Below are 144,179 nucleotides of genomic sequence, written 5' to 3'. Positions count from 1 at the left end.
TGAGTACAGGGCGTGGGGTCAGAGCGGAGAACTGATGAAAACTTGGCTCTGGCCTAATTTACTAAAATATTCGCTACTCTAGGTAGCTGCATCTCATTTTGGATCCACGGCAAAGCTAAGGAGGTGGACCCCTGCCCTGGAGGAGGTTCTGGTCTCGAACTATTAGCCAGGACCAAACAAGACGTAGCAATTAAGAGAGGAGCTGAGAGAAAATGTTGTGGGGTCCATTGTGTCTGAATTTCCTCCGGGGACCCCTGCTGCCTAGAGCGCAGCCACTGTTTCTTCGAGCGTACTTGTGGGCTGGGCGTCTAGCACGGAGAGCCCGGCTCTGAGGCGCGCGAGGGTTTCACTTCCGAAGGTGGGCAGCGCCTCGGGCTTTGGAGGAGCTGGCGCCCAGGCTCCAGCCGGAGGGGGACGGACCACAACTCCCGCTGTTTGCACTTAAAAGTGTGCTGGGCTCGGGAGAAGCTTTTCCGGTGCTTGGCAATTGCTCCCGCCACCTCCCGCCTGCGGTTGGCTGTCCCTCCCTCCACAGTTCGCCCTCTCGGGGCGCCCTGAGAGGCTCCGCACCCAGGGCCTCACCTCTGGCCTCCTTTAGTCTCCCCGCGCCAGGCCTTTTCGCTTGACCCTTTAGAACCTCCGGCTTCGTTCCCCACAGCCGGCATTTCTCCAAGATCCCCACACCTCTCTGTTACCTCCAAAGCTGTAACCCCCCTCCCCCGTGGCGCCCTTTACCCCGACTGGCCTAGGCTACCCTCTGGGTGGCGACTGCCTCTTCCCCGCCCAGAGTGTCTTCCCCCCCCCCCTTCTCCCCCGCCCTCTCCATTCATCCAGCCATTGTCTCCCGCCCCCTCCTCCTCCTTTCCCCAGGTGGCCTCCTCCCCCACCATTGCCACGTCGTGGTTTGAAGCAGCCAATGGGCCGGCGCCGCCAGGTGTCTCTTACCTGCACCACGTGGGGGAGGGGGAAGGGGCGGGCAGGTAGAGCCATATCCCAAAACAGAAAAGCTTTCAGCCATTGCGCGCGCCTCCCGGGGGTGCAGCCCTGCTCCAAGCTTTTTGCATAGACGCTAGGGCCATTGAATAGAAAAAAGGGCAGGTCTGCTGCGCCCTCCTTCCCAGCCCCCTTCCCGCCCAGGGTGTGGAGCACTGGCCAGGTGTCGGCTTGGGTGGTTGGTTACCGCCTTTTGCACCAGCAGCGGCGAGGAGGAGGAGGGGGGGTGGGTGGGCGCTCTTTCCTTTTCTTTTAGGAGAGGTTTTAGCACAGGTTTTCTCTTCTCACTTCCAGTCCACCTCACTGCCTCTCGACCCCCCTTTTCCCCCTCCCCACCTATCGTCATGACGGCGTCTCCGGACTACTTGGTGGTGCTTTTTGGAATCACTGCTGGGGCCACTGGGGCCAAGCTGGGCTCGGATGAGAAAGAGCTGATCCTGCTGTTATGGAAAGTCGTGGATCTGGCCAACAAGAAGGTATTTCTCCACAAATCTGCCCAAATGAGAGGGGTGGGGCAAGAAGTTTGTTGTAGAAGTTAGGGGGGAGGTCGGTAAACAAGTGCTCTAGTTTGTTCACTTGTGAGGGGGACCTGGGGCCTAGAGAATCCACAGTAAAATCAGACTTGTTGGCCAACAGCCTTGGAGCCATTTCAGCCCTCCAAAATCCGGCTCAGGTGGGGAGGCCGGGCGCCGCCGGGCCAGGTTCTCTGCCAGTCGGGGGACGCCCCGCGGAGACGGGCTGGAATCCCTGGGGCCGCAGTGTCCGCTTCCAGGACTTTTCCGTCCTGATTCTGGTGGGGGTGGAGTCGGGGGCAGTTCCGCGTCGACCTCTCGGCCGGAGCCGCTGGCGAAAAGTGAGCTTTGATTTTTGAGACGAGACCCCTCCGGAGGCCTGGGCCGCCCCAGTAGGGGTGTGAGGGAGGAGGGTGTAAAAGAGGCCCCCAAATTGAGGAAAGGGGAAACTGACTCCTGCGTTTTTCCCTCGGAGGTGGGACAGTTGCACGAAGTGCTAGTTAGACCGGATCTGTTGGAGCTGACGGAGGAGTGTAAAGAAGAAACTAAGATCGACGCCGAAAAGCTGTCCTCGGCGCCGCAGCTGGACCAAGCCCTCCGACAGGTGACAGCCCTGGGCCGCGCCGCCCACCCCAGCCTCTACGCCCAGGCGTCCCCGGCAGCGGGCCCAGCCCTACCAGGCCCCTCACCCTCGCCCCGCGGTCCACTCGCATTCCCGGGGACTAGACGCCCGGCCGCGTGGGTGGAGACCCAGCTTGGAGGTCGGGGTCGGACGTTTTGGGAGGAGGTCGCTATTTCTCTTCATCTTCCAAACCCCAGGGTCTAGGACCAAAATTCGCTAGTTTTCGAGTTGATTCCTGAGTCATTCCCTGGGCCAGAGAATCAGCCGGATTTTACCAATTGAGTCATGAGCGGAGTTTGAATCCTAGCGCCCCCATTCCCTGGCCCAGACCCTTGACTCCCCTGTACTCTGCGTTTGGGTTTGTGGCTTCACCCTGGGGCAGGGGGCGCTGTGGTGTAGACCCGCGGCCGCGCAGGCCACGCGCTGAGAACCTGGTTTCAGGATACTGAGTGCCCAAAGGCTCGGTTCCGGTTCCTTTATTACTTTAAGTGGCCTTGGTCCTATTGGCAGGGAGGGTTTGCAGGCCCGGACTCGTAGAGCTGCTGGTTGGGTCACTGTGAAAGTGGTGGAATCACCTTTTTGGAATTGAAGTGACCAAAAAAGCGGCTGCTTCGGGGTTGGGGGAGGCGCCCAACACCTGTGCACAGGTGAGTGTCCCGTCCCGTCCCTGCCCTAGCACACGAGTTGCGAATTATAGGGTAAAGTCATAATTTCTGAGGTGTGATTCAGGAAACGTGTTACCAGACTTGCCGGTGGTCTATATACTCATTACCCACGTTGCCCAACTGGCATCTTTCTTAAGCCTAAAACAAAAAGTAACACCAGGGAATGATGTAATCTGAAGGCAATCAGCTGATGAAACGAGGTCTTTGATTTAAAAGTCGTGTATTTTTTTACAGAAATAGAAGGGGATACGAACGGACGATAGAATACATTTACTGAATTCTCTCGCGCTAAACTGCGGGTTGATTGGAAAGCTTCCCTTTTTAAAAGAAGCTGGACAGTTTGTGGGAGCCTAGTCTTTCTAGTACTTCCCAGAGCGCCTGTTTCACTTTTCACAGCACTTAGCTTGGTTTTCCCTGGTTATCACCAAGGGGGGGCCACTTTGCAGAGTTTGTAAATCCTGCATCAGTTGCATTCTGTGTCTTGTTCTTTTCAGTTTAACCAGTCAGTGAGCAATGAACTAAATATTGGGGTAGGAACCTCTTTCTGTCTCTGTACTGATGGGCAGCTTCATGTCAGGCAAATCCTGCATCCCGAGGCTTCCAAGAAGGTAAGTGTGTTGGCTTCCCCAAAACTGATGGATCTCTGGGGTGAATGGAGGCTTTTTATTTTTTTTAATGGTTTATCTAAGTTTCTCGATTTTAAATAGATGCATATGGGGAGCTATTGTTTCATGGGTACAGAATTTCAGTTTGAAAAGATGACAAAGTGGTGATGCTTGTGCAACAATATAAATGTACTTAATATCACTGAACTGTGTACTTAAGTTGTTAAAATGTTAAGTATTGTTATGTATATTTTACCACAAATGCAAAATTCATGACACTTTCATAGAGATGTTTGAGATTGCAGTAATTCTAGCGAGAACCCTCTGATGACTTAATGAAGTTTTCTTTTTGTTTATGTTAAGTTTGTGAAATGCTTTTGATGTTCTTTTTCTAAAGCATATTAGCTGAATTTTTGACACTTGAAGTAACTACAAGTAGGAGAGAACTGTATTTTAACACTGTAATATTCCTATCTGTATGGAAAATGCTTTATCCTAGAAAGGAATGAACAAAGAAAAAATGTTCAATTAAACCTTTTAAATTGTAATTCTAATATTTTCATTTAAAAGTTTGTATTGGGAAAGTAAGACTTTGCCATCTAATCAGTGAAACATTAATTAAGGTATACTGTGCTTTGTCTGACTTAAAGTAAATGTTCAAAACTGATTGAATCCTGTATCAAAACAACAGAGTCAGCCCTATCTTTTACCTTTGCTTATCTTTCTGATAATGGAAAAGAGTATGGAGTGAGAAAAAGGCAATCTTCCTGTAGATGTAATGTGATTTCTCTCCCTGAGAAGAAACAGGGGCTGTGGGAAAATGGAGAGAGCATAGATAGCAGACCTAGTGTAGCCAATCATTGCTAATATAGTACATTTGATCAACTTAATTAGTTTAAGCTATACCTTGAAAGGATGAAAGTAAAATATTTTTAGGGAAACTGTATGAAGCAATTCTGGCAATGAAAGGTTTAGACTGACAGTTGATATCACAAGTGAGTAGTCATTGCAGATTTCTGTCTTTACTCCGGTAGGGAAAAGGGAAGAAATAAAATAAATGTATAATAATTTTAAAAGTTTCAAGGAGAAACTTAAGTTCCTATATCTTGAGGGTTGTAGAAACCTTAGTAATTATTTGATTAAAAAGGGGGAGTGTTTTTTGTTAATTAAATACTAGACCAATCACTATATACCCTTGATCCAGAAATAGATACTTATGAGAATTTTCCCCTCTCAAACTCATATGAGGAGTGGTAAAACTTCATTCTTTCCCCATTGAGCTGAAAGAAAACAGCTGGTTTTGTTATTTTAAATGGGCTGCCTTGATGCGGGAAAACCTCCAGAGAAAAACTGAGACACTTTCTTGAGTCACTTATATTAGGATTTTGATAAAGAAAACTGAAACAATTAATTTAGTATCATAAAATAAGAAACTAAAACAGTTTAGTATCATAATGAAAGTTACTCTATTCACTAAGGAAAAGTAGAGAAAATGGTAAAACATAAAAGTAAATCATCCTGCCACTCAGGAAATAATAACTTTTCCTCTGATATGAACATATTTGGATATCTTCTTTCAGATTTTTGTAGAAAAGCTTTATTTTTACAAGGAGCATTCACACTACAAAAACCTTTTAGCCTACTTAATATTTTAATATAACATCAGTATCTTCTGTAAGCACTAAATAAAATATTCAATATTTTAAATGGATACAGCTATTTAAACCAATCTTTTATTGTTGAACATGTGAGTTAATGTCATAAATAGCTTTTAAATGAACATTTTGTAAGTAATTATGAGGATGCATGATTATTTTGGTAACTATTTTGAAAATTGACCACAGTATAGTGATACCTATTTCAAATATAGCATAAGCAGATTACATCTAATAGAATCCAAAAGAGGAAATTTAGATACAGACATTATCGAATAAAGGTTGCGGGTTACAAACATTAAAAAGTCTTTATGTCCTTGGCTTTCTAATGTACAAATGAGAAGAAATTGCCAGTAAGTGAATGCAATGAGAGGTTTTGAAATTTTAAGAAAAATCTAAGTTCAGTTACAGAAAATCTTTGGAAGTTATTCAATAAGGGTTTTTTTGTCCAGGAAAAGAAAAAAGAAACGATAGTTTAATATGTGCCCAGACAGTTGCTTTGTTTAATAACCATAGGAGTGGTGCTAATAGCTAAGAACAACAGGTAGCTATTTTTTCTTTGCCTTTGAGATTTTTGATATCTTTATTTTTTTAAGTCTAATTTGACTGCTCAGGTATAGCTAGAATAATGGTCAGAAAAATTAATGTGGGACTCTAATTTGGCAAAAAAATAAATCCTTTTCAGTAATCAGGGATTCACTATCTTAATCTGATTTTAGTACAGAAAATATGTATTATTACAACTCATTATTTAAAACTACTGTGTTTTATAACTGAATCCTATGTTTAGGTATACATTGTAAATGTATGCATTTATATGAGAACTGAGAGCTAATTTGCTGTCTGAAAATACAGGTAGTCTAAAATGATTACAGCTAGATAAAGAGTGTAGTTTTAATAAACAAAATATAAAATATAATAGCCCAAATATATTATAGCTTCAGAAATGTTTTGAATGGAATACATAGTGGAACACAAACATTATAATCAATTGCCTTAAAATAAGATGGATTTTTCCCATGAGATTTGTATATAGGATATAATACTATAGCAAGAAATAAAAGCACCCTAATAATCAGTTTAAAATTATTTTAATTGTGGTAAAATATACTTACATTCAATTCTTAGATTCCTAATTATTATGGAAACGGTGAACTAAATTCATCTAGTTAACGATGTATACCTTGTCCTCCCTCAGAATGTATTATTGCCTGAATGCTTCTATTCCTTTTTTGATCTTCGAAAAGAATTCAAGAAGTGCTGCCCTGGTTCACCTGATATTGATAAACTGGATGTTTCAGCAATGACAGAGTGTATCCTTTAAATGATTACCCAAGAAACATTTGAAAAGATAGCTGCAGGAAAAGGGTAATTCAAGAAACATTTTTAACATTGTCAGTTTATGGATGAAATGGCCTGTCTTAAATTTGTGTATGTGCTATGAAGAACAAATGGTACAATTATAGGCATTTTTTTTTTTTTTTTAAGGTGGGGATTAGGGAGGGAGAAAGAAAGGGAGAGGAGCACCTCAATCTTATTGCCTCTTGCACACCCCCAACCTGGGACCTGGGTCGCAACGCAGGCATGTGCCCTGACCTGGAATTGAACCAGCACCATTTCTGTTTGCTGGAAGACACCCAGTCCACTGAGCCATACCAGTCAGGGCCAATTATAGGCATCTTTTAAAGGTGTTATAATTTGTTGAATTATAATAAGGAATTAAATAATGAGTTAGATGAATTTTTGTGAATTGAATAGATCTAAAATAGAATTCAATTTCATATTAAGGGAGTGGTTGGGTTTGTTTGTTTTTTGGGGTTTTTTTTTGTTGTTATTGTTGAATTGAAGAATGTGAAGACTAATTTCTTTGATACCAATTCAGAAGCCAATTGTTCTTGATTATCTTGGTTTTAGGGTTTATTTTAGCTTCTTTTGAGTAAATAAGAATTATTTTTAAGTAGTGAATATATTTTCTTTAATAACAGTTGTTTGTTGGTAATCCTTTTAACCTTCCCTGGGATTGTCAAATACATATAAGATCATGTTGATTATAATAGGCCATCTTTGAATTAAAGTGAGGTTGGGATTTTACCCCCCCCCCCAATTTTTTATTACCAAGATTAGTGTATCTAATGTGTTATGTATTTAAAAGTAAATTTAATAATCACAAATCTTGTAGTCATGAATGACCCATTATCTTCATCCAGTAACTTTTTAAAGTACTAATTAATAAGCAGTCATGTGCTAACATATCAGATAGAATACTGAGTAATAGAAGGGTTAGGTGACACGCCCAAAGCCACTGTGAGAATCGTCATGAAGTTGGCTTCAAGTTGCTTTCAGGAACTTGTGGGTAATAGATGTTTATTCTTAAACTTTCTCATTCTTTTTCAGGAGCTAACGCCTGATTTTTGTTTTATTTCAAAATCTCTTTTCTTGATTGAAAAAGGTTGCTTGCATATTTTTCCTAACCGCTTGTAAGCAGGTCAAACCCATTTTATTTACCTTCTTACTGGAAACAGCGCAATTTTGGTTTAGCTAGTTTAGCTACTGGTTAGTTACTGGTTTAGCTGCCAGTAGTGCTAGGAGAAGGGTGGAGTAAGCGCATTTTGAGGGAATTCTTGTAAGAATTTTGTTAGACGGTTGGGACAAGAGAAAAATTCTTACTTTTTGTTTTGTTGGTTTGAATGCTGTGTTAGTTAGCTTAGGCTGCCATAACAGATACCATAGATTGGGTGACTTAACGAATTTATTTTCTCATAGTTCTGGAATCTGGGAAGTCTAAGGTCAGGATTACAGCATGGTCATTTTCTGGTGTGGGTTCTTGCTACCACCTCACTGTATTTCCATGGGTGGGTGGAGAAGTGGAGGAAGTATCTTCCTTTTCCTCTCTGTGTCCATAGGTCTAACAAGTTAAGCCTCTTCTTTATGACTTTTAACTGCCTCCTGAATACTGTCTCCAGATACAGTCACATTGGGGGATAGAGTTTCAACATATGAATTTTTGAGAGGGACACAGTACAGTCCATAGCAAATGCTGAACTATTTGATACAGTGGTACAAAATAGAGAACCAAAAATTCTAAAAAATATATCAGTTGAGAGTGGAGGGAAAACTATAATAAGTTGTCTTAATTTAGAAAAAGACAATTTGAATAGGAAAAGCAGTATTTTAAGAACTGTTTATCTCTGACTATTTAGTTTCCTCTTCTAGCAAAGAAAATCTTTCCCTAGTGATTACAGGTCAGATACTAGTAAAAACTTCCATAGCTACAAACAAAAGATTTTTATATTTAAGTATTTTGGTTTTCTCAATATGTTGACAGTTGAGAGAAAACTTGTCAGAAGTTTATCTATTTTTTTGTTCTTAGTTTCTTAAGTTTCACACGCATAAGATTTGGGGTTATTATTAAACACTTTCAGTATGGTAAACTGGGCTTTTTACTTGCTTTATGCTGTATTATCTACACACCCCAGTATATGTTACTTTTTAAAATAAAAAGTTGCGTTATCTGACCTTTAGGTGAATGGGTAGGATGCTATGCCAATTATTTTTTGCCATTCCTTTTAATCCTAGTTCTATTCGTTGGTAGTTCTTTTCAAATGTCATGGAGATGAAAATCAAATATAACAGATGAATTGTGAATAAAGCTAAGTCGGGCTCCATTTCAGGTACGTCACACCTGAAATTTTAGAAAGGGTCTAATTAAGTAATGCATTCATTGAAAAACTAGGGAATTTTATATTTCTTAAAATTGAGTTTAATAAAAGTCTAGTTTCTTTTGGCTTACATAGGGAGAGTCTTAGATTTATAGTTTTATTGCCAATGAAGAAGTGGATTTTAATCTTATGTGTTTTTATTAATGTTTATTTGCATGTTTTTTTCTCATTTAATGGGTAAGAAATATTATTAAGCTTTCCTAGTAGTGGTTTTTGTTTTATATTGCTACGATGTTCAGTTGTTTTATGACTCCTATTCAAAGGAATCATTATTTCCCTGAGTAAGCCACCAAACCAATTCTTCAGATCAAAAGCAATTATATTTTAAAAATCAATTTGTCCTTATCTATGCAAAGGATTTTTACAGAGTCTGAACTGAAGAGTTGTCCTGTTCTTTAAGACCACTAAACATTTTCCTTTGTAATATGGAATTGGCACTAAATTTGAAAAGCTAAAGATGATCATTACACATCCTTGGTGGTTTTGCCAAGTAGGAGAGTTACTTGCTTCTGAGTGGATTACCTGTTCCACCAGGTAAACCAGCAGGGGAAGGAGGCTCTTGCCAACTCCTGGAAAGGGACAAGGAAGAGAATATGCAACTGTGCTTTCTTAGGAAAGTTACTTGCCTTTTCTACGCCTCAATTTTATCTCCGATAGTCCCAAGTGAAAGTGTTGTATCAGGTGCTACGTAACCGGAAAGTATGACCACTTTGATGAAAGAATGGATTTTAGGAATTGCTTGAATGCAGTTCTGGTTCTTATTTTAGCACTTATTTCCCTATTTTGTTATTGTGTTGGTTCTAAAGCCACTTGCAGAGTCAGTGCTGGGCCTGAATTACGCCAGTATCAGTGCTGTCACCTGCTTTTTGAGTTGTGCAGTCCCAGCTGGAAAGAAGACCTCAGTTAGTAGGTGAGCTGTGGGTGGTGTTTTGTAAGCTTTTTACTTAATCATGTGAGGTGGTGAGGGTGTGGTGACAGGCATTGGGGCCCCTGTGATTTGTTGTTGTTTGTTTTGAGGAAGAAGTTGTCTTAGAGCCCATGTAGAAATTAATACTAATTGTCTCCTGACAAAAGGACATTTTGATTATGAGACTATTTATATAAATGAGTTGACCAGTTTTTAAAAAGAGTATGTAACCCTATTTTATCCCCCTCATGCTGGGTGGAATTAGCTTCTTCTGGTTTCTTGACCTATTTTTGTAAGCTTTGTTATTTGTGAACTGATTCTTTTTAATCAAGACTTCTCCTGTTTTGTTTACTCCACTTTCCAAGCCTTTACTAAGGTCTTATTTTTAATAAAGTATGGGCTTGTAAGGAGAGCAGGTGAAAGAAGAGAATTGTCAATTGAGAGCTTACTACATATATCCCACCAATAGTCTCATAACAGCCCAGTGGAGGTGGTTATCACCCCTTTTTAAAGCTGGGGGAACTGAGGCTTGGAGGTTTCCTCTTCTGATAGGAGTGCCAACATTTGATCCTGAGTCTGATGTGAACGTCCTGCTCATTAACTAGAGCATATAAAGATTATTTGAGGGTGGGGCTGGCATTTAAAATAGATTATCTCCCTTATAAATTTACATTCTGTGTTTCCTCAGCACATACTGAGTAAACTATTCAACAGGAAAGGGAAGTTGATTTTGTAAAATTTCTAGCCAGTTATAGGGCATTGCATCTGTATGTACTGTTTGATATTATTGATGAATGCCATTTTACTAGTGCAGCTTTCTACTATCAGGGTAAAAAGAAAAATCACTAAACCACTCTTGCCTGCACATCCAAAGATTAGCAGTGGGTGTGGGTGTGTATTTATGTGTTTCACCACTTCTCTCAATGGGGAGGTAAAGGATATGTGTGTGTGTGCATATGCTACTAACACAGTAATGTTGGCCTGGTTGGTTTGTTTTTGTTTTTAATATTAAAATGTTCACATATAGTGAAGTGCTTAAGAACATGAGCTCCAAAATCAGATTTGTTGGGGTTGAATTTACTGCACCTCTCTACCTCAGTTTTTCCATCTTAAAATGGGCATGACTGATGTAAGGAATAACAAGACAGTATACACAACCACTTAGCCAGGACCCAGCCTGCCTCACACTCTCCAAAGTTGATTGTGATCCTTCAAACCTCACCAGGTTGTTGGGTGTCTCTGATGAAGGAAAACAGCTGCCAAGGATTTTGAAAAGGACTTCCTTATTGATTTAAGACAATATTTAAACTACTTTACACTTAAAATTTTTTTAACTTGTGCAAGACTGGATATAGATCTTTTAAAGTATCAACTGCATGTTAGTACAGGTAAACTCCAAGATTAAATTCATTTCTCCATTTGTAAAATATTGTGTGTTGTGAGTGTGGTTCATTCTGCTCTTATGTCTTTGTTTTGATTAATTACTGGGCATTTGCAATCTCACAAAGCTTTATTGCTCTGCTTAAAAAGTAGAAGGAAGTGCTGAATCCCCCTGGTATCTTTGTGCGTATGAAAGGGATTTTAAATATTACCAAGTGTACAGTAAAGCTGGGCTAGTGGTTGACCTTATTAGCTAGAAGGGGGAAGAAATTATCTTTGGCATCACATCAATATGATGTGAGCCAAATTGTCAAATACTCTGGTTTGTGGTCTGTAACAAGTTACGGGATTAGAAGTACTATATATTCTTGGCTAGCACTCGGAGATACGTTGATTATTTCATATGATTTATTTTAATTACAATTTACTTTTAAACTATAAGTTGGAAATTCCAGGATAATTTTTTGTTTTAGAAGGCTTTAGAAGACTTGTTTTTTTGTCATGGAACCTCCCTTCCCTTATTTATTCCACATAAATATCTTTTTCTAAAGTAAAATTTTCATCTCCTGTGGCATTAGCCTCTATTTCCATCTTATTTCTTCTAGGCCAGCAGTCCCCACTCTTTTGGGCAGCAGGGACTGGTTTCGTGGATGACTGTTTTCCCACAGAGGGTGAAGGGGATGGTTTGAGGATGATTCAGGTGCATTACATTCAAGCTCACCCCCTGCTGTGTGGTCAGGTTCTCAACAGGCCTGGACAGGTAGGACCGGTACTGGTCCTCGCCCTGGAGGTTGGGGACCCCTGCTCTAGGGGTATAATTGACTTGTCAGTTTTGTTAGACATTCATGTGGTGCCTCATTACAATAATATTTGTTAGGGTAGATATTTTTTTCCTCTTGGAAAGGCTAAGCCTCTGAGGAATAGAATTAAAACTATGGTTTTAGATTATTTTCCCAACATTTATTATTGGTACAAAAATGTTTTTGTTGCCTCGGCTTCTAGTTATGTTCTTTTACATAGGCATTCTTGATTAGCTTTTTCCAAAGCTCACTTTAAAATATAGCAGATCATTTATAGAACCTATTTTTTAAATGATCAACTCATGTAAGGGTAATTTGTCACTTGCTTCTTTTCTTTACATAATTGTGGGAAATTCAGTTCTTAGGTGGAGCACTTGTTCAACTTTTCTCTTGACATATTTTGTTTGCTATTCCTTTGTTCATTTCCATAGGTATTTTATTGTAATATGCGTGGCAATGCCAGCAGGTGTGTTATACTACAAATAAATGAGTAAACAGAATAAAAGGAGAAGAAACAAACTTGTCTTTTGGGGGGTCTCTGGCAGGAAAAATGGCTTTGAGTTAAAATTTTGAATTGGGATACAATTATAATATATAATATTTAAATTATAATGTGGTTTAAACTTAATTGTTTCACAGTGTGTTTGTTTCATATATGTGATTCTCTTAGGTATAAACTAAAAACCTGGTTTAAAAAGATATTTAGAAATGAAAATTGGGTCTTCTGGAACCAAATGTGTCCATTTTTAGGCCGTTAGGAAAGGTAACTTGTTTTGAGTGGATAAGCTAATGAACTTTGATGAACTTTGTAAAATTTCTCTCCGTGAATTCTACTTTCAGCTAATAAAAGTGTGGGTTAACTCCTGAAATCTCTTTTACTAAAGGTGGCACTAAAGAAAACACTCCTCTTGTTCAAATATGGGCAAAGTCTTTGGACTTCTAAACTCTGTGAGCACTTTGCTCGGTCGTAGCCTGAAATGTTAGTTTTGTTCCCAGCTGTCTGGCTTTCACCTTTCCGCGTTTCCTCACGGCACTTCTCAGTTAGGAAGCTGGCTCAGCCTGTTGGTGCTGTTGTGGCTGCCTCCAGGGCAGGGTGAGTAAGTTGCATGACGAGCCATAAATCAGGAGGCACAGACCGATCTTGCCTTCCCTCAAGATCAGACGTGCAGCAAGTAACTCAATATATAATTATAAATTGATAGGGGAAAGAATTGGTACTAAAACTTGTATTCTCCCCTTCATTTGTTTATGTTAAATTCTGGTAAGGATTATGAATTGAACAAACCTTACAAAGAGAGAGGGTGTGTGTATAAGGAGGTGGTCTGGGTATGCAGGAGGTTAGGTGACTTAAAAGTTGTTAGCAGCTTAGAACTGCTGATCCTTCTGGTGTGTGATGACTTGAGAGAAACATGTTGGGAAATGTTATGTGGAACCAAGTTAGCCAAATGTCTAGAACATGTTCTTTATGAAAATTTTTTTCCAATTACATTTTACTTAAATATTATTCTGTATTCGTTTCAGATCTATAGCATAGTGGTTAGAAAATCTTTCCAGAGTGGTCCCCTGATATTTCAACTACCCACCTGGCCCCATACATAGTTATTATGATGTTAGTGACTATATTCTCTAGGCTGTAATTTACATCTCTGTAGAACATATTCTTAATTAAAAAGTTGAATTCAGTAAAAATAACTCTTCAGCTACAAATCTATGTCTACACAGACAAGATACTTTACATTTTTACTTTAGATCTATGTCTTTTACTTGGCTCTTACATATACATGTAGAAAGCTTCTCACAAAGTATTGCTCAAAACAAATTAGGCAAAGCTTGGTGCAAGGAATTATGTACACATAGTCAAATCAGAGCTGTATTATAATTCCAGCTCCATCCCTTCCCAGCTGGGAGACTGAATGAGTTACGGCACGTCTCTGAATTCTAGTTTCTTCATCTGCTTGGTTTTACTATTGGCAGGACTATTGTGAAAATAGAAGGAAGCAGATGGTGTTTGGCCAGTTTTTCCTTAAAAATCTCGCCCAATAATGGTCTCTTACATGTAAGAGTGTTTTCTGACAGTTCTATCGATGGTTAAGGGGTGAAGGCAAAGCTACTGGGAACTGTTAGCTTTCACCAATGGTTCTCAACCTCAGGTGGTTTTTGCTCACCAGGGAACATGTGGTAATGTCTGGAGACATTTTAAATCGTGATCAAGTGGATAGGAGCCAGCATGCTACAAAAAAAATCCTATAATACCCAGGAAAACCCCTCCCAACAAAGACTTATTTGCCCTACTTGCCAGTAGTGGCTTATACAGTAGGATTGTTTTCTATTTGTTGGATACGTTTCACTCTACTCCATTCTCTTTATTCCTGACAAAGCTGAAAATGTTACGAGAATTGCAGGGCTTCAAACGATTATTCAATGGTAACACTTTATATGATAAACTATGGCTAGTCACAGCTAATCTTTCTTAGTTCTGTAAGGATCCTTGAAGTACCCCCTTTCCCATTCCTCCATAGAAAACGTGGGGCAGTTTTCTTCCCAAAGTACTTCATCCTTTGGTTCTGGTTTTCTGCCCTGTCATATTCTTTGAAAGTGGCCCTGAATTAATAAGTATGTTATAGTACAGCCTTCCCACAGGTGACTATTTTAATTACCAACAGGTGGTCATTGCTCTGTTGTTTAAATATCTCCTGGGACTGATTTTTATATTTCTTCAGTGAGCAGCACATTTATTTCATCACTGGAAGATGGAGAGAGAGAGAGAGAGAGAGAGTGTTGCAGAAATTCCCTACCATTTTAGCTTGATGATTATCCTAGTGTATACAGATAGGCATCAGGTGAATTCAGTTTTTTACCCATAAGTGTGACCTTCAGTGAGATTATATAATGGGTTATGAAAGTTGGTCATCCCAGGGTTCTAGAAAGAAGGAGAAGGACATCACTTATTAAATGCCTGTTTTGTGCCTGGGCTTATTTTATCTTACTTAATCTTTACCAAAAATCCCCCAGGGAACTAAAGATGGTCATAGTTTAGACTATAGATAAGCTGAAATTTAGTGGGTTTAAGTAGTTTGCCAAGGAACATATGACTGTATTTGTACATGTGGTATATTTAATTGCAGACACGTAGCTAGTGAGGGATAACAAAAAAATGAATCTGCCTAGCATAGTGGGAAAGTGATGCAAGGTCTCTCCTGGGTGGTGGAAGTGGGGGGGGGGGGTGAAGGAAGGGTGAGGCAGGGGGAAATGAAAAGTGTTTTGAATTGAGGATGGAAAGGGGTATTATTCATTGAATTGACTCTTCAGATGATTGGTTGTAATGCTTGGTGAAAGGGAGCTCTCTGAACTGTTTTAACATTGTACCATATATCCTCATTTGAGCTGAAATATTACTTACAAATATTTTCTTGATATCTGCCGTCATTTTTTATCCTTGTAAAGTACCAGTCAGAAAATTATAAAATAAGGCAAACATGCTAATAACCACCACCCAGATGGCTGTTTCTTTTATTTTTTAAATTGTGGTAAAATAGGTATACAAGCCTATGTTTATTTCAGGGTACAACTTTATAATTCAATATTTATATGCATTACAAAGTGTTTACCACTGTAAATCTTGTTACCATTCCATCACAATACAGTTGATCCCTTTCACCTCTTTTGCCCTTCTCCCAACCCTTTCCTGTCAAATCTCTTCCTCTATGATCTGCATTTTTTTTGTTCATTTGTTTTGTTTTTTTAATATTCCACATATGAGTAAAATCATATGGTACTTGTCTGTCTTCATCTGATTTATTTCACTGAGCATGATACTCTCACTGTCCCTCCATGTTGTTGCAGAGGGCAATATTTCCATCTTTGTTATGGCTGAATAATATTCCACTGTATATACAAGGGTAGGCAAAGAAGGTTCATAGTTGGGAGTATGTAAAACATTATTTATTAATTATTATTTATATTACAGCTTTAAACCTACTTTGGTCTACTCCTGTATGTACCACATCTTCTTTATCCGTTCATCTAGGCTGCTTCCATATCTTGGCTATTTTAAATAATGCTGCAATGAAAACAGGGGTGTATATATCTTTTTGAATTAGTGCTTTTGTATTTTTTGGATAACTACCCAGAAGTGGAAAAGGTAGGTTATATGATAGCACTATTCTTAATTTTTGAGGAATTTCAAAATAGTTTTTCATAGTGGCTGCACCAGTTTACATTCCCACTGACAGTGCTTCCCTTTTCTCCACATCCTTTCAAATACTTATTTGTTATCTTTTTTAACAGCCATTCTGACAGATGTGAGATGATCATTAACAGTTTTGATTTCCATTTCCCCAATTAATGATGTTGAACATCTTTTCATATGCCTGTTGGTCACTGTTTTTATTTTAAAGTTGAGAAAATAGTCCCATAGTATTGCGTTTGTTTTTAAGAAATTTGCATATTGGCAAGAGTCAGCAAACAGTATAAAAATAAAAAGCTTATTTGGCTATTTTTAATAAATTTTATTGATTATGCTATTAGAGTTGGCCCAGTTTTTTCCCCTTTGCCCTCCTCTGCCCAGTACCACCCTTCTCTCCAGCAATCCCCCCTCCCTTAGTTCATTTCCATGGGTCATGCATGTAAGTTCTCTGGCTTCTCCATTTCCTATACTATTCTTAACATCCCCCTGTTTATTTTGTACCTACCAGTTACCCTTCTTGATCCCTGTACCTCTTCCCCTGTTCTCCCCCTTCCCCCTCCCCACTGACAACCCTTCATATCATTTCCATATCTATGTTTCTGTTCTAGTTGTTTGCTTAGTTTGTTTTTGTTTTTCTTAGATTCATTTGTTGATAGTTATGAGTTTGTTGTCATTTTACTTTTCATAGTTTTGATCTTTTTCTTAAATGTGTCCCTTTAACATTTCATATAATATGGGCTTGGTGATGATGAACTCCTTTAGCTTTACTTTGTTTGGGGAGCTCTCTATCTGCCCTTCCATTCTAAATGATAGCTTTGCTAGATAGAGTAATCTAGGTTGTAGGGCCTTGCTTTTCATCCCTTTGAATACTTCTTGCCAGTTCCTTCTTGCCTGCAAAGTTTCTTTTGAGAAATCAACTGACAGTCTTATGGGAACTCCTTTGTAGGTAACTTCTTTTCTGTTGCTGCTTTAAAGATCTCTCTTTTTCTTGAATTGTTTCTTACAAATTTACTCTCAAAGAAAAAGCATTTGTTGCCATCCATGAAGGCCTTACTGTGGGGCTCTAAAAATCTTCTAGAAGGGAAGTTCTGAGTAAAAGTGACATCACAAAAATAGTGTTTTCAGTAATTTGAGGTGTCTTTTTCCAATATTAAGCTTAAAAAGGCCATTTAGTACCTTATGGTCCTAACTGAGGTGCATACTTGTTATAACAGTATATAGAATGAAGGATTCTATTAACTTTGTTGAATACCTCATGGTTTGAAATGAAACAAAAGTCTCAGTATTCATGCATTTACTGCTGTGCAACCAACAAATTTTTATTGCTGGTAGAACTTCAAGACATGGTTGATTTGGTCATTTTACCTAAGAGCATTGGTGGTTACGGGAAGTGTGGGTGAAGTCCAGACTGATAGGATACAGCCATACTGAGATTTCAAAGAATTGCCAGTCGAGATACATTTTACTTGGCTTCTTAGGTCTGCGTGAGTTTCATTTGAGGTTAGAAACAATGTCGTTTTACCTCCCCAAAATGTTTCCTTGACTTAACCTCCCAGGTTTAAATTTAGAGAAGAATAGTTCAGTCTCCCGGTATGGAGCCTCCCACGTTGAAGATATGGGGGATATAATTTTAGCAATGATTTCAGAGCCTTATAGTAAGTATCACTGTTGTAATAATACAGATCTAGAATTTGATCCCACCCTCTTTCCCTCACCTATGCTTTTGAATTTCTTCCCACACCTTTGTCTCCCTAAAAGCGAAAATGATGATTTATATGTTCTCATTTTTAGATCACAGATTTTCAGATCCAGAGAGAGTGAATTACAAATTTGAAAGTGGCACTTGGTGAGTACTTGAGTACTGTTCCATTTGAGCCTTTTGATTTGTTTTGTGATATTCTTTATATTTTGGCTATCTTTTTTAATATTGGTCATTTATAAAAGAATGTTATATCTTAAAGTGTGCTTGGATGTTGGGATTAACATTTAATGAAATATTTGCATCCTTAGTCACTATGACCTTAAGTACATCATGTGTTTGTGTCTATAATTCTTATTTTAGCCTATGAACTATCCATCCTCTCACTGGGAAACATCCAAAGGAAAAATCATAGGCTTTAAGAGTTCACAAGATCTTTACTGAGATAATTTAAAGTATGCTCTATCAGCTTCTACTTCAAAGCAAAGGAAATAACTGGGGAGGAGTATATGAAATGGTGGTATCTCTGTTTGTGATCACAGGTAGACCTGCTTGAGTTTGGAAATCCCTGTAGCAAATTCCGTGAGATTGGTGCCTGACGTGAACAGAAACTTCTGACATCTTTGCCCACAGAGAGACGTTGAGGCCTATTTAGTTGTGGAGAAAGTGACTCATTAGGAAAATGTCCTAGGAGTACTGAAAATATGAATATAGTAGGAATAGAACATCAAAACGTGTCAAAATATATCATACGTGATTTGCAAATGACTCATTAAGGTGTGGTCACTCCCAAGCATTTCCATAAACACTCTCTGTGATGGCTCCCGTTTGATAGGGGAGATATTTTAATGGCAGACTTGTGACTGTGCACACACGTTCCTGATGTGGGTTAATCACCAGCTTTACACAGATCTGAAATCTTGCTGTCAAATTGGGTTTAAAACCGACTGGTGTACTGGCCAGTTTGGAGAGTGAATTTGAACCTGTCCTTCTTGGTTCTAGAACTTATAGGCCATTAGGATATTGAGAGAACTCTGCTTCCTATGAATTGATCCTGGGTCCTTTTGAGTTTATGGCAAGCAAGCAGCAACTCAGCTGATAGATGATTTGCTGGGTGAGGCAACTGTATTGAATCTATAGTGAAGCACCTAAAAATAACTTTGAATTGTGCCCAGATAATTTTTGAGGTTACAGAGTAAAGCAGGCAATATCAAAAGTCTCTGAACTCCAAATAAATAATACCACATATGTAAATAAGCAAATTGCCTTTCAAGGGGTAATAGATCAGACTCACTAGCATAAACCATGCAACCTGAAGTTTTGCTTGATCCACAGCAGCAAGATGGAACTTATTGATGACAACACAGTAGTCAGGGCACGAGGTTTACCGTGGCAGTCTTCAGATCAAGATATTGCAAGATTCTTCAAAGGACTCAATATTGCCAAGTTGGTTTTCTTTAGTCTCTTATTTTACTTAACAATCCCAAAGGGATAATGGGTTTCCCATTATTTTTCCTGACTGTATTACTTTTCCTACTGCTCTGTTCTTTTCTTCTCAAAGGGGTGGTGCAGCACTTTGTCTGAATGCCCAGGGTCGAAGGAATGGAGAAGCTCTGGTTAGGTTTGTGAGTGAGGAGCACAGAGACCTAGCACTACAGAGGCACAAACATCACATGGGAACCCGGTACATTGAGGTACATCCTCACAACCTGAGATCCTTGACATCTTGAGTATGAACATTAGAATGCTCAGAAACTATTTTAATTTTCCTTTCTTTTCTTAGGTTTACAAAGCAACAGGTGAAGATTTTCTTAAAATTGCTGGTGGTGAGTGCCTTTTATAAAATGTGGCTATAATAAGATTTTAAAATTTTAGTTAAATATCAAGTGTAGATAAATAGTCTTGAATGGTTTTTATTTCCCAATGAAATATAGGAATCACCTTTATTTTTAAATAAGAGAAGGAAAATGTCCAATGGCACCAGTAAGTATAATACATAACACTTGCCCTAAGGCTTGAGTCAACCAACTGTAGTTAAGTAGCCATTAAAAATAGTATTATTCAAAGGGAAAGAGTAGCTCTTGAAAGAAATTAAGTAGTCTCAAAACTATTTTTAAACAGCCACATTAGAATACCAGGAATTGTTGCATGTCTGCTTCTAATTTTTCTCTAAATTTCTTTCAATCATCAGTGGCCATGAACATGGTATCTTTCTGGCTTCTAGTATTTTAGGATATGCAGTGTTTAGAGCAATATGGTCTGAAAGAAGCGGGAATATATAAAGTCTTTATCTAGTTCTTGAGTGATTTATAATTTTAAAGCCTAAAAATAACAGATATATAAAAATGTTAACTATGATTTGTCCAACAGATTTTTTTTTCTATATCTATAATTAAATACTTTGTAAGTTTCTACTTCAAGTTTTCCTTTGCTCCTTTTAGTATAATGAATATCTTCCTATGTTACTCAATTTTCTTAAGTGTTAACTGCTGATCAATATTATATGTACCATAAATTTTTATTAAACATCTCTGTTGGGCATTTTAGAGTTTATTTCCAACTCTTCATTCTAAGTATGTTGGCAGTGAATATTTTTTATCTGTATATGCCACTCATCAGGATGAATGTCTAAAAGTAGGATAACTGAATCAAAGAATGTGGGTGACTTCCACCTAAATACAAAGAACATTTTTATCCCCGCATTATAATATAGCCCAGGTAAAAATCTTAGCAGTTGTAGGACTTGTGGTGACAGCACCCTGTTTACACAATTTGCTGGTATAATTTTGTTCTGGCTCTTATTTCTTGAGATAAACCAGGGCTTCCAAATTTATAATTTCAAGTTTAATAGTTTTTCCAGAGTTTCCAAAGTAATGTTTGACATTGGTTAGGGATAAAGTATATTTTGAATTGCCATATGATCCTGAGGTTCCATGGTAGATAACATTGTAAACTGCAGATGGCAAAGTTAATTAATATGCAAGTTAACGCCTGGGATTTCATGGTATGTGGGCGGGATGATTAAGGGAAAATGTTACTAGTGTATGAGTTTGAACAATGTACATTGAATATTTGCTTCATGGCCATACTGTACAAAATGCTTTGTGTTAGGCAGACTATTTATAAATGTTGAAACTAACTGCCAAGTGTATTCATTACACTATTCTGTATTTGGGTATGTTTGAATCTTAATAAGAAGTAATCAGAAAAAAAATAACAAATCACTAAAGTACTTAAAATGTATTAACTTATTCTCATAATTTATGAAGTAGGTAATTTTACCCTCATTTAACAAATGAGGAAACTAAGTCACAGAGGTTAAACTTTACTGAAGTTGTACTCTAGTAAAATGGTAAAGCCAAGATTGGCCCCAGGCATTCTGGCTTCAGCACCGGCACATGATGATTAATTGCCTCTCCATGAGAAGAATATGGTGGTTGGTCCATAATTTAATTGTCTGGCTACCCTCCTATGTTGAGATGTGTTTTATGAAATTGGTAGGGGGGAAGTTTTAAGTCTGTGGGAAAAGAATTATTTTATTCCTAGGATGTTATTATAAATTCATTTGGGAGTGTGGGTCTTAATTATGAATTCAAGACATTGCCCAGAATTTTACCATTTTAGATTTGGTAAAGTTGATATCTTATTCATTTCTGCCATCCTTCCTAATATTTGTGTTCCCTAGGTACATCCAATGAGGTAGCCCAGTTTCTCTCCAAGGAAAATCAAGTCATTGTTCGCATGCGGGGGCTCCCATTTACAGCCACAGCTGATGAAGTGGTGGCTTTTTTTGGACAGCATTGCCCCATCACTGGGGGGAAGGAAGGCATCCTGTTTGTTACCTACCCAGACGGTAGGCCAACAGGGGATGCTTTCGTCCTCTTTGCTTGTGAGGAGTATGCACAGAATGCACTGAGGAAACATAAGGATTTGTTGGGTAAAAGATACATTGAACTCTTCAGGAGCACAGCAGCTGAAGTTCAGCAGGTTGGTTTTTAATAGCATGTTTGTTCTGTTTCTGGATTATATAATTTTTTAAAGCCTGCTATCTTGTGATAAAATTTTTTGGCTGTGTTTATTGTTTGTTTGTTTTTTGTTTTTTTTTTTTTTTTTTTTTTTGTCACCTCTTAGAAAGCAACTGGACAGGGTATGAGTAAGGAAATTGGGGCAAATTTCTGGGAGTTCCTCAATTGTTCTATATTTTCAGTGTATGGGATGATAAAGTTTGCATTGGTAAATTGTTCAGAAAACCCAGGGATACCACATGTAGCATTTGCACAAGGACTTCCTAATATTATCAACTACTGGGCACGTTCTAAACTGAGACAAAAACAGGCAAGAACTTGGAGTTGCCTGGGAGCAATTTTTCCTCCAAAATGTTCTTGACCTTGTTTGTTCTCAGATAGGTAAATTCTATTCTATTTAAAAAAAGGTCAAGATCCTGTGTCTTGCCAATGCCTAAAGTTCACTTGGAAACTAAGTGATTATTTTTATGGTCACTAAATTATTTTTTCAGTTTTATATTATTCTGCCATTCTATCTTGTTTGCTTTGTATATTAATTGCTTTATAAATGTGGCATTATATTTTAATATAATCCATAGTCATTCTTTTACCTATGGTTTGATTATTGGGTTATTGTCCTTATACTTCTTGGGTTTGAATGTGAAATGTGAAGCAATATTAAGGGGAATGTTGGACTTAGAAAAATGCAGTCTAATAGATTGCTACAATAGAACATGATTAGCAATTGCAGATATTTATGAAAGTTGCAACTTTAAGGATATTTGTCCCAAGGCAGATAGTGCTGTGTTTGTCTAGTAGACAAGTCCTTAATCTAAGTGCATTTGTGTTGTATGGTATATCCCTCAGCATGCATTTGACAAAAGCGAGTGTCATGCTCGCCCAACTGAAAAGCATGAGTCCCTTTCTCTATGAGTGCTTCTCAAACTTAATATGCTATGAATCACCTGGGGATCCTGTTAAAATGCAGATTTGTATTTACTAGGTCTCGGGTAGAGCTGAGATTGTGCATTTCTAACAGGCTCCCTAGTTATGCCAGTGCAGAGAGCAGTGGAATACCAAGGCTCTAAATCACTTCTGTTTTGCTTTGAGTACAGGTGCTGAATCGATTCTCCTCGACCCCTCTCATTCCACTTCCAACCCCTCCCATTATTCCAGTACTACCTCAGCAATTTGTGCCCCCTACCAATGTTAGAGACTGTATACGCCTTCGAGGTCTTCCCTATGTGGCCACAATTGAGGACATCCTGGACTTTCTGGGGGAGTTTTCCACAGATATTCGAACTCATGGGGTTCACATGGTATTGAACCATCAGGTAAGAAAGTTGCTAACTGGAAAACTGATTTGCTTATTCTTATTACCAGAGTCTTTTCCAATAAAAAAGTACAGGGTGTATCAGTTGTATAGTAAGTCTTGAAAGAATGATGTAGCTATAAATGCTAGAGGTATTGAAGATGAACTCCAGAAAGATTGCTGTCATTGGTATGGTAATTCAAATTTGGCTCTGGTTCTGTCATTACATGTATCCATCAAATTCTCAATAGCATCACAGTACATTATCAGTCTGATACATTTTACTGTTGCAACTACTGAACTCTACAACTCTGCTGTCATAGCGTGAAAGCGATTGTGGACAATATGTAAACCAATGACCTTGAATGTATTCCAGAGTATTTTGTATCTGTAGACTGTTTAGAAACAGCTTATTTTATTTCATATGTATATTTATATATGTAATTTTAGACATCAAGTTGCATTCAGTAAAGTGCAAACTTGATAAGGACTAGTATCTGCACCACCTAGAACAGTATGTGTTCATAATAGGCACTCAGATGTATTATGAATTAATTGTTTAATAGAAACCTTTACAAAAATTTAACCAAATTCTATGGTATTGTGGGTATATATTATAAGCATTTTTAAAGTAGTTCCTGGCTTAGTGTCCCTTGATTTTGGGTAAATTAATAATTTTTGTTACTGGACAATATGTCAGTATTTTGTGCTATCATAAGCAGGACAGAATTCTAAAAACCTGTAAACCCAGAATCCTAATTAAAAATTTGGAACTTTTTATTAAAAGTGAAGTTGTATTAATTTTTGAAAAAGATGTTTTTGATGAATGATGGGTTGAAGTTAAGTTTGTATTGGAATTAGCAATGTTTTTCTAAACTGCTAGTATTCCCCTTTCTCTTTTCATGTGGAGATTTGTTCATATTCATAACTATAATCCTGTCTCACTGGAAAGTGCATGTCACTGAGTACAAGCAATCAGAAAACATCCTGAATGCCGCTTGGTTTTCCATGCCAGCATATGCTCATTCTAACTCTTATGTCAATATTAAACTATGCAACTTTTTATCCGAGTAGGTACCCTCTCAGCATGCTTCACTGGTGAGAATCCTTTTGAATAAAATTCTCCACAATTCCTCATAAATCCCTACAGGGATTAGTTTCATTTCTCTTTAGGTCACCATTTCTAATAACTGGGGGCTATTATTACTCTAATTAACAATAGTGGACAGATTGACCTATTATTGACCCACACGACCTACTGTGATTGCACTTGGGTGAAATGCTTCTTAGCTGATGGACAAGCTCTTAGCTGTCTTTAAGATGTTAGATTTCCATCTTGGACTGGGTTTCCCTGGTATCCCTAATTTCCCTGGTATGGTAACTCGTATGGTAACTTGCATGGTAATAATTTGTATTAAATAGTCCCTTAGGGACTTTTAAAGAAATTCATAAATAAGAAAGTCCTATAAACTGATTGTATCTTTTTCTCTCCCATAAAATGTTGATGCTAAGTAAAACTATGGCATTTTGGTTCTGTGGAACAGAAATCTTGTCAGCTTGGTTTTAAACAGGACATTTTTAGCAAGCTCTTAGTAATTGAAGAAATGACTATCAACACCTGTTTGGCCAAGATTTAAGATGGAGGTGCATGGGTGCAGATGAGAGAAGGGCTCCCATGCAAGGCTGATGATAACAGCTATCACCAACCTTCACTGTGCTTTGCAGCTGCCATTTCCTGTTTCCCCTTCCCAGTCGCCAAGCCACATTCCAACCTAGGCTATAGGGAGAAGGGAAAGAGATGTTGCAGGACAGTGATGGACAGAACTTCAAGCTAAAAGACAACACTGGTTTATTCACTTTCCTGTAGGAGGATACATAAAGCTCAAACACCCATTCTGTTACACCAGCTCTTCTCAATCAAATAAGTTTTAATTGGATTTTTCAGAAATGCAAAACCCAATACACAATCCTGTACTTTGAAACCACAGTCACAAGGAGACTTTTTCAAAATCTTGTAAATCTAACACTAATAGAAACCAAAAATGATCACTTTCAGCTATGAGCTCTCAAAATTGTTTCTTCCACGTTTTGTGGCCATTCTGGTGGTTAGGTGATGAAATGCCAAGTCAGATTTCAGTAGATCACATGGTCACCCAGATTTTGTGGCTAAAATGTCTGTACTATGGGTGATTGTCACTTTGCATGTTTTGAAAGCAACCATTTCCTTGTTGAAGGAGACAGTCTCCTTTTGTTTTTATTCTTCCCCCACACGCTCAGGGCCGCCCATCAGGAGATGCCTTTATCCAGATGAAGTCTGCGGACAGAGCATTTATGGCTGCACAGAAGTGTCATAAAAAAACCATGAAGGACAGATATGTTGAAGTCTTTCAGTGTTCAGCTGAGGAGATGAACTTTGTGTTAATGGGGGGCACTTTAAATCGAAATGGCTTATCCCCACCGCCATGTAAGTTACCATGTAAGTTTTTCTTGGGTCTTGGCGCTATTCTACGCTATGTGCTGGTAGGTGCTTAAGCTGCTTTCATAACTTTCTGCATCCCTGGTTCTTTCTGAGGCAGGCAAGGTGGTTACATAAGGCTTTCCCATCTGAAATCGGTAGTATCTGGTAATCATTTAAGACTTTGGTTGTGGACATCCATAATTAGAGATGCTACAAATATCTCCTTTCAAATTATATTCTTGCTTTTCCCGTAATAAGCCCTTGATTTCTGAAGCTTAGTGTGCTTAAGATAAGCACTGACTCTGGGAGGCAACCTGGCTATGTAGATATTTTAATAATACGCATTTAAAGGTAAAATATGGCCGGATCTTTTTTTTTTCTCCTGTAACACATTTGAATTGATGCCCATTTTGTATTTTTAAGTTAATGAGCATTAAGTATTTTTTGGATAGGATAACCTAGTGAGTATTTGTCTTGCTCTCCAAGATATCTGGAGTGAGCAAGTTAGTAAAAAATATAAATGCGTAAATAAATTAGCCAAAGTTTCCATTGGATCGCAGGATCAGTGCTTAATTTCAAGCCGTGCTCTTGCTCATTGGCACCTGGGTGCAAGCCATCTGGAATCTTGTTTGAGAGGAATAAGCCCTTTAGTATGAAGACCATGTTCTGGTTAGTGACTAAGGAACATTGGGGATCTAATGTTAAAAGTTGAATTTTTTCATGCAGTTTCCACTTTTGAATAAGTCATACCTTGTTAGGAGGCATGTTGGGTATGTTTAAAGCATGTAGCACTTGGGATGCAGTTCAGAGATAACTGAGACAGTAAACTGGCTTATGTGCTTCATTCCAATAAAATGGAGAGTCTTAGGACATCACTTTCTAGTAAAGAGAAATCTATACCAATAAACCTATTTGAATAAGTATTATTTAAAGAATATTAAGTGGGGCTTAATCCTTTTTTCCCTTGGAATTCCTAAACACTAATATTCCATTTATCTGCTGCTTGCTGTTGGTGAATATCTTAAGAGTTGATCACTAATAAGTATCAAGTTTTGAAAGTCTATAATTGGGTTTAAGTGGTTAAGTAATCGTAGTCATATGTATTCTGTCCATAGCCACTGATAATTTATAATTTTCTTTAGTGATAATCTATCAAGCATTGCGAGATAAGGGAATTTCTCCTTCATGTGTAACCAAAATTCTGCTGTGATATCATTTTACTTCTCTTGTCCGGGTACAAAACTGGTCATTACATTTTCTTCATAAGACTTTTCTCCTTCACAAGCCCCAAAATCATAAAAATTTGAAGTGCATTTTTCACATAAAAATATATTTCCGTATCTTAATACTTTCCAAAAATTTAAGCTAAAATTTGGCCATTTAGCATTTTAGTAAAAGGTTATTCATTTTTTTCATTCAAATCAGAATTCCAATTATGCATGCTAATATTATGCCTGTTCTACTGGACTGTTTTTTTCCTGCCAACTCCAGGCGATTGCCTATTAAAAGTCACCTCCATTTTTCTAGTCTATGAATATAAAAGTCTTATTCTCTTTTAGGAATATGAGAATAGCTGTACTTCATTTGAATATACATAAATCTGAGCAGCCTAATCTGTTATCAAAAATTTCTACTGTGTTTTGAGGCATAACAGACTCATACCTACTATATATGTCTGTCTTATTGGTATGAAATACTCTCGTTTAATGAATTGCTTGATAGTTTTGAAAGCAGGATATGAACACAGGCTTTACAATTTTCTCTATGACTCCAGTGCCTCAGTTTGTCCTGACTGCCTGTTTGTGGACCCTTTAAAGGCCAGGGATCATAATTTTAAAATCCGTCTATAAATTAGGTATCTACATGTAGCTCAATTTTCAGTGGGTATGAACACGGTACCCAAAAGGTGAATATGAATGAAGTCAATATGTGTACCTATATGAAGTTTTTGCCCTTAGTACCCATATTCAGGTGACCACCCTGTTGCTCTCCATGGACATGTAGAAACTCATAGGAACTGCAGAAGTCAGTAGAGATTTTTATGTGAAAAAGTTATCCCTTGGCCCTCTGCTATTTGCAAAATAAATTAGGTTGTTCTGAAAATTAAGTTAGGAACCCCAAATTCAGACAGCCTCTCGGTTACCTCTTTTGTTGCGTACAGATGGCCTGGATAGTTGTGTTCACCTCACACATTAAAGGCAGTGACCATGAACTGGTTGGATTTCAGTAAGTCGGAAAACCAGAAGACAAAGCAATTTCCTTTTTTCTTTTTTCTATATAATCTGAGTTCACAATTTATCTGCTAACTCTCAGGAAGACTTGAGCTTCTATTTCTCAGGACTAATTCCCAGGTTGGATTTTATTTTTCCTTCAGGTTTGAATTGTAGATTAACTTCAAAGCCCATCTTCTAGTGGAAATAATGCAGAGTTAATGTACTTCTTTTATGTCAGTTCACTCTGAAACCATCTATGCTTTGGCATAATATATGGTGATAGTGAAGAGTGTTGCATCCTAACCATTTTCCTTTCATGCTGTACTATTGGGTAGATAAGATGAAATAGTAGCTTTTACTTTCAAGTTATGCTAAATGTCAGTCCTATGTTTCTTGCCTCAAAGTGTTTATTCGTGGTAATTGACACTCAGGCATGGAAGAAAAATATACGTCATGAAATGTTTGAGAAGACTTTGGATGATACTGGTTTTTCCACATTTCAGACCAAGAATGTTGCTTTAGGTTGATGGAATGTGAGATCTGAGATTATTTGTAGGTTTTCTCTATATAATCAAAAGGAAGTTGTTGCTGGGCGTAGCATAAAGAATTGCTCTCTTACTTTAAAATGTATATATGTAATCATGTGTCAACTGTTACAAATGTTTTAAAGTCTCTCTCTCTCTGCTTATTTAGGCCTGTCTCCTCCTTCCTACACATTTCCAGCTCCTGCAGCTGTTATCCCTACTGAAGCTGCCATTTATCAGCCCTCTCTGCTTTTGAATCCACGAGCGCTGCAGCCCTCCACAGCATACTACCCAGCAGGCACTCAGCTCTTCATGAACTACACAGCGTACTATCCCAGGTAAGGCTCTGATGGAAGTGGGAATGAGGGACAGAAACAATAGCCTCCTTTGATAGCCAGTGCCTGAGTTCACAAAAGAATATTGTCTGCCTCACTGAAGGTTAGCATGGTAGGCAACTGTTTCTGGTCATACCTCTAAGCAAGGAGATCATTTCATGACAACCCAAACTATGTTTATGTTTTAACTATGTATTAACAGCATCTTTTAGGCTGTTTGTTGAGCAACACCGATCAGGATGGAATCTTCAGTTATATATATGTAGTGTAATATCATCTGCAAATAATGAGGTCAAGGTGCTTCTTCTGGTTTGGTAAAGCTCTTGACCTTTGTATACAACTTTAATTTTTTAGTTTCTATCTTAGGACCATCAGTGAGGGACATTGTAATTATTGTAACAGGGTGGCAATAACTTGTGAATGAATTTGAAAATAGGAAAATCCTTAATGACAACAGTTATATTTTTAAATAGAATCAATTCATGTTACCCCACAATAAATAAGCACGGTTGTTTTAAATTGTATATGACTTATATTCTTTCTCCCCTAAATCTTTACTAACAAGTTCAGAATAAAATTTATTTAGAACTTTTATTAGAATCAACTTTTTTCCCCCTGGTTTTCTAGGGAAAAGAATTTTTTAAAAAATTATAGTTGATACAATATTATATTAGTTTTTTATGTACAAAATAAGATTATTTGTTCAAGTCCTGTAGAAAATGCCATTGATATTTTGCTAGGAATTGCATTGAATATGTAGATTGCCTTGGGTATTATAGACATTTTAACTTTGTTGATTCTTCCTACCCATGAGCATGGTATATAACTTTTATTTATTTGTATCTTCAGTTTCTTCATTGTCTTATCATTTTTTGAGTACAGTTTTTTTACCTCTTTGGTTCTATTCTTAAGGATTTTTGTTTTGGATGCAATTATATGTGGTATTGTTTCCTTAATTTATCTTTTTGATAGCTACGGTGTATACAAATGCAACCGATTTCTGAATATTAGTTTTTTATCCTATTTTACTAAATTCATTTATCAGTTCTAATAGTTTTTTGGTGGAATCTTTTTTTCTTTAAATATTTTATTTATTTAGACAGAGGGGAATGGAGGGAGAAAGAGAAGAAGAAAAACATTGATGTAAAGAGAAACATCAGTGGGTTGCTTCTCATAGGCCCCCTGACCAGTAATTGAACCAGCAACCTTTCACTTTTCCAGACAACACCCAACAAACTGAGCAATACCAATCAGGGTGGAATCTTTAGTTATATATCTATACACACATACATATATGTATATATAGTGTAATGTCATCTGCAAATAATGACAATTTTACATCTTCCTTTCAAATTCAGATAGCTTTTTTTTTTTTTCCTTGTCTCATTGCTGTAGCTGGAACTTTCAACATTACGTTGAATAAAAATATTGACAGTAGACATCTTTGTGTTGTTTCTGACGTTAAAAAGAAAAAGCTTTCAGCCCTGATTGACATGACTCAGTTTTGCCTGTTGAGTATGGTGCTGGCAGTGGGTTTGTCATATATGGCCTTTATTATGTTGAGGTATATTCCCTCTATTTCCACTTGGCTGAAAGTTTTTATCATAAATGGGTGCTGGATTTTATCAAATGCTTTTTCTGCATCTATTGACATGATCATGTGCTTTTTATCCTTCGTTTTGTTTATGAGATGAATCACATTTGTTGATTTGTGAATGTTGTACCAACCTTGTGTTCCTGGAATAAATCTCAGTTGATCATGGTGTATGATCTTTTTGATGCATTGCTGTATTTGCTGTATTTGGTTTGCTAATATTTTGTTGAGGATTTTAGTGTCTACATTCATCAGGGATATTGGCCTATAATTTTCTTTTTTTGTAGTGTCTTTATCTGGTTTTGGAATTAGGATAACGCTGGTCTCATAAAAGGAGTCTTCCCTCCTCTTGAATTTTTTGTATAGTTTGAGAAGGAGAGGTGTTAGTTTTTCTCAGAATGTTTGGTAAAATTCACCTGTGAAGCCATCCAGTCCATGGCTTTTGTTGGGAGTTTTTTGATTACTGCTTCAATTTCACTAGGTGTAATCTGTCTTATTCAGATTCTCTGATTCTTCCTGATTTAGTTTGGGGAGATTATATGCTTCTAGGAATTTATCCATTTTGTCTAGGTTGTCCAGTTTGTTGGCATATAGTTCATAATATTTTCTTCCAATTCTTTGTATTTCTTTGGTGTCGATTGTTTTTCTCCTCTTCATTTTTGATTTTATTTATTTGGATTCTCTCTTCTGTTGATGAGTGTGGTTAAAGGTTTGTCAATCTTGTTTATCTTTTCAAAGAAGCAGCTCTTGGATTCATTGATTTTTTTGTATCATTTTTTTAACACTTTCATTTATTTCTCTGATCTTTTTTATTTCCTTCCTTTTACTCACTGTGGGCTTTGTATATTGTTCTTTTACAAGTTCCTGTAAGTGTAAAATTAGATTGTTTATTTGAGCTTTCTCTTGTTTTTGAGATAGACCTGTAATGCTATGAATTTTCCTCTTAGGATTGCTTTCCCTGTGTCCCACAGATTTTGGGTTGTTGTGTCCTCATTTTCATTTGTTTAAAGGCATCTTTTGATTTCTTCCTTGATCTTGTTTTGACCCATTCCTTGTTTAATAACGTTATTTAGTTTTCATGTCTTTGTGTGTTTTTCAGTGTTCTTCTTGTGATTAATTTCTTGTTTCATTGCATAGTGGTCAGAGAAGATGCTTGATATAATTTCAATCTTCTTAAATTTATTGAGACTTGTTTGTGCCCTAACATGTGGTCTATCCTAGAAAACGTTCCAAGTGCACTTGAAAAGTATGTATATTCTGCTGCTTTGGGGTGAAATGCTCTGAAGAGGTCAATTAAAGCTATTTGATCTAGTGTGTCATTTAAGGTCTCTATCTGCTTGTTGATTTTCTGTGTGGAAGATCTATCCATTGAATTCAATGCGGTGTTACAATTCCGCAACTACGACTGTATTTCTGTCGAACTCTCCCTTTATGTCCATCAAGATTTTTGCTTCACAAACTTAGGTGCTCCTATGTTGAGTGCATAAATGTTTACTACGGTCATATCCTCTTGTTGGACTGTTCCCTTTGTGTAGTGTCCTTCTTTGTCTATAACTATAGCCTTGGTTTATAAAGTCTGTTCTGTCAGATATAAGTATTGCTACCCAGCTTTTTTTCCTTTCCATTTACATGAAATATCCTTTTCCATCCCTTTGCTTTTAGTCTGTGTGTATCTTGTGATCTGAGGTGGGTCTCTTGGAGGCAGCATATATATGGACCTTGTTTTCTTATCCATTCATCTACTCATGTCTTTTGGTTGGAGCATGTAAGCCATTTACATTTAAGGTGATTATGGATTGACATGTATCTAGTGTCATTTTATTGTTAGACTGTTTTCCTCTTTTTTTTTTTTTTTTTTTTTTTGGTGTTAACAAACTCCTTTAGTTTTTTCTTGTCTGGGAAGCTCCCTATTTCTCCTTTGATTTTAAATGACAGCCTTGCTGGGTAAAATAGCCTTGGTTGTATATCCTTGCTTTTCATCACCTTGAATATTTCATGCCACTCCCTTCTGGCTTTAGTGTTTCTGCTGAGAAATTAGATGACAGTCTAATTGGTGCTCCCTTATATGTAAGCACCTGCTTTTCTCTTGCGGCTTTTAGAATTCTCTCCTTGTCTGTAAGCCTTACCATTTTAATTATGATCTGTCTTGGTGTAAGCCTCTTTCGGTCCGTGTTGCTTGGGACTCTCTGAGCTTTCTGGACTTGGGTGTCTTTTTCCTTCACCAGATTAGGAAAGGTTTGGGTCATTATTTCTTTAAATAGGTTCTTGATCTGTTGCTCACTCTCTTCTCCTTCTGGCATTCCCATGATGTGGATATTGTTACACTTCATGTCGTTCCAAAGGTTTCTAAACGCTCCTCCTTTTTTAAAATTCTTTTTTCTTTTTGCTATTCTGCTTGGGTGTTTTTTCCTACCTTTTCTTCCAAATTGGTGCTTTGATCCTCTGCTTCACCTAACCTACTATTTCTTCCTTTCAGTGTATTATTTATTTCGGGTATGCATTCTTTATTTCTGACTGGTTCTTTTTTTATGGTTTCTGTCTTTTTTCATGCTGTCCAGTAGCTTTATAATTATTACCCTAAACTCTATTTGATAAATGCTTGCCTCCATTTCATCTCGTTCTTCTGGAGGATTCTCTTGTTCTTTCATTTGGGACCTGTTCCTTTGTCTTCCCATTTTGGCTGCTTCTTTGTGTTTGTTTCTATGTATTAGGTAGATCTGCAAAGTCTCTGGTGCGGACCTATGTCAGATGCTGTGACTGGCCCTGGGCAACCTCTTTGGAGCTATTTAGCAATCCTCAGCTTGTGGCTTCCTTTGTTGGGCTTATTTGTGTGCAGGAAGAACCAGGCTGCACAGCAAGAACACCTGCCTCTGTCTGCAGGCTTTCTGTTAGCCTTAAAGAGTGAATATCTTCCAGCTGTACTCCTCAGCAGCAGGTCTTAAGCTCAACAGGGTGGGACAGAGTAATTCCTGTGGGCAGGGCTATTGCTTCCCCTCAGACTGATGCCACTTGAAGGGGAGTGCTCTGCCTGAAAAAGATGGCCTCTGCATTATGGAGAATGACTCAGGAAGGGATCATGGCAGCTGTTTCTTTAGTTGTCTCCCCAGAGCCACTGCCCCAGACTCTCCTCATGTGTCTCTAGTCTACTCTGCCCTCCCTTTGCTGGAGCCTAGGGTAAGTGGCTGCAAACAGAATTTTGTGTGTTCGTCCTGTAACAGGCTGTTTGAGTCTCCAGTCATGTCTCCCTGGTAGACAGAAACCCCACTGATTTTCAGAGCCTTTCCCAGTTCTGGTGCTGTAGGCTGGGGAGCTCAGCTTGGGATTTAGACTCCACACTTCTCAAGGGGAACCCCCTCACCCCGCCACCCCCCCACCCCCCAGCCACTGAAGTATCCCTCCCTCACTTCAGCTACCACCTATGGGAGCCTAGCGAGCCCTCTTGCACCTTCTTCACACTCCCTACCAGTTATGTTGGGGTGATGTGGCTTCTTCTCTCTGCCTGTGGTTAGATGGCTTCTCTCCAGCCACTGTTCAGTTGGCTATTCAGGATGATTTTTTTATAATTTAGTTGTAAGTACAGTTTGGTCCTGGGGAGGAGGTTAGTATAGCTTCTACTTACTCCTCCGCCATCTTTGGGTCTCTCCACTTGTTTATTTTTAGAGAGTGGGGGAAGGGAGGGAGAAAGCGAGGGATAGAAACATTGTTGTGAGAGAGAAATATTGATTGGTTGCATGTTGCACGCATTCCGACCGTGGACCAAACCTACAACCTAGGCATGTACGCTGATGGGGAATTGAACCCACGACATTTCAGTTTATGGTACAATGCTCCAAGCAACTGAACCAAACTAGCTAGGGCTATGTTTTTGTTGTTGTTTTTGCTTAATCCTTTCACCTTTTTCACCCAGCCCTACCACCCTCCTCCCCTCTGACAACTGTCAACCTGTTCTCTGCATCTATTAGTCTGAGTCTATTTCTGTTTTGTTTGTTAGCTTATTTTGGTCATTAGATTCTACATATAAGTGAACTTATACGGTATTTGTCTTTCTCTGACTGACTTATTTCATGTAGCATAATATTCTCTAGATCCATTCATGGCATTGCAAAAGGTGAGATTCCTCCTTCTTTTACGGCTAAGTTGTATTCCATTGTGTAAATGTAGCATAGCTTTTTTTATTTACTCATCTACTGATGGATACTGGACTGCTTCCAAAATTTGGTTGTTGTAAATATGGTGAAATGAACATAGGGGTGCATATATATTCTTTCAAATTAGTGTTTTGGTTTTTTTCAGATATAGGCCTAGAAATGTCATTGCTGGGTCATAAGGCAGTTCTCTTTTTAATTTTTTTGAGGTATTTCCATACTCTTTCCACAGTGGCATACCAATTTGCATTCCCACCAATAGTGCATGAGGAATCCCTTTTCTGAGCAGTATGGGGTGATATCTTATTATGGTTTTAATTTTTCATTTTTATGCTGATTAGTGACATTGAGAACCTTTTCATATGTCTATTAGCCAATTTGCCATCTGTATGTTCTCTTTGGAGAAGTGGTTTCCTTTGCTGTACAAAAACTTTTTAGTTTGAGGAAATTCATTTATTTGTTTATTTACTTATTTTTGTTTCCACTACCAGGGGAGAAGTATCAGAACAAATATTGCTAAGAGAAATATCAGAAATTTTACTGTCTATATTTTCTTCTAGGAGTTTTATGGTTTTGAGTCTTATATTTACAGTTTTGTTTTGTTTTTAATTATTTCCTTATTTATTTAGAGATGGGGAAGGGAGAGAGAAAGAAAGGGAAAGAAACATTGATGTGACAGAGAAATACCAATTGGTTGGTTCCCTCTCATACATACCCAACCAGGGATGGAACGTGCAACCCAGGCATGTTCCTTGACCGGGAATCAAGCAAGCAACCCTTTGCTTTGCAGGACAACACCCAACCAACTGAGCCACACTGGTCAGGGCTTACATTTAAGTTTTTAATTTATTTTGAGTTTATTCTTGTATATGGTGTTGGAAGGCGGTTTATTTTCTTTCTTACTCTTTCTTTCTCTCTCTTTGTTTCTTTCTTTTCATTTCTCTTTTTCTTTTTGCATGTATCTATCTCTATGTTTAACTTTTGAGAAACAACCATTCATTTATTTTCTTTGAAGAAGTGTTATTCAAATCCTTTGCACGTTTTTTAATTGGGTCAATTTTCTTACTGTTTTTTAGTTGTGAAATTTCTTCATATATTCTAGATAAGAGACCTTATAAGATAAGATTTACAAATATTTTCTCCCAGCCTCTGGGTTTTCTTTTCATTTACTCAATAGTTTTCTTTAAAGATAAACATTTTCAATTTTGATGATGTCCAATTTATTTTTCTCCTTTTGTCATTTATACTTTGTCACATGTAACCCAAGGTCATGAAGAATTACTACTACGTATTGCTGTAAGAGCCTTTTAGTTTTAGCTCATATTTAGATATATTACTTAATTTGAATTAATTTTTTATGTAGGGTAAGGTGAAGGTCTAAATTCATCCCTTTGCATGTGGATATTTCATTGTTTCAACACCATTTATTGAAGAGACTATTCTTTCCTCATCAAGTAGCCTTAGAACCCTTGCCAAAAATCAATTGACCATAAATTGTAAAGGTTTATTCCTGGCCTCTCATTTCTATTCCATTGGTCAGTGCCTATCATTAAGGGAGTACCACACCATATCGATTACTGTAGTTTTGTAGTAAGTTCTGGATTTTGGCGATGTTAAGTCCTCCTACTTTGTTCTATTTAAAGAGTTTGTCTTTTCTGGGTCCTTGGCATCTCCCCTTGTGTTTTAGGTTTAGTTTAATCGATTCTGCAAAAAAAAACCATTAAAATTTTGATAGCTAATGCATTGAGTTTATAAACATGGACTGACTTTCCATATTTTAGATGATTTTAATTTTTTAATAGTGTTTTGTGGTTTTCAGTGTACAATTGTTGCTAAATGTTTTTCCTAAGTTTTTTTTTTAATGTTTTTTATTGATTATATTGTTACCTAAGTATTTTTTTATGCTATTGTAAACGGAATTACTTTATTAATTTTATTTTTGTGTAGTTAATTGTAGTGTATAGAAATGCAGTTGATTTATTTTGTGTATTGACCTTGTCCTTTGTAGTTTATTAGTTCCTAGTTTTTAGTAGATTCTTTTAAATTGTACACACACACACCCTTGTCTCTGTCCTGTCATTTTTATTCCATAAATTATTTCATTTTTGCTGATTGTTATTTCAATATGAAAGAATTGGAATTTAAGTTGATAGAAAATTCTTATTTTCATGCCCTGTCAGGTTGTTACACAGATTATTTAATTTTCCTTAAGATGCCTTGTATACAGCAGGTAATGCTGGTGCAAAGAATAAGGATCTGATTCCTGGTTGTGTTGTATTTAGGCTTAATCAGAATACATATACCTTATAATTGTCATTTTATAACCTTAAATTTCCAGTTGGATAACTTTTATCTTTTTATTTTATCTCAGTTATACTCTGAAGTTACTAAATATCTACATTTAATTTAGAGGCAATCTTCAGTCAAAGGAATAGAGTATATCAGGACACAGCTAAGTTGTATATTGTGGAAATGAATTGACTTTCATATCCAGTTTGGAATGTATAAGTAACTCATAGTAAAATACACAAAGACTTAATGGTCTTGAAGTATTTGTATTGAGTTAGTATTTATCAGACATTTGACATAAGCATATATAGTCTTAGGATAAATGGTGGTTGTATGGGGAAAAGCATTGAATTAGAAGTTGAGAGGTCTAGGTGCTTCTTCTGGTTTGTTGAAGCACTTAACCTTTGAGAAATTATTTAACTCTTAGTTTCTGTTTCCACCTCTGTAAAATGAAGAGGTGTGGCTGAATGGTGGCGAATGTGTCCCACTCAAGCCTAAAGAGCATTCCCTCTTAGCTGCTTATAGATTGACTTTTAGTCTCCAAACAGGCTCTCCTCAGAGAGAGTTGTAAAAATGTCTCCAAGTAATTCTAACAGGCAAACAAGTTGAGGAGCACTGCTGTAGAAACTGAAAAGGTTAAGGGCAGCTTGATGTCAAGTAATATTTTCAGTTTCCCATATTTTTTAAGTGATTCAATAGAATGATGGTTATGGAAATAGCAAAAGTGAAGTAAATTACTGCATTTTATGATTTATGGAATAATTCGCTATATTTAATCATTTCAGTGAAACTTGAGAGGTGCTAGCATCCCCATTTACCAAATAATGTAATTGACTTGCTCAAGTTTACTGTGTTAATAAAAAAAAAAAAAGGAATCTGGAACTGTATGTACATCTGGTACCATTCCTATTAACCCATCAGTTAGGATTATGTAGGATAGCCAGTCTCAAAGATTTTTATAGTCCCTTTCATTTGTGTTTACTTGTCTTTGAAATGGGATAACTACCTACTTAGAAAGATTTATAAGGGTTAATAATCCAAAACTGTGGTTCTTTATGGCTCTTTAAGCTAATAACTTGTTTTAAATTTTTTTCCTTTGTTTGCACTAATGGGTTTCTGGCCACTAATTATGGTGGAAAACAGATTGGGTGGGGGACAGGGTGAAACTAATTTTATAATATGGTAATCACTTGAGTTGTCATAAAGAGTAATTAGGAATTCAATTGATTTGAGCTCCTTGGGGTAATTGTTGTAGATATACATAGAGGGACTCATACATCAATTTCCCTCTTTTGTTAATGGTGATTGATTTTAATTTGTTGAGAATCCCTTCCAATTTACCCACCATCTCCTCCTCTTTCTTTTAAGTCAAGTTGGAAGAAATAACTCATAGGTGCTATAATACTTGGCTGTATTATTGTGCTCTTACTGTGCTGTGCCTTTGCTTGTATATATGGGTAGAACAGTCTGTTCCTTGGAGAAATGACTTCAAATACTTTTGGTCTCTGTGGCTATGGTATCTATTAGTCCTTTGTATTTATTCCTTTTCATGCCTTGGTATTCCTGATAACTAGCCAGTTAATCATCAATGAGCTGGGCTTTGGAAGTGGTGCTTTCTGGTTGAGTGACCTTGAAGGCTAATCCTTTCCTTCCTTTCCCTTTTAAGAATCTCAGAGAGAACTGGGGAAGTCCTTCCTTTAACTTTGCATGAACCCTTCTACCTTTCAACTTTTGGCTTTTCTGGATATGTGGGGCAGAACAGCTGTGATGTTCTTATCTGGCTTGAGAGAGAAAACTCTGAGAATTCTAAGATCACCTTGAGAGAGTCTATTTCCTTAAGTAACTAATGTTTTTAGAGTAAATATTCAGCATTGTCTGTTCCTATTGGTTCACTGTACTTTCTCTCCCTTTAGCCCCTCAGGTTCGCCCAATAATCTTGGCTACTTCCCTACAGCTGCTAATCTTAGCGGTGTCCTTCCACAGCCTGGCACGGTGGTCAGAATGCAGGGCCTGGCCTACAATACTGGAGTTAAGGAAATTCTTAACTTCTTCCAAGGTTACCAGGTCAGTAGCTTGAAGAAGAAAAATATTCAGTGCCCTTAATAATTAAGTTGATTTGCCTAAAGATTGCAGTCAGGAAATAAGCCAATTCTCTGAAACTCGAGTTTTTGAAAGTGCTACTAGATTGCTTATGGAAGCAAAAAGAATGATAGTCAAGAGTTAGAGGCAGGAGGACCAGTGTGAGTGCTAACTTCAAATTCATCCCTTTGACAAGATTTGGGCTTTTCCATGCTCTTTTTTATTGTTTTAACTTAATCTGCTGTGCTTTTTTGGAAAAGCTCTTTAGGGCACACAGCTGTGTGGGTCTTGCCATCTAGAATAGGATTGCGTAAGGAGTTTTCCTCAAAGTCAAAATTTTGACTAGCAAGAAAATACTTAAATAAGGTATTGAAGTTGAGTATTTAAAAAATGGTTAGAGGGCTGGCTCTCTCCTGGAAAAAACAATGGAGGTGTGGTAACTCCTTAAAATGAGCTGAGGATATTCAGTGAGCCTTTTATGTAATAATCTGCAGTTAATTATGAAACTGATATTTACTCTTGTCATTTTTTTCCTGCCACTACCTGTGTCCATCAGTTGCTTTTTTACTTAAGCTAAAAAAATATGAGATGTTTCTTGGTAAGAGCACTTTAGAAATGAGCAAAATCTTCTCATTGCTATCTCATCTAAGCAGGCGCCTTTCCTTCCTCAAATCACATAATTCCTAAAACCCAAACTCTTCTTTCTTGCAATACCTAAAAATTACCATATGGCCATTTAATTGCGCTAATAGCAAAAATTTTCTTTCTTCTTGGAGCTGAACTTTGCTTGAGTCTTCAGAGTTGAGAAGCCTTTATAAGCATAATTGTCAAGTCCTAAAATAGCCCTTGATCATTTACAGTATGACATTTTAAGGGTTGTGCCTGCAGCGGCTGTGTCACTATTAGAATGGGTTTACAAGCTTGGTGTCCATGAATCATGGAGGATTGTGGAGCTCAACTAATATTACCTCACTGGGGATGCCCCAAGTCTACCAAGTTACCATGATGGTCTTTAAGGTCTTTTACCATACAAAGGACAAATGAAGAAAATCTATGTCTGATGGTGAAAAACTAAATGGAGGTGGACATTCTTACCTGATGTATGATTTTTTTTTCAGAGAGCAGTAGATACTTTGCTTCTTCCCTAAACAAATAAGCTGCCTATTGGAAAGCCCTTGCAGAGATTTAAAGATTATAAAAGAAATAGAGAAGTTTATTAAAGGTTGTTTTAAAGGTTGCTTAATCTCATGGAGTAAACATTTGAATTTTGTATTTTCTCCTATTGTTTTTTAATTCTCGAAAGTACATGCAAAGTTTCAGATTTTAGTGGTCAGCTGAATTTTTATTTTGACTAATCAACTTTTACATTCACACTGAATAGAATTGAGCAGTCATACATATAAGTTGGCTTTTGTATTTTTTTTACCACAAACAAGTAATATTGCTTCTACATTTGTGGCTAAAAGATTGCTGTGGTTCCAACATGAGGTAAAATGATTTAAGTCTACAGCAGTTTATCTTCCAGTAGCTTATAGGGAATCATTCAAGGTTGGAGTAGAGTTATCTGGTATCATCAGAAGCAGAAAGGTTGTGCAAAATGATTTTATCTCAAGGCACTTGGCCTTCATTTCTGAAGTGCTTGGAATTTATGAAGTGACCCATGAATTAGGATTATGTAGGAACCTCAATATTTTTAATTCAATATGTCAGTTTATTCCAGTGTCTTCAGTAATTTGAGCTTTAAATTAGTAACAATGCATGCATTCAGAATCATTTTTATCTAATCTATTTCATATCACTCACATAAAACCTCATATTTTCTACCATGTCTCAGACTTCATGCTTCCTTCCTATTTTCTTTTCTCAATTATTTTGAGAGGAGAAAATAGCCACTAGCTATGGGATTCCAGATTCTTTAGATATCATTTTGTCACAAGACTGAATCAGAGGATGAATTTTTTATCTTTAACTACCGTGTATTTATTGCTGTTGCTGATCTAACGGGAGGTTTTTGTTGACTTCTGGTTATTTATAATTCATTTTACATAATTATATAATTTACTTACATTAAGCAAATCCTTGGTAATAATTGGTTGAAAGAATTAAATCTCTCAATAGTTTGATTCTGGCCAGGTAGCTCAGTTGGTTAGATCATCATCCTGACAGGCCAAGGTTGCAAGGTTCGATCTCTGGTCAGGGCCCACACAAGGAGCAACCAATGAACGCATAAATGAGTGAAGCAGCAAACCAGTGTTTCTCTCTCTCCTTCTCTCCCTTTCTCTCTCTCTAAAATCAATTTTTTTCATTAAAAAAATATATATCTTGATATTATAATAGTACATCATTCTCTATACATGTATTATCTTTAAATACAATTTTTGGATGTATGTTTCCTCTACCCTCAGCAAAATTCCTTCTGTAAAACTACTCCAATTTAAGTTTTTCAGACTTCATTAGAGGTGTGGGGTTATAAAGCTGGAAAAGGGAGGATTTCCACAAAGGGAAGACTTCCGGTGGCCTAAGCATGATGCAGGACCTGGCTGCTGCTGGTGACTCTGCAGCCTTATAAAGTTAAAGTACCTGAATTAGGCCTGTTTTGATAAATGAAATTAATAGAATGAGGACTGAAATAATGAAGATAAACTACATGAAAATATTTGGTTATGAGAATGTTATTCTGGTAATGAAAATCAGCCTATATTTATATTTTAGTTGATGAGTCTGTTATTCTGAAATGGACTCTCAAGAATCCTTATATAATTCCCTTTAAATTTTTCATTTGTTCTTTGCATTATCTTTTACTGTCAATGGTTTTGCATTTTCAGTAAGTGCTAGTTTTGTTCTCCTCAAAGTACTGACTTTAATCATTATCTCTATGGGCTTTTCACTACTAAGATTTTAATTTGCCATCCCACTGAGAGATGAAACCGGTATTACAAATAACATCTTTACCATTTAAAGTTCACATAGTTGTTTGGATATATTGGACTTATTTTACAATACCTTGCAAATAGTTGCTGCTCAAATACTTAATAAGTGGTCATAACTGGTATCATGGGAACTGTACTGTTAGAAGGACCTGAAGTTTTGGTGATGTTTATTGGCGTATGGTGTGGTCTCTTTTTTTTCCCTGCTTTTTTTTGTTTTTGTTTTTGTTGTTGTTCATTTGTTTTTGTTTTTGTTTTTATTTTGCTTATTTACATTTAATCCATTTTCAATCTAACTTCCCTCCAGAGGGATTTTTAAGGTATTTAGACATGTTAAGTAATAAGTGAAGACTTGAATTAAACAGTTATGTATATGGCTTATAACAGTGTTAAGTTGTTTTCTATCATTTAAATGTCCTGTAATTCTGTTGATAGATATATTCAGTTGAAATACTAACCAACCATAGTGACAGTTTGTCCATCTTTTGATCCTGTGTGTTTTAACTTGCATTGTAGTATGCAACCGATGATGGACTTGTACACACAAATGACCAGGCCAGGACTCTACCCAAAGAATGGGTTTGTATTTAAGGGCCCCACCAGTTAGACCATCCTCAGAAAAGCAGGTAAGGCTCTGTGATATGAAAGGTAAATTATAAAGGGCCAAACAAATAGAAGTCAAGAATCTGAAAGTGTTTTTAAGGATTCAGGTATGATGTTTCCTCTTTTCTTTAGTGCAATGGAAGAGTGTCAGAAATCCTGGAAGGGATGGAGGCTGCAGTTAAGGTTGTCATCTAAGTAGAAAGTATCTGAAACATTTATGCATAGTAGTACTTTATATGGGATAAGTGGAAACCTTTTTATTTGGAAATTCACTTGCAATATCTCTTGTGGACTATAGGTTAGTTAACAAATGCTTTTTTTAAAAAATTGAGGTATATTATGCTAAGTGAAATAAGCCAGTCACCAATAGACAAATATCATATGACCTCACTTATAACTGGACTCTAATGAACAAAATAAGCTAATGAGAAAAATAGAACCAGAGACATGGAAACATAGAACAGACTGACAGCTGTAGGAGAAGTGGTGGGAGGGGCAATGGTGGAAGGAAGGGGAAGGGATTAGTCAAAGAACACGTATGAGTGACTCACTGACATGGACAAGGGAACGGGGATTGACTGGGTGAGGGGTGGGCTGGGTGGTGGGGGGCGCAAAGGGAAAAGACAGTTGGGACAACTGTAATAGAATCAACAATAAAATTTTTTTTTTAATTGAGAAAAGAGAAAATACAAGAAAGGGTTCTATAAAAGTAGAGGTAAAAATCACATAACATAAAATTAATCATTTTAAAGTACAAATTGGTGGTATCAGTGTATTTACAACATTGTACAGCAACCATCCCTATCTAGTTCCAAAACATTTTTTTTATTTTTTGCAATTGTTTTTAAATATATTTTATTGTTTATGTTATTACAGTTGTCCCAATTTTTCCCCCTTTGTCCCCCTCCTGAAACATTTTAGCTTCCTATTTTCCCTTCTCGTAAATCCTGGCAACTAATCTGCTTTCTATCTCTATGAGTTTGCCTATTCTGAATATTTCATATAAATGAAATTATATAACATATGACCTTGTTGTGTCTGGCTCCTTTTACTTCACATATTTTTGAGGCTTGTCTGTGTTGTAACAGGTATCGTTACTTTATTCATTTTCGTGGCTGAATAATATTCCATTGTACAGATATAACACATTTTGTTTATGCATTTATCCACTGATGGACATTTGTGTTGTTTCCACGTTCTGGCTATTGTGAATAGTGCTGATACTAGCATTTATGTACAAATAATTCAAGTACCTGTTTTTAATTTGGGGGAGTATGTATCTGAGTGGAATCACTGAGTCATATATAGTAATTCTACTGAGTTGGGTATACATTTTTTCCCCAGTTTCCTTTTTTTAAAAATTATAGTAAAATATGCATAACATAAAATTTATCATTTTAAGTGTACAGTTCAGTGGTGTTAAGTGCATTTCACATTGTTGTGTAACCATCAATCTGTCTAGCTCTAGAGCTTTTTTATCTTCTCACACTCTATTTACGTCAAACAACAAATTCTCATTTTCCTCTTCCCCTGGCCCCTGGCAACTACCATTCTTCTCTCTTTTTTTATGAATTTGACCATTCTAGGTACTTCATAAGTGGAATAACACAGTATTTGTCCTTTCATGACTATGTTTTTAGGGTTCATCTGGATATACTTTAAATGTGATATATTCCAAAATGATTGCAAGGGTTTTGTTGCATACCCTTTTCCTCTTCTAAAACTAAATCTAGGGGGAAGGAACCCTGATAAAGTTTCTTTGAAATTAGTTGTTGTTTTGTTTTTGTTTTTTTTTTTCCTTTTTATTAATCTATAGCCTTTTCTTAAAGAACACTGCATTCTTGGTGAGGGTCCTCAAGAGGTGGAGTTGTAGGGACATATTCAGGAACTGGTGTGGCTTATTTCTTTTTTATTGAATTATTGGGTTTGCTGAAATGTCATTTTCAAATTTTATCAACAGTTTCATTGTTGAGAACCCTGTGAGCTTTAGCCATATGGATTCTAAATTGAAAACAGGTTCGCCAATACAATGTTACCCTAGAGAAATGACAGTTGGGGTTCCATCCCCTCATTCTCAAGTTGTAGAAACTCCAGTTCTGGTAGTGATAATTTTCTGCCATTTTTCAGTGAGGTTTCAAGATATCTTGGTACTATCAGAGAGCATCATGCCCAGATACTTAGCAGTAGGAATAGGGTATTTTCTAGTGTAGTTCATAGTGGTGAGAACACATTATCCTAACCTGTTTATACTCATTTTAGTTTATACTTTATCTTTCCAAATGTTTTTTATTCAAGCCCTTAATGATGACTCTGAATTTGAAAAGTATTACAATCTGTTATAAAATGAGTATATTGAAAAATTACTATAAATGGAACCTTTTGTTATTACATTAGAAATGTCCTAAATTGACTTATAACCGTTACTTAATACTTGTAATTCTATCTTATGTTTATATATTTGGGGTCATGATAGAATAACAAATTGGGTACTCTGTTAAAATCCAGATATTTGCATTGTCTTATTCTAATGACATAAGATTAATCTGCCTTTATATTAGAATTGTAAAAAATTCACACAGACCACTGTGAAATACTTTACTGGGGGTGAGATCCAGTGAACAGGAAGGATGGAGCATCGGGATCATGCCATTTTTGGTCCAAAACTGCTGAACATGTAGTGCAGTGTGGGCAGGTGCACTTGTAGATCACCCATCATTAAATGAGCAAACACTTTGAAAGAGTCTTCAAAAAAAATTTTTTTTCACTAAATCTGAATGCAGCCTCTCACAACAACACTAGCTGGTACACTGATACCGATGAGATCCTAGAACTCTCACCTAGTTAGGGAAGCTTGTACTACAAGGGGCCCACTCTCCAGAAGATAATTTTTTGGGTTCCTCCTGTATATTTATATATTTCTTCTTTTCATATATGTATCAAATTTATCATCATAATTCATACTTTATACCAAAGAGTGGCCACACATAAAGCTTTAAAGCACTTTTTACTTTATGATACAATCTCATTTGCATCTTATCACAGCCCCATAAGGCATCAGGGTAGACAGGTTCCCATGGCTCCATTAGACAGATAAGTCATACAGCTAATAACCAAGCTGACAAAAGATTTAGAACTTCTTGCTTCTGGCTTGGTGCTCTTTTCTATTGACCAAATAAGAATATGGCAGAGTAAGTGCCTGTAGTAAACTGAATGGTGGCCTCAAATAGGTCCACATTCTAATCCCTAGAAACCCGTGACTGTTACCTTATATAAAAGGTGTACATTAAACATCTTGAGAGAAGGACCTTATCCTGGATTATCTATATGGTCTCTAAATGGAATTATAAGAGAGAGGCAGAGAGATCAGACAGACACCCCCAGAAGAGGAGGCAATGTGACTGACCCTGGAGGCTGAGTCTGGAATGATGTGGCCACAAGCCAAGGAACATCTGCAACCATCGGAAGTTGGAAGAGGCAAAAAACATTGTTCCCTAGAGGCTTTGAAGGGCATGCTGCCTGACTGACAACTTGATTTCAGAATTGTGAGAGAATAAATTCCTACTGTTTTAAGCTGCCAAATTTATGGTAACTTGTTAACAGCAGCCACAGGAAACTGGTGCCCCAATAATACAGTGCTCTAAAATTTTATTGAAAAAATGATGTTACTGCTGATTATAGGATCAGATAAAAGTATCTTTTCACGTTGTTCAGTCTCCTTGTAGCTTTGTCCCCTCAGCCCAGACAATATTTGTTGAGTACTCCAGGGACTACTATAGATATGCCTCTTCTTTTTGATGAAATATGTCCAAGGACATCTCACAAGCCATTGAGGAACCATACGGGCCCTCCAGAGAAGGTGGTGGTGGTTCACCACTGCTAACACACACACACTCACTCTCTCTCTTTCTCTCTCTCTCTCTCTCTCTCTCTCTCTCTCTCTCTCTCTCTCTCTCTCTCTCATCATATTCCTAGGGTCTCAAATGGGCAGAGTCAGAGCATTTATTTAAATGTAAACAAGTACTTGGATATAACTATGTTTTATGTACATGTGGAGATGATGATTCTTTAGAGATGACATTTCCCTGCTCAGTAAAATGGGTATAAATTTACTTCTACATATGTGAGGTTTTTTTCCTTTTTCTTGGTGGGAATTGCATGAATTAATGAGTATAAACAAATTTTAAAAACTATACAGTTCTTTATAAATACGAATAACTGTTTTGTTGATTAGTTAACAATCATCATGGGGCAATGTTTTTGACTATTACCTACATTCCAGTCATTTTTCAGATTTCACCAGTGTTTCCATTAATGCTGTTTTTCTGTTCCAGGATCCAATTTGGATTCCACATTGCATTTAGTTGACTTGTCTCTTTAGTGTCCCCTGGTTTATGTTGGTTTCTCATCTTTCCATGTTTTTTGTAACCTCGACATTTTTGAGGTATACCACTCTTAGGTATTTTGTGAGCTGCCCTTTGAATTTGTTTGATGTTTTTCTTGTGATTGGACTGGGGTAATAGGTATTAGGAAAGAATATAATAGAAGTGAAGTGCCTTTTTCATCACATAATATTTGTAGTACTGTTCTAATATGACATCACTGGTAATGTGAATCTTGATCATTTGGTGACTGTCTTAGTTCATTTATGCTACTATGACAAAAATTCCATGGACTGGATGGCTCATAAACAACAAACATTTAATTTCCCACAGTTCTGGAGGTTAGGAAGTCTAAAACAAAGTGTTAATAGTTGCCTTTGTCTTTTGCAGAAATTATTTTACATACTGGGTATTTTTGGAGGCTCTTGAAATATGTTAAACCTGGTGTTGTCACAACAGCTAAGTTTTATACCAAAAAAAAAGGAGTTTAAAAACAAAACTCTTGTATAGCTTCTATTGGAGAGTATTTTTTTATACCTGGCCTCTTAAGTGTATAGTTTGGATTACTTTGCAGATTGAAAATGATCACTGTCCTGTGTAATGTAACTGATTTGGAGGGAGATAATATAGTGGCAATATTTGTTTCTGCCCAAAACATCCATTATCCTTTGGATAAATAAGCAGCTTTCAAAATTAGTCAAGATTTCTCTCTCTCTTCCCTTTCTAACTAGTATAATAGTGGGTAAGAGCAGCTGAATAAATGTTGATTTAAATGACAAAAAGGCTATAAACAAACTTTCTTTGAATAAAGAATCTGCAATATGGGTTTTATCTTTTATATGAGGCAGAAGAAACTTCCTCTGTCCTAACAATCTCACAGGTGACTTATACTTTTCAGAAAAGAGATGTCAAAATTACTATAAGGAAATAAAATATTACAACTAATTAGGATTTCATGCTTTTTAAGGAGTTTAGGTTTCTTCCAAAGGACATAACAGCATTTGGTAAAATTCAGATATTAAAAGACATCCTTGAACACAGTACATTTAATGACAGTGTAGATGCAAAATAAAATATGAAGACCATTTACTAGAAAAGAGATTCATGAATGTTTCCAGTTATTTCAAAATTGTTTCTGCATAATAGTGTTTGCTTTTCTGCATTTAAAAAAGAATAAGAAACATTTTCTACAAGTTTGAGGGTTTTTTGGTTTGTTTTTTGCTAGCAGCTAGGAATCTACAGTTTCATTGTTAAACACTAAAATTCTATTTGATACCACTGGAATTAAAAATCAGGTTCGAGAATGTTAATTTTTTTTTTTTTTTTAATTTCTTCTGGCCCTTTTCACATTTTCATAAAATGTGAAATGTAATTTTCAACATCTATAAATGGTGATAATTCCTACTAGAATAATAATAATATGGGCTGGCAATGTGGAAGGTGGACTTCATTGACTGGTATTGAGATACCCAGGGTTGACTGACTTGGCTGGACCCAAGGGCTCACTCTCAGAGTCTCTCCATGAGGTACCTCCAGCAATACCTGGCATATACCCTTTTATTTCAACTCCAGAAGTAGTCCAGGAATTAAGCTTCAGTGGTCTGGCTTAAGTACATCTCAGAAACCACTATGGCTAGGAACACACAGGGCTCTAACTGGCTATCTTGGCTTTTTGTTGTCCCATGTTCAAGTTGCCTCTTAATGGGCTTGATAGGGTGAAGGAACAGTTAAGGAAAATTCAAGTAATAATGCAGAAAGAAGGGTAAAAATAGATATTGAGCAATAGTGTTGAGTCTTTGGTAGAGCTTGTCTTATCCGTATTTACTATCAAAGGAGAAGCTTTGAACACACAGTATTTTACACTATGTGCTAAATAATAGTCACTTTTAAAATTTTTAAAATGAATTCTAGCAATATTGCATTTTTTATTTTTCTATTGGAAGTGCATTTTTTAGTTTTAATATTTTTATTGATTATGCTATTACAGTTGCCCCCATTTTTCCCCTCTTTGCCCCCCCTCCACCTGGTACCACCATTCCCTCCAGCAACCCCTTCACTTAGTTCATGTCCATGGTTCATGAATGTAAGTTCTTCGGCTTCTCCATTTCCTATACTGTTCTTAACATCCCCTGTCTATTTTGTACCTACCAATTAAACTTCTTAATCTCTGTACCTTTTCCCCCATTCTCCCCCTCCCCCCTGCCAACTGATAACCCTCCAAATGATCTCCATATCTATGGTTCTGTTTCTGTTCTGCTTGTTTGCTTAGTTTGTTTTTTAGATTTAGTTGTTGATAGTTGTGAATTTATTGCCATTTTAATGTTCATAGTTTTTATCTTTTTCTAAATAAGTCCCTTTAACACTTCATGTAATAATGGCTTGCTGATTATACAATCCTTTAGCTTTACCTTATCTGGGGAGCACTTTATCTACCCTTCCACTCTAAATGATAGCTTTGCTGGATAGAGTAATCTTGGTTGTGGATCCTTGCTTTTCATCACTTTGAATAGCTCTTGCCAGCCCTTCTTGCCTGCAAAGTTTCTTTTGAGAAATCAGCTGACAGCCTTATGCGAGAGCTTTATTAGGTAACTCTTCTTTTCTCTTGCTGCTTTTAAGATTCTCTCTTTTTTATCTTTAGACTTTGGCATTTTAATTATGATGTGTCTTGGTGTGGTCCTCTTTGGCCCATCTTGTTTGGGATTCTCTGTGCTTCCTGGACCTATATGTCTTACTTCCCTCACCAGCTTAGAGAAGTTTTCTTTCATTATTTTTTCACATTCGTTTTCAATTTCTTGGTCTTTCTCTTCTGGCATCCCTGTGATTCACATGTTGGCCTATTTGAAGATGTCCCAGAGGCTTCATAGCCTATCTTCATGTTTTTGGATTTTTTTTCTTCTTCTTGCAGTTCTGATTGAATGTTTTTTGCTTCCTTATGTTCCAAGTCATTGATTTGATTCTTGGCTTCTTCCACGCCACTGTTGATTCTCTTTAAATTTTTCTTTATTTCACTTAGTGTAACCTTCATTTCTGCCTGGGTCTTTTTTATGCTATTGAAGTACCTAATAAGTTCCTTGAGCATCCTGATAACCAGTGTTTTGAACTCTTCATCTGATAGAATGCTTATCTCCATTTTGTTTAGTTCTTTTTATGGAGTTTTGTTCTCTTGTTTCATTTGGGCCTTTTTTCTTTGTCACCTCAATTTGGCAGCCTCCCTGTGTTTGTTTCTATATATTAGGTAGAGCTGCTTTGACTCCCTGTCTTAGTAGCATGACCTTTTGTAGAAAAGTGCAGCAGTAAGTTGGATGGGGCAGAGCCTTAGGTAATCGCCAGGGCATGGGAACCCAAGTCACCATTCTGTGGTCTGTCTGGGTAGAGCTCAGAAAGGGGGCAGTGCCATTGCCTGGCCTCTAGAGTTTTTTCTAGGAGGAAGCTGTCTCCCAGCACTCACTCTGATCCCAGATACTTCAATTTCTTCTCATATGGTATAGTGCCCTTCCAGCTGTTGCCCTGGTGCTGAAGCCCAGAGGGAGGGAGTGTGTCTAAGTCCTAAGTCCATTGCAGGCCCTTTAAGAGGAATGCCTGAGAATCCCGCAGTTTCTTCTGCCACCCCTACCCCCACTGGTTTTTACAGCCAGAGGTTTTTGGGACTAATCTTCCTGGCACTGGAACCCTGGGCTGGGTGGTCTGGTGTGGGACTGGGATCCCTTGCTCCCAAGGCAGCCTTCCAGGTTTTTATTCACCACATATGGGTGTGGGACCACCCATTCTGTGTCTCTGTTACTCTCCACATCTCCACGCCACTCCGAGCATCTCTGCCCCTCCTACCCATCTGAATGAATGTGGCTTAATTCTTTGGTTGTCAGACTTTTTTATACAGCTAGATTTTCTGATGATTCTGGGTGATAATTTGTTTTGTGGTCTAGTTGTCATTTTTATGTGGTTGTATGAGAAGGCGAGCTGTGTTTACTTATGCCTCCATCTTGACTTGGGTCAATATTTCACTATTTTTTAATTACCTGATTCTAAATTTGTACCAATTTTTGGATCTGTTGTTAAAGGAAATCTAATCTTGACCACAATTTCAAACTGGCTACCTGAGCAAGACCAAACTCTGAAGAGCTATTTTTTATTTTCATTCACATGTGGAAGTGTGCATAATGTTTTTATTTTAAAGTTTTTGTGTGATGTATACATGAAATAGCATAGTGGAACCAAGACTGCATTCAAATTCTGAATCTGCCAATTATTGGTTTAATTGCTCTGTGCCTCAATTTTCTCATCTGTACAATTGGGAATAAATGGTAATCTAATTAGGGTAGTTGTGAGGGTGAAATAAATTAACCCACTTAAATGTGGCTAATGAGGTAGAAAGTAGTCATTGGCATGCAGAGCTCATGTTTGCTACAGTGTCATGCCACAGCATTTATTGATTAAAATATTTTTGTTTGAAATTATTTGAAATTTCTTATTGAAATTCTATTGTAAATATTTGTCTTAATGGTTTTATTTATTTTAATAATGATGTTAAATGACTAATATCAGAGTAATGTTGTGATAACTTGGCGACCCAGACTAAGGAATGAATAAAATAGTCTTTCCACAAAGGGGTTGAGTCAAGTGGGGAGGTGGAAACATACACATTATTCTATACATGATAATACAAAGGGTAGGAAGTTGTTGAAATGCAAACGATCACATAACCTTCATTTGCCAATGCAGTACTCCCCCAATAATTTGCTGTGTAAATGCCAACTGTAAAATAAAAATGTGGACTACCTGAGGGCCTTTTTAGACCTTTTAGAATTCAAAATCATTTATTTTTTATCGCTATTAAGAATTGAAAACTTTAGAGACTATAATATTTTCTTTTACTCATTTTTTTCAGTGTTTGAAAGCTGTGTGGTGATGCTGAAACCATCAGACACATGACGACGTCTAGCAACGTCAGGGAAAGTTTGTCTACACTCAGGCTGCAGTATTTTCAGCAAATGTGATTGGACAGGGGGCCAGGGCCCTATCTTTTGGTGGAGTGGAAAATTTGAGCCAGTGAAGCCAAATCCTTATAGCAAGCAGCATGCCTGACTGGCTCCTTGCTGATTGCATTTAAAATGTGAATTAAAAATTGGATGTCTCCATTACTTCCAGCCAACATGGCATCATAGATATTTCTTAAGTTTTATGTCTTAAGGAAAAAAATACTCCACTTACATCTACTATCTCCACCGGGAACTCTGTTATGGAAACTTCATTTTTGTGTGTTTCCGCTCTTCTTTCTCCACCTCGCTACTTTCTACACAATCGTGTCCTGTTACTAAGTAATTCAAGAATAAGGTCTTGGAATACTTAAGTCCCAAACTTTAGAAATAAAACTAATATTTTCTCAGTCTCTTGGCCATCATGATGTCTTATAGTTAAAAAACAAAGCAATTTTTAAAACAACTTGGAATAAATTAGAAATAGTGCACCCACCACAAAACATACATAGTTTAAAAGTTGGATCTTTTCTCTCAGCAGGTATGAATTGTAAATAAGAATGAACTAGGGGCCAAAATGCAAAACCAAAAATGAAGCAGCTACATGTAGTTAGTAATTTCTAGTTTGATCTGTAAGTGAATATTGTGACTTCATCTGTATTATTTTATATTGTACTTTTCCCATTATTGATGGTTTGGACTTTAATAAGAGAAATTCTGTAGTTTTAAATATGACAAAATTGAGAATATTTGAACAGTGTATTCTAGAAAGCAGTGTACTAACTGAAGTGAATGCCTGTATATATTAAGATAGCCTGAAACCTTCTTTAATGCCTTAACTGTCAGATAATTAAAACTTTTTAAAGCATAGGATTATAGTCAGCATGCTAGACCGAGAGGTAAACACTGATGCGGTTAGAACAGGTACTGATGCTGTCAGTATTTAGCACTATGTGTTTAGCTGTGTTTATGCTTGCTACAGAAGTGCAATATTAGACACTAGCTAGCTAGTACAGCTGCCTCATGCTACTCCAAAGAGAACAACAGGATTTGATTAATTTAGTGGACATTTAAGTTGCTCATATTGTCCTTTGCTTGAATGCAACACCGTGCAGATTTACGTGGCTGTTAATTTTATTTACTTTACATTACTTTGACTAACACCTTAGAAAACCAAACATCCCCTCTTCAGCTGACCAGGAATGGCCCTGTAACTGCAGTAGGAAAAAATAAACAACGATTTTGTGTGAAAATTGGTGATAACTGGCACTTAAGATCAGAAAAAGTTCTTTATACTTGATGCCTTAAGATGCTGTCTGCCCAAAGCTCTGAAAGACTTTGATAGGCAGTAATATTTACAGTACTACTGAGTTTTTGTAGAATATTTACATTTGATAATAAAACTGGCCTGTTTAATCTCAATGTTTCCATTCTTTTTTGTTACTAGAAGAGCTATAATAATGGTGAAATGACATAGGTAAGTCATTTTTTCCTGAGGTGGTAAGATTTTTCCCTAAGTTTACTGTAAGTATATTTATAAAAGCTGTCATCCAGGTACAATACAACCATCCTTAGAAGGTTAATTATTGAAACTTTGTGACATTTTTAACTGTTAGGCAGTCAGATATTAATATTTAGTCCTTGCATTTCCTGGAAATCTACTTGCTTGACCACTTGAAAACATTTAAGCCACATAAAACTAAGAAGGTCTACAACTTTAGTGTTTCTGAATTTCACATACTCCTTTTTTCCAATCACTGTCCTTCCTGAGCTCTCCAATATTGTCTAGTCCAAATTCCATTTTTTGTACTCTAGTTAAGTCTTAACTGAGTTTTCTCATTTCACTTATTTGACATATAATTTTGTTAAAGAGCTCAAGTGTATTGGCCCTGCTGAGTAGTTCCAACACACCAAGGTTGTGGGTTCAATCCCTGGTCAGGGCACATACAAGAATGAACCAATGAATGTATAAATAAGGAGAACAACAAATCAATGTTTCCTTCTCTTCCTCTTTCTCTCTCTCTCCCACCCTGCTCCCTCCCCTCCAAAAATAAATTTAAAAAAATTTTTTTAAAGAGCCCAGGTATATCAATTCTGAATTTCTATTACAATTACAAAGGCAGAAAGTATACATGCATTTCACTCAATGTCTAGCACATTTCTGTTCACTCAATTTGCTCTTGATAAGCATTCACTGAATTGAGTTCAGTTCACCTAGCAAACTTTCAATCCCAGTCCTTGCCTCTGTCATTTATAAAAACGGAACAATGGCTTTCAGGTTTGTACTTCAGCTTTTGGTCTCTGCCATCATCTGCAAGGAAGTGGCAGGGTTCTCCAGGCACACTGAGCTGACTCATGTTCCCTCTTGATGTCTGGCAGGCACTTGATGTTGCTCAGGTCTTCCCTGTCTTCACCAAAAACAGTTGCCTGAGCTAAACTGGTTTTCCTATTTAGCTCCCTGAAATAGTACCTTGGTAGCTGCTCTTCTCATGGCAGAAAAGAAAAAGGGAGTCAGGAGGATGTGGGAAGGATGAGAGAATGAGAAAAAAAGGATCAATATATAAAAGAAAGACTTTGAAGATCCATCTCTTAGGTTTATAGTTAATTACACAATTTCTCTCTGCTTTCCTCAGCTCTTGGGAAAGTTTTCTTTTTAAAAAATATATACAAAAGTAGATAGACTAATGCACACCATGTATTTTTCACTCAGCTTCAGCAGTTAGGAACTCCAGGCCATCTTGCTTCCTTTCTACTTTCCACACAGTTGTATTATTTTAAAGCAAGTTCTTTGGATCAGGTTTAAAATTTGTACCACTGTAGGAGATAATGCTCTTAATGAGAAGAATAAAATAAAAGGACTGAACTGGTGGAATATTCTGTTTATGAATGAATGTCTTGTATTTAAAGTTGAATCAGTACAACTATGTTCTGATTCGTTGTCTAGCCCATATGGTAATACGAGGAAACATGGCCTAGACAAAAGATAGAATTTTAAGTTTGACGACCAGAAAGCTACCAGGATGAAATTCAGGAGTATGAGTAGTAAGTGGGTGCCTTTGAGAAAAAATTGTTTTTCTACATTTTTGCTGCCTCCTTTTTCTTTAAATATTTATTTTAGAGACGGGGGAAGGGAGGGAGAGAAACATCAATCAGCTGCCTCACACACACCTGAACTGATGACTGAACCCACAACTCAGGAATGTTCCGTGACAAATTGAACCAGTGACCTTTTCCTTTGTGGGACAATGACCAAGCTGCCAAGCTACACTGGTCAGGGCTTGTTGTCTCTTTTGGTTGAGATCTTGAAGGCCAAGAAGTGGGCCTAGGAAAAAAGGTTCAGAAGCAAACGTCTGGACCTGCCCCTCGCTTAGACCTATGTTAAAAGGCAAATATCCTTATTCAGTGTACTTAAGCTCAATTCCTTCATGTGGAAGGTAGAGGGATGTTTGGGGCCAAAACCCAAGCTGATCATCGTTACTCTGGAAGCTACAACACAACCCGAGAGCATGTATGCTCAACAATAATAAGCATTGCATTGGTTAAATGAATCTTCACAACCTTTTAGAGTAGGTTCTACAGAAAGTGAAGGAAGGGATCTGGAAGATAAAGTAAGATTTGGAGTCTAGTTGATGTGGTTAGCATTCTCCTAGTTACCCCTTTATCTGCTCTGCCTCTTTTCCTAGCACTGCCCAAATATAGTTCATTGTTTACAGTGTCACAGAGTAGGGCTTCATAGTGTTCCTTTGGCCTGTCTTTCTACTTTATGACCAGTATGCCACCACTTCAGCAGCTGAATTATTTAGTAGCTGCATATTGTTGCTCTTTTCAAAGCGAATGTTTATAAATGGGTTATTAAGCTGCTGTTAACTGGAATTAGAGCCAGTGTTTTACAACTGAAACCTGTATGATAGTAGAGTTAAACAGGAAAAGAACATTAAAAAAAAACAATGTAGAATTCTCAGTCTCCTTTGTGATCCATCCTTCCCTACCCTACCCGGTGGTGTCTCTCACGGTTCCTTCCTCAGCCACCTTCTCCATCTATTCACTCTCTGGGCAAACTCACTCGTTTTACTTCTGTGCTCCTCTGTTGAGCAAAGAATGTTTAAACTCAACAATGCAGTGGACATTTCCATTGGGACAACTCCCCAGGCATTTTAAATTCAACATACTTCAAATAAAACTTACCTTTCTATGTCCCAAAACCTGCCACTTGTTGTGTTCTCTACTTCAGGAACCAGCACCGTATACCACCAGGTGTTCAAGTTAAGAAACTCATTCTTCCTCTCCTCACCATCCTAATCACCAGCATCTCACCAGTGTTTTGCCTCAATATTAGACTTCTTGCATCAAGTACTCTTCCTTTATTGCCAGAATCCTTCTTTAAGTTAAAAAGACAGACCTGATGATATGTTCTTTTCTTTTTAACGACTATATTGAGGTATGATTGAGATACAAAACACTACATATTTACGTATACAACTCAATGAGTTTGGACATAAGTATACACCAGTGAAACCCTCACCCCACAATCAATGCCGCAAGCATCCATCACCTCCAAAAATTTTTTCCCACCCTTTTTGTATGTGTGATAAGAACACTTAACATAATGATTGTGTTCTTAACATCTTTTTATTAAAGCTTCCCATTTGCTATAGGAAAAAAATCCACGCCTGTCTGACTACATAATATTGCATGAGCTGACTCCAACCTACCTCTTGAACTTTTTCAAAGTACTCTTCCCCTCATGCTCTACACTTTTTTGTACTTTTTCCAGTTCTTTGCAGGAGTAAATATGTTTTAGTCTTTGTGTCCTGTGCCTGAAACACCTTTTTTTTTTTTCCTCTTTCTGTTATTCCTCTCCTCACTAACTGTTGCCCAGAAATCTTTTTTTTTTTTTTCTGAGAAAGGCCTCTTCTGACTCACTACATTCAGTAAGATCTCCCTGCAACAGCTTCCCATATTGGTAACTCCCCCCAGGGCAATGTGTGTTGAAAGGAACCAAAGCTGCCTTTTGTGATACTGATTTTAAGCTGTTCAAGTAGATACAAGACACTAAGAACCTTTGGCCCTGCCCACTTTGCTGCCCCAGATTCTCAGATAGAAAAAGCTGCTTCAGAAAGGGAATAATCTTAGGATGTATGCCTTAGCCTGATTTTAGGTTAAGCATGGTAGATAAAAGGGTTTAAGGCAGGGGTTAGTTAGCAAGGTACCCCCTGTGTCCCATTGTTTCTGAGTTGCCTAGGAAGAATTTTCCTGCGTGTAAGTTCTGCTCTTCCTCAGTTACCTATAAATTGCCCATTCTCACCTCTGAAATCTAACTCCATCCCCCCGCCCCTTTCTCCTTTACCCAAAAATGTCATATATACCCAACGTTGACTCATTGTCTTTGGAATTTTCATGCTTATGTGAATTCCCATGTACCTGTATTAAAGTTTTGATTTTTCTCCTGTTAATCTGTCTCTGTTAATTTGGTTATTAGCCCAGCTAGAATTTAGAAGGTGGGAGGAAATGTACTGAAATTTTTAGCCCCAAAGTTCCTTCCTTCCCACTGTATCCTTAGTGACTAGCCAGTGCTTGCAATATATACAATAAATATTTGTTAAACAAATAAAATTATATTTGTTCCTGCAGGTGAAATCTAATGTGATTCTATAGTTTTCTTTTTAAATGTTTTTATAAGTTTAAGTGTTGATAAAGAGCAAAATTTGTTTTTCTTTAGTGCTAGTTAAAAAATATTCAAAATTTTACATTGAAGTACACATCCAAAGAGAGTTTGGTTGAAACTTACCTAAATATGATGATTTCAGCTTCTTCTGCCATCTACTGGATATATAGTATCGTTTCTCAGGGTTCTATTCTCAAAGCGCTTATCCGGGATTCAAAGAACATTTTAAAAAGTTACTTTTAAATTGTCATAATTGATGAACTTTTTTTTTTTACTATATTAAGAAAGAAAAAAATCATAGTAACTTCCCTTAGACATCAATTGTTTTTTAAACAATTTGTTATTCATACTACATTTTGAAAAAAACATTTTTAAATTGGTTAAATATAAATTGCTACATTGATAAGGCATAATTTTGGTGGGAAACATTTTTCCCCAAAAAATCATTGTGCTCTTTTGGTTTTAAGATACCTACAGTTTGGAAGTGTGATTAGTCCCCACCAGGGCAGGTCTCCATATGCCTGGTAAATAAATCATCTGCACTGGCAGCTGGCTGGCTGAATAGTTCAGTGGCAGCTCCAGGACCGAACTATGCTCCTGCCAGGTCTAGCCTGAGGCCTTTGTAGGATGGGAAAACGACAGAAGCCATTTCCTGTGTTGAGGCTTTAGAAAGGGCAGATTCTTTTCTGAATTAATGCAATTGAGGTACTCAGAGTCCACCTGCTATCTAATTGCCTTCCCTCTGTCATAAGAAAGAATTCAATCTTTTATTTACATGTGCCCAAAAGGTGTGAGAGTAATCAGTGCTAAGTGGCTTCCACTGGAGCAGTCTCGATCTATAAATAGGGTGGGCAGAGTTAGCAAAAACAAATAAACCAAACCGAAAACAGGATACTCAATTAAATGGGAATTTCAGATAAATAACAAATAATTTTTAGTATAAACATGGCCCAAATATTGCATGGGACATATAGCAAAGTGTCTTATGTTTTATCTGGCAACTCTAATATAATTCAATCACCTCAGCTCAATTTCACAAATATTTAGAGAGCTTGCTTTCTGAAAGAAGAGAGGAAGGACTTGGTACAAAATCAGTAAACTATTAAAATAGAATCTTTGCCTGGGAAAATCTCAATTATAGGCCACTTAGTACCAATAATGCTTTGCTTTATTTATGAGCATTATTTCATATGAGCAGTCTGGTCAAAAATCTTTTCCTAGAGGAGTTTTAACTCTAGAAAAACTCTACTTAAGAAAATGTCCTGTCTGTGTTACAGGAACAGGGGAGTCCAAAAATCCCCAGAGTTTTTGGCTGGGGGATGGGGAGAAGGAAGCATCTTTTCAGAGTGCCTCCACATGCCTGAGGCTGGTGGCTAGTGTCTTTTATATGCAAAATGACTTTAATGCATCCAAAGTCTCAGGTAGATGGGAGGAGTCTTGAACCAGGGGATGGTATGGAGAAAGCACACAGAGCCTGCGTGGGGTTCTGCGAATGGTCAGAACTGTTTGCAACGCCCACTGTATCAGAGGACGCAGTCAGGGATATATAAGCAGCTGCGGACATTTTTAGCTCTCTCTCTCTCTCTCTCTCTCTGGCTCGCTCTCTCCCTCTCTCGTGTGCTCCCTCCATGTGGCTTGGTGAAGAGGCCTTCTCCATGTGGTTTGGAGAAGGGGTCTCCAGGCTGCTTTAAAAGGCAGCCTTGTAGTTTTGAGGAGAGGAGATCCGCGCGGTTTGCAGGAAGAAGGCAGTTTGCAAGGAGGCTGAGAATCCAGGTGGTTCTGTATTGAGAGCTGGAGGGCACCACAGCACAGAAAGGACCTCCCCAATCAGATTTGAGTGATTGGCAGCTGCTGGTAAAGCTGAACTGTGTTTGGAAAGTAGGGAAACGGTTTCTCTAACTTTCCTAAAACTAGCCTGGTTTTGAAGGGGGGGAAGCAAGGATATGTGTTTGTGGGTGTTTTAAAGAGCATCAGACTTAACAACAGAAATCCGCAAATAACTAAATCTATATAACTGTTAAATAAACAATTCTTTTTCTTTTCACTGAACTCTAGTATTGAGAGTTATAATTTTGGCGGCGGGCAATCGGGCCCCTAACTAAAGAGCCCTTGGGTTTGTTTTCAATTGGAGCAGCCCAGGGGTTCTGTAACATCTGGAGAAAGATTCCACCAGCTCTCCTATGGGGGCGATCCCCTACCCCCATCTCACCCCCTCACCTACCTTATTCCCCAATCCCCACCTCCACCCCCTGCCCAACGTATCTTGGAGACCAGCATGGGGGTCATTGTGCTGGGGCTGTACTGGAAGCATGCTTCAAAGACCTGTAAGAACTTTGTTGAGTTGGCTGGTGGAGGTTACTAAAATGGCACCAAAATCCATAGAATCATCAAAGACTTCATGATTCAGGCAGGTGACCCAGCAGGGACAGGTTAAAGTGGTGCATCTATCTTTGGGAAGCAGTTTCAAGATGAACTTCATCTAGACTTGAAATTCACAGGGGCTGGAATTCTTGCAGTGGCCAATGTAGGGCCAGACACCAATGGGAGCCAGTTCTGTCTGACCCTGGCTCCCACTCAGTGGCTTGACAGCAAACACACCTTTCTTGGCCTATGTGTCAGGATATAGGAATGGTGAATCAAGTAGGAATGGTGGAAGCAAAGTCCCAGGACCACCCTGTGAACAATGTGAAGATCATTGAGGCATACCCTTCTAGGTAGTCTTGCTATTCTCTTGGGCACACCAGGTCTCCTAAAATGGTCCAGTGAACCAGTTTCCAGATGACCTAGAATGCAAATCATGGAGCTGAGGGGGTCTGAGGGCTTTGGTGAGTTAGAGATGGAGGTGTGTTTTTTTTGTTCGTTTTTAAAATTAATTTATTGTTTTTCTATTACAGTTCTCCCATTTTTCCCCCATTGTTCTCCTGCCCCTCCCCTCCCATTTTGATTCTGTTGGCTTATATGATTGTAGCTCTCCCCATCAGTGGAAAAGGAAGACAGCAGGCTCTTATGATGTGTGATAACAGGGCAAATATATTCTGGAGGCACCAAAGCACAGCTTCAAATAATGAGGAACAAGTAAGGCCTACTTAGTGGGAGCAACTGACAATATACCCTTTATCTACCTTTTTACAGAAAAGGTATAAGGGAAAGAACCATTAACCCATAGTCATAATTAGAAATAGTGATAAACTGAGACAAAATAGCCTCAAATCAAAGGATTGTTCTCATGGATAGTGCAAAATATACAAGTTATCATGTTGATCTTCTAAGCCACACTCACAGCCAGTATTTACTATTATCAACAACTTAAGTCAATTCTCAAAATATTTGCTTACAATGTGTTTTCAAAAAGTTGAAAGAATGGAGATAAAACATGACCAAAATACAAGCTGGAATGTAATGGCAGTAAGGACGTTATGAGTTTTCAAAGACAATTCACATTTGGTTCAGACTTCACAAAGGAAATTAAAAAATAATATAAAGGTGTTGTTAACCAATGAATAATTAAGGTTTCATTACATAATAAAGATGAAGCAAAATTCCTTATCTTTAATAGAAGAAAAGCTGAACTATACAAGATTTACACTAATCATTTGGTTACTGATGAGATGAAGCCTTTGTTAGACAAATGTATTTTAAACAGTCTTTGCTTGTATTTTTTGTTTGTTTGTTTCAAGTAGTTAAGTCCTCTTGTTACAGAAACAGGGGAGTCCAAAAATCCCCAGAGTTTGAGGCTGGGGGATGGGGAGAAAGAAGCAGCTTTCAGAATGCCTCCACATGCCTGAGGCTGGTGGCTAGTGTCTTTCTTATGCAAAATTGCTTGGATGCTTCCAAGGCCTCAGGTAGATGGGAGGGATCTTGAACCAGGGCATGGTATGGAAAAAGCGGACAGAGCCTACATAAGGTTCTGTGAATGGTCAGAACTGCTTGCAATACCCACTGCATCAGAGGATGCAATCAAGGATATGTAAGCAGCTGTGGACATTTTGGCTCTCTCGCTGTCGTGTGCTCCCTCCATGTGGCTTGGAGAAGGGGTCTCCAGGCTGCTTTAAGAGGCTCTCACCATGTGGTTTTGAGAAGGAGAGGAGATCCATGTGGTTTGCAGGAAGAAGGCAGTTTACATTGAGGCTGAGAATCCACGAGGTTCTGGATTAAAAGCTGGTGGACCCCATAACACAGAAAGGACCTCCCCAATCAGAACTGAGTGATTGGCAGCTGCTGGTAAAGCTGAACTGTGTTTGGAAAGTAGGGAAACGGTGTTTCTGACCTTCCTAAGACTGGCCAGGTTTGGTAGGGGGGAGGCAAGGATATGTGTTTATGGGTGTTTTAAAGAACATAAGACTTAACAGCAGAAATCCACAAATAATCTAAATCTATATAACTGTTAAATAAACAATTCTTTTTCTTTTCACTAAAGTCTGGTATTGAGAGTTATAATTTTGGCGGCGGGCAATCGGGCCCCTAACTAAAGAGCCCGTGGGTTTGTTTTCAATTGGAGCAGCCCAAGGGTTCTGTAACACTGTGGGGCTTTAGTTTTATATTTTTCCTGTATCCTGGCAATGCATTGTGGCAGAGAGATAGCACATGATTTATTTCATGGTAGAAACTTCAGGAATAATCTTCAACTCATTTATTGCATCCAATTTGTCATCAGGCCCTGTAGATTTTTATCTCCAGCATTTTTTGAATCCATTCTCCTTGAACATTTTGATTTCCATTGCCTGATTCCAAGCTTTATTTCTTACCTGGTTTACCACAACAACCTCCTAATCTACATTTCCTAAAGACTTAAATTATTAAAGAACATTTCATATCACTTCCTAAAAATATTCACTGCATACAGAAAGGGTTCTCAAATGTCTAAAGGGGGCAGAAAGCATATTGTTCTTTGAGAGTAGATTGTAAATAAAAGACCATTTGAGAAAATGTGAGGTGTTTAGGATTGGTCAAGGTGTGGCAAAGGGTAATAAAATGACCCTTCAGAACCTGGACTGGAAACTAGAAGCCCATGGTTTGCAGTGGTAGTCAAGTTATCGGAAGGTATCTTAGGACCATGTGTCCACTAGCTATACGCATTACCATCTGGAAGCAGTTGGTCTTATGGAATTATGGAATGATCTACGGAAAAGTCAGTTATAATGCTTAATGCAAGGCAACATGTGAGCAGTTAGGATTCTGTATTTTTGAATAAAGTATGTATTTTGAATCAAAAATGACCTATATCTCTCTTATCAAAATTATATTGGTTTGAGGATAGAATGATCCAGTCTTATCCTTATGTGGGGGTCTTAGGGGTCAAAGGAAAAATGTTTCTACTAGGGAATATAATCACAATTCCACTGACTTCTATTTAAAGACTGAATAATTATCTCTTTCATATTTTCAAGAGAAGTTATTTCTTCTCTTTAGCCATTACTGTACAAGGCAGGCAAATTTATAATTAAGTCCATCAGTCACCTTGAAGTGATTATAAAGGAACTATAGGAGGAATGGACATCACCTCAAGATCCTTGACTTGGAAAACGGTGGGTCTCAGTGGCCACTGTACTGTTCTCCCATGTGGTGAGCTCTTGCAGTAGTTCATCTGATCAGCAGGACCCTCTGGTATCTTCTGCTCACATCCACAGGCCCTGCTATATGTTGGGGTTTTCAAATCCATACATTGTGTTTCCTCTGCTTTGAACCCAGGTCTTTTCTGGTGCACTGGTACCCACCACAGTATTTCTTTTCTTTCATTCTCTTCCTTTTATTGTTAACACTGTTCTGCCATGGTATTTCTAACTCATGTCCGAAGTTGCTTAACAGCGATATATGTTTACAGGCAACAAAAGGCATAAAAAGAGTTCCTGGAATTGTTTTTGCACAGTATCGAAAACTGATAGCTTGCTCCCCAAATATCCTAACTTGACAAAGGTGCTATTAGGAGAATTTTGCTCCCTGTTAAAAATGGGACATCCATTATTACTCCATGACTTCAGGGAGTTCTTACGCTTTTTTTCTCTTGCTCTAAACTGGGCATTTTGTCAATTCCTAAATTTACTTTGAAGTACTGTTAAGAAAAAGGTCCTGGTATTTGTCTGAGAATGTCATATATAATAAAAGTGAAGTCATAAACAGTTTAATGACCCTGGCTGGTTTGGCTCAGTGGATTGAGCGTCGGCCTGCGAGCTAAGTGTCGCTGGTTCGATTTTCCAGTCAGGGCACATCAGAGAAGGAAAACTCTGACTCCAAAAAACCTCCGCTGCCTTGCGGCATACCTCTTCCGGGGAAAGGCTAAGGGAGTAAACCCCGACAGAAAATCCGGAGCCGGAGTCCCTAAGGCCGTTTGACATTGTAGTCAACACCGGCAACTCCTGCGGCGCACCTGAAGCCAAGCTGTATTGACTCCGTCTTTCCCTTGGGCCCTTCAGCTGTGAAGAGAGGGGGGGTCTGCTGCATGGGCAACAGCAGACCCTCCATATCACCCTGCCCAGGCTCTGTAGCTTCAGCTTCACTGGAGAGGACACTCCAGCGTCATCGCAAGATGTCGATTCAACACGGGAGGAGACAGATACCGTGTCACTCCCGAGTTGGACTGCACAACCATTCTCGGCAGTGCAGATAGACTCTTAAGAAGCTATACCATCGTCTCTCGAGACGGACGGCTGCCGACGACGACGACGACGAAACAGTTTAATGTTAAAACTATGTTCCATTACTACGGAATATCTAAAATCATCCTGCCCTCTGTGAAAGCAGAAAAACCGATGTTCCATGCTGCCTGTCATCTACCAGACACAATAAGCAGAGACAGGCATTGAGTCTTTATGGGCGCTTTATTCAGGTGGTTGACAATCTGACAAGATGGCGGGTTTGTACCTTAGCAGGCCATCTTAAATTCCATTTTAAACTGACCCTTTTTACAAGAAGAAAAATGTAGGTAAGGGATTTGAAATTCAGGGAAAAAGTTAATCAGATAAAAGCTGTAGCATTCTTTCATCTGTGGTCTGGGTGTGGTCTTTATCTGTGTCTAGGGCAGTGGTCATCTCACCCTGGAGTGTAATGGCTTGGATACATCTTGATTACTTGCAGTCCTCTTCAGGAACAAAGGTGGAACTGCTTACGTCTCCTGGAGTCAGGGTGAGTCATACTTTCAGTTCCTGAAACAACAGTTTTTTTTTATATACATTGATTACTAAGCTTATTAGCTATTACCTGAAACTAAAACCTTGCCTTCATTTGAGTCCCCCATCATCTGCATAAATGATAGTATTATTGTTTTAAAAAATAATATGAAATGCAAATGTACTTAGTTAACAAGTTTGGGTGGTTAAAAACACTAAGGTCCAAGTAGAAGCTTCTTTCTCGTAGTGGTCAAGCGGCCTACTAAACCTAGGCTCCAACCCACAGCAAATGTTCTGCCGCGCTCAGGATGCAGAACAGGAGTCCCGGGTTGCAGTTTTAGCTCTGACCACCCCGACCACCCCGACAACTCACACCTTGCTTGACCTGTTTCCTTTCTGTAAAATGGGGCGGAGGCGGGACTGGATCTGGAAGGTGTGCCTGACAATACTTTCTACCTCCCTCAGTCCAATCACAAAAGTCATGGAAAGCACGCGCGACCTCCAACCTTTTTTGTAAGGATGACGCGGGGGCGGGGCAACCACAGGGCCACTAGCCCCCTTCTCCCCAGAGGCGGCAGCCACGAGCCCCGGTCGAGGGCGGTGCCCGAGCGTCTAGTCACCTTCCTGCCGGCTCAGGCCCAGGCGCACCACTTTAACGCACCCGCCGCTCTCCGCTCCCGGTCCTCTGGTTCCCCGGCCGCCCGGGGGGACGCGATTGGCGGAGACACCGGAGAGGGGCGGGTCAGGAAGTGGGGGCGCGGTGGCCGGGAGTGGGCCCTGGGTGACTGAGGAGTTCGGCAACGCGGAGGGCGGGAGACTCCCGGCCGCTCAGGAGCCGCAGGGGTACCCCGGGACTCTGCGGAAACGATGGCGGAGGGAGAAGGTGACAGTCCGGGGTCCAGCGCTCCAAAGAGGGGCAGGGGTGCGACGGGCCCCCAGGCCTGGGGTGCGGGCTGCCGCGCGGGGGCGGGCGGGAAAGAGCGGGGCGGAGAGGGGAGGTTTATGGAGAAATTCGGAGGGAGCGGCGTGAATGACCCGAAGTTTTTTTTTGGCGGAAGTGGGAAGCAAAGGTGGAACCTAAAGTTGGGAATCGGGTAGGAAAAGCAGAAGCTTTGGGGGGAGTGGTTGAGAAGGTGGGCTGTGAGCTGCTGATGCATGGGCTGGGGGACATAGTTTGTTGTAGAGGGTGTAGGTTTAAGCACCGAGTGCCTGTTTGGAAGTGATAGTTGTTGAACCAGATGGGCTGCATTGTGAGTGCGCTCCTTAGAGGGTACTGACAAAGTCGCGGGGGGAGAGGACCCGCACGGCAAGGGCACAAAGAAAGAGGCAGCGGTTTGGGATAAAAATGGGCAGGTAAATTTGGAGGAGATGAACTTGCAGAAACTGAGGAAGGCCACGTTCACTTACAGGGAGGAGGAGATGGCAAAAGTCGAAGGACTAAGTAGTTGGGGATTCGGAGGCCAGAAGTGCTTTGAGTGTGAAAGTGGGTGAGGTGGAGAAAGCTTGCCTTGCCCCCGCAGGGCAAATGCCAAGAAATTAATTCTTTCAGTAGTATTTACTCAGAGAAAATGATAGGTATGAGAGAAGAATGGGGAATTGGAAGGAACTTAGCTAGTGATAGCTATTATAGGAAGCGTTCATGGCATAATTACTGCATGATGCCCGTACTAGTTTCAGGAACAGGAGTGTATGATGGTGTCACTTGGCTGAGCAGTTTTCGTTTTGGTGGAAAACAAGACTTTATATTCTATTGAGTGTAGTTTTGAAAGTGCTCTATTTAGATCTAAGCCTTATTGAACCAAGAGTGCAAGGAGGGAGTGAAGCATCATATGCATTAGCTTTCTTTTACGTTCATGTAATATTCTGAAATTAAGTTTCTTTTGTTTCATACTCCTCCCCCCAAAAAGAATTTAATGGAAAAAGATTTTTAAAAAGTTAATTGTAAGAAGTGTTTGCTGTTCTGTGACTGCTGTCTGGTCCCTATGCTCACACTGGCTTCGTATTTGCGTTTTCAGGGTGTTAAAACATTTAAGACACTACCTAAAAGCAGCTTCGAAAACATAACTATATGTGATTGGTAAGGAAGAATGTAATTCCATTTGTTGCTGCCTTGGTTTTAACTTCGGTTACAGTATATTATTTAAAACATTTATTCATATTTTTTTGCTTTTCTGACTCATTGCGGATCTATGGGGATAGGTTGATAAGTTAGCTTGTATGTTTCCATAAATACATCCACGCTTAAATTAAAGCGGTGATTTTCTTTCTTTTTTTTTAAGATATTACTTTTTCATTTTTAGAGAGAGGGAAAGGGGGAAGAAAGAGAGGGAGAGAAACATCAATGTATGGTTGCATCTCGTGTGCCCTCAACTGGGGACCTGACTCGCAACCCAGGCATGTGCCCTGACTGGGAATCAAACCCGTAACACTTTGGTTTGCAGACTGGTGCTCAATCCATTGGGCCACACCAGCCAGGGCAGCAGTGATTTTCAACCTGCTGTAAGAATTTTTAAAACATATAATACCTGACTATTTAGTCAGAAACACCGATCTGTTTTCATTTAGATTGTCAAATAAAAAATGACAGCCAACACAACATTAGCCATCTGGTGTGCGTGAATCAAAATTATACCTAATTTTTTTTTTTTTTGGTCAGATCGGCAAAAAATATATTTTTTGGTGTGCTGCAGAATTGTAGTAATTAGTTTATGTGTGCCATGAGATGAAAAAGGTTGAAAATTGCCAAGTTAGAACATAAAAAAATTAATACTGGGTACTAAATGTCTTCAATATTGTAGACATCATATAAAATAAAATTTTTTAGGACATTGTAGTTACACATAAATAAATAGATATGATATAGAACCAATTAAAAAGACATACCAAAAAAAAAAAAAGAAGACATACCATTTTGTGAAATTTACTTATGTGATATAAAATGAAAAATTACTTTTGGTTGTAGAATTACAAGATATTTCAAAGCAATTAAGTACATCTTACATGAAACATAATCGATTGCAGTTTATTTAAAATATAGTTTCATTCAATACATTTTAAAATTCCATAAATATTTGGGCAAGGTACTGGGATATAACAGTCAACAGTGAATAATTAAATTCTCAGTTTTTATAATAATGCTAGTAATATTTATAGCAAGCATGTCTGTGTGCTAGGCATTCTGAATGTTTTACATTTCTTTGACAGTTTTGTTTTTTCAAACCACATGTTATCTTGTACTCACTGTATTAAAATTAGACTAATTTTAAATGTATCTACATGCTCTAAATCCCTTTTTGTTTATTAACATTCCCTTGGATCCTCTTCATTGTCCCAGTTTTTCTCTAAGTAAATACTATTTAGGAATCTGATCTTCCAAAAAAAAAAAAGTCTCCCTTGATGCTGTACAGAGTCAGGGTGTTTATTTTTCCTGAAAGACATGGTAGAGCAAAGAAAGAAGTGTCAACCTTGAGTAGAGCAGTATTAACACTTCATTTGGAAATTGATATGTATAAACTGGATAGCCATATGTAAACCTCTTTGTAGCCTTACTGTCTCATGCGAAGATCACTGGACCAGAAATAGCAAGTTATTTTTGTGGCTATGTTATCATTTTCATTTAGTTTGACTTTTTCTCTGCCATGCTAAAAATATAAAATAATGAAAGGAAACTTGAATGCTGTGCTGGAGCTTTTCTGTTGGAACTAATAATCTAGTTTTTCCACTGCTTTAGCCTTTGTTATCCACTTAGAGATTCTTGGCTTTGCTTGTCAATTATTAAGTTATGAGGTCAATATAAAGAAAACAAGGTGGAATTTACATCTAATCAGATTTGTTACTTGGTGACAGGCAAAAAAATTAGTTTTAGGGACCAGGTTGAAGAGATTGGCTAAAATGAATGCTGTATTTCCCAAGTTGTACTTTTTGTTCCCACAATTTAATGCCACTGAAATTGGCATGTGTTTATACCAGTGCATGCATTTAATATGGTTATGTTTTCCCCCCTTGAAAAACTTATTAAATAGTATCCTAAAATGTATGGCATTTTAGAATTAAGAAAATAAAGCATTATAGATCCTTTTTAGTTATTTATTTGTATGGTCTTTATTATTACTAATAGATTCTTGAGATATGACTGTTAAGATTTGTATGTTTCATCAATTACTTTGGAATTTGCAAGATTTTTTTATAAATTGTACTTCTACAAATAAAAATTCATTTATGTGCACAGAGAACACTATTAATGTCCCTGTAACATGATTTATTTTATAAATAACTTATTTAAAAAAGAAAATGATAACTTTTTGTAAAGAAAAAAAGTTTGTAACTTTATGTGACTGCCCCCTTCCCAGTTTTTCTTTGTGTTAAATGTGTGCTTTTAGACTCTGTCTAATAAAAAAGACCTACCTAACCCATTGGTCACATACATCTGTGAACTATCTCAATATATCTGTTAACTTGATTTCTGAAATTATTCAAGTAAACATTTTAAACTTTAATAAGATTAATGTGTTTAACATGCATGTGTAACTACTTAGTAAACTTCTTGTGGTTGTTTTTTCCTTGTATGCTTTCTCAATAAAATTAAAAATAATAACTTGCATCTGAAGACTTTATTTGGCTTTACATAAATCTTCATTCTTGTTGACCACTATTAACTTCTGTTTTAACCTCCACAAGGGGAAAATTAAAAAGGCATCATGAAGAAGAAATATAATATTTATTATTTAACTCAGATTTATATACAAAAATACTCAAAATTCACCCTATGGCTACTCAAACTTAACTCACAAAATATACAGTATTTTTTCACTCTATCAATGTTTAAAGATATCTTAACAAACATGAATTTTCTTTGATGCTATTTTTAAATGCCTTTATTTTACTCATTTCCTACAGTAAAGCTAGAGAACAACCCATCTAATCTCCTTTTTTGACTCCTCTCTTTAGGTCCATATTTCATAGCCTAAAGTCATCACTGAAAAAAAAAGGAAAACTCCTCTTTCTCTAAGGAGGAGATAAATTCTTATACCACCTTATAAACTTGACAGTACACTCTGTAACTGCACAACAGCAAAATCTACCCTGTAAGATAATTCTATGGAGGAGAAGTAGTTACAATGAATATCGTAAATTCCTGCTTAATTTGGGATTTAGTTTACTGGTTTGAAGGTACTTTCTGCATTATATTTTTGTTTTGGATATATAAAGTGTAGATAGTCTCATAATGGGAAATTTTCTGAAATTTCCAAAATATAGGGATATTTATAGGTTCAGCCTATTTTTAAAAATAATATTTTATTTATTTTTAGAGGGGACGGGGGAGAGAGAGAAACAAACATAAATCGGTTGCCTCTTGTACACTCCCCATCTGGGGACGTTTCACTTGCAGGATGATGCCCAACCAATTGAGCCACATTGGTCAGGGCTCAGCCTACTTTCTGACACCCAAATCTCTTAAGACATTGAATGATAATGATACCACAGCAGTGTGACGTTCTGCAGAACTTTCAGGATTATTTTAAAAAATGAAATGTATGAATGAGATCATATGGTATTTGTCTTCCTCTGACTGGTTTATTCTGCTTAGCATAATCTCCAGGTCATCCCTGCTGTTGCAAAGGGTAAGAGTTGTTTTTTCATAGCCACATAGTATTCCATTGTGTAAATGTACATACCGCATCTTTTTTACTTGCTCATCTACTGATGGGAACTTGGACTGTTTCCAGATCTTGGCTATTGTAAATAATGCTGCTATGAACATAGGGGTGTATATATTTTTTCTGAATGGTGTTTTGGAATCCTCAGGATATAGTCCCAAAGGTGGGATTGCTGGGTCAAATGGCAGTTTCATTTTTAGTTTTTTGAGGAAACGCCATACTGTTTTCCACAGAGGCTGCACCAGTCTGCATTCCCACCGGCAGTGCGCTAGGGTTCCCTTTTCTCCACATCCTCACCAGCACTTGTTGTTTGTTAATCTATTGACTGTAGGCATTCTGGCAGGTGTGAGATGTTACCTCATTGTAATTTTAATGTGCATCTCTCTGATGATTAGTAACATTGTACTTTTTTTTCTTCATATGTCTGTTGGCCATTTGTCCTCTGAAGAAGTGTCTCTTCAAGTCCTTTGCCCATTTTTTTTTTAATACTCATCCAAAGACATGCTTATTGATTTTAGAGAGAGGGGGAGAGAGGGAGAGAGAGAAAAAATAAAAACACCGATGTGAGAGAGAAACATCAATGGGTTTTTTTTTGTGTGTGTGCCCTGACTGGGGATCGAACAGCAATCCAGGCACAGGCCCTGACCGGGAATTAAGCCCTCCACCTTTTGGTGTGTGGGATGACGCTCCAGCCAGCTGAGCCACGCTGGCCATGGCACTTTGCCCATTTTTTAATTGGGCTGTTTGTCTTCCTGGTGTTGAGTTGTATTTAAGTTCTTTTACTTTTTCTTTTTTTTGACTAGTTCATTTTTTATTGTATTATTTTCCATTACTGTTTATCCTCCCCTTTACTTTCTTCCAGCCCCACCCCGCAACAATCGCCACACTGTTGTCCATGGCCATGACTTCTTATTCTTTTTTGCGGCATCCCTCTACACCCTCTCTCCCTCCACACACGTTTAAGTATGTTATATATTTTGGAAATTAACCCCTTAGTAGATGTATCATTGGCAAATATATTCTCCCATACAGTGGGTTCCAGTTTTATTTTGTTGATGGGTTATTTTGCTGTGCAGAGCTTTTTAGTTTGATGTAGTCCCATTTTTTAATTTTTCCTTTGTTTCTTGCCCTAGTATGATCTCACTCATTTGTGGAATCTAATGAACAAAATAAAACCAGAGGCATGAATACATGGAACAGACTGACAGATCTCAGAGGGGAGGACCGTGGCAGGAGAGGGCTGGGAGAAATTAGACAAAGAACATATGTGTATATATGCACAGTCCATGGACATAGACAACAATGTGATGAAGTCTGGGGGTGGGGGCTGGGTGGAGGGACTGAAGGGGGGAAAATGGGGGACATCTGTAATAGTGTCAACAATAAAAAACAGTTATATGATGAATGTATTTTATTATATTTTGATTTAAAAATTGTTAATCCACAAATGATGCATATAACTAGTAGGTAACTAAAATAATAAGCTAATTTATTACATAATAGTTTGTTTCCCAATCATTATTACTTATTTTGGGATATTTTGAAATTAGTGTCATCTCCGGAGAAGAGCTCATTAGTTTATCAATAGGACTCTGAAAGCACAGGTGGGGGCAGAACCTATATTGTCTTTTTGTTTGTAGGAAAAACCTATTGTGGTGAGTGCTAAAATAATTATGGAAAAATTATCTTTGGTACTAATAGGCCTTTGTGTGACTTTTGCCTTAGTATAATAGAAGTTAATCATTTGGGTTACAGATAATAATTTGATACATGTTGCAATAACTTTTCAAATATTTTAAGGACAAGCTATAGAACTGCGCCACAGAAAAAAGCCAAAGTCTTCAGAAAATAAAGCATCTGTCAAAGAGGAGAAAATTGATGACACTGCAGTTCCTGAAAGAGCTCCAAAATGTAAGTTAGACAAATTGGATGGAGTTTTAATGCTACTGCAAAAATAGTTATGCTAGGTAATATATTTTATATCAACATTTTAAATGTATAAACGTATTTTCTAAATAAGATGTGGTGATACCAGTCAAATTGCATTAGGTTTTACTGTAGAACAACCTCTAAATCTCACTCATTTACAACAAACATTTATTTCTGATTAGCATTACATGTTGTGGCTATAGGTTGGCTGATGTAGCTTTATGTGTCACAAAGCAGCAGCCCCTGTATGGTACATGTGTTTCTTGTGGCCAAGGAAAAGAGCAGGAGAGCAGGCAGGGTCATTTTTTTTAATGAAAGCATATTTTATTTTGTTTTTTAAAGATTTTATTTATTTATTTTTAGGGAGAGGGGAAGGGAGGGAAAAGGAGATGGAGAGAGACAGGAATGTGTGGCTGCCTCTTTTGTGCCCCCAGTTGGGGACATGGCCTGCAACCCAGGCATGAGCCCTGACTGGGAATTAAACTGCGACCCTTTGATTCGCAGTCCAGTGCTCAATCCACCAAGCCATGCCAGCCAGGGTGACTTATTTTAAGTATACTAGAGAATCTTGATTTTTTTTTTTAAACTTAAAAAAGTTTTTTTTTTTTTAAAATTATTTTTTTATTACAGCTGTTCCACTTTTTCCCCATTGCTTCCTCCCACCCCACTCATCCCTTCTCCCACAGTCAATCCCCAGCCTGTTTTCCATGTCCATGGGCCATTTATACTAGTTCCGTGACTAGACCCTTCTCCTACTTACACTCTTTCTCTTCCTCCCCCCTCCTCTCTGGTCACTGTCAGTCTGTTCCTGTTTACATGCCTCTGGTTCAATTTTGCTCATTTGTTTGTGTTGTTCATTAGTCTCCTGTATTAGGTGAGATCATACGGTATTTGTTTTTTGTTGCCTGGCTAATTCCGCTAAGCATAATTCTCTCTAGTTCCATCCATATTGTTGCAAATGACAGGAGTTCCTTCTTTCTTTCTGCTGCACAGTATTCCATTGTGTAAATGTACCACAGTTTTTTGATCCACTCATCTACAGATGGGCACTTAGGCTGTTTCCAGCACTTGGCTATTGTAAACAGTGCTGCAATGAACATAGGGGTGCATAAATTCTTTAATTTGTGTTTCAGGATTCTTTGGGTATAATCCTAGCAATGGAATTGCTGGATCAAAAGGCAGCTCCAGTTTTAGTTTTTTGAGGAAATTCCATATTGTTTTCCATAGTGGCTGCACTAGTCTGCATTCCCACCAGCAGTGCAGAAGGGTTCCTGTTTTTCCACATCCTCGCCAGCATTTGTTGTTTGTTGATTTTGTTGATGATGGCCGTTCTGACTGATGTAAAGTGGCATCTCATTGTGGTTTTTATTTGCATCTCTCTGATGGCTAGTGATGTTGAGCATTCTTTCATATGCCTATGGACCCTCTGTGTGTCCTCTTTGGAGAAGTGTTTGTTCAGGTCCTTTGCCCATTTTTTAATTAGATTGTCTTCTTGGTGTTGAGTCTTATAAATCCTTTATATATTTTGGAGATCAATCTCTTGTCTGAGGTATCATTGAGAAATATGTTTTCCCATACAGTTGATTACCTTTTCATCTTGCTGATGTTTTCTTGTGCTGTGCAGAAACTCTTTAGTTTGGTGTAGTCCCATTTGTTTATTCTTTCTTTTATTTCCCTTGCCTTAGGAGATATATCAGTGAAAATATTGCTGCGTGGGATATCTGAAATTTTCTTGCCTATGTTTTACTCTAGGACCTTTAAGGTGTCACAGCCTACATTTAAGTCTTTGATCCATCTTGAGTTTATTCTGGTGTGTGGTGTAAGTTGGTTGTCTGGTTTCGTGTTTTTGCATGCCCCTGTCCAGTTTTCCCAGCACCATTTGTTGAAGAGGCTCTTTTCACTCCATTTTATGTTCCTTCCCCTTTTGTCAAATATTAGTTGACCATAGAGGCCTGGGTTTATGTCTGGGCTCTCTATTCTGTTCCATTGGTCTGTATGTCTGTTCTTATGCTAGTACCAGACTATTTTGGTTACTGTGGCCTTGTAGTATAGTTTGATATCAGGTATTGTGATTCCTCCTACTGTGTTCTTCTTCCTCAATATTGCTGTGGCTATTCAGGGTCTTTTTTTGGTTCCATCTAAATTTTTGAAGTATTTGTTCTAGGTCTGTGGAATATGTTACTGGTGTTTTAATAGGGATTGGGTTGAATTTATAAGTTACTTTGGGTAGTATGGACAGTTTAATGATGTTGATTCTTTCCATCCATGAACATGGTATATGCTTCCATTTATCTTCTTTACTTTCTTTCTTCAATGTTATGTAGTTTTTCAAGTACAGGTCTTTTACCTCCTTGGTTAAGTTTATTCCTAGGTACTTTATTTTTCTTGTTGCTATAGTAAATGGGATTTTTTTCTAGTTTCTGACTCTGATATTTTATTGTTGGTGTACAGAAATGACTTTGATTTCTGAATATTGACTTTGTACCCTGCGCTTTTGCCAAATTCACTTATTATGTCAAGTTGGTTTTTGGTGGAGTTTATAGGGTTTTCTATGGACACTATCATATCATCTGCACATAATTAGTTTTACTTCCTCTTTTTCCATTTGGATGCCTTTTATTTCTTTTTCTTGTATGGTTGCTGTGGCTAGAACTTCCAAAATTATGTTGAATAAATAAGAGTGGAGAGAGTGGACTTCCTTGTCTTGTTCCTGGTCTCAGGGGGAATGCTTTCAGTTTTTGCCCATTGAGTTTGATGTTGGCTTCAGGTTTTTCGTATATGGCCTTTATTATATTGAGGTATGCTCCCATTATTCCCATTTTGCTGAGTGTTTTCATCATAAATGGGTGTTGTACTTTATCAAATGCTTTTTCAGAATGTATTGATATGATCATATGATTTATGTTTTTCATTTTGTTTATGTGGTGTATTATGTTTATTGATTTGTGAATATTAAAACACCTTTGCATCCTTGGGATGAATCCCACTTGATCGTGGTGTATGATCTTTTTAATGTGTTGCTGGATCCAGTTTGCCAATTATTTTGTTGAGGATTTTAGCATCTATGTTCATCAGCAATATTGCCCTGTAGTTTTCTTTCTTTGTTATGTCTTGGCCTGGTTTTGGAATTAGGGTAATACTGGATTCATAAAAAGAGTTTGGGAGCCTTCCTTCCTCTTGGATTTTTTGAAATATTTTGGGAAGAATAGGAGTTAGTTCTTCCCTAAATGTTTTGTAAAATTCACATGTGAAGCCATCCAGACCAGGGCTTTTGTGTGCCGGGAGTTTTTTGATTGCTCCTTCAATTTCATTAGTTATTATCAGTCTATTCAGGCATTCTGCTTCTTGATTTAGTTTTGGAAGATTATATGTTTCCAGAAGTTTGTCCATTTCATCTAGGTTGTCAAATTTCTTGAGATACAGTTGTTCTTGGTAATTTCTTACAATCCTTTGTATTTCTGTGGTATCGGTTGTGATTTCTCCTCTTTTTGTTTCTGAGTTTGTTTATTTGGGTCCTCTCTCTCTTTTTCTTGATGAGCCTGTTTAAAAGCTTGTCGATTTTGTTTATCTTTTCAAAGAACCAGCTCCTGGTTTTATTGATCTTTTGAATTGTTTGTTTAATCTCTGCGTCATTTAATTCTGCTCTGATCTTGATGATTTCCTTCCTTCTATTTGCTGTGGGCTTTGTTTGTTTTTGTTCTTCTAGATCTTGTAGCTGTAGGGTTAGATTTTTTATTTGAGATTCTTCTGTCCTTTTTAGATAGGCCTGTATTGCTATGAACTTTCCTCTTAGGACTGCTTTTGCTGTGTCCCATAGGTTTTGGGCTGTTGTGTGTTCATTATCATTTGTTTCCAGAAACTTTTTGATTTCTTCCTGGATGTCATTGTTAACCCATTCATTATTTAACAGTATGTTATTTATTCTCCATGATTTTGAATATTTTTGAGTCTTTTCCTTCAGGTTGATTTCCAGTTTTAAGCCATTATGAGCTAAGAAGATGCTTTATATAATTTCAAGTTTCTTGAATTTGTTGAGGCTTGTTTTGTGTTCTACCATGTGGTCTATCTTTGAAAATGTTCCCTGTGCACTTGAAAAGATGTATATTTTGCTTCTTTGGGGTGAAAATAAGGAAATTTATTTATTTTTAAGTATTTTATTGATTTTGTTGTTACAATGGTTCCAGTTATTTTCCCCTTTGCTCCCCTCTGCTCAGTAGCCCCCTTCCCTCCAGCAATCCCACCCCACCTTAGTTCATGTCCATGGGTTGTGCATATAAGTTCTTTGGCTTCACCCTTTCCTATATTATTCTTAACTTCCCCTGTCTATTTTGTACCAACAGATTATGCTTCTTAATCCCTGCACCATATTCCCATTTCTCCCCCTCCTCCTCCTAGCTGATAACCCTCCAAATGATCCCCATGCCTATGATTCTGTTCCTATTCTGGTTTGCTTAGTTGGATTTTGTTTTTATTTTTTAGATTCAGTTGTTGATAGTTATGAGTTTGTTGTCATTTTAGTGTTCATAGTTTTGATCTTCTTTTTCTTAAGTAAGTCTCTTTGACGTTTCATACAATAATGGCTTGGTGATGATGAACTCCTTTAGCTTTATCTTGTCTGAGAAGCACTTCGTCTGCCCTTCCATTCTAAATGATAGCTTTGCTGGATAGAGTAATCTTGGTTGTATGTCTTTGCTTTTCATCACATTTAATACTGCTTACCAGTTTCTTTTTTGCCTGCAAAGTGTCTTTTGAGAAATCAGCTGATAGTCATATAGGCACCCCTTTGTAGGCAACTCTCCACTTCTTTCTTGCTGCTTTTAGGATTCTCTCTTTATCTTCACCTTTGGCATTTTAATTATGATGTGTCTTGGTGTGGTCGCCTCTGGGTCCAGCTTGTCTCCCTGCTTCCTGGACTTGAATGTCTATTTCCTTTGTCAAATTAGGGAAGTTTTCCTCCATTATTTTTTCACATAAGTTTTCAGTTTCTTGCTCTTCCTCTTCTCCTTCTGGCACCCCCATGATTTGGATGTTGGCACGTTTAAAGTTGTCCCAGAGGTTCCCAAGCCTCTCCTCGTTTTTTTCAATTCTTGTTTCCTCATTCTGTACTGGTTCACGGTTCTTTTCTTCCTTACTGTCCAAATCGTTGATTTGAACCCCAGTTTTCTTCCCTTCACCATTGGTTTTGTGTGGATTTTCCTTTGTTTCACTTAGCATAGCCTTCACTTCTTCTCTTATGCGTTTGCCATACTCAAGCATATCTGTCAAGCCTCTGAGCATCTTTATCACCAATGTTTGGAATTCTGTGGCTGTTAGGTTAGTTATCTCCTCATCTGTTAGGTTAGCTATCTCCTCATCACTTAGTTCTCCCACTCGAACCTTGATCTGTTCCCTCTTTTGGGCCATACTTCTCTGTCTCCTCATTTTGACAGGCTCCTGTGTTTGTTTGCCTCTGTGTCTTAGGTAAGCTCTTGCTCCTGTTATGTTGTAAGGGGTGGAGCCTTAGGGATTCGTCAGTACAGGGCAACCTGTTTCACCACATTGTGGTGCTATATGTGGGGGTGGGGTCTGAGAGGGAACAATGCTGCTTGCCCAGCACTCGCCCCTTTTCCAGGCACTTCTCCCACTTCTGTATGGGACTGGTGCCTTTCTAGCTGCTGCCCTGGCTGTCGTTCCCAGAGTGGGTGGATCTGCGGATGTTCTAGGACCATTGGGGCCCTTTAAACAAGCGGACTCTGCTGAGAAATAGGCAGTTTCTGCCTCTGCCCCAACCCCCACTCATTTGCACAGTCAGAAGCAATGAGGTTTGGTTTTCCACAGTACTGGGACAGTGGGCTGCTGGGTCTGGTGAAGAGCTAGGTGCGCTCCTCAGGTGTCCCTCCTGACTTTTTTAAAACATGTAACTGCTTTCCACTGGCCTGCCACTGCTGCTGCCACCACTACACCACGTTCTCTCCACCCTGGCTCCGCCCCTCCTTCCTGTCTGGATGAGTATTTCTTCTTTATATATTTGTTTGTTGGACTTCCATGCTGTTTGATTTTCTGGAACTTCTGGTTGTTTCTAGTTTTGAGGTAGTTGTATTCCTTCTTAGTTGTGGAGGGAGATGCAGCGTGTCTGTCTACGCTTGCATCTTGGCCGGAAGTCAAAAATTTTTTTTTATTGTTGTTATAGAGAGAAGAAGGTTAATTCCTGTATGTGCCTTGACCAGGAATTGAATCCTCAACCTTGGTGCATCAGGCTGATGTTCCAACCGGTTGATCTAACCAACCAGTCTATGCAGTGCCTCTTAAAGTTTCTGCTGAATTGGCACACTGACACTTGTATTCATATTCTATTGGCCCAAGCAAGTCATATAATCAGTCTGGAAAATGGAATGGGAAAGTATATTCTGACTACAGGGAAGCATTACAAGTCACTAGGTAGTGGTCAGGGATGAGTAATCCTTTTATAGGAAAGGACAAAATAGTTTGGAATAATAGCAAATACCATATTATGTCTTTGGTTATAAATATTTTCTTCTCTCTCTCAGACAAAGTATATTTGCCATCCCTCTTACCCCAATGAAGACACTCAGTCTTACCCAGTCATAGCATCGGTCCTGAAGCCCAAGGTTTTTTCTGTATCAGGGTTTGCTATGACTCATTCTGATCCACAGACCTATTAAAAAGACAACTTATCTGCTTGTGTTAGGGGTCCCCAAGACCACCTCCATGTTCTGAGATTAGTAAGACTCACAGATGTCAGAATAGAGTCATTCACAGCTATGATTATTACCGCAGCTATGATTTATTACAGTGAACAAATATACAATAAAATCAGCAAGAGAAAAGGCTTATGTGCTGAAGTCTACAAGTAACTAGGCACAAGCTTCCAAAGATTCCTCTCCAAATGGAGACACACGGGACGTGCTTAATTCTTTCAGCTTTTCAAATTTTAACGTTGATAGTTTTGTCTACTAGGAAAGCTCATTAGTGACTCTGCTCAGGGTTTTTATTGGCAGCTGGTCATTTACCTTCTGCCTACTACATACCAAAATTCTGGACTCCCAGAAGAAAAGCAGTGGCACAAACCACATTGTTTGTACAAATAAGTTAGGCAGAGTAAACCACTCTTATCAGAGAATGGCAGGAACGCTCCAGACATCCAAGTTGCCAGATGCCATCCAAGAGTCTACCTTGCAAGCAAGCTTACATTTCTTCTTTAAGTTATGGTGATCTCTCTAATTTAAAAACATTTTTTTGTTGAGTGAAACATTGATGTGAGAGAGAAACATTGATCGGTTGTCTCCTATAGATGCCCCAACCAGGGATCAAACCCACAAGTGGCCAGGGATCGAACCTGCAGCCTTTGGTGTACAGGACGATGCTCCAACCAACTGAGCCACCCAGCCTGGACAAACAGGCCTTTCTAAGCAAAGCAGTTGCAGTCCTGCTATGTTCATTCTTTTCTGCACATGATCTTTTTCCCATTATACATTGTTGGACAGGAACAGGATAACCAAAATAAATCCTTTCATTCAGAAAGAGAAAGAGTAGAACACACGTCAGCCACTGGTCCATAGCAATTCTGAAATTCTACTAGGTAAATATGATGTCTCCTTACTGTGAGGTAGGGAATGTTTCTTATTAGGTCCCAATTGTTTTCCTTGGGAGTAGCTTCCCAGTTTATTGTTCTCTGTGGCTCCACTCTCTAGAGGTCCTTCTTTTCCCATTATCTTCTTGAACTGTATGTATCTGAAGATGGCTTTGGAGAGTATGCCGTCCTTAGGAGTTGAAGAGCTTTCTCAAATTGCTTGCTGCCCATACAGAGTACAGAGCCCATTGTATATATTTTCTCAAATAAGATAAAGGTAAAATAGCTCATCTACAAATTTAATTCAGGGGCTAGCTTGGAGGAGACGTTTTTGGAAGCTAGAAAAATAATAATCCATATTATGCAGTGATAAAAACATTTTATAAAACTTTCCTCTGGATAGTTACAATCTTAATACTAAATTTTTATTAATTTAGGTAACAGGATTGCAAGACAGAATGTTTAGAACAACTTGTTATCAGCTGTATTTGATTACAGGAAAGAAATGAATTTAGATTAGATTTGACTTATTTGTAAATAGGAATAAAAAGGAAAACTAGAGGATCCAAAATTTTGGTGACTTGTAGTGTTGAGGAGTATTTGGTAAAATTAAGGCATAATTAACATGCAATAAAATGCACAGAATCTTGGGTGCTTAATTAAGTGAGCTTTGACACTTGAATACAGCTAATAAAAGATACAGAACATTTCTATTATCCCAGAAAGTTTCTTTATATATTTTTCCAGTAGGTTTCCCCTGTAACCCCCAAGACAACCACTCTTCTGATATTTTTCAATATTGATTAACTTTGCATTTCTACAATTTTATATAAATGGAATCATATGACATGTATGCTTTTGTGTCTGGATTCTTTCAGTTACCTTACTATGTTAACCTATATAATGATTTTGAGATTCATTCATGTTGCTATAAATGTCTATCCTGTCTCTTCTTAGACATTTGAATAGTTTCCAGTATTTACTTATTATGAAAAAGACTACTTATGAACACACAATCTTTTTGTGGGCATCTATTTTTATATCTCTTAGGTAAACACCTAGAAGAATTGTCAGCTGAACTTTTGTGAGAGACATACAGTCAAAAGGACTGCCAGTCTAGATGTAAAAGACACAGCTATTCAGGTCTTAAAATGATATATAAGTCCCTATCTGTCTTCATGCAGGAAGCAAGCTCTTAGGGGATTATCTTTCTTGAGAAGGAGTGAGTGTGTTTTGCCTTTGGGAGGGAAGTGAGTATCTGTGATTAATGAGGCAGACCCTGGTGGTATTGCTTCCAAATGTTTGCTCCCTTCTCTGAGAGTGGATTATACATTCCTTCCCATTGCCGTGTGATTTGGAGTGTCTTGCTGAAGTAGGGCATATTTTTCTATCCCATTGTCAGGCTTGTGACTTGTCTGGGCCAAAAGAATGTGAGGGGAAGTAGCAGTGTGCTAGTTCTGACCAGACACTGAAGAGGCATTGCGTGATTCTGCCTGTTCTCTTTTCCCCTGTCATGAGAACACGTCCCAAATAAGGATTGATCCCAGTTTGGAACTCTGAAGAAGATAAAAGTAGAAGAGGGACAACAAATTTGAAGCCTTGGAATTGGTTGGAAAGTTACCACTGACTTGAAATCCACAAGTAGCAAGAATGAGAAAGAAACCTTTATTTTTAAGCCACAGATAGTTTGGGGTCCCTTTTTTTTTTTTTTTTTTTTAAATCACAGCAAAGCTCGACTAATAGAGTGGTCATTTAAAACATTTGGAAAAATACAGGATAAGAAAGAATATTAAACAATCCAGATATCACTACTATGAAATAGTATTTTAACTGTGACTACAAAAATGTATTTAGGATAGAAAATATGGAAAATAGAGAAAAGAACAATAAACATAAAATATATGAATAATTCCAATAGATATAACTGCTCTTAAAATTTTGGCAAGTATTATATTTTTTCAATGTACTTTTACTTTTTGTGAAATTGAATACTACATATCTTTTTTTAACATGTCATTAGCTTTTTCCTGTGCTTTAAATGTCACTTAACTATGCCCTATATTATTGATACCGATATTTATGTAGTGTTTTATTCTTTTCTTTTTCTGTGCATGATCAGCATTTTACAAATGAAGGTACTAGAGCACACAGAAGTTACCTGGTTAGGATGGTTTATGTATAACATAACTTAATTAGAAGTCAGATTGTTTACTTTTCAGTTTTCCAATTAAAATAATAATTTTTAAGGCAATAATTTGCAGGGCCCAGAGCTCTTTATTTTCTCTAAAATACATACACTTATGTCGAACACTGATAACTTGATTCTGTCTTTTACTCTTTACAAAAAACTTTCAGAAGCAAGGTATTTAGTGTTAATGTAAGGCATTTATATAGAGATGCTCCTGAACTTACAATGAGGTTCTACATTCCATAAACCAATCTTAAGTTGAAAGTATTATAAGTAGAAGATGCATTTAATACTGCATTGTAGAGTATCAGTTGTTTACCCTCACAAACATGTGCCTGACTAGCAGTTGGGGCTCTCTGGTGCTGCCCAGCATCGCAAGAGAATATCATACCATATATCTCTAGTCCTGGAAAAGATCAGGTTCAAAATTTGAAGTGTGGTTTTGACTGAATGTTTATTGCTTTTGCACCATTCTAAAGTCAAGAAATTGTAAGTAGAAATATTAAAAGTCGGAAGTGTCTGTATAAGATTCGGTTGAATATATATTTTTCTAATAGCCCTTGATAATGAGGATTAGTTTGCTGTTATCTAAGACTTAATAAAGAAACAAAACAAACAGAAAAAGACCCATGTTTAGAAACTTGAAGAACTTTTGCCAAACTGCAACCATAAATGTTTTCTTACTGTTTTTTCCTGAGCTCTTACTAACTGCCAGGCCAGATGCCTTACACATGCTATTGGAAACAGAATTTTAAAACGATTTTATCATACTGATACTAATATTTTATTTATGGGGTAGAGATTTTCAAGAATTTTGAATATAATTCATACTACTTTAGTGATACCTAACTAGTCTCTAGTATACTGTGCAAACTATCATTTATGAAATAAAGTCTTAAAAATAGCTAAGAGTTTAGTTTAGCTAAACTAATCAGTCAACAAGTTGATTTTTATAAACTCCATCATTCAGTAACAGAACACTGTTCTTTGGGCCCTTAGGCCTGTACTTTTACTTAATAGCTATAGAGGTCTAAATCCTCCTGTGGGTAAAAGATCCAAGATTATTTTGTCATTTCATCAAGAAGTTGTTACATATACAAAACAGTTGTATATGGTGTTTTAAACACATAATCATCAAAAGTCATTGAATTGTACATTTTAAATAGTTGTAGTTTATAGTATGTGAATTATTCCTCAATAAAAAAAATTCCTTAGTAAGGAAAAAAATATCAGTAGTAATTTTGAACCTGTTTTTTCCTTAGATATTTGGTAGTACATTCCACTATTCCTTTTTTAAATTAATAGACTTTAATTTTAAAAATATGTTTGATTTATAGAAGAAATGAGCAGGTAGTACATGTTACCACTCCCTACCACACACATAAGGGTTTTTCTTATTATTTAATATTAGTATGGTACATTTGTTACAATTAATAAAACAATATTGATACATTATTTTAAACTAAAGTCCATATTTTATTCAGATTTCTTTTGTTTTTACCTAATGTCTTTATCCTGTTTCAGGATTTCATCCGGATACCACATAACATTTAGTTGTCATGTCTCCTTACACTCCTCTTGGCTGCAACAGTTTCTCAGGCTCTCCTTGTTTTTGAGGGCCTTGACAGTTTTGAGGAGTATTGGTCAAGCATTCTGTAGGATGCCCCTCTACTGGACTTTGCTGTTTTTCTCAGGGTTAGACTGGGGCTATGGGTTTTGGGGAAGAAGACCACTGAATTAGACCGCCATTTTCATCATGTCATATCGAGGATACATACCAACTTTTGATTACTTTTTCTTTTTTAACAGAATGTCATAAATATAAATTTCATCTGCATCTGATTACTTCTAATATGCTTTTTCAGATGTGTTATTTCATCGCTTTGCAAAGATTTTCATTGGCTGTCTTGCTGCAGTTACTAGTGGTATGATGTATGCTCTCTATTTGTCAGCATACCATGAACGAAAATACTGGTTTTCCAACAGGCAGGTAAGAAGAAAGACTTCTGAGCATATGAAAGTTGTTTTAGTAGTTAATATTAATTTAAGTAATGTGCTTTCCAGGGAACCAGAATCTTCCAGGGAGTGTGATAAGTATGATAAGTGCTTTCTCATTTCCAGTTATTAGAAACAAAATGGTATATAAGCTGTTTTGAGAACACTCAGAGTATCAACTTTGAGAATTTTAATAGAATATATTTTAAGGCCATAGAATAGCAACCAAGAGGGTGTTTTCCTTTGTGCAATTAATTTATCACGGACTTTTGGTGACAGTGAAATGATATGGAGTTTAGTCAGCTTTTTAGTTTTCAGAAACAATCTGTGAAAATTTCAACATCAAAATCTATTTTTAGACTACATGTTTAGAATGGGAGGGGGCAGTGGGAATGATTAACAAGCATAATAGTATTTATAAGATGTTGCCTTGACCTGGCCAGGTAAGTCAGTTGGTTAGAGCATCATCCTGAGGTTGTGGGTATTATCAGGGCACATACAAAAATCAACCAATGAATGCATAAATAAGTGGAACAACAAATTGAGGTCTCTCTCTTTCTCTCCCTCTCTCCCTTCCTCCCTCCCTCTCTGTAAAATCAATAAATAAAAATTTACAAAATAAGATGTTGCTTCATATTAGTATATTTAATATTTGGTTTTAAGTCACGTATATTCCACATAAACTCTTTAGTCACTGTAATTCATAATTCATTTGGCTTTTGATAAGTTTGTTTTCAACATACTTTCATAATCAAAGTATCTGTATTACATGTTGACAAAGTTCATGGCATTACCACTTGACTCTAAAGAGTTTTGCTTTCTTGTTTTTTCCCAAACTGTTTTGTTGTACTTACTTTTGAGCAAGTAATCAAGCTGACTAATGTTTTGAAGCCATTGATTTACCTAGAATCACCAAAACATTTAACTGAAAAATTACCTATATTTGACAAAAGCTATTGAATACTATAGCATACCCTGTTTCCTTAAAAATGTCATGAAGATTAACTACACTGGGGAACACAATTTTCATCGAGTTAGATCTGACACTTGTTTTTAACTAACTTTTGGCATCTGAATCCAAAAAATAAACCCAGTTTTTCTCTATCACGTCAACTTTTTAAGGTACAGGATACCCTCCCTTTATCCCAAAAATCATACAAAATGTACATACAAAGGAAAATAAAGAAAAAATTACCTGAATATACTGTTTATTTAGTTACTTTATTCATATAAAGGCTATATGTTGTTACTGTAAGTCAAATTGTGTACAAGTAGTAAAGTTCTGCTACCAAACATACATATTAAGATATTTTATCTTTTCACATGACAGGCTAGGAAATGCCAAAATGAGATACTTGCAACAGTCTTCTTCAGTTGGCAAAGCTTTAACAAATTGCTTCATGAGACCCAGTTTTATGTGCAGAGGTGGGAATATGATGTTCTTTCTGTCAACAAGTGGCTCATGTAGAATGTTTGGATCACCAGGTTTGAGGTCAGATCTTGGAGGCCAATTCAACTCCACCCAATGCTTCTCACGAGCTCTGCTGTCCCACATACACAGAAAACAGGGATACTTGGTGTATCTGCATTGCTGACCAAGAAGGAAGCAGACCGTTTTAAGGTCAACACAGATGATCCAATTGTGCTTGTGATATTGCAACAGATCAATGACTCTCTTTGTGTCTTCATATTCTTCATGAAAACAAACTGAATGGCCAATTGGGACTGCACCAAATAAATTGCCATTGTGGAGGAGGGCACACTTCAAGCTCCTCTTTGGGCTATTGATGAACTGTTGCCATTCAGTTGCATTATAGATTGGAATTCGCAATTCCTCCATTAAACCATGTATGTTATGGCAATAAACAAAGCCACTGTCACTTTGAAAGTACTGCAGAAATGCACTTTCTCTTGATTGAAGGTAGGATATGTCCGCTCCTTTTTCAAGCAAGTTTTTCTCGTGCCATCTTGATGCTAGGAGTTCTGAAGCCTCTTCAGATAGTCCCAAATCTTGTGCCAAATCGTTCAATTCATGCTGATCAAATCCCTTATGAACTGAGTCATCTTCAATTTCAAAATCTTCATTGTTGCAGTTACTTTGTTCTTCACCATATTCCTGTTTTTTGAAAGAGTGTAGTTCAATGAAAACTGGCACTAGGGTTTCAGCTGAGTGAGGCACTGGGTGTATAGCTGATGGTAGACTAAGATACTCTATTTTATGTTTATTTTTCTTGTTATATTCTGATGTTTTCACTATATAAAAGTAACAGTCACTTGAATGATTCCTGGGCTCTCACCAAACCATAGGTACACCAAATGGCAATTTACCACATGTTCCCTTTGTCCACATTCATAAACTCTCAACACACTACTTGCACACCTTGTGAGGGGCCCAAGACTTATCTTGATCACCAAGTTTTACTTTAAAATATGCAAAATAGGCTTGCCTGACAAATGCGCTGACGTTTGTCCTTTGACTGGGAATGGTGAAACTGCCACAGATATAACAAAACGAATCAGGGTTGTTTAGGCACTTACGACGAGAGATAGCAGGTGCAGACATTATCTGAAGGAAAGGAAATAAGTACATATATAAATAAAAAATTCTGCTAACTCCTTGTATACAGACAAGAACTTGGACTACACTTTGGAATACAATTCACTATATAGAGCGGCACACAACCTCTCACCACACTGTCTCTTGTGTAACTGAATAGCCTAGACAAGTATGAACCTGTCGCTGGTTTCAAGGTCATCCCCCACCCCTCCCCACTGGAGGGAGGTTTGCTCTCCGCCAATAGGAGAGCACTAGTGCTTCCTTGGATCCAGGCTTGACCCAGTCTAGAGTGGTCACATTAAGATAAGCTCTAGATAGGACTTCCAGCCAAGATGGAGGCCTAGACGGACACACTCCATCTCTCTTCACAACTAAGAAGGACTACAACTACCGCAAAACCAAAAATAACCAGAAGTTCCAGAAAAGAGAGCTACATGGAAGTCCATTGTATGAAGTCATAAACAAGTGGTGCTCATCCAGATGGGTAGGAAGGGCAAAACCGTGGCTGAAAGATCAAACTGTGCTAGAGGCGACAGCTGCAGCAGCGAACAGTGGGACCCGGTAAGCAGACACCCGTATTTGGGGGGAGGAGAGAAGAGCGTGGGAGCACTCCCGGCTGCAGACCAGACCCATCGGCTCGGGATTCCAATGCTGGGGAAGGCAGACCCCCATTGTCTCAGACTGTGAGACCTGGAGGGGATCGAGGAGGAGGCTGCCGGCTCCTTGGCGGAGAGTAACAGCAGGAATCCATCTTGGACCCCCATCCCCACGCAAAGGTGCCACAGTGTGGTGAGAAAGGTCGCCAGGTTGTGACAAGCACACGGGGCTCCGCCCAATATAGCATAGGAGGTGTGACAGCACCCTGCCCAAGAAGGAAAGATAAACAAAACGGCCAGAATGATGATTGGAATACCAATCACACAGCTAACGAAAAAACAAATAAAAGACTTGACTGATGAACAAATAGCGAATCTTTCTGAGGCTCAGTTCAGAGCTATAGTCATAAGGCAGCTTACAGACCTAAGAGCAGGGCTGAATCAAGACAGGGAAGGAATGAAGGCTAGTCCTGCTGAAATGAACAAAAATACATACAGGACAAGTGGTGAGGAAAGGAAAGCCAGGGATCAAATCAACAAATAAGAACACAGGGAGGGAACAAACAGTCAACCAGTGCAGAAAGAGGAAACAAAAAGTGAGGAAAATGAGGAGAGACTCAGAAACCTCTGGGGCAGCTATAAGCGAATGAGCATTCGAATTATAGGATTGCCAGAGGGTGAAGAAGGAAAACTAGAAATTGAAAAATTATGTGAAAAAATAATGAAGCAGAACTTCCCTAACTTGGGGAAGGAAATGAACTTACAGGTCCAGGAAGCACAGAGAGTTCCAGATAGGCTGGACCCAGGGAGGACCATACCAAGACACATTATCATCAAAATGGCAAAAATTAAAGAGAGAATCTTAAAAGCAGCAAGAGAGAAGAGAAGAATTATGTACAAAGGCGTCCCAATTACACTATCAGCGGAGTTATCAAAGGGGACTTTACAGGCAAGAAGGGACTGGCAAGAAATATTCAAAGTAATGAAAATCAAAAACCTACAGCCACGATTACTCTATCCAGCGAAGCTGTCATTCAGGATAGAAGGGCAGAGAAAGTGCTTCCAGGACAAAGTAAAACTGAGGGAGTTTGTTAGATCCAAAACACTGTTATATGAGATGTTAACGGGACTTTTTTAGAAGAAGGAGGATCAAAACTATGAACATTAAAATGAAAACTGCATCACAACAACCAACAACAGAAGCTAGGGAATCGAAACAAAGGCAAACTAAATAGGCAACGAGAGGGGAAAAAGAATTATAAGTACGGGGAACATATTGGGGGGAGGTCAGCGGGGAGGGGGAAGGGGGAAAAGGGAGGGAGATGATGCAGGAATTAAGAAGTGTAGTAGGAGGGAGTGGAGTAGACAGGAAGATGTTGAGAAGAACTGTATGCACAACCAATGGGCATGGACTAAGAGGGGGACAACTGGAGAGAGGGGGCTTTACAGGGTGGAGGGGAGCAGGGGAAAAAATTGGGACAACTGTAACAGCATAATAAAATAAAATAAAAATAAATAAATAAATAAAAGATAAGCTATAGATAAAAACTTGATGTGATAGAAGAAAACTAACTGCAGTTTTGACATCAGCATGCCTATTTACGTCAAAAAGAGCTGAAAAATTGAACTCAACAGGAATTATGTTAAAAATTGTTCCCCTGTGTATTAGTAGTTCTCATTACTGAATGTACAGTAGAATCATCTGGGACCTTTCAAAAATAACCTCCCTTGCAGATCTGTTAAGTGGAGCTGAGGAGGCGTGGAGTGTCTGGAATTAGTTTTGAACAAAATATTTCTAAGCAATTCTGTGTGTAGGCAGCATTGAGAACAATTAGAGGTTTGAAAATATAGAGGGAGCTGCAAGTCACTCAAGCTGGCTCACCTCCACTCAGGCACACAGCTGTGCCCACGCCCTGGGCTCTTTCTTTTCCTGAACAAACTTACTTTATTCTCACACAACACACATCAAGAAAAGGAAAGGAAAGGAAGGAAGGAAGGAAAATATAGAGGGCATTTCTCAAGAACCTTGTTTTCTTTTTCTTTTTTTAAATTCTTATTTATTTTTAGAGAGAGGGGAAAGGAGGGAGGCAGAGAAGAAGAGAAATTCTGATGTGCGAGAGAAACATTGCTCAGTTGCCTCTTGCAGGCCTCTCTCCGGGAACCTGGCCTGCTGCAACCCAGGCATGTGCCCTGACTGCGAATCAAACCAGCAACCTTTCTGTTCTCAGGCCAGCACTCAATCCATTGAGCCACACCAACCAGGCGAAGAACCTTGTTCTCAAAGCATTGTGTGTGAGCCAGGAGCACTGGCATTATCTGGGAGCTTGTTCAGAATTGCAAACTCTCAGCCCTGCTTAATAATCAGAATTTACATTTTAATAAGATCTGTAGGAGTTTCATATGCACATTAAATCTGAGAAGCACTGATTAAGAGTTTACATCTTTGAAATCTTAGAAACATCTGTTTCCATTTATAAAGCATTTAAAGAAAATTTATTTAGAGTAATATGGTCTAAATGAGAACAAAAAGGGTTCAGTGGTCACAGTGCATAATATATACTGAAACTGAAAAGTCTTGCAAAGAAACCCACTTAACTTTGTTTAATATAGCCTTTCATACAATTTATTTAACTATGGAACTCTTTTTAGGTAACATTTATATCTTAAGAAGTTCTATTGATCAAACTTTGGGAAAACTGCTCTTAACAGCTTTTGTTTTTGTATTAATCTATAAATATTATGCATGAAAATAAACAAATTTTATTCCATTCCCCCAATCCCCACCCCTTTGGTAACCATCATCTTCTTCTCTATGTCTGTGGGTCTGTTTCTGTTTTATTTTATCATTTGTTTTTTAGATTCCACATATAAGCTAAATCATACAGCATTTGTCTTTCTCTTTCTGACTTATTTCACTTAGCATAGTACAGTACTGTAGGTCCATTTATGTTGACCTCATGCAGAAGTGGCCTCTGTGTAGGCTGTATGCCATGTTATTTTGGCAGGCTGGTAGGAACCAAGCAGGTGCTTATGGTGTCCAGAGCAGTGGCCTATGGAGCAGGAGGAGCTCCAGGGGGAAGGCCAGTTGCATGCAGTAATGTCCTGTTGATCCTGCTTGCTCCCTTTGTCCGAGGCCAGAATGGATTCTGGTGATGTGTGGAGAAACGTGTTACAGTGACCTTGCAGGTAGGCCACAGCACCTGGCTACAGCACCCCTGCCCACTCTATGGAGCAGGAAGGAAACGTAAACAGTGGCACTTAGTACCTAAGGTTTCCTAGCTTTCTCTTTTTATCTCTTTGTCTTGTTCAGAAGCTGTTCATTCAGTCCTCAGTTGTCTCACAGGAATAAGTACTCTATATACATGTATGTTAGAGTTTGCTTATGGAAGGGGGCAAGTTCAGTGTCCTATGCTGCGGCCATCTTGGGCCTCTCCAAAAGATTGTAGATGTATGAAAATCTTCAGTGAGAAAGGACAAGTTTCCTAATGTTTTAAACTACCCACATTCTTGGTTCTGTATAGCCTAATTTTCTGGATTTTAAGATTTACTTCTGTTTCTGGAAGGTCATTTGAAAAGTGCTGATTAAGTATCTACTGACTTTGAGAAGTACTAATTAACAGCTTGCCGTTCTGGGTACATAGGGAAGTGGAATGACGATAGAAAATACTACTTTCTTCTTAAACGTATCTTTTTATTATGGACTTCTAACACCTCAACCATTATTTTTTATTTTCTGCCTTATTATTTTTGCTGTCCTTAGGGCATTTCTTTTGGTTTTCCTTCTAGATTTTTCTTATATAAAATAGGTAAATGACTTAATGAGTTATAGTTCATCTTAATCCTTAGGTGTTTTATTAAAATGACTGCCAGATTATTAAAAAGTTTAACCTAATTAATATGACCACTAGTAAGTAAAGGAAAATTCAAACACATCTTTGAATAAAAGGATAAATAAATAGCATTAGTTTAGATGATGAGAGAGAAGGAAGATAACAATTGAAATTTAGGACACTGGTGTTTAAATAATTGTTACATTTTCTTTTAGGAACTTGAACGGGAAATCACATTCCAGGGTGACAGTGCCATTTATTACTCTTATTATAAAGATATGTTAAAGGCGCCTTCATTTGAAAGAGGTATGATAACTACATTTGGATTTTTAATAACAATATTTTTCTAAAGCAAAACATTGGCCGTGACTGATGGCTCAGTTCGTTGGGTATCATCCCACAGAGCCAAATTGCTAATTTGATTCCCAGTCAGGGCACATGCCTGGGCTATGGGTTCAGTCCCCAGTTGGGGCATGTATGAGAGGCAACCGATCGATATTCCTCTCTCACATTGATGTGTCTCTCCCTGTCTTTCTCCCTCTCTTCCCCTCTCTCTAAAAATAAATAAATTAATTAAAACAAAACATCGTTCTTTATGTGGAAACCTTTGAATGTACATGGAGGTTTGTCTCAGAATATAGTTAGTGCTCTTTCTTGTACTTAATAAAGTAATTGGAAAAATGAGGCACAGAGTATTATTTTGAAATCTTACTTGATGATAATTAAAATATTTAATCACTTCTGAATAATATGTTTAGTTATTGTAAAAGCAGAATAAATAATCTAGAGAAATATTTTTCTGTCTTTAGGTGTTTACGAATTGACACACAATAACAAAACTGTATCTCTGAAGACTATAAATGCAGTGCAACAAATGTCTCTGTATCCAGAGCTTATAGCAAGCGTTTTATATCAAGCAACTGGTAGTAATGTATGTGTTTTTCTTTTGACTATAATATTTATTATCTCACATACTTATGAATCCTTGAAATTACTAATGTCATCCTATTATCTCCTCTCTCTATTTTTTTTTCAATTAGGAGATTATTGAGCCAGTATATTTCTATATTGGTATTGTTTTTGGATTGCAAGGACTATATGTTACTGCTTTATTTGTTACAAGTTGGCTTATGAGTGGAACGTGGCTAGCAGGAATGCTTACTGTTGCATGGTTCATTATTAACAGGTAAGAAAGATGTTTTAAATTAAGTTTTACAACTTTTTGTGTCTGTGGTAGACAGTTCTGAAAATACTATTCCCCGTCTCCATTATTCCATACCCTAATTCCCACCTGGGAATATGATGAGATACCACCCTTTGATTATATTACCGTATTTTTCGCACTATAAGATGCACCTTACCATAAGATGCACTTAGGTTAGAGGAGGAAAACAAGGGAAAAAAAATCTGAACCAAATGGTGTACTAAAATATTTAATAAAATATAAAAAGAAGAGGCATCAGCTACATTACTATTAAGTTCACCACCACAGATCATGATTCAGTGCTAATCTTTGACAGTATGCTTTGTATGAATAAACCCATCCTTTTTAATAAAGCAACCTCAGTTTTAAAATTTTTTTAAATTATTGATTTTAGAGAGAGCGAGAGAGATTTGTCGTTCCATTTATTTATGCCTTCGTTAGTTGATTTTTGTATGTGCCCCTATGAGGGACTGAACCCTCAACCTTCGTGTATCAGAAAAATGCTCTGACCAGTTGAGCTACCTGGCCAGGGCCAGCCTCAGTTCTTTAATAGCAAGCAAAAAGAGAGTAGGGCTTCTTTGAAATGAAGGGCTGGGTTGAAACATGTCATAAAAATTTTCTTGACATTGGTCAGTGTCAAAATATATTTTTTGAGTGATGACATTATTCTTCTCATAGTATCCTGCTCCCCTATAACACTTAACATGATTAAATAATTCAAAAAGGAACATTTATTCTGTTACACGTTTCTTTCAGCAATTGCCAAGTGAAAGATATGATAGTACTAGGGTGGGAGAACCCAAAACACCTGGAATTTTTAATAAAAATTTTGATGCAGTACACCTATCGAGATGTATTTTCCACTGCTGAAAAGTTTTTGAACTCATCAGTTTTGATGCCTTTTAGTGCTTCTGTCTTTTTGTGTTTCTTCTCTTCCACATTGGCAAAACGTTTCCCACTGAGGACTTTTTTCACCCAGGGAAATAAAAAAAGTCCTAGAACACTCACGTAGTGGGGGAAGCCTATACTACAAGGGGCCCGCCCTCCAGAAGATAATCCCAGGATTTTTTGGGTCCTCCCTCATACTTTCAAGTTACTGAGATTCAGAGTTAAAGTCTATTATTTCTTACTGGATTTTGTTTATATTTAGAGTCACATGCTGACAACAATTTGATATAATTTTTTTAATCTTAAAAGTTTTCAAGTATAGATATTCAGTTTATGGATTAAGTAGATTTTTTCTTTAAAATACAGGGATGATTCCCTGGCCAGCATGGCTCTGTTGGTTGGGTGTTGTCCCACAAGGTGCAGGGTTGTGGGTTCAATTCCCAGTCAGGGCACATGCCTGGGTTGCGGGTTTGGTCATCAGTTGGAGCCTGTGCAGGAGGCAGCCGATTAATATTTCTCTCTTGCATCGGTGTTTCTCTCCCTCTCTTTCTACTACCTCCTGCTCTCCCTGGAATCAACAAAAGAAAAAAAAATTTTTTTTAAAGCAATTCAGTTACTATTAAACAGTAAGACAAATGCTTACCTGTAATTACCAGTTTCTAAGTAAGATAGCCTTAGTAGCTGCCTTTAATAGTGATAAGAAACTTTTTCTGGTGTTCTTTTTAAAAATATCTTTCTCTACTTAGGGATTTTCATTTACTCAATAGAACTAAACCCATTACCATTATTGTTTTTGTTGTTGTTCTTGTTGCTCAAATTGTCACAACTTTCATTAATAGGAGTCCTGTTTTAGGCTGACTTCTGAGGGGGGTTTTTTTGGACACATCTTCATTAATTTTTTAAAGCTTTCTTGTTTTTCGGCTCAACAAACAGGTTCGCCTTGTATATTCCCTGTGAAAGATTTGGAATTAGCCATTTCTCTGTAGAGCCCTGGTTGCTTTTAGTAGAACAGTATTAGAAGAAGAAAAAATAAATAATAGTATTAGAGAATGTGGTGTGGATGCTAAGGTGATAAGATGATTTCTTATTATGTCAGAAAGTGCTTGTTAGAGAATATTTTAAGTTGCCATGTACTTTTCTAAAATTCTGTTAGGCTTCATTCTTAGAAATTTAACAGCACACTCACAAAGTTATCTCAGTACTCATAGCGTAGGTCTAGAAAGTCCTTTTTAGAGTGAAATGATATTTACTATAAAACATATTATTTTTAATATAGACCTTCTAAAAGAAGTGCTTTCTTAATGATGTAATGTATTAGTTGTTGCTATATAACAAATCATCCCCAAACATAACAGTTTAAAACAACAAACATTATCTCACACAGTTTCTGAGGGTCAGGGATCTGGAGCGGCTTAGCCTGGGTAGTTATGGTTCAGGGTCTTTTAGGAGGTTAACGGTCAGGAGTTGGTTGGGCTATAGTCATCTGACAGTTTGGCCTGGACCATTTACTCCCAAGCTCACTCACATGACTGTTTACAAGAAGCCTCACTTCTTTGCTGGTTGTTGGCCTTGAAGGCCTTACTTTCTCATCAACTGTGCCTCTCCACAGGGCTGTTCACAACTTGGCTGCTGACTTCCTTTAGAGTGCATGATCCAAGAGAGCGTGGATTGAGTGTGCCCTAGTGGAAGCCAGGCATATTTATTTTAAAACCTAATCTCAGAAATGATATGGCATCACTGCCATATGTGCAGGGGTGGGCAAAAGTAGGTTTACAATTGTTCATGTGGAAAAATACATAATGCAAGAATAAACTGTGTTTTGCGTACTCACAACTATAAACCTACTGTTGCCAACTCCCATACTACTCCTCACATAGACTAACTGGTGCAGTGTGGGGAGCGACTACACAGAGTGTTAATATGAAGAAGCAGGGACCATGGTGGGGCATCTTGGAGGGTTGCTACCGCATACAATGAACTTTTAATATTAATTTCATTTAGTCCCTAGACTTATTTTAATTGTAAATTTGAAGAGGAAGCCCAGGCAACTTTTCTATGTAAAAATAACAGCGTTAAAGAATAATAAGACTCCCTGTTAAACAGAACATTTTAGAAACCTTAGTGAGAATTGTAAGGAAATTGTCTTATTTAATGACAATTTGCTTTATTTAATGACACAGTATATCCTACGTACCTGGAGCGGGAGTTAGGTAGAAAAATTAACCTGGTCTATTCTGCTAAAATTTATCTTTTGGCAATCGAAACATTCTTAGTAGTAGCGTTTAAAAAATGTGTTTTGTATTTTTAAATGATTTTCAATTCATTAATATAAAATGACAATTTTTAATAGTGTGAAAGAATTCTACTGCAATTTTCTTTGTTGTTGACACTACTACAGATGTCCCCTAGTTTCCCCCCTTTGCCCCCTCCACCCAGCTTTGTTTTGCATTTTATTCATTTTTTATTGGTATTTATTTTATACAGTTTACCTTTGAACAGCAAGGGTTTGAACTGTGTAGGTCCACTTACATGTGGATTTTTTTCAATAACTATACAGTTAGCCCTGCTTATCCCAGGTTTCCCACCTGTGGATTCAGCCAACCTTGGATTGAAAACAGTGTATTTTCAACCCACGGTTGAGAATCTGTGGGTGTGGAGGGCTGATAGTATATATTATTCTATGCCATTTTATATGAGAGACTTGAGCATCCTTGGAATTTTGTATACATGGGGGAGAGGTGTTCAAGAATCAATCCCTTGCAGATGCCAAGGTACAACATAAGTCTTTGGGGAGTCAAAAGTTATGTGTGAATTTTCAACTATGCCGGGTCTGCGCCCCTAATCCCCGTGTTCTTCAAAGGTCAACTTTATTGCAAAATATATTTTAGTGACACGAAAGAATATGCTTTCCTTTTTATTAATCAGCTTTAGAGTTTACATTTGGTCCTAGAAAAATATTAAAAATTTTAGTCATTCTATTCTATTATGATCATTAGTAGTATTCTTAATGGTACTTTGTGTTACTTGTTTCTTAACCTGAGAAGGGCAAAGCAGGCTTATAAACTAGCTCCTATTTGTTCAAACTAAGGGATGTAGGCATACTATAAGTTCAAGGACATTTCAGGAAACACATATACAGGCAGTAGTGACAGGGGGATCAGAAGCAGATGACTCTCTTTGAACAAATTTGTCACCAAAATGGGCTAACCTGAATCCAGTTTCACATATAAACAATATGGAAATTGCTTGTCCCCACTGATCTTCTTCTCATTTACTAATACATACCTGGGTATCACTTTCACTGCAAACAGCTTTATATTTGACAAGCAAAGAAAATATATATGATTAAGAGTCTACACTTGATCTTGCCAAAAGGCTAAGAAGTGATATAATTAAAAGTTTATAGTAAATTGAATCTCTGGCAAAAAAAAAAAGAAAAAAGAAAGAAACTATGTACATTGGTAATAATAAAGAGGTAAGGTGCAATGAATGCACGTGTCCTAGAGGTACAGTTAACAGGAAGTAGGTAACACGTGCTGCTGGTTTTGTTGTGATGATATTGGCATACTCAGGGTGCTCGTGGAGGTGTTTTTCCATTTCAGGTGGGAGGTTTTTGAAATTCCATTTTATTCCTAGGAAGTCATCCAAAAAAGAAGGGAAGAGTTTACTAGTTGAGCTTATTGATTATTGTATTATTTGTAATAATATGAAAAATTAGAAAACCACTTAAAAATAAAAGATTGGTTAGGTAAATTATAATACATCAATGCAAGGGAACATACAGGCATTAGCAATTATACTAATATTATATATATTTCATATTTTATATTATATTATATAGGTGTTTTTACACTTTCTCACCTACATTGACAGGCCAAACTGTTTTACAGGTGTAATCTAACTCAGTGTTTCTCAAACTTCCATTATGTATATTTAAAACTTCTATTGGATTCTATTTGTTGGCTTAAGTAATTTAAATTATAATGTTTCTTACATATAAAATTAGGTAGAGCTTCTTATGCTTAAAAGCACTTATGCTGCTATGGAAGCAAATTTACTAGTGAAATAACAAAACAATAAAATAGTAACTGGATATTTTGCTGAAGCCAAATTTCTACTGTCCATGTAAATACGGTATCAATCCAGCAGGTTATTTTGAATATGACAAAGCTACACAGTTGGGTACCGTGAGATCACTCAGTTTTCATGATGTTGCTCTGTTCAGTCCATTATGAAATCTTTTTTTACCACAGTGACCAGGACATTGTTTCTGTTTGGAATATATCATTTAGCATTAAGACCATCTCATTTCTTTCCTGATTAATCCAAACCAATTGAAGTAGTACTACATTGCCAACTATATTGTTAATACAAACATGAAAGTGAGTCCTGAGATCTTTTGGCAAGGTAGTCATCTAGGTAATTTAGATTATGCTTAGACTGTGATGTGTTTAAAATAAAAACACAAAATTAAACTCAGAGCATGCCAATCTCTGAATATATCTGCAGGTCTGTGAACCTCATTTGATCTAACAAGTATTATTTTGAACTGCTGGTTTGTGCTATCTGTTTAGACTGTGTCACTGGGGAGAAAAAGTGGGTCTCATTTGATGTTGTCACATCCCACAGTTAGCCTTCTGGTTCTCACTACCATCAAGCATAAGAAGGGAAGAGCGTGAGTAGCACAAGTGTTCAGGAAGGTAGCAGTGAGGAGGCTTGTCCGTGTGTAGAGAATAATTGGCAGAGATTCTGCTTTGTGCCAGAGGAGAGGGGTCCCTTCATCCCTTTCTCCAGACAGTATTTCTGGAGCAGGGTTTTCAGGATTTCACTGCACTAATCTGTGATTGGGTAGGGGCAGTGTGTGAACCTTTGGAAAAGGGATTGCTGGTTACACTTCCCAGTTCTGAGCTGATGGGGTGGTTGGCAGAGTCCTGAATTGACACTAGACATCCTCTCCTTCCTCCTGCTTCCTGACTATGACATGTGAGCCTCCCGTTTGTCTTTTAGAAAGTTAACTTTCGCAATACTTTTTCAGAAATAAAAAGGTTTGAAATAGGTGGGCTTTGGAATACATGATGTTCAGTAAATGGTATTAGAACAACCAAATATGGAAAAGCAATCCTTATTGCATGCATACTAAAATAAATTCCAAATGAAATAAAGGAAACAATGATTACTATACAAAAACATTGGTTCAAGTATTTAAAAAACTTAGTAATAAAGTCAGAAACAAACTATTTAACAAGGAGGAATTGGTTAGATTTTGATAGATATATATACAATGGTGTGCCATATTCATCAAGTGTTCTTGAAGTATATTTATTGGGACATATATTATGGAAAGATGCTCGTAATATATTGTCAAGTAAAAAATAGTTCATTACAGAATTGTAAAAGAACTAAGATCTAATGCTGTTACTAGGTTCTACATACTGTGCTAAGTTCTTTTTATAGCTTTTATTTCATTTTATTTTCATGTATGATCCTGTTTTTAATATATATATACTCAATTACATATATGTTCATAGAAGACAGGTTTTCTAATATTTTTTAACAGTTTTATTGACATATAATTGATATAGAATAAACTGTAAATATTTAAAATGCACACTTTAATCAATTTAGGCATTTAGACCTACTCATGACACCATCCACAGGATCAAAATAATGAACATCTATAACCCCCAAAAGTTTCCTTGTGCACCTCAGTAATCCTTTCCTCTTTCTTCTTCTTTCCCCACCTCTATTCTGTCCTACTGTCCTCCCAGGAAACCAATGATCTGCTCCCTGTCACTTTAAATTAGTTTGTATTTTCTAGAATTTTATGTAAATGGAGTCATACAGCATATACATTTTTATTTTATTTTTTTTGAGAGATTTGTTATTACAATTGTTTATACAGTCACATGTTGCTTCTTGTATGTGTCTGACCAGCGATTGAACCCACAACCTTGGTGTGTTGGGATGATGTTCTAACCAACTGAGCTACCTGGCCAGGGCAGCATATTCTTTTTTTTTTTTTTAATTTGATTTTTTTTCCCACTCAACATATTTATTTTGAGATTCATATATGCAGGGTGCATCAATAATTCATTTCTTTTTGTTGCTTAAGTAGTATCCTATTGCAGCAATTTTCAACCAGTGTCCCACAAGAATTTTAAAACATGTAGTACCTGACTATTTAGCCAGGGGCACTGACCCCTTAACTGTCAAATAAAAGAATGACAATAGGCAACACAACAGTAGCTGTCTGGGGTAAAGGAATCAAAATTACACCTACTTTTTTTTTGTCAGATTGGAAAAAATACAATATATTTTCTGGTGTGCTGCTGAATTTTAGTAATTAGTTTATGTGTGCCATGAGATGAAAAAGGTCGAACACCGATGTCCTATTGTACAGCTATACAGAAGTTGATTGAACTAAATTACATACAAGCATGTCTGTCTTCGTTACTTAGAATTATGCAGCAATTTACGTAAAGTTTTAAAAACAATAGCACCTTTGTGTTTTTGTGTGCGGAAAATAATCATTAAGAGTACTAAATCCAAATTTAATGATTATGGAAAGGTAGTTCCATGTGGTATGAGGGTATGCAGAGAGAAAACGGGCTCTCAATGAAAACTGAGAAACCAAGGAGGAGCTTAAAAAGACATTCTTTATCTGTGATTATGAGAGTTTCAAAGGTCTCTAGATACACAACATAAAGAACTCATGTTATGTTAATTCTGGGTAACCTACTGATCGAAAAGATTTTTAAACTAATTTAACTAATTTTAGAAGATAGGCATTTTAAGTCTACTTGTGCATACTAGCTATATGACTTAAGTCATATCACGTTTCTACTCTTTATATATTCCTTATATAAGGGGTATAAGAACTTTGGATCTGCCAGGCCTGCTAATTTTGTGTAGTGTACATTGTGCTGTAGGGAAGGGTAGCCATCTTGTTAAGGGAAGGGACGGTGGGCACTGAAACCTGGTGTCTTCTGCAGGGAGCTGTGTGCTCTAGCATGAGGCTCTATCTGCAAGAGCAGGGATGCCTCTATTTTTTCAAATGCTCAGAGGCCCTTCTATGTATTAAGAATGCACAACAGCACTAAGTCTTCCTAGGGGCTGCAGGTGAGACACCATCAGTTTGCTCCAAGATGCTGTATAGGCAGTGGTTAGCTCTGTCTATGCTTACGTCACAGGATTGTTATGGAGAACAAAGATATGTGTGAAAGTGCTTGGAAAAGTATAGTGTTATACAAATATAATGTCTTGCTCTTTTGCTTTTCACCTGTGGTTTATTTTAGGGTAGATACAACAAGAATTGAATACTCCATTCCTTTAAGAGAAAACTGGGCACTACCATATTTTGCATGCCAAGTTGCTGCACTTACTGGCTATTTAAAAAGCAACTTAAATACTTATGGAGAGGTAAGATACAATTTTTTTTCTGCCACAAGTTGCAATTTATTATTAGTAATCATATAAAGAATTTTTGGGGAGTAAAATACAAATGTATTTCTCACAATTCTGATGTGCTACAAATCTGGTACATAATTTTACAGCTAATCATACCGAGTTAAATTCAGTGAAGCCTAGCTACTACATAATAAAGGATATATTTAGGTAGTCTTGTTATAAATAACACTATTATTCTGCAATCTGATTGACAGTAAAATATTTTTAGGAGGAAGGAGATGTTATATTGTTTTAGTGCAGTTATTTGACAAATAGGTGAAGAATATCTTATTTTGGAAAGTAATATCTCATTGTTATTTTACCATTACTCTTACTTCTGGAACACTGATGGCCTTAAGTCATCGCAAGTTAAAGAAATATTAAAGAAATATAAAAAGTGACTATAAATGATAGCAATGTTAACTCATATGGTAGCACTGCATATTCTTCTGTTTACCTTTATGTTTTCTGTGACTGAGGTGTAGGTAATTTAGTGAGTTTCAGGAGACGGTCCAGATAGTTTAGACTTTTTTTCTCTTTTTGTTGTTGCCATAAACCCTTTTGGCAATCAGATGAAGCTTACAGATATTGTCTCAGAATAAGGGTTTTAAATGCATAAAATAAATAATTATTAAGGCAACCAAGTATATCAAAATTAACTGAAATTAGCGATCTTTTGACGGTCTGCCTATCCTGGGTTAAGAATTCCTATCTAGAAAAAGAGGCCACAGGGATCAAGGAAAGGCTTCTATGGAACCTTGTTGGCTGGGAAATAAGATACGATTTCTTTTGGAAATCTCTTTTTTTTCTCCTACTTTCAGGGATGACAAATATTCTGAGCAGAGCAAACTTTTAATTTCATTTTTTATAACTCTAGTAATTCCCTTTTTTTACATAAAATAACTAATACACTTCAGATTTGTAAGTTTCCCTTTGTTGTGTTTGTAGAGAGAGCTTTCTGATCATGAATATTTTCTTTAATAGTCAGGGAGTCTGTGATTTAGTGTTCTGTTTGATCGTGCAGCCTTCTAGGAAGACTAGTTATTCAGTTTTTGAGTAAACTATATTTATTATATTACTATATTTGTTATAGTAAAATGAACTGCCTAAGCTTCTTTGTATATACCATTATTTTGTTATACCATTATTTTGAAATAAAACAAAACTTTTGTTGTCTAAAAAAGGTTTAATTATCTTTTTAATAAAATCATTATTTGTTATAAAAGAGGGAGTTTTGGAAAAGATAGTGGAATATATACTTATTTGTTCCCTTCTATATTGTATTTGATATTTTGCTATCTCTCTTCATTGCTGTGTTACATATTTATTCTTTGTTTTTATTCTTTTTTAAAATTAAAAAGTAATACATACACATTACACATATGGTAAAAAATTTTAAGTGCAATTGGATATACAGTGAAAAAGTGTATTTCCATCCAGTTCACTATTGTTCACTAAGGTCTTGTACTTTTTTAAAAAAAGATTTTATTTTATTTTTAGAGGTGGGGAAGGGAAAGAGAAAGGGAGAGAGAAAGGGCGAGAAACATCACTGTGTGGTTGCCTCTCACACACCCCCAACTGGGGACTCAGCCTGCAACCCAGGCATGTGCCCTGACTGGGAATAGAACCAGTGACCCTTTGTTTTGCAAGTGGACACTCAATCCACTGAGCCACACCAGCCAGGGGAGGTCCTGTACTTTTTGAAAGGATCCAAAAATAGCTTATACTCTTATTTTAGATTAGATTATGTTTTGTTTTTCCTTTTTTATTTGACCACAGTTATCTTCCCCTATTTTCAAAGTACTCATAACATTCTCCCTCTTCTCTCCCTATCTCTTTCTCTGTTGATATTAAGATAAAGGGGGAAAATTGTATGCATCGGTTGTTTGATTATTTATAACTAGCCACTCATCTGGTTGTACTTAGCAGTATGCAAGAAGAGCAAAATACCTATATCCAAATATTAAAGGGATAACATTAATAATTTTATTTTTAAAGATGGCAGGAAAAACAAGTTAACCATGGTGTAACCTTTTTTTTAACTGTTGTACTTATTTATGAGGGGTAACCCCCCCTCCAAAATAGAATTATCTTCTGCAAGGTGGACCCCTTGTAATATAGCTTCCCCAGCTATGTGGGTATTACTTCTTATGTTATCCTTTGAGATTAGCTTTTTCCCCTCAGATTAATGCCCTTAATATCCACCCAAGACGTTGCATATATCAGTAGTTTGCTTCTTTTTATTGCTGAGTAGTATTCCAGCAACATGTATATTTTAATCACATATTTTGCATTCTTGAGGCATGGCTCCAGTTGCATCAGGATATCTAAGCTCAGATCTTTTGTGCAGTTATCTGGAGCCATCCAGAGACATCTGTGAGCAAGGTAAGGGGTAGTAGACAAGAGTGCACAGAATTTTGAAAATGTTCAGAGAAAGGAAAAGCTTATCTGATTGTCCAGTGTGTGTTTGATGTGTATTTCTGTCTTATTTTCACTGTGTGTTCTTAAGAAGTTTGAGAATAAACCCTTGGAATGAGCAAGGGTTTTATTACAGTATAGCTTTCCTCTGACATCCCCAAAATATTCTCCAAATGGCCAGTAGGTTAGTTAGGCTGAGTCTTTGTTGGATTCTATGACTGGATTCTCTGGGGATGATGGTTTCAGGCCTGGTTATTACAGTTCTGGTTGTTCCACATTAGAAGATTTCCAGAACACTTTTCTTTTGTAGCTGTTGTGAGAGCAAGGACAGAAGCTTATGTGTTCTACAGTGCCAGGTCCTTCTGGGCCTTCCAGTTGATATTCTTTGACCAACTGGTGGAAATTTTCCATTTCTTAATTTTGTTCTTTGGCCTTAATCTTATTTAGGATGCTGGAAAATTTTTATATCTGCTGATGGCCTGAGGTATTTCTGACTCTGGAATTTATCAGAGTGTAGTCAGCTGAGTCTTAATGATTTAGTTTTAGAGAACATGATTTTTATCTTAGGTTTCTTTCTTTTTTAAAAAAATTATTTAATTTTAGAGAGAGGGGAAAGGAGAAAGAGAGGGAGAGAAACATCACTGTGTGGTTGCCTCTCATTCACACCCCCAACTTGGGACCTGATGTGCAACCTAGTCATGTGCCCTGACTGGGAATTGAACCAGTGGCTTGCAGGCCGATGCTCAATCCACTGAACCACAGCAGCCAGGGCTTTACCTTAGGTTTCTTGATTTGACTTTCTCCTTCACTGTTCTTATGAGAACAAAGTCATTTGACACAGTTGCTGATGGAGGAATGGAAATTAATAAGTAGATCCCTGGAAGTAGAGATGGTTGTTACAAATATGCTAAGGGACAGCGGATTTCTCCCAAACTTGGTTCCTCACTAAGGAATCACTTGGAGGTGACATTTGGAAGGACACAATTGATTTTAGCCAAGCATATTGGGGCAATGAAATCCTTGTGTTTAGTTCTTCAGCAGAGGAAAACAACTAAGAGTTTTATAGTTGCTAGTACAAGCATTGGGGAAAGGTAAGGCTACCCTTTTGCTGAGAAGAAATTTAAAAACTGATGGACTTTTTCCATGGGCTATGCAATAGGCTGAGACATAAACACACTAATTAAAGGGACGCTCTTAGGAAAATATGAAGCACCATGGGAGTAGGAAAGTATTTTCTAGGATGAAAGGAGTTATTTTCACAATAACAAAAAGCTCACCAGAGCCAAATCTAGTAAAGGCCACAATTTTCTTATATTTATTACTTTACCTCTTTGAGGATGAAAGAAAATTGTACTCAATTTTATTTTAGTTTTCTCTTTGTCTTCCTGCAATTCTCAATGTGATGTTGAACTTCGAAGGACGTGACTGATTTCTCTCTAGAGTGCTTTCAGATCTTACTGTTCATGTTAGGATTTACTAATAATTATGTTATTTTAAAACAAAGTTTCGAGAATGAGCTTAAAGTTGAACCAATAACAGAGCTGCCACTTTGAGGTAACAATGCCATAGATTTTTACAGTGATAAAGCTATTGACACTTAGTTTCTTTTGTTTTCCCTAGAGGTTTTGCTACTTGTTGATGAGTGCTTCAACATACACGTTTATGATGGTGTGGGAATACAGCCACTACCTCTTGTTTCTTCAAGCAATATCTCTGTTCTTGCTAGATAGTTTTTCATTGGAGCAAAGTGTCAAGGTATTATGGCATTTTGAAATTGTGATTTTTAAATCCAGACAATAAATGTTTTTATAGTTTTGTATCTTAAAACCATTTAGCTTTTAAGCTTTATTTTAAAATGTTTTAATAGGCTCTGATATTTACTTCTCAAAAGCTTGCTAAATTCATCTCCTCTATCCTCTTTAGAAGAACTTTGAATTTCCTTTAAACATGATCTGCTTAACCAAAGTCACCCTGTGCTGCCTCTGCATTTCTAGCCATTTCTCCTTCCATTTTGTTTGTTTAAAAAAGAAAGAAAAGTGAAATATAGGAAAATATAGAAAAGAGTGTATGTACACTACATATACAGTACTAGAATAAAATGAATATTTGACCACCCAGGCTGTGAAGTGGAGCATTTGAATACCCTAGAAGTCCCTTTCTAACTCTTCCCCAGTCACACTCAATTTCCTCCCCAACAGAGGCTAACTGTCCTGAATCTTGTTAATTCTTTCCTCTTTCTCTTTATGGTTTTTACCACCCATATGTATTCCTAAAAAATATGTTGGAAATAATGTGTTGTGTACTTTTGCCTGATTTGCTTTTGAGATTCATCCATTGTAATGTACTGAGCTATATTTCATTCATTTGTATTTATCAATACAATCTATTGTTGAAGGACATTTCTTTTTTTTTCAGTTTATCATTTATGTGGTGCTATAAACATTCTTATACATGTCACATGGCATGTAAATGCAAGTTTTCTCTAAAGTATTTACCTCATAAAGAATTACTAAAGGATATGTGCATATGCAGCCTAACTAGATACCAAGGCTTTCAACAGAATGGCTGTATCAGATTCTACTCTTGCCAGAGGTTGTTAAAGTTTCCCATCTACATTTGGTTCCTTTTGTTTCTTAATTTTTTTCTTTTTTGCCATTTCTTATCTTTTTTAAATTTAAAACCCTAATTAAGTATTTAATATGTTGTCCAAACTGATTTTAAGAACCTTCTTGCTCTTTTCTTTCTTTTCTTCATTGTATATACTCAAGTAGTCCAAAATCCTGATTAGTACCAACATTTAGATTATTGGAATAGAGAAGTGTTAATATAAAGAATTATTAACCAAGTATAAAGTCATTTACTTGCTAATTGAAAGGGTAATAAGAACCAGAAAGTATCATAGAGGTAGCAACTGCAGGAAGCAGTTACCACCCTAGAGCTAAGGAAACAGAGGAAGAATTTGGAATTATTAAAATTAAACTTGAGGAACCTTGTGGAGCTGAACCTCAGCCTCTGAAGAGGGGCCGCTACTCAGTTCTGTTGGTGTTTCTGAACTGGAAAGAAGGGCCCTCTGGAAATAAGACCCAGACTGCTGAGACTGGAGTCCCTCTCTGGGGCAAAAGAATGCAATAAAGCTGGTTCTTCAAGGGTTGGAAAAACTTCACTGGCATTCAGTGGCTTCAGCGGGAAGGAATTGTCCTGTTAGAGTGAAGAAGCATCACTGAGGTGTTGCTTACAGAAACTGCAAGCAGACAGGAAGTGCTAGGAAGGAAGACGGTCCTTCTTTCTCCTCCAACCTTGTAATCTCTCTTATATTTCGTATTGGCAGAGCTCAATAGGGAGCCAACCAGCAAAGCAGAAATGTAGATTTCAGAGTATCAGCCCCAGCATAGAGGCAGGAGATAGAGGGGTAAGTGTGGATCTGAGAGATAATTACTCAATAACTGTAGAACCAGCATCTAGGGAAAAAAAAAAAAAGAACATTATCAGCACCCAGAAGATCCCATTGTGCCCTCTCCCAGTCATTGCTTCAGCTTCCAATAGTGAGATATCGTTTTTGAAAAATGGTCTGGCCTCTTAGGGATGTTTTTCTTTCTGTTTTTTTAAAGTTTTTAATTTTTTTACTTTTAACACTCTGACTTTTGATTTTTTCCCCTAATGCCTATGCTTTGTCTTAATTTTCCCTTTCTAAAATGAATTAACTTTTTGATAGATTAAATTATTATACTATTAAATTTTAGAAAATAAATCTACTAAGACATATAACTTTCCTGGGACATCTTCTATTAGGACATTGAATTTAACTTTCTTATGCTCATTGTTAAATGGACCAAATACAAAAATATTTTTCTCTAGTGCTACATCTCATGGCAGTATACAAAAGGTCTGTCTAGAAGGTATCCAGCCACGTAATATGAAAAATAGAGACATTTATTGAAGAAGATGCAAGAAACATTGTACCTAGGACAATGATGCTTCAATCCCCATCAAAGTAGGCACCTTGGGACCTCACACAGTTTTCCCAGCGTCTCTTCCACTGTTCAAATAACTGTGCAAAATCCTTTGTTGGGATTGCCATCAGCTGCTCTGTCATATCTTCCTGAATCTCATTGATGGTCTGAAATCTCTTTTCTTTCAGAGATGATTTTAGTTTTGGGAAAGGCCAAAGTTTCAGGGCGCCATATCTGGGCTGTAGTGGGGCTGAGTCACCTGAGCGATATGATGTTTCACCAAAAAACTCTGCACGAGAAATTGATGCATGAGTGGGTGCGTTGTGATGAAGCCCCCAGTTGCCCATAGCTGCAGCCATTTTCATCATATTGCATCTCTCAACTAACAAAGAACATTGATGTAGTACTCCTTATTAATTGTTTTTCCTGGAGGAGTGTACTTGTGATGGACAATACCTTCCCTATCAAAAAACACAGATAACATGGTCTTGGTCTTGCTGCAACTTTGCCATGCCTCCTTTGGGCGTGGAGAACCAGGAGACTTCCATTGGGACAGCTAGACCTTCATTTTCAGATCATAGACCCACGATTCATCTCCAATTATGACCTTCTTGAGAAAATCAGGTTAATTGGTAGCAATTTGAATCAAGTCATTAGCAAATGCAGCATGATGTTCCTTCTGCTCTGGTAGCAGAAGCTGTGAAATGAGTTTTGCCACGATGTGTTTTACACCAAGATCCTGCATCAAAATCTCAGGTATGGTAGTTTTTGGAATCCCCAGGTCAGCCTCAAGTTCTCACACTGTCAGTCGCCAGTCTTTGTTGATTGCAGCCTGAATACATTCAACAATCTCAAGTGTTCTGCTTTTATAGACCTTCCAGAATGTGGATCACTTTCAATAGATTCTTGACCATCTTTGAAGTGTTTTTGCCACACTTTTATTTGCACTGCACTCATTGCATTGCCCCCCAAAACCTGAATCATCTGAACAGTTTCCGTGGAGGAACCTTCAAGCTTAACACAAAATTTGATGCAGATTCTTTGCTCTGCTCCCTTGGTCATTTTGAATGGGACATCCACACAGTGCACACGCCCACTCAGTAGCATCTACCACTCCCACTGAGCAGTGTAGTGAAGTCATCATTGTTCACGCATGCACATTCCAGCCCACTCTCCTTGGCCTCCAGGTTACATCGATGTTGTGCAAACCATTCTTGTCATATTAACAATGGCTGTACTTTCTCTGGACAGACCTCATATTTTTACTGGTAGATTCTGGGAACTGCTGCTAAAGATTATGATTTTGGGTTTAATAAAAAGGTAAGCTAAGTGAAATAAGTCAGAGCCTGGGACTACAGAAGGTTCTTGCAGTCTGGTTTAGATGTCCATCATTTTAAAGCTTTTAGCTTTGTTTGCAAGCATTTTTTCTAAGAAGGAGTGATAAATTAATTACGTGTCATAACATTAAAAAATGGATTGAATGTATACACAATACTGTCTGTCCTAAATTATAGTAGAGAATTTACCGTGTAATTGTAGTCAAATCTATTCTAAATAAAACTAATAGAAATATATACAATAAAGTTTATTTTATTCCTGTTCATTTTATTCTTGTTCATTTTATTTTTATCCCAACAGGTTCATGAAGTTTACAAAATCTATATATTTTCTCTCTTTCTGGGATATTTACTGCAGTTTGAGAATTCAGCCTTATTGGTATCTCCTTTGTTAAGTTTAGTAATAGCCTTAATGTTTGTTAAGTACCTTCAGGTAATTAGAATTGCTTTTTTATCATTCTTATTGTGAATTTTTAAATTGTTGACTTTCTTTATATCTCACTTCTTTCTTCATTTGATTTCCCCCTGACAGCTAAATGTGAAGAAAGGAACTTTTGTAGCTAAAATAATGAAAATTATTCATTTTTATTTGGTGTGTACTCTTACAGTGACATTGAATATTATAATGAAGGTACGTAACTATGTCGGAGAGTCATACAGTGGATAGTGAACTAAATTTTATTTTATTTTGTATTTATCTTTTTTAAGGTGGTGAAGGAAAGGATCCATTTTATTTTATGTTTTAAATTTTTATTTATTGATTTTAGAGAAAGCAAGAGAAATGAACATCAATTTGTTGTTTCACTTATGCATTCATTCGTCGCTTCTTGTATGTGCCCTGACCAGGGATCAAACCTGCAACCTTGGTGTATCAGGACAATGCTCTAACCAACTGAATTACCTGGCCAGGGCTAGTAAATTAAATTTTAAAGAGAGTATTGAAATAATAAGATAATAGAGTTTGTATAGTAAAAATTTTAGTTGACCAGTGATCATGCCTGATATATTAAGTGAGAAGATAGGATTATGATTCTTTTCTAGATATACTTTATTTTTAAAAATATGTTTATTTATATCTTAGAGAGGAGGGAAGGAAGGAAGAGAGAGGGAAAGAAACGTTGATCGGTTGTCTCTTGCACCCTAAAATGGGGACCTTGCCTACAACCCTGGCATGTGCCCTGACTAGAATCAAAACAGCAGTCTTTTGGTTCAAAGGCCAGTGCTTAGTCCACTGAGCCACACTAGCCAGGGCTCTAGATATATTTTAAAAATATATCTACTTTATTTTCCATTTAACTTAAATGTTATTATTATGTAATTAACATCAAGTAATATATGGAATAAATTGAGATAAGTCAAAGGTATTCAAAAGAGTGGGTAAATTACTTAAGCCAGGTGGGATAAAGTTGAAATCATCTTATTACCCTGTTACTGTTTTATACTTGAGTATAGGGTAATGTGATGAACTTATGCCAATAGATCTTCTTGCTTCACAGTTATACCATGAATTATTTCATTAATTTTTTTTGTTTTATAGTCTTGCTGTTTTCTGTTTGTAGTATTGGACTATAGCATATTACCGTTAAGTATAGCTAATAGTTCTTTTTTCTCCCCAGATGTTTGTCCCACACAAAGAAAATGGGCACATGCTCAAATTCCTTGAAGTAAAATTTGGACTAAATATGACTAAGTAAGTTTTAGATTTTGTAAGTTTACCTAACTCTATACCACTTAGAAAGTAAAGAACAAAAATAATCAAAGGAGGAAGTATACACCTAATTAAATACCACCTAGAAAATAAATAATTTGGGATATTATATCTTAAAAGAAATCTGACATTAATGTTTTTTCTCATTAAAAAATCTCATTTAGATTTTTCAGAAATTAGATATATTTAAACCTCAATAACATCTACGTATTTTGAGGTTACTTTCTCCCTTGATGAGGAACAATGGTATCATCTAAGGTCAAAATAAATGAAAGATTTAAAATGAATAAAGAACCAAGGTAATTTAACAACTACATCAGCGAAATACTTATTCTAAAAAGGGTATGGACACAAAAAAGGGGTAGGCAGGTAAGATATTTATTTAATAGTGAAGAATCTCATCTTAGGGTTATAACAGTGGACTGGAGAAGAGCTGACCTTTTAAATTAAAAAATAGTGTTGTGCCTTTTTTTGTTTGTTTGTGTGTTAAGTGCATTTTTAAAACCTAAATGAAAAACATGATTTTATGTACTGACAGAGTCTATTTGCATAATAGAAAAAATATTTTTACCTACATATTTCTTTAGTTCATAGAATATACATTAGAGCCTTATAATCATTTGCTATGATTATATGGGATTTTAGATACTCTGCATGAAATTTCATGTTGTGATACATCACAGTTAAAGTATTTGACATGGTTTAAACACTGGAGAAATCTTCTTAAGTGTAAGTCATATACATAGGTCTAAGGTAATAGGGTCCTTTAAAAGGCCATGTGCTCCATAAGGGTAAGGAGTATGTTTTTTTCAACATATAGCAGGCAATTAGTAATGACTAGTCATAGACCTTAATAATTGTCTTCCCTTTTCAGTGACTTTCCCTCTAACCTTGGAAGACTCTAGAATGAGCCTAGGATTAAGGGCTACTTTTATCTAGTGTTTTTTAGTTGATGTTATGTAGTGCCCCTTTATTCAGCATGTCAGGTACTAAGATTTCCTTCACAAAGTAACACACTATGTGTTTTATGAATAAAACATGGTCTCTGTCCTTAAGAATATTGCCATCTCATAAGATGGTTTTGGTATAATTAGTGACATGGGTGGTATAAATGGTAAATGGCTAATGTTCAAGTGTGCCAATTGGATATTAGGATTTGGAGTTCACCAGAATTTCAGGAAACATTTCTTTTGAGACGCACTTTCAGGAACCACTGAAGAAATGTTAATAAATATTTGTTGGATGTGCAGGATACTAGGACAGGTACTCTGGGGGATACAAAAATGACTATAATCTAACATATGGCAGATTGCATTAAGGACTATAATTGAGAGATGAGTAAAGTACTGTGGGAATATTCGGAAGGAAAGGTTGAGACTAGGGGATATAGAAAGAATACTCATTAAATTGGGATTTAAATTGGAACTTTATAGAATTAATAAATTGAATAGGCAGATTTTAAAAAGAAGTGTATTTGTTGTAGGTACAAGATATTTTGGTGGCAGCCTCTTTGATACAGCTGTACTGCTGTTTGACACATTGTGAAACTTGAACCTTTTATTGTGAAGCAGGCACTTTCCATGAGCCCATGAGCTCTCCTGAACTTCACTCCATCTCTTACTTCCATCCCCAGGGCTAGGGATTAAGGATAAAATGGAAGCTGGAGATGGACTGGGAGTGAGAACACAGATAAAACTACATATAACTAGGAGTCTTGTTGCTCATACTTGGCTTAGGGCAACAAAGGTTATCCTGCTTCTCACAGCTCGCAAGTTTTACATTTCAAATGTTACGATTTTTGTCTCAATAATTAGATTTAAAATCGGTCCCAAGTCTCAATAATTAGATTTAAGATTGGTCCCAATTGAGTTACATTTATCAATATTAATCAGGGCTATTTAATAATAATGTGAGCCACATATGTAATTTTCTAGTAGCCATAATTAAAAAGTAAAGAAAAACAAGTGAATTTAATTTTAATAATATATTTTACTTAATCCAATATGTCAAAAATATTATTTTAATATGTGAACAACATAAAAATTATTGAGATTTTTTTTCATTCTTTTTTTATCTTTGAAATCCAGGGTGTATTTTATACTTAAAAGTATATCTCCATTCACACTGGCCACATTTCAAGTGCTAATAGCCACATGTACCTAGTAGTTAACATATTGGACAGTGCAGATGTAGGGGTTAGACAGCTAAATTTTTTTAAAGACAATTTTTAAATTGTCTTCCAGATATAAATAGAAAGTCATACTCCCTTGAAACTATATTGGGCTTTAGAGGTGGTAACATTAGTTGGTAACAAAAAGCAGTTTTATGTTTATTAGAACAGTTTGTTGAGGAGAGTTTACTAATACTACTTTCTTCATTTGTAAAGGGTGGTATCTGGCTGTTATAAGCGAATGTAATTTAGAAATATGTTTTATTTTATTTAAATTTCTACTGAGTTAAAAATACTTATTTGGTCAGTAGTTAAAACACCTGTTATTTTAATACGCTTTTTGTCTTCTATAGGAATTTTACAATGAATTGGTTCCTATGTCAAGAATCCCTGCAGGCACCATCTCAAGATTTTTTTTTGCGACTGACACAATCTTCTTTATTACCTTTCTATATATTAGTGTTAATTATTTGCTTTCTTTCCATGATGCAAGTTATTTTTAGGAGAATGAAGTAAGTACCTATGAGAATCAATCATGTTACTAATATATTAGGAAAGTATATAAAATACTTACTGTACTTTTAATATTATTCCAATATTTGAGTATTTGTTTTAGAGCTTCTAATTTCATTCTCTCTTCATTAATATGTAAAACATAATTATAAGTTAACCAGATAAAATTAAAATTTAAGTTCATATATCTAAACATGTAATGCCCAGATTTAGTTTAGGTGTTGTATTTAAATAATCAGTTAAACTTTCACAAACTCTTTCACTAATTTACTCATTGTTACTTTAACATAAGAATAATTTCTTCTGTTTAACCTCAAGAAAGCTAATAGTATAAGTGATTTTAAATTATAATGTTTGATTATTTTAAATATGTTTATCATGCTTGAAAGGAGGTTGTATATAATATCTTGATTTTGAGAACGTAGTTGTTTAAATTATGATTTAACTATATTGATTTAGCAATCACTAGTTAAGTGATAACTGATCTTAGAAAGGATCCTAAACTATTTAAAAATTATATTTCTGAACTTTCATTTTTAGTCTTCCCTGAGTCAGTTACATTCAGGTTCTAAAAGCCATTTTCAAAGACTTGGAGATAGAAAAGTTAGTATTTGACTAGTAGAATATACTTTCAAATTTTAAGAACTACCTATATTTCTTTCTCTGAAGAAATTTAAGATCTTTGAATTTTCAAATATATATTTTAGTAAAAATCATGCTTTCTTTCTGTAGTGGTAAGTCCCTGAAAGAAACTCTTACTCTTGAAGATGGACGCATTGGAGAAAGGCCAGAAATAATATATCACGTTATTCACAGTATTTTATTGGGTTCTCTTGCAATGATTATAGAAGGGTAAGTGTACTTTACTTGATCTATTTGTATTTACAAAGAATTGTCCTTTCTAATGGTACTAGGTAAATACTTTCAAGAGTACATTGGTAAAATTTTAGAGAAAATCAAAATCTATGAACTTTCTTAATCTAAATGGAGTTGACAAAGGCATTTATAATAGAGTGAATTGACATTTGCTGATTTACTCATTTGTTCAAAAACTATTGAATGTCTTCCAACTGCCAAACATTGTGCTAGGTGCCAGAGGCACAGTGGTAGCACAGGTGAACACACAGTCTTTAACCTTACGGACTTACGGCCTGATGAAGGTAACATGTTAATCACAGAAAAGTAAAATTATAGCTTTGATAAGTGAAGAAGTAAATGGTGCTACGAGAACCATAAAAATGGAATTTGATTGAAGAAATCTTTCAGAAAGGCTCTTTATGAAAAAGATACTTGAGTTGAGGCCTACAGGGTAGGTTGGCATGAAGTAGGTTAACAGAAGAAGGAAGGGTATTCCAGTTAGAAGATATGCATAAGCAAAGGCTTGTGATAGAAAGAAACATGGCTCATTTGGGGGAGGGACTTGTGAGGGATGAAAATGAGCTAATTTTGGCTGAAGTACAAAGGATTTTGGAGTAGTTGTTTTTTCCTTTTATTCATTTTGTTACTTCATTTCTTTTATTGCTTTAAATGGCAATTGAGCTCTTACAAACTACATGTGGGACTCCCATTTAATGTTCAATAAGGCCAAATTTTTTCATTTTATTTGCTTGATCATTTTAATGTTCTCTATACCTTCTTAAATTTGTAAACAAAATGCATATCCATATATTAATATCTAGGTAAGTTATAGTTCTTTAGAGAGTGAATCCTTTTAAGTCTTTAGTTTTCAATTTTTGTTTGTTCCTGCTTCTACACAAAATAATACCACCTTATTAGTAAACTCCATAAAAATATATTTATTCAGCAGCAGTTTTCAGTTCTTTCATATGTCACTATTTTAGCAACAATGGGACTTTTAAAAGTATACAGAATAAGACTTCTGGTCAAGATGGAGGCATGGGTGGGCATGCTTCACCTCCTCACGCACCATAGAGAGAATTACAACCAGATCTCAAAAATAAATAACACCCAGAACTGTCAGAAAAGTGAGCTATACAAAAATCCAACAACCAAGGATTTAAAGAAGCCGCATTCATCCAGATGTGTAGGAGAGGAAGAGTCGTGGAGACCAGGCGGAGAGGGGTGTGGCTCAGACAAGCAGCAGTAGTGGCTGTGAAATGGATGGACCCACATTCACATGTGGTGGGTAAAAATGGGGAGGGATACCCTGGGAGCAAGTGATCCTTGCCCCAGGCCAGACCACACAGCCCAGGGCTCCAGCACCAGGAAGATAAATGCCCATTACCTTTTGCTGTAAACCAGTGGGGATTGGGGCAGTGGAAGGAACTGCCAGGTTTTTGCTGCTTAAAGGGCCCACATAGTCTTAGAACAAATGCAAACCCCAGGGCAGCCACTGGAAGGACACCAATTGCATACAGGAAATGGGTGAAGAGACTGGAAACAGAGCGAGTGCCTGGCAAATCTCCAGAAGCCAGGCAGCAGCATAGTCCCCTCTCCAAGCTCTGCACAACACAGAGCCACAAAGCGGTGAAGCAGGTAGCCCCACCATGGCAATTACCTAAGGCTCCACACCACACAATTTACAGGTGCCTTTGCAACATAAGCCAAGTTATTAAGACAGGGAGTCAAAGCCGGAACAGAGAGGACGCGGTGTGGCAGAAGCAAGGTGGTGGCAAGGCAGCCGCTGTGGCCGTGGAACAAGTGGTCGCACGTTCCCATGTGGCAGATAAAAGCCAAGAGGGACACCTGGGGAGAGATCCCAACCACAGGCTAGACTGCGCAGCTTAAGATTCCAGCACCAGAAAAATAAAGTTTTATAACTTTGGCTGTGAAAACCAGTTGGGGTTGGGGTGGCAGCAGAAACTGCCAATCTCTCAGGAGAGTCTGTTTAGTGCACCTCAATGGTCCTAGAATGTCCAAAAACCCACCTACTCTGGGAAACAATACCAAGGCAACTGCTAGAGGGGTGCCTGTCGCATGCAGGAAGTGGGTGAATTGACTGGAAAAGGATGTGTGCTGAGCAAGCAGCATTGTTCTCTCTCTGACACCACTCCCACATACAGCGCCACGAAGCGGTGAAATGGATCAGCTGACACTGACGAATACATAAGGCTCTGCCCATATAACATGACAGGTGCGGCAACTCTACCTAATACGTACACAGAAACAAACACAGGAAGGCTATCAAATTGAAGAGACAAAGAAATATGGCCCAAATGAAAGAACAGATCAAAACTCCAGAAAAAGAACTTAAGTGAAAAGGAGATAGCCAGCTTATCAGATGCAGAGTTTAAAACACTGGTGATAAGGATGCTCAGAGAAATGATTGAGTATGGCAAACGCATAAGGGAAGAAATGAAAGCTACACTAAGTGAACTAAAGAAAAATCTGCAGGAAACCAACAGTGAAGGGAAGGAAGCTGGGATTCAAATCAATGATTTGGAACATAAGGAAGAAATATTCAACCAGAACAAAATGAAGAAGCAAGAATTAAAAACAAAAACAAAACAAGGAAAGTATAAGAAGACTGTGGGCCATCTCCAAAAGTGCCAACATTCAAATCATTGGGATGCCAGAAGGAGAAAAGGAAGAGCAAGTAAATGAAACTAATTTAAAAAATAATAAAAGAAAACATCCCTAAATTGGCAAAGGAAATAGATATACAAGTCCAGGAAGCACAGAGAGTCCCAAACAAGCTAGACGCAAGGAGGACCACACCAAGACACATCATAATTAAAATGCCAAAGCTTAAATGCAAAGAGAGAATCTTAAAAGCTGCATTTTAGTTTGTTTCTGTCTCGTTCAATGTATATTCCTTTCTTTTGTTCCAAATTGCTGATTTGAATCCCGGCTTCCTTCCCTTCACTGTTGGTTCCCTGTAGATTTTTCCTTTATTTCACTTAGTGTAACCTTCATTTCAGTAAGTTATTTGAGCATTCTGATCACCAGTGTTTTAAACTCTGCATCTGATAGGTTGGCTGTCTCCGTTTCATTTAATTCTTTTTCTGGGGTTTTGTTCTGTTCTTTCATTGGGCCATATTTCTTTGTCTCCTCAGTTTGGCAGCCTCCCTGTATTTGTTTCTGTGTATTAGGTAGAGCTGCTTTGACTCCCTGTCTTAGTAGTGTGGCCTTTTGTAGAAAAGGCACCTGTAAATTGTGTGGAGTGGAGCCTTAGGTAGTTGCCAGGGTAGGGCAACCCACTTCAGCACTGTGTCAGGGGAGGGTTTGGAGAAGGGACAGTGCCGCTGCCTGGCTTTTGAAGGTTTGCCTGGCCACTCCATCTGTGTGACTGACTCCCTTTCAACTGTTGCCCTGGTGCCAAATCCCAGAGGGGGTGGGTCTGCCTACGTTTTAAGTCCATGTGGGCCTTTTAAGCAGAGTATCCTGAAAATTTGGCAGTTTCTTCCATCACCCCACCCCCACTGCTTTTTACAGCGAGACATTATGGAGGTTTATCTTCTGGCACTGGAACCCTTTGCTGTGTGGTCTGACCTGAGGCTGGGATCACTCTCTCCCAAGGTATCCCTCCCGATTTTTATCCACTGCACGTGAATGTGGGACCACCTGTTTTACCACTTCTCCACACTACACAGTGTCTCTGCCCCTCCTGCCCATCTGGATAATGTGGCTTAAGTCCTTGGTTGTCGGACTGCCATACAGCTCGATTTTCTGACGGTTCTGGGTGTTATTTGTTTTGAGGTCTAGTTGTAATTCTTTCTGTGGTTGCATGAGGAGGCAAAAGCATGTTTATTTGCCCCTCCATCTTTACCGGAAGTCCAGATGTTATTTTTGGCTGTACTGTATATCTACATTAAAAAAACAAACAAACAAACAACTACATAAACAGTATACATGAAATTTTACATTTAGCTTTTTTGTTTTTTATTATAATTTATTTAATTAATCCTACTGTGGGATAGTTGGGGCTCTAATTTTTTCCTGTTAAAATAACATACTGCACTTAAAACCCTTGTATGTATATCATTATACTCTTACAATAACATATCTGTAAACTAGATTACTAGAAATGGGATTGTCTTGAGGTATTTAAAGTTTTTATGGTTTCTACCAAATTGCCTTCTGAAAAGGTGTAAGTTTGTATTCTCTCCAAGAGTAAAAACTTGCTATACTATCATTATATTAACACTATTTCATCCTCATCTTAGTAACCCACATGTCATCTTAATTATTTAGGAAATGAATAATAATCTATCTGTTGCTGAAAATTAGAGGCTAAACTATTTCATTCTTTCTTAACGTTGTGGTGTTTTCATGGGTAGTAGGAAAGAACTCAGAAAAGAGAAATCAGATAATGATGATGTTCATAGGATATCTCATATGTGGCTCCTTTTGTCTTTTGCAGTTTGAAATACCTCTGGACTCCTTATGTATGCATGTTAGCAGCATTTGGTGTATGTTCTCCTGAGCTTTGGACAACACTTTTCAAGTGGTTTCGATTACGAGCTGTACACCCAGTACTGTTGGTGAGTCATTGTTATTTTAGGTTAAGTACTTGTTTCTCTTCTTGTTATATAAATGGAAATCACATTGAATACTATTGAAATAGCATGAGTACAGTATTCCCTCACTTATTGCGGGTATTATGTTCTAGACACCCCCTCGATAGGTGAAAATCTGCGAAGTAGGAACCTTACATTTATTTAGTATTTATATATATTTTAAGGCTTTATAAACCCTTCCCACACACTTATAAACCGTTCCCAGTCCCTTATTAACCTTTCCCACTCCCTTATTAACCTTTTCCACACTTTTATAAACACTACTTATGTTCTTAAACATATTCTACACTCTTAAACCTACGTAACTTTAACAACATACTTATACAGTACCGCAAAATCCCACGATGTAGCGAAAAATCTGCGATAAATAATTAAGTATAATATTTTAAAAAATCCCGCAATACAGTGAGGCCATGATAAGTGAAGTGCAATATAGAGAGGGACTACTGTACATCCATTATGACTTACAGGTAGAAGAAGAGATCCTGTGAAAAACATTTTAAAAATAATTTCTGGTTATAAAAGAAAGGCATTTTAATGCAGACAGCTTAAAACATAAAAGGTAAAGAAAGTGAATTAATAATATGAGAGGTTATTAAGAATTAATTTTTAAGCCCTGGTTGGTGTGGCTCAGTGGATTGAGCACTGGCATGCAAACGAAGGTCACCAGTTTGATTCCTAGTCAGAGCACGTGCCTGGGTTGTGGGCCAGGAAGAATGCTGTCACTCAGGTACAGGCCATGTGGTTGAAAGTAATGAAATCTTTAATTTCTTGAGTGCTTGCTATGTGTCAGGTACCTCTCCAAGCATTTCACATGCTATTCAAGCTTTATAAACACCCTGTTGACTAAGTTTTATTATCAGTATTTTATAAACACAGAAACTAAAGCTTAAACCAGTTAAATAATTTCCCTGAGATCACATAGCTTATGAGTCTGGAAACCATGATTCACACCCAGGTTTTCCTGACTGCAAAGCCCATTCAGTTAATACTGTGCTATACTGGAGTGAAAAAAATAGAAGATTAATAAGACTTGGTGCTTGGTTAAGTATGGGAGGAGGAGGAAGAGGGAGAAATCATAGATGTTTCCTATGTTTCTGGTATGTATGACTGTGGGTAATGGGGTCACCAGTGAACACAGGACAATAAGAAGAAAGGTTGTAGAAGGAAGATAATGAATAATTATCTTTAATATTTATCATGTTGTATTTTGCCAGTCTTTTTCCAGAGGAATTATACATTCTTATTTTAGTATACTAGTATATTGATATTGATTGATACATATTAGCTATTTTTCCTGTGTTACTTCATTGTCTTTTTGTTGTTGTTAGTGTTTTAGGTAGTAGTTGACTAACCTTTGTGTGCTCTTCTTAACTTAAATTCCGGGTAAAATTGTCAAGTATTGACTTGCTATTTGAAATATTACATGAATGTTACCATTTTTATGTTCTGCCTTAAATTTATATAGTAAATATATATGTCTCACTTTACCTCCACTTTACTGTGTCTTAAACTTACCGTTAGTCTTCACCCACCTCAATTCATGAACTAGGTTTTATGCTGACTTAAATTTCTCTGACTGAAATTTGTATAGCTGTACTGATATAAGCTTGGTCATAGAATCAGTGTCTGGTACTTTAAAGTACATTCTGAACTGTATTTATTTATAACCCTTTTGGTTTAATATTTTAGGCTCTTATTCTGAGCATGGCTATGCCCACTATAATAGGTCTCAGCTTATGGAAGGAGGTAAGAAATTCAGATTTTTATACTAAAATGTCCTTTATCTATAAGGTAGATATACAGAGTACTTATATTGAAATACTATTCTAACGAAATAGAGTGTGATATTCTTAGTAATATTTATTTTTTTAATCATTTAGGAACATGATAGAAAAGCCAAAACATTCTTAGAATGCCATCTGATGCAATTTTCTGTTGTTCAATACTGTCATCAATTTAATTTATAATTGGCAAAGGAAATTGCTGCATAAATCAGTCTTAATATTAAATAGAATTTTGGCAATTCCAAAATTTAAATATCTATAAAAGAATATAAATTTTTTGGCTTAGAACATAAAACTAATTGCCATTAAACATGTGTATTATTTTACCCAAAATTTATTTATTTATTTATTTGTTTGTTTATTGTGTGTGCATAAAAGATACAACTGATGATTTATTGTTTGGTAATTATAAAATTATTTATTGAGTCTCAGAAGTAAATTAACCGTAAAATAGTTGATTTGGATTGAGAAGAATGAGCAGGTCACTGAAAGAAAGAGAGCTATTACATTTTAAAATTAAGAACAGTGTTGTAAAATTGTTTGCCTTAAATTAATCTCTTAGTCTTTTGAAATACTTTGAAACAATGTTCAAGTTTCTAGATACTTATACTTTGGGTGGATTTTGTTTTTCCGTTTTAGTTTTTTCCAAGATTAATGATAGAATTAACTGAACTACAGGAGTTCTATGACCCAGATACAGTGGAACTTATGACCTGGATAAAGTAAGAATTGAACTGCCCAATACCATTGTTAAACTATTAATTAATCATTGCATGCTATCTAATGGATTCAGGGGAAATGATAAATTAGTGTCTTTTCAAAGTCTCATAAGATTCAGGAATTTTACACTGTGTTTTTAAGGATATTTTTTTATTAGACTTATAATTCTAATTTTCTAATTGAACTTAGCTCCTTTGAAAATATAGCATTGATAAATTTGAGGTTTGAGACTCACTGCCATCAAACACCTAGAAATGTGGAATAAAAGGGAACAAATATCCTTTTAATTACATAGTCAAAAGGATGCTTCTATTGCCCTAGGTCAGAGATGGATGAGTGGTGGATTTCTAGTTTTGGCAACCAAGGTTATCAGGATTTTTAATTTTAATTTTGATGCTCATTCAAGACAAGAGATGTTGTCATAGGCCAATGGAAACAGAGATTTATAATCAAGACAACTTTTTTCCCTACCCCACCCACACATAAGTAAGAGACCTCAAAGGGTAGGTAACACTATTGGTGAAAGGATAGACTAGCAAAAGATCCATCCAGTGATAGGGAAAGATGATAAGAAAGCATGAGTCCTTTGGCCTCAGCTCTTGGTCAAAAAAACAAAGCTGTTTCCTCTGAACTTGTAGCAATGGATCTGAATCACATGACTTTGTAGCTTGAAATTACACTTGACTAATCCAGGAAACCCTGAATCAAGAAATCAGCATAAAAAGTGACTCTGGGGTAGTCTGGAGTGCCTGCTATGTCATCAACCCAGGCTTCAAGGATTCTACAAATAAAACTTCATGAAGATGAGCTCTAAAATTATAAGACACATGAGGAAACAGTCTAACACAGCAAAAATCAGCTCTCTAGAATTAGACCTCTAGTAATTTCTGATCATCAGATTTGTGTCAGTTTTGTTGCATAATATACTCCCATAAAATTTAGTGGCTTACATACAGTAAACGTGTTATTTTGCACCATTCTGATATTTAGCAGTGGAGAGGATTCTCCTGATCTGGGTGAGCTCAGCTGGGATTGAGTAGTCCAGCATGGCCTGTCTCACGTGTTTAGGTTTGGGAAGGTATCAGCTGAGGGGATGGAGATAGAATTGGCTTGGCCATGTGCCTCTCATCATCCAGCCCATGTTAGCCCAGGCTCATTTGCAAAGCAGTAGTTGTGGAGATTCCAAGAGCGGCAAGAGAGGGCAAGTCTAAATGTCAAGCATGTTTTGTCTCTGCTCATATTATGTTTGTTGGCCACAGCAAGTCACATGGCCAAGACCAGAGTTTCCTCCTAAAGAATAGCCATAGGGAGAAGAATCATTGCAGCCATTTTGCAACCAGTCTATACCATGGATAGAGACTGAAATAACTATGTTGAAAATTACTGAACACATAGAAGAAGAAACTGAAACATGAAAAGAAAGGAAACACTATCAAAAAAGATCAGGAAATGGGTTGTGGTGGGGGATCAAAAATGTTTCTAGAAATGAGGGATATGTTTATAGACAGGTATATAGAAATGAGAATAGGTCTTATTATAAGGCCTTATACTGTAATGACACCCCTTGTATATATAAAATTTGTTTCCTTTAGATCACCCTTAACTATTTCCCATTAATACTATTTATGAATTGTATTTACCATTGTGGAACACTGACTATCTTTGTGTTGTCATTAACAAAGAGGCAGTTACATCTATCTGTGTGATTTATCATAATACATATTTTAAAAAACAGCCAAGGCCTGAATATAGGACATTTTACATCAGACAGGTGGACATTTATGTTACTGTTGTGTAATTATTCAGTTTTATGTTTGTTTCCCCATTAGTAGGTGCACCTGGAGGACAATGGCTATGTGCCATCTCTTTATTTCCAGAGCTTGGCACTATCTCTAACATATAGTGGGTAGATGCTGAGTATAGGGAGTGAATACATAAATGAAGGCAATAGGGTAGACCTTTGGGACCTGTTTCTGGGTTTCCTAGTCTTGCAAGTGGCATCTATCTGGGATGTTGAATCATGGTTCAGGGTGGAGAAGTCCAGTATGTGTTATCTGGAGGCAGATACAGTGTAAAGGCAGGGAAGGAGCAGGAGGATAGGTGGATCTGGAAGGAGTTTAATTGTGGTGGTCAATATTTGCAAAAAAATATGTTTGAGAATTTACAGTATTACCATTGAATTGATCATACTGTATAAAATGGTATATTCCTGTCACTATATCCCATTACCCTGTGTTGCTTTTTAATAGCATTATTACCACCTAAGTTAGATGTTTATTGTCTTCAAACAAGGATCTTGTCTCCATTCCCCCTTTAAAAATTTCTGTATCTTCAGCTCTCAGAATCATTCCTGGTACATAATAGGTGCTCAACTGTTTTGAATGAATCTATAAGTGAAATGAAATGAAAGCTGACATTGAAACTTAAGGATATAATACGTTATAGAGTTGCTTGGTATTTCAGAGTGGATATAGATGTATGATCTAAATAGTCTGTTTACCTTTCTAGTGTCTAAATCTCTATGCTTCTTTGCAGAAGGCAAGCTCCAATTGCAGCTGTGTTTGCAGGGAGTCCACAGTTAATGGGTGCAATCAAATTATGCACTGGATGGATGGTAACAAGCTTGCCTCTTTACAATGATGATGATCTTCTCAAGAGAAATGAAAATGTAAGGCATTTTATGCTCTGACTGGTGTGGCTCAATGGTTTGGGCATCGTCCCGCAAAGCCAAAGGCCGCCTTTTCGATTCCCAGTCAGGGCACATGCCTAGGTGGGTTGCAGACCAGGCTGAGGGCATGGGCCAATCCATGTTTCTCCCTCCCTTTGCCTCTCTCTAAAAATAATAAATAAAAATCTTTTTAAAAAAAGAAAATGGAAGACATTTTAGATTCTACATGTGGATCTTTTTTAACATCAATATTTTAGTATAGTTTTGTAATGATGCATAGGTTCCTGATTAGCTAGGAAAATCAGAATAATCGTAGAAGGGTTAATTAGCTTTAGTTTTTTAAAGATTTTTTTATTTTATTTTACTTTTAGAGAGAGGGGAAGGGAGGGAGAAAGAGATGGAGAGAAACGTCAATGTGCAAAAGACACATCAATCTGTTGCTTCTCACATGCCCCCAACGGGGGGCCCGGCCCCAATCTTGGCGTGTGCCTGATGAGGAACCAAACCAGTGAACCTTTGGTTCACAGGCTGGCACTCAATCCACTGAGCCACACTCACCAGGGCTAGCTTTCGTTTTTTAAAGGCTGCCTAATACAATTATGCAAGAGGAGAGCCAAAATTAAAATATTAAAGGTTTTGTGAACAGTATAGGTATGTTAGGTTGGAGAAACATTTAATTTTCCATAAAGTTTCAAGGGAACTAATGTGTAATATTTCACAAAGAGAAAAATTATTGAAGGAACACTGTTACTTAATGTATTTCTAAGCTAAAATTCTATTACACTGTGATTTCTCTTCCAGTATGGGCTTTTATATTTAGTATAATATTAGAATGGTATCTACTTAGTTAATTTTCAGAGAACATACTACTTTGAGTGTTTGGTATGGATTTAAATGGTAAATTTATATGTGGAAACAATGACTAAATAAACCTGAGTTTCAAATACCCTGTTTTTCAGTTTGAGAGAAGTTCACATAGTTTTTAAGAATACTTTAAGCTAAAGAGGAAATATAGCAGCATAGAATTTAGACATAATATGAGGTTAGATTCTAAGAATGCAGACTCCGAAATTAGAGTATCTGAACCCAAATGCTATCTCTGCCACGTACTGGCTTTGTTATTTTGAGCAAGTTTCTTTCTTTGGAAAAGGGGGATTTCCACAATGGCTTTTTAAGAAAAATTGAGGCATAATTGGCATATAGCATTATATTTGTTTCAGGTGTATAATATAATGATTTGATATTTGTATGTATTGTAAAATGATCACCACAATGAGTTTAGTTAAAATCTGTCACCATACATAGGTAAAAAAATTTTTTTTCTTGTGATGAGAACTTATAAGATCTACTTTCATAGCAACTTTCAAATATGTAGAACAGTATTATTAATTATAGTCACCATTCTGTACATTACATCCCCATGCCCTATTTATTATATAACTGAAAATTAGTACCTTTGACTCCCTTCACCCACCTGCCCACCAACCATCATCTGTCCTCTGTGTTTGTGTGTGTTGTTTGTTTGTTTTACATTGCACATATAAGTGAAATTATATGGCATTTGTCTTTCTCCATCTGACTTATTTCACTTAGTATAATGCTTTAAGGTCCATCCATGCTGTCACAAAGGCAAGATTTCATTCTTTTTTGTGGCTGAATAATATTTCATTGTATATACATACCACATTTTCTTTAGCTGTTTATGTATTGACTGACATTTAGGTTTTTGCCATATCTTGGCTGTTGTAAGTAATGCTTTAATGAACATGAGGGTGCAAATATCTTTTCAAATTAGCATTTTCATTTTCTTCAAATAAATATCCAGAAGTGGATTTGCTGGATTGTATGGTAGTTCTATTTTTTATTTTTTGAGGAATCTCCATGCTGTTTTCCATAGTGACTGCACCAATTTACAATTCCACCAACAGTGCATGAGGGTTTTCATTTCTGTACATGTTTACCAACACATTATTTCTTCCATTTTTGGTGATAGCCATTCTGACAGATGTGAGGTGATACCACATTGTGGTTTTTCTTTTCTTTTTTAAGATTTTATTTATTTATCTTTTTTAAAGAGAGGGGAAGGAAGGGAGAAAGAGAGGGAGAGAAACATCAATGTGTGGTTGCTTCTTCCGTGCCCTCAGTAGGAGACCTGGCCCGCAACCCAGACATGTACCCTGACTTGGAATGGAACCGGTAACCCTTTGGTTCGCAGGCTGGTGCTCAATCCACTGAGCCATAGCAGCCAGGCACATTGTGGTTTTAACATGCATTTCCTTGATGATTAGTGACATTGAGCATCATCTTTTCATGTTGCCCATCTGTATATCTTCTTTGGAAAAATATCTATTCAGATCCACTGGCCACTTTTTAATCAAGTTGTTTTTTGTTGATGTTGAGTTGTATGAGTTCTTTATGTATTTTGGATATTAAGCCCTTATTGGTTGTATTATTTACAAATATTTCGTCTCATCCAGTGATTTTTTTGTTTTGTTGATTCTTTTATTTCTCTGCAGAAGCTTTTAAGTTTGATGTAGTTCCATTTGTTTATTTTTGCTTTTGTTTCCCTTGCCTTCAGAGTCAGATCCCAAAAAACATTGCCAAGAACAATGTCAAGGAGCTTACCACCTATGTTTTCTTACAGGAATTGTATGGTTTTAGGTCTTATATTCAAGTTTTTAACCCATTTTGAGTTCATTTTTGTGTATGGTAGAAGATAGTGGTCTAGTCTCATTCTTTTGCATGTGGCTGTTCAGTTTTTCCCACACCATATATTGAAAAGATTGTCCTTTCCCCATTGTATATTCTTTTTTTTTTTTTTTAATTTACAGAAGGTAAGCCATGCTTATTTAGGTACAAGCAGTTGACTCACTCAGTGTGACTCAAACCACAAGAAGCCATTTCCATTTCACTCTGTTCTGAATGCTCAAGTTGGGGCCAGAATGGGAGTGCTTCTTGGGGCCCATTCACAGGTTTACAAGTTTCTCATCTGTGACTATGTGAGATTGGCTAGGAAGGTGATCAGCAGCAGATCATTGATGTTGCTATTAAGAATGGTCTCGAAGTCATTGGAAACTATCTTGTACTTGGTTAACCAGACTCATCAAGAAGTGGCCCACAGTATTGTCAGCTGATACCTTTCCAGACTGTACGACTTCTGTGTACTTCAACTCTGTGCTTAGGGCGTCCTGGACGTGAGCCCATGACCCTGCTGCTCGTTGCAAGTCACTTGAGAGTCCAGTCACCTGGTTAGGACTCAAATGGTCATCATGATCAGGTCAACTCCAGTGTGTTCAGTGTCATGGTATATACATTTCACTGTCAGAAGTATGAACATTGCCCCCACGGTCCTGCTAGGAACACCCATTGAATGCTAATGTGACCATTCTGGAGGCACAGTGAGGTGAATGGGGTTGGTGGCTTCCCAACTCTAGTACTCATGCATCAGTACAGAGTGCTCTGTGACGTCATGGCTTGTAGCTTTCCAGCTCAGGATGAGCTCTTTTGGAGAGAATTTCTTGTGCGGTTCATACATGTTTTTAGCAAATTCCATATCAACATCCACCTCATCTTCTGACTCATTGTGTGGCATTGAAAAACCATTGATAACTTCCACTGAGTGCTTGCCAGTGGTTCCCAGCTTGATCCTGATTATCTTGGATAGTGGCCTCAGTGTGTTGCTCATAATTGTCCATGATGGAGGCCAAAATGACCAGGTGCAGCCAGACCACAGGGCCTGTAGGGAAGGGGCCTGATAGAGTAAGATCAGCGTGTGGCTGAGCTGAGGCTTGCCCTAGGGCTCGTGCTAAGGCCAGGGTCTGGTCCAGAGCCACAGTCATAGCCACTGCTGCCACTGGGCCTGGGGATGAGACTAGAGCTGGAATTGGATCTGGGACCAATGCCGAAGGTGAGGTTGGGCTGGGTATGGGGCTGAGATGCGGGCTGCAGCGCGGGGCTACAGTGGCAGGAGGAACACTTGCTGGTACTACTGGTCTGGCCATCTTGTGGGGAGAGAGCTCTATTGTATATTCTTGACCCCTTTGTTGTAAATTAGTTGTCTATATATGTGTGGGTTTATTTCTGAGCTCTATCCTATTCCATTGATCTGTGAGTTCGTTTTTATTCCACCACCAGACTAATTGATTACTATTGTTTAGTAGTATACTTTGAAATCAACTTCGTTGTTCTTCCTCAAGATTGTTTTGGTGCCCTGGCCAGGTAGCTCAGGTGGTTGGACTGTCATATGGATACACCAAAGTTGCAGGTTCTGTCTCCCATCAGGGCACATGCAAGAATCAGCCAATGAATGCATGGATAAGTGGAACAAGTGTTTCTCTCTCTCTCTCTCTAAAAATAAAATAAAAATAAGTAAGTAAATAAATATTTTGGCTATTTGGGGTTTTTTTTGTGTTTCCATATAAATTTTAGAATTATTTGTTCTAGTTCCAAAAAAATTCCATTGCAGTCTTGGTAGGGATTACATTGAATCTATAGATTGCTTTGGGTATGGAAATTTAAACAGTATTAATCCTTGCAATCCATTAGCACAGAATATCTTTCCATTTATTTGTGTCTTCTTCAATTTCTTTAATTTTGAGCAAGTAACTGAATCTAGAAATAATAGTTCTCACTTCCTAGTTATGAAAATTAAATGAGATGCTGCACTTTGCCTGAAACATTGTAAAATTTAAATGTTAGCTATTATCATGTTATACTATTAAATTGTAATTGTATGTGTACATACATGAGCACACATAAACACACAAAGTACAAAGAGGAGTTCAGAAGCAGTAGCAATCAATTCTGTCTACAAAAATCCAAGTCTTTATAGAGGACATTTTCTTAATCTGGGCTTCAAAGGATGAGTAGAAACTTCTTTGGGGAAAAAAAATACATATGACTCAAGTCTGAAAAAGTAACATGAGCCATGAAATTTGTATGGTCATGAACTAGAAAATAGAGGACAAATTCCGAAGGGCCTGAAATGTCATGCTAAAGTGTTTAGACTTACCCTTGAAGTATTTGGAAGCTATCAGAAATCTTTAATAAGCCTGGGAATTGAATGCTTAGATCTGTTTTAGAGCGTTCATTATGGTCATAGCAGAGAGAACAGATTGAAGGTGGAGAAAATCAGAGACGGGGAGATCTACCTGAGAGTAATTTACCAGAGAGACAACAGCTGCCTTTAATTAGTATTTGCTGCACTGTGAAAATGTAGTGTGGCTTAGACAGAATATATTCAGCATATTCCGGAACTTTATTTTTTGTGGATTTGAACCAGCCAGTTCTGACATCACTTTGTGGTGTAATAGAATTGTAGCATCTGTCGTAATTAGGTCAGAGTTTTAATTAGATGTTAATTAAATTAAAATATTTTAGAGTTTTAAGCTTTATATGACTTGGCTTTGAGAATAGGAACCATGTTTTTCAAACCTTTGTCTTTCTCTCTGGTGTCTGGTACATAGCACATACTGGATAAATTTGTCGTTAAACTGAAATTCAAACTGAACTCCATAAATGAGAGACCGTATCATTTGAATTAACAGTATCTATAATTCATGACATGTGATGGATTTTTTAATGATTGCCTATGGCAGTGATTCTCAAACCTGGGACAGTTATGCCCCTAGGGGACATTTGGCAATATCTGGAGTCATTATCTAATAAGATAAGAAAATATGTTATGAAAAATGCCATGGAATCAAAGCTTGAGTATTAAGTATCATTGGCTCATTTAGCATTTTGTTACAATGGTTGAATCATTTTTAACCTTGCCGACTTTATTTCATGTATAAAATGAGCATTAAATATCTCTGATACATGGTAATAAAAAAGATTTAAGGAACTATTACATCTCGATAATAAAAAGATAAATCAGCCCTGGTTGATGTGCCTCAGTGGATTGAGCCCTGGCCTGCGAATCAAAGGGGTCACCAGTTCAATTCCCAGTCAGGGCACATGCCTGGGTTGCGGGCCAGGTCCCCAGTTGGGGGTGTGCAAAACATAACCCCACATTGATGTTTCTCTCTTTCTCTTTTTCCCTCCCTTCCCTTCTCTCTAAAATTAAATAAATAATTAAAAAAAAAAAAAAAGACAAATCAATTTAAAAATGGGCAAAGGTCATTTGCAAAAACAGGGATGAATCTGAGGACATTATGTGAAGTGAAATAAGTCAGATAGAGAAAGACAAATACTGTATGATATCACCTATATATTGAGTTTTAAAAAGCCCAAGTCACAGAAACATGTAGCAGTGCTTACCAGGGTCTGGAGGATGGGGAATTGGAAAGTGTTGATGAACGGGTATAAACTCCCAGTTGTGAGATGAATAAGTTCTGGGGATCTAATGTACAAAATGGCAATAATAGTTATTAATGCTGTATTATATACTTGAAAGTTGCTAAGGGAGTAGGTTTTAAATGTTCTCACCACAAAAAAATAAGTGGTAATTATGTGACATGATAGAGGTGTTAGCTAACATTATGGTGGGAATTATTTTGCCATATTTAAATGTATTAAATTAGCACCTTGTACATTTTAAACTCACACAATGTTGTATGTTTTTTAATAGTTTATTTTTTATTGTATTTTTTCCACTACTGTTTATCCTTTTTATACCATCTTCCACCCTCCTGTTATATGTTATTTATATCTCAATAAAGCTAGGGGAAAAATGGGCAAAATACTTGAGTGTACATTTCTCCAAGGAAGATATACAAATGGCTAATTGCAGGAATCAAGACTTAGTAAATATCGAACATGTTAGATGCTCAATGTATAATTTTGATTAATAAAAGTTTTAAATGTCTTTTAAAATAACTGTTTTAATTATATTCTTTCAGATCTATCAAATCTATTCAAAGCGATCAGCTGAGGATATTTATAAAATACTGACATCTTACAAAGCTAATTACCTAATTATAGAGGATGCTATCTGCAATGAGGTGGGAACCATGAGAGGCTGTAGGGTTAAAGATTTATTAGACATTGCAAATGGCCATGTAAGTAACCATTTGAAAAGTTAAATCTTTTTGAGAAAAATTACTTTGTTTAAACTTGTGATCTTCAAATTTTATTTTTGGAACTCAACTAAGAATATAATTAAAAGTTATATAACAATGGGAAGAACTTAACAAAGTATTTTGAAGTAATTTTTCAATATACAAAAGAAAAGTTGGGTATCTTTCCAAAAATATTTTTTTACAAATACATGATTTTTTTTATTAATTACCTATACGTACATATGTTCAACATTTATTAACAAAAGATGGCCGGGACTGTAAAGTACAGCATAGGGAATATTGTCAGTAATATGTGTGGTGCCATGTGGGCACTGGAAATATCAGGGGGAACACTTTGTAAAGTATATGCTGTGCACCGGAAACCAATACAAAATAATACTAGTTGGTTACAATGTTGTGTTATATTGAGAAATTCGTTGTAATTTAATACATATCTAGAAAAATTGCTTACTAAATTATAACAGTTTTTACATTGAGTCCCTATCATCCCCAACAGTTAGTGTATTCTGAGCCACTTTAGTCAGTAGGACTTAGCTGTATCTTAATTTTTCATTAATTTCAGCTATTTTACCAAACTGTCTTACCTCTCAGCCTGCAGTGTATACTGTATGTCTAGCAGCTGAGAAGACTGGCAGGGGAGAGTGTTGTGTGGAATGCATACCTTTACTCCTGGGAAAGGTGAGGGTGGAGGACTTTAGGAAAAGTTATTAGGTCATTCTAGGTTGAAGTGCATATTCTATTCAGGTTGCAACCAAATTTTTTTTTGTTTTTTTGTTTCTTCCTAAATAATCAGCTCTTTGTCTTATTGTCCCAGACTATTTTGGAGCTGTGAAACTAGTTTTTATGATTTTCACCTTTTTCTTTCTTCGTGATCCCATAAACTTGTATTATAAACTTACTGTTTTCTGCTGCATGTATTTTGAATTTTCTCTGTTGATACTTGATGTCTGTGATCTTTGGCTTAAGTGGTGACAAAATGGAGTTTTACTAAACATTACAAGGACCTGGCCACATGCTCAGTTAGAGCATCGTTCCATGCACCGAAAGGTTGTGGGTTCAATTCCTAGTCAGGGCACATACCTAGATTATAGGGGAGAGCGTATGAGAGTCAACCAATCAATGTTTCTTTCTCCCTCTCTCTCTCTCTCTGTCAAATCAATAAACATATTCTTGGATGACGATTTTTTAAAAAGAGCTTAACAAAAAGAAATTGCTGCTGTATTGGTATCTGTTATCTAGAACCTTTTTATAATCTGCTTTTGGCTACCTTTTTGTTCCATTTTGAAGATCCGGTTACTTTCATATAATGCCGGGCACAGACTTAAAGCTAATCTATTCTTTTACTCTTATTAAAGTTGGCTCTCTGACATCTTTCTTAGGCATTAGAATAACATTTGGTGTTTTATAGAAAATCCTTCAATCTAGCTAAGCTACCTTAACATCATTAAGGTGAGAATGTAAAGGTTTGCACTGGATAAGTCACAAAAATTTACTTGCTTACTAAATAATTATAAATCAGTTCTACACCAGGAGAAGTGTTTGAATATACATTAAGAATATAATACAAGGTGGGGCTAATACAAGGTGGGGCGAAGTAGGTTTACATTTGTGATTACATGAAACAGTGTTTATTCTTATATTATTAATTGTATCCTTTTCCATATGAACAACTGCAAACCTACTTTTGCCCCACCCTGGATATTTATTTCTCAGCCTTGGTAGGTTCTGTGATAAAGTTCCTAAGAGGAATGATAATGGACTATGGAGACATAGCCTTCTAAATTTTAGGATTAAATCTTTTTAAAATTGGAAACACTTTACACTAGTTTCTCAATCTCAGTGGGATGCTCAGAAGTCTAGTATATATGGTGAGTCTCTCACGATAAGTTCTATTTGCTAAATAGCATGACATGTTTGCTAAGCAATGTGAGATAGTCCAGGTTTAGCTTAATATATTTCCACATAAACATAGTCATTTATACATTGACTGCATTTCTCCTATAAGCTTTTTAATATTATACTTCATATCTTTTGATAGGTGGTTTGCGAAGAGGATGACAAGTTAACCTACTCAAAATATGGGCGATTTTGTCATGAGGTCAAAATTAACTATTCTCCGTATGTGAATTATTTCACTAGAGTATACTGGAACAGATCCTACTTTGTATATAAAATCAACACTGTGATATCCTTTCAGTCTTGAAAATAGCAGAGCCCTCATTTCAAAGACTTACCATCTGAAATAAAATGTGATTTTTTTTGAAATTAGAGTATGGATGGACATTTGAAGTGTTGCTGCTGCTTTTCCGCTTCTGCAGTTAACTGGATCCAGAGTTCTGTGGAGAATAGAAGATTAAGCCTTAATGTCCTATGGTAAAATGTTAAATCTCACCACTCTGCAATATTCTAGCCAAGTAATTTTTTGTTGTTACATGGTCTTTAAAAATTTCACTTTCTAAAACTCTTATAAAAATTTCTGTATAAATCTTCATGTTATCATAACGTTGATCTTGAATTTGAATATGTTCAAGGTCTCAGATATATTTCTCAAACATAACACGTAATATATACTTAATGTGATATAATTATATAGGAGACACTTATTCTTACCCTCAAGGCAGTTTCTAAAGGTATTTTATGGTTTATAATAGAACTGAAATGTTATAATAAAAACTAATTTAAATGTTAGATGGAAACATGTGGCATTTAAATTAAAATGGAAATGATATAAAAGAAAGTGATTTTTAAGGATATATATAAGGATATATCCAGATTTTCCATGATACTGCTCTCATTGTCTACTGCTTATATAAGTGAGCACTTTCTTAGTAATATAAAGTGCATTATATTGCATTTTATTATTTTATGACTATTAAGTGGTTAACTGTTGTTACTTATGCTCATAAATTTGATACCATTTTAATCTCGATAAAACAGTAACTCTTGTTACCTATATATTTTTTAAAACAGACATTTAGAAGAATGTTCAGGTTTTTAAAAAGTATGGATATGATAAGCCTATGATCGCATTACCTGAGTGATTGTCTGTATGCATAAGCCTCACTTAATCCTCTCTGCAGCGCTGCCTCCTGAGACTCAACGGTTTGGCTGAACTAAATGGCTGGGTTGGTGAAGAATGGGGTTGTCTGTGGGCTTCACTTTAAAACTGGTTTCTCTTTTCTATCCTAATGGCTTGGACAGAAAAGGCCCAGAGGTCTGAGAGGGGGAAAACCTAAACTATTTCCCTCAGCCCAAACTAAGTATAATGGGCAAAAGGGTTTTGGACAGGTGAGATGTGCCTAGCACACCTTCCTACAAAGAAGCCCCCCCCCCTTTTTTTTTCTTTCTCCTAATATGGAACATTGAAAAATTAATCCCTGCCTTTTGTCATCTAGTAGTTATGGATTGAATGATGTCTTTTAACCCTTTTCGCCAAATCTGTTGCCCCCAGAACACAACAAGATGCCATCCTGTTAAACCAAGGACGCCCGTTGACTGGAGACAGCCAACTGACCTGGAGTCTGCACGATCCTTCCCCATGTGGGAAGGCCACCCTCCCCTCCACACCCCCACTCTTATTAGGGTTTTCTGGACCCAAGGGTAGGTAGGACGACGACCATGTCCAGCTTGAAGCAGCTAGAGGAGCTTGAGACCTTCGCCCATTATCCTTTACAAGATTACAAAGGGTCTTAATATTTGAGAGAGGGGGGATAGCTATTTTTTATGAACCAGGGGTATGGACTTGGGGGGGGGATTGCTGGGGGAGGGAGATGCTGGGTGGAGGGGAGCAAAGGGGAGAAAATTGGAACTGTTGTAACAATATAATCAATAAAAAACGTTAAAAAAATAAAATAAAAAATAAAAAGTATCGATATGAAGTATACAATCTATTCACATATTTTCTACTGAAATCTTAGGTAAAAACATCTTTATCACAATAAAAATATGTACACTAAAATGAGCAACAGTTTCTGGAGATATGTGCAGATGTTAAACATACCTCTACATACAGATATATTTATTATAAAACAAAAATGCTATTTATGAAACTGATAGTCTTTAACATAAAGAACAAAATGAAATTATAATAAAATTCACAGCCCAGTTTCACAATCTAAATGCTCTGTTCCTTAAGTTAAATGTTTTCATATTTTTAATCATTTATTAAATATAAAATGATTTATTTGGCTTTGTAAAGAGATTCAGGATAAATATGTCATCTTAATAAGATGGAATGCATGTTTAGTTTTATATATACACTATATGTTTAGTGAAAGGTTTTTAAAATTTTCACTTTTTAGAGTGCTGTAAAAAGTGCAGCTTCACTACTCTACATTAGAAGGGAGCATCTTTCTATTATCTTTATTTTCTGTAATATATTTTGAAAGAGCAAAAGCACATTTATTCTTAGACTAGCTCTAGGTCGCTTTGCGCTTTTGGAGCTTAAAACTTGTGTGATGGCTGTGTCATATATCTGGTGCAATAGTTTTATTGGTTCTCATTTCATGCTTTTATGTAATTTTTAACAAGTATATTAAGATAGGTGTAGGTAGGATATTTCAGGTTCTCTGTACACCTTAATAGTAAGTCACTAATAGTGAGCTTCAAGCCTTATGAAAATATTACCATAGTTACCTGAGTACATAGTGAATAGTTAATGGCAATACTTAGGATTAGCGCATGTAACCATTATGAGCTAAAAGTCAGCTTGCATATTTTGAAAGGGAAATAGAACAGCCTATTTTCTATCTAGCATGAAATATTTAATTGATTTTTATTGATTTACATTATGATCAAAGATGCTGAATTATTAATTTGTTTTGTGTTTTTTGTTGTTTTATTTTTGTTTTTGACATATTAGTTGCTTTTGCTTCTGTCAACTTATTGCTTAAATAAAATAGATTTGGAAAAACTTTAAATTGGATTTTCTAAATAATGAATTTTTCATTAGCATCATTTGAAAAGGAAAATGTGAGCTTTAATATAGAAATAATACTAGATATGAGCGATAATATTATTTGTTTCTATTTTAACTGTAGTTAAAACAATAGTACTAGAAAACTTTGAGGAGCACTTAATTAACTTATTTGTAGAGTAACATTATTACGAAGTCTGCAAGTAATTCTACTTGGGTAACTGACAAGTTGCTAGCTTTGATGATAGGCTCTACGTAAGGAGCAACTTTTTAGTTTTTGTGTGGAAGGAATTTCTTGAAGAAATACAGAACATACTTTGCCCTTGATGTTGCAAAACCATTGAAATAAGTGCCTTAAACGTCTTCATTTCAAAGTTGACTTTTTATTTTCCAAAAGTATTATCCATTTCTTTCTTTTTCATAAGAAAATCACGGTAACTTATTCCTCATGGATAAACACAAGAGAGTCCTCACTATACTATTTTTAGTAATAAGCAGATCTTTGTTATGGTAGCAATAGGATTTCTAGCTTGCTAAATTTACTTATTTAGTTCCCAAATGCCAAACAATCCAACAACTAAAACTTACCCGATGAGGTATGTGATAAGGTATGCGCTAGTTTATATTTTTTCTATCCTTTGGCATCTGTAATCTTGGTGCTTTATTGGTCGGTTTTACAGCCTAGTTGTACTTGAGAACTTACTTCTTTATTACTTTATGCAAACAGACAGCATATTAACTCAAATCACTGATAGCCTCAATGTTGTGGCACCCTTCCACGTAGTCCAGAATGATTAAAAGAAAAGCAGAAATGGAGATCAAAATATTACAAGTTAGGGCTGAAAGACATGTTTTAAAAATTGTGAATTTCTTGAAGGGTCCAGTAAATAACCATCTGATTAAACTTTTGTTTTTGAAAAACTGTTTTGGACCTTTTTCTTTTGAACTGTTAAAACATTTTGATGTCTCTTTTTGGGTAAAATTAGTATTTCTCTTTGTAAAATTGATTGGGTTTCTAAAAGTCATATGTCATTTGAATTTTTTGGTATTTTTATTTTAAATGCATGAATATTTAAAGGAAATATGTTCTGAATTCTTTATATTTAAGGACCTTCTATAAAGCCAATAACTACTTCCTGATTTATACCTCAGTATATTCTGTCTTTGTCCAATTTTTAAAATAAATAGTTTTTGTTATTTGTTAATAGTTTTAGATCCCAATATGCTGCTATTTGCTAATAGTTTTACATGCCAATACGTATTAAAATTAAAGCTCTGAAAAGTTGTAAGTAAATTGAACAATTTCCTATTGAAACAATAGCTCATTATTAAGTTTTTGAATGTATAGAGCTAACAGTTTAAATAATTAGATGTGAAAATTGCAAAAGAATATATTTGATTCAACTATGTTTCTTCCACCAAGATTTCTAAACACTAAACTTGTTTTTAATAATAAAAAGGGCATTGTAGAACAAGATTTGCTGGATTAGCATAAAGGCATCTTTGAATCATTTCAGTTTATGAGTTTCTAAGAATTTGCAATATTTTAATCTTGGCATATATAATCCTATGTGCAGCTCAGTACAAATATCTGACTGTTGTATTTAGTGGAATAATAATATCAGAAAGAAACATGCATTCCAACCTTATAGTTTGAAATATTTCCTAAAGCATGCTTTCATGTTTTATGTTAATAGCTTTGTACAGTTCTTTAACAAAGATGAATACAACTGATTTTATGTATGTTGACTTCTGAATCATATCATGACAATATTCAGATTTAAAGGTTATATCTTTGCAAAAGAATAAAAGTTAATTTCAATAAATATAACTCCTTTAAAAGAGTTGGGGTACTAACTGGTTTACTTCACATTTTTGTAATGTGTACCTATTATCAAGAATGAAATTATTTCATGCTTAATTATACTCCTTGTTATGTTTCCAAAATAAAATTCTTAAAAAAAGTTTTAACTTAGTTTTATTTATATATAAACTTCTTGTTACACCTTTATTGAGATATAATTTGCATACCATATAATTCATCCATTTAAAGTATACAGTTCAGCAGTTCTTAATATATTCACGGAGTTGTGCAATTATCACCACAATCAATTCTAGGACATTTTTATTACCTTAAAAAGAAGCCACATATCTTTTGCCTGTCGCCCTTAACCTCTGCATACTCGGGCAACTCCTACTAATATACTTTCTATCTCTATAGTTGCCTACACTGGACATTTCACATGAATGATATAATATATGTATATTTGGTCTTTTGTGATTGGTTTCTTTTATTTAGCATAATGTTTTCGAAGTTCACTGATGTTGCATGTATCCTTTCTTATTGCCAAGTAATATTTCATTTTATGAATATACCACAGTTTATCCATTCAACAACATTTGGATTATTTCTACTTTTTGGGTTTAAATGGCTTTAATGCTGCTATCAACATTTAAGTATAAGTTTTCATTTTGGGGGGTATATGTCTCGGAGTAGAATTTCTGGATCATATGATAACTGTGGTAACTATTTGAGAAACTTTCAGACTGATTTTCAAAGTGACTGTGCCGTTTTACAGTCCCTCTAACAGGAATGAGGTTTCCAGTCTCTTCACATCCACACCAACACTTGCTATTTTCTCTTTTCTTGATTATAGCCATCCTGGTGGGTGTGCAGTGGTACATCATTGTGGCTTTAATCCATACTTCCATCATGACAAATGATGTTGAGCATCTTTTTTGTGTGCTTAATGGTCATTTGTATATCTTCTTTGAAGTAATGTTCATTCACATTCTTTGTCCATTAAGTGGGTTTGCTTCACTTTCTTGATGTATTCCTTGAAGCACAAATGCTTTTCATTTTGATAGCATTGTTTTTCACATTTCATGTTACTGATAAAGCATTTTTACTTTGATGTGTTTGAAGTAGATCCTGATCCAATTAAATCCTGGCTCCCTTGAAGAGATAGTATTGGGGTAATGGTTGTGGTTTGTTCTGATGCCAGAAGGCCTCTTAGCTGTCTCTTTCCCTAGTTGTCTCTGGCAAACAACATGACCTTTGGTTTAGCTTGTATCTCTTTCAAAGCCAGCTTCCGCCTAATTGCTTTCCACCAAAATTTGCTGTTTTAAGTACCCTTAGGCTTTAACTTTGTTATACTCTGTTTCAAATAAATTCACTTATTTGGGAGCTCTGTTTTACATCCTGTTTCTCTCCAGGCAAAAATTACTGAGCAACAGCCTTGACCTGGGGTGGGTAACAGAGGTATTCCTCTCTGAGTGACACTCCTACTTTGGGAGAAGGCTTCTGGGTTGGGATGGTAGCCTCTCTGGTCTTCTCGACATGCTTCTCCTGGAACCTTTGCCGTACAAATTAGCTAGGGTGTGATCAGGGGTGGACTATTAATGGGCCATGTCTAAGAGCTTTTACCCTAAGGGGGGGTGAAGAAGGTAGCCCCTCACCTTTTCTTCTCATTGGCTTGGAATTTAACCTTGGCAACACATGCCTGGGGCAGATGAGAAATTCTTGTGGTCTGCCCCTCCAGAGAAGATACTGTCGCCCTTGGCTGGGAGCTGAGGGGAAGAGGTGACCCTGCATTCTTGGCTTTCTGGAGTTCCTATCATCCTGAGCTGGATGGGAGAAGGAGGAGGTGGCTACATAGTGGTTCAAATGCCACATTTTGTACAGACTCTAGCTGTTCTCTTTGACTTTTAGTAGATTTTTTTGAATAACGAATTCTTCACTTGCCATATCCCCATAGGAGAGTTTTACAATGACTGTTTTCTTAAAAATAATTGTTATCAGTTAGATTTGTTTCACAGGGGGCTCCTTAATATGCCATCTAAGGCTATTAATGAGAAAAGTTTAGCAGATCATTTGCAGTAGTTAACTAATTGTAAGAACGGTGTTGCTCAGAGAACCAAGAAAAGGAGTTTATTGAGGGAAATTAGCAAGCGGGGAGGAAGCTGTGCCACGAATGGCCGGACTCCGGGGTCCTAGGGAAGGAGGGGCTGTTTTATAGGGGGAAGAAAAAAGAAACTATTGAATTCAGTCGTTATTGTGCAGGTGCGAGTCTAGGGGCTGATCAAGGCCGAACAGAGCTCAGGTTGATGTACCCCACTATCATGGGAAACTCCCAGGCAGCTGCAAGCAGGCAGGGGGAGGTGGGACAGTGTGGGAACCGAGTCTGTCACTAATCAGCTTCAGTAAAATTGAATAAGAAAAAGTCTAGCCCTTGTTAATAAATGAGAAGTTTGCGTGACATTGATATAACGTGGTAGCCAAGGAGAGTGGACAGGTATGCGCATGTGTGAACAGTGATGACTTCACAATTCAGTGAGCATATGTACTGTGTGGCTATTGCATTCAAAATGACTGAGAGAGTAGAGCAATGAATCTGTATCGAATTTTGCGTTAAGCTTGAATATTGCTCCATGACAACTATTGAGATGATTCAGAAGGCTTTTGGGGCCTATGCAATGAGTGTAGCACAAATAAAAGTGTGGCACAAATGCTTCAAAGATGGTTGCGAATCTGTTGAAAGGGATCCATGTTCTGGAAGGCCTGTTACAAGTAGAACACCTGAGAATGTTGACCGTGTACAGGCTGCAATTAACAAAGGTCAGCGACTGACAGTCGAGAACTTCATAGAAGCTGATCTGGGGATTCCAAAAACTACTGTGTCTGACTGAGATTTTGATGCAGGATCTTGGCATGAAATATGTAGTGGCAAAATTTGTTTCCACAGCTTCTGCTACCAGACCAGAAGGGACATCTTGCAGTAGTTGCTAATAACTTGATTCAAACTGCTACCAATGAACCAGATTTCCTCAAGAAGGTCATAACGAGATGAATCGTGGGTCTATGGCAGCGATCCGGAAATGAAGGCCCAGTTGTCTCCATGCCCGAAGGAGGCACAGCAAAGTTACAGCAAGATCAAGACCATGTTAACTGTGTTTTTTGATCAGGAAGATGTTGTCTTTCACAAGTACGCTCCTCCCGGCCAAACAATTAATAAGAAGTACAGCCTCAATGTTCATCAGTTAAGAGATGCAACACAATGGAAATGGCCATAGATAGGGGCAACAGGTGATTGGCGGCTTTATCACGACAACGCGCCTGCTCATGCATCACATCTTGTACAGTTTTTTGGTGAAACATCATATCACTCAGGTGACTCAGCCCCCTCCAACCCAGATTTTGTGCCCTGTGACTTCTGCCTTTCCCCAAACTAAAATTACCTTTGAAAGGAAATAAGATTTCAGACCATCGATGAGATTCGGGAAGATATGACAGGGCATCTGATGGCAATTCCAACAAAAGATTTTGCAGAGTGTTTTAAACAGTGGAAGAGATGCTGGGAAAACTGTGAGGTCCCAAGTTGCCTACTCTGAAGGGGACTGAGGCATCATTGCCCTATGCACAAGAGCAGGGCTGTTCTGATTCCTACTGTTTATCCTAGCACAGAGTAGATCTCAGGAAGTGATTGTTGAAGGGAGGAAGCAAAGAGGAAGAAAGAAAAATTTTCCTTATTTTTTTAATCTGGTGAATAAGGCAAGTATGTGAATAAGTTATTAATACATTTTATTAGGTTCTGGGGACTTCCGGCCAAGATGGAGGCTTAGACGGATACGCTATGTCTCCCTCTACAACTAGAGAGGAATACAACTACTTCAAAACAAAGGATAACTAGAAATTCCAGAAAATAAAACTACACGGAAGTCCAACATATGAAGTTATAAACCAGCGGTGCCATTTGGGCAGGTAAGAGTTAAAGAGGGCAGCGCTGTTTGCGGTCGCACCTGGAGCGGCGGGGCGGCGAGGAATCCCGGCTGCGGTCAAGCCCCTGCCGGTGCGCGACTCCGGCGCTGGGGAGAGCGGCAGCCGCATCGCCTTGAACAGTGAGGCCCAGGGGGGCGGGAGGACGGATCCCGGTCTCCTAGCTGAATAACTGTGTGAATCCATCTTGGACCCCTGCCCCCAAAGAAAGCACCACAGGGCTGCGAAATAGGTCGCGGACAAGCAGGCGCCGGTCGCTAATTTGTGACGCGTACACAGGCACTGCCCCGGACAGCCGGCCCAAGAAAACAAAACGCATCTGTCAAAATGAGGCAGGCAACTATAGAAATCCCGGTGACACAGCTCACCAGGCAGCAGATAGAGAACCTGACAGATGAACAGATAAGAAACCTGTCAGAGGCTCAGTTCTGGGCCATTGTTATCAGGTGGCTTACAGAATTCACAAAAGAGCAGGAAAAAGATAAGAAAGAAGCGAAAAACATTCATAACGAAAGGAACAAAACCACATACGAGACAGATGGTGAGGAAAAAAAATCCAGAGTTCATTTCAACAAACTGGAATATGGAGAAGGAACAAGCAGTCAACCAATGCAGAGAGAGGAAATGGGAAGCAACAATGAGAGGATCAGAAACCTCTGGGACAGCTATAAAAGGCCCAACATAAGAATCATTGGTTTGCCAGAGAGCGAGGAAGATGAATTAGAACTTGAAAAATTGAGTGAAAATATAATAAAGGAGAACTTCCCAGACTTGGGGAAGGGAATAGACTTGCAGGTCCAGGAAGCAAGGAGAGTTCCCAAGAGACTGGACCCAGGGAGAACCACTCCAAGACACATTATAATCAAAATGTCAAAAATTAAAGATAAAGAGAGAATCTTAAAAGCAGCAAGAGAGAAGAAAAGAATTATGTACAAAGGGGTCCCAATTAGACTATCAGCTGACTTCTCAAGAGAGATCCTACAGGCAAGAAGGGACTGGCAAGAAATATTCAAAGTAATGAAAATCCAAAACCTACAACCACGAATACTCTATCCAGCGAAATTGTCATTCAGAATAGAAGGACAGAGAAAGTGTTTCCAGGACAAAATAAAACTGAAAGAGTTCATTAGATCCAAACCACTGTTATATGAGATGTTAAAGGGACTGGTTTAAAAAACAGAAGCTAGGGAGATGAAACAAAGGCAAACTAAACAGGCAACGAGAGTGGAAAAGGAACTGTGGGTACGGGAAGCATATTGGGGGGAGGTCAACAGGGAGGGGGAGTGGGGAGAGGGAGGGAGATGATATAGGAATTGGGGATCATGGTAGGAGGGAATGGAATAGACGGAGAGAGGTTGGGAGGAACTGTATGCACAACTAATGGACATAATCTAAAAGGGGGGGACAACTGGAGGGAGGGGGGCCACCGGGTGGAGGGGAGCAGAGGGAAGGGAAATTGGCACAAATGTAATATTTTAATCAATAAAACACATTAAATCTGAAAAAAAAAAGAAAAAAATACATTTTATTAGTACACTGACACATTGGAATCATTAATATATTCTGATAAGTGCTGTCTGGAAGAATAGAGATTTTCTAATTTTTGCTGTAAGTTCCTTCAGCCAGAGCAGAAAGGTTCCCAGATTAGAGAATGAACAGAAATTGGTGAGAGGGACAGAGATTTAAATAGAAGTAATAGTTTCTCTTTTTTAAATCTCTTTTTTTTAAGGAAGAAGTGATTTGTATGCAAAGGTATTGTGGCATAAACCAGATAAAGGGCTTCATGTACATATGTATTTCCCCTTTTTATACCAAAGAGTTTTGGAAATAGTTTACATAAATATAATAGCACAAGGTAAACAACTTTAAAATAATTGTGGGAGGAGGTCAGAATAGGGAAATGAAAATGTATGAAGAGCTTGGGAAGAGTTAGGTTATGTAAGTGATAAAATAGATAATTTAGGGTTGAAATATGGGGTGTTCAGCTCAGAGTACTATGTGCACACCTTTTCAGACACACACACACCCCACAGAGCTTTTTTTTCTCTTCTAAGGGGGTTCCAAGGAACGCCTTGGACTGTAAAGAACAGTTTGGAAATCATGTATTATTCTAATAAAAACATGAGGGCCTAAACTAACAAATATCAACAGGGAGATTAAATCATTATTTTTGTGGAGTATTTGGCATGCTTTACTCACCAATTAGGCATAAAAAAGGGGGAGGGGATGGTTCTCATGTTTCTGACCGCAGTGACAGGAGTAGCTGTCCTGTGTCTGTCCTCTATCAGGATAGAGCATAGCTAAGGGACAGGTTTGAAATTCGTGTTGGAAATGTGGACACTGAATGTCTGGAAAATAGGTGTGCTCACGAGCTAGAATAGTAGAAGTAGGGGGAGTGACCAGGATGGTTTTCACAGTGAGAAGAGGACTAAGAACAGGACTCCAGGGAGTACCGAAATGAAAGAGTAGGGAGCAGTGCACAGCCCAGAAAAAATGATTGTGCAGGAAGAGAACTAGGCAATGGTTGCCATTGAAGCATTCCATTTACTTTCACATGGAGGAGATATTTCCATTTATTTTTCCTGTAACTTTTCAAAGACTTCCCTCTTCACTATAGCCATTATTCTTCTCCTCTCTACCCAATGTGTTGGAAGCAGCCTGGTACATTGAGAATGTCACCAAAGCCCTGGCTCAGCCCCTTGCTGGGAAACCTTGGACAAATCACGACTCTAGAACCTTACTTTCTTCATTGGTTAAAAGGAATATAACAGGGTTTGTTTACAGGAGAAAATTAGAAGTGTGTATATGAAAATAATATGCAAACAGGTACTATATGACGTTCTTTCCAATTGTTGATGTTTCTAGGTGTGAGGCCCTGTTTAAAAAGCTTACCTGTGTATCTCTTTTACCTCTTATTATTCCAACCTCTGCCTTTAATTTTCTTACCAACACTAAGATTAGGCACTATTATTATTCCTGTTTTATAAATGTGAAAACTAAGGTTCATAGAGGTTAAGTAGCTTAACCTAGAGTTGCACTAGGGTGTGCATGATCTATGAAAACACTTTTCCCCCATTTTAATCATTAGTTAATCTGAGAAAAACCCACAAGAACATTACCAAATGGAGCTAAATGTGAAATGAGATTAACAGTACCTTTAACGGGAATATCAAGAGGCTTATTTGGCACTAAATATTGAGAGCTAGTCCTGAGAAGTAACTGAAAGGCTGAATTTCCCTGTAAGCCGTCATCTGTCAAGCGAGGGGACAGGGACGTTGGTGCCCAAGTCTGTCGAGAGGACCTAGGGAAGAGGAAAACTTAGAAATGGAAATGGGTAAATTGAAAGCACTGAAGACAAACTTTGCCTGGCTTAGATTTTTTAAAAATTTAATAAAGTTTTTCAAAATGGACAGCTGGTGGGACCTGTTCATTCATCTTCACCAATAGCTGGGGCATTGCCACCTTTGGTGTTTTTGGTGTACATTACTTAAGCTCTATGCTTTGAAAGT

At 37.2% G+C, this 144,179-nt stretch overlaps 2 protein-coding genes, 1 long non-coding RNA gene and 1 pseudogene across 7 annotated transcripts; 2 read left to right on the top strand and 2 right to left on the bottom strand.

Annotated features, from left to right (window-relative positions):
* The first annotated feature begins 1,220 nt into the window (after nt 1-1,220).
* ESRP1 (epithelial splicing regulatory protein 1) lies at nt 1,221-51,991 on the top strand. Of its 5 annotated transcripts, none has more exons than XM_090283554.1 (16): nt 1,221-1,469; nt 1,981-2,109; nt 3,287-3,400; nt 6,251-6,365; nt 17,601-17,699; nt 17,836-17,890; nt 19,079-19,189; nt 19,305-19,437; nt 19,527-19,569; nt 21,429-21,730; nt 22,863-23,081; nt 25,337-25,523; nt 28,424-28,592; nt 38,531-38,681; nt 42,140-42,249; nt 51,491-51,991. In XM_090283554.1, exons 1-15 carry the CDS (start codon nt 1,338-1,340, stop codon nt 42,212-42,214), a joined length of 2,034 nt encoding a protein of 677 aa, XP_090139680.1. In that variant the 5' UTR covers nt 1,221-1,337; the 3' UTR covers nt 42,215-42,249; nt 51,491-51,991. The 5 variants fall into 5 exon arrangements, with proteins under 5 accessions (XP_090139680.1, XP_090139682.1, XP_090139681.1 ...); XM_090283558.1 differs by having other exon boundaries at nt 1,270-1,469; nt 25,337-25,535; XM_090283556.1 differs by lacking the exon at nt 38,531-38,681 and having other exon boundaries at nt 25,337-25,535.
* Nucleotides 51,992-64,039: 12,048 nt separating this feature from the next.
* Nucleotides 64,040-65,303, bottom strand: LOC150004230 (uncharacterized). Its single transcript, XR_016512374.1, has 2 exons — nt 64,853-65,303; nt 64,040-64,382 (listed from the first exon to the last, which is right to left on the bottom strand). It is a non-coding gene; the product is annotated as an uncharacterized LOC150004230 (long non-coding RNA).
* Nucleotides 65,078-133,197, top strand: DPY19L4 (dpy-19 like 4). Its single transcript, XM_090283553.1, has 19 exons — nt 65,078-65,229; nt 71,804-71,914; nt 83,556-83,680; nt 90,884-90,974; nt 91,478-91,599; nt 91,709-91,854; nt 100,056-100,179; nt 104,245-104,379; nt 108,213-108,344; nt 108,444-108,542; nt 109,528-109,601; nt 112,143-112,301; nt 113,035-113,154; nt 117,626-117,746; nt 119,475-119,531; nt 120,209-120,291; nt 122,825-122,957; nt 129,800-129,958; nt 132,018-133,197. The coding sequence occupies exons 1-19, from the start codon at nt 65,214-65,216 to the stop codon at nt 132,180-132,182; spliced, it is 2,172 nt and encodes a 723-aa protein (XP_090139679.1). The 5' UTR covers nt 65,078-65,213; the 3' UTR covers nt 132,183-133,197.
* On the bottom strand, nt 125,932-126,958 carry LOC150004229 (eukaryotic translation initiation factor 3 subunit F pseudogene; annotated as a pseudogene).
* Nucleotides 133,198-144,179: the final 10,982 nt, after the last annotated feature.

Source organism: Furipterus horrens, unplaced genomic scaffold (assembly GCF_987537825.1).
Source record: "Furipterus horrens unplaced genomic scaffold, mFurHor1.1.pri manual_scaffold_7, whole genome shotgun sequence".
NCBI lineage: Eukaryota > Metazoa > Chordata > Mammalia > Chiroptera > Furipteridae > Furipterus > Furipterus horrens.
Note: the sequence above shows the minus strand (reverse complement) of the source record. Positions and strands in the feature narration are given on the sequence as shown.

Coding starts and splice junctions, on each gene's coding strand:
- ESRP1 (XM_090283558.1), top strand. CDS start 1,338: ATGACGGCGTCTCCGGACTACTTGGTGGTGCTTTTTGGAATCACTGCT. Junction 1,470..1,980: donor TGGATCTGGCCAACAAGAAG/GTATTTCTCCAC, acceptor TTTCCCTCGGAG/GTGGGACAGTTGCACGAAGT. Junction 19,190..19,304: donor AAAGGACTCAATATTGCCAA/GTTGGTTTTCTT, acceptor TTCTTCTCAAAG/GGGTGGTGCAGCACTTTGTC.
- DPY19L4 (XM_090283553.1), top strand. Junction 100,180..104,244: donor ACTTAAATACTTATGGAGAG/GTAAGATACAAT, acceptor TGTTTTCCCTAG/AGGTTTTGCTACTTGTTGAT. Junction 112,302..113,034: donor GTTATTTTTAGGAGAATGAA/GTAAGTACCTAT, acceptor TTCTTTCTGTAG/TGGTAAGTCCCTGAAAGAAA.